Here is a 143,276-nt window from a genome sequence, read left to right on the forward strand (position 1 = left end):
GGACCAGATGGACCAGATGTCTCCATGAAGCAACAAATGGCAAAGCTCTGGAACTGACTTGGTCCAGGACCATTCTCAGAGCCAGGATGGACTGATGTCTCTCTCCAAAGCATCACTGCCTCCAACATAACTCCCCAAAGACCCTCTCCCCAAACACACACATGCACTAGAACTCACCCAGGCACAGGTGCAGGATGGCCATCCTTCCATCCCCTCCCCAAGCTGCCATATATTAGGACTCCCCAAGTCCCCAACAAGCTTCACTAGTCAAGCATGGAAAGAAATTTGTTCTAGGAGACTGTGGTCACAACTACAGCCAATGGATAAAACGAGAAGAAAGACTGTCAGTCAGAAACCACTAAGCTGTCTCTATTCATACAAAGCAATCATAATGAAGCTTGCACTAAGTGTCAGGCTTTAAGTAGATACTTTCAAATAAGTCATCTCATAATCTTCCTTCATCCTGGAGCAGGACAGCAAGGTGACTAAGACCTGGATGCTGGAGCTAGTCTGCATTTGAATTCTGTCTCCACCACTTGTGGGGTCTCTGTGGATAAATCATTATACCTCAGTGTCCTTACCTGTAAAAAGATTATATGAAGGTTGATAGAGGATTAAATGAATTAATGTTTGTAAAATGCATAGAACAGTTCCTGGAACCTTATAATCATGTCTATGTGCCTTACAAATAAGTTCCTTCCTTTACTCATTCCACTTACATCAAGTATCAGTTATGCACTCTGTAGCAACGGTTACTATATCTGTTTGAGAAAGGAGAGGGAAAAAATGCTTCCATTTTCTCCAACAGGATTGGAGAGTTCCCCTTTGCCTGGAGTTATGCTCTGATAGAGGAGTCTCTGGAAAGGAATTTACCAAGAGTTCTGATGAAGAGGAAGCCAGGGGTGCAGGTGGATAGAGAGGCGAGGCCCTTGTTGGAGGCTGTTTAGCAAGATGCAAAGCCAGCGTCAGCACCCTGGACAGCTCTTCACAGGCCAGGGATTCAAAGGTTATTCCCTTGCCAAGGCTCAGGCCTTAGCCTTTTGCTGAGGCAAGGCGTCCTGGTCTCCCTACCAACTCCTATGCCCTAGTCCTTGGGGCTGCTGATGTACAGTGGGGATGCCTTCTAAGCTGGAAGTTGAAAGATGAGGGAGTTTAGTGTCCCTGGGCTCTCCTTAAGGTGCTGGACCAGGATCCTCTTCCTCTCATGGATCTTTATCTGCTCCTCTCCCTGGCACTGCCAGGGATGGTGTGTTCATGTTGCAGAAAGAGTAGCGGAGGCACAGGAATAGAAAATAAACATGAGGACCATAAGATTGATCCCATGGCCTGGATTTAAAACCAGATCTCTACTGCTAGGAAGTCAGACAAGTGACCTAGCTTCTCCATGCCCAACTTCCTCATCAGTAAGACAGGAGAATATCACCTACCCTGAACCAGGATTGAGTGAGGACTAAAAAACAGCATGGACAACACCTCTGGCACAGATACATGCTTAATAAGTAGGCCCGTTTCCTATCATAGGGGAATGGAAAACTAGAGAGTTAGTCATGAGCCCAAAGATAACTTGCCTTCATACTCAGGAAGAGCCATGAATTCTGTGGGCCAGAGGGCTAGAAGGAATCTGCATCTTGAAGGCCCTGGGAAAGTCTTTCCTCTCTAAGATTCCACTGTTCTTCAGCCACAAGGCAGAAAACTTGTGCCTTAAATTTCAACTACCCTATCATTTAGGTAATATATATATAAAATGGCTCAGCAGGCTGGAAGACTGTCCCTTTAAAAGTCTCATAATGGGAGAGTCAGAAGAGGCCAGAGATCTCAAATCTGAATGACTGGAGAGCAAGGCAGGTGATATGTTTTTAAAACCAGCTGGAGAGGGTGTGTAGTGACTAAAGTCTTCAAATAAAATTTCAAACAGTTCTCTAACCCAACAGAGCCCTTCTACCACAGCCATTTCCCCCTGAGGGTTGCAGTGAGTTAGGAGTCTCCTAACTCCTTACTTAACAGACACCAAGGCTGAAGCCCAGAGAAAGCACGCTGCAGAGCAGCTACTGGCAGTGGAAAAGTTTCTTCTTCTTCCCTTCGGTACCTGGGTGGGTGGAGAGGCGGGGTAATAGGTGGCAAGGCTGCTGCCTCTCATTCTAGCACGCTGGTCTCCATCACCTCATCCCACAGCTATCTCAGGGACAGAAGCCAACTTTCCAATCCCCCCTGGGCCCTCCACCAGCCAGGGCAGAGCCTGGAAACACATTGCCTGCCTAACCAGAAAGTCTAGCCAAGAAGCCAGGGTATTCCTGAGACTTATAAGATTAAAAACCCCCATTTTACAGATGATAATAACCATGGCAAGCACTTACATGGTTCTTACTATGTGTCAGGCATCCTAAGAAATAGATATTATTATCCCATTTTACAGATAAAGAAACAGGGATAAAAGTGACACACGCACACACCCAGGCACCCTAACTAGTGTGTGGCAGAGCTGGGAGTCATCTCATTCCCCTGCCTCTTAAAGCTCAAGTTCTTTGCACAGCATCATGATGCCTCCTTGGGGGTGGGGAGCACCATAAAGGAAGAAGTCAGATTTAACGCTAGCTTACTTTTGAGGCCAGAAAGATGGGCAGAATCCTCTCTGACTCCGGAAGAGAGAACAATCTACAATCTCAACAGCACCAGTCTCCCAGCCTCCACTGCCTCAGAGCCTCTCTCTGGCCAGTCTGCAGACCAGAACATGGATTCTATGTGCCATCCAGGGTCAGCTCTGGAGATGCATCAGGCCCAGCACACAGCCAGGGCTGATCACCTTGTCTGCTGAGAATGGGGTGTCTCAGCGGGTGTGGCCCTCTTAAGGTGAGCCCCCCTTGAGCCTCTCACGAGGGCAAAGCTGCTGGATCCTTCGGGAAAGTGGTCGCGGCGCCCACACGTAATCTCCTATAGCTCCAAGGGAAGACCCCGCCGCAACACTCCCAGAGCCCACCAGGGACTTGGAGGCAGCTCTGGAGATTGGAGGGGGTGTGGGGTTGGGAAGGAGGCGGGACCTCGCGGGAGCGTAGGGAGGGCTTGGTGGAGCGCAAAGAGGGCCTGGGAGGAGTTACAATGGGGAGGGCACCAGGAGGAGGGAGAGGCGGAGCTGGGGAACCCGGACAGTTAAAACGGAAAGGGGGAGCACTGGTTAGGAGAGGGTGGTGAGGAATTCGGAAGAGTGGGCGGGGCATGGCTGATATTCCGGGGGCCCTGGGCGGGGACAGGCGACTTCTCCCCTAAATCCGCAGATGCTCATAGTCAGGAATTCTCTGCTGTGACATTCTCCCAAAGGGCTGGTAGGTCGGAACCTGTCCAACAGTCTCTTGCCTCCCCCTCCCTTCCCCAGCGTGGAAGGGGCCAGGGGGCGGGGCCAGAGAAAGGGTTGGGGGGAATCATCCCTCCTCGCCCCTCACTGCCTCACCTTCCAGCTGCGAGAACAGATGGACGCAACCACGGCTCACCTCGGGGACTCCTTGCCCGCTGTGCGCCGAGATCCAGGCTGAGGAGGAGATCTGGAGCCCCCTACGCTACCTTTCCCGAGGGTCCGGGGAGGAGCGGCTGCTGTGCGCCCCCTTCCGCGGGGAGAAGAACGGGCGCGGACCCCACGAGTCCTAGAACTGCAGGGGTAGAGAGCCCGCTTGTCGCGAGGCGCACCCTTCCTCAGGGGCTTGGCCAAGACTCTTTCTGCATTGAGACCCTTTACTGGGGCTTCCAGCCGCGGCGCATCTGGGGAGGGGACCCCCTCCCGACAGCGCCCCGCCCCCAGCCCCCGCCCAGCCGACGTCGCATTAGCATGAGCGACGCAAGTGGCCCGGGCACCACTCGGGGGCCGAGACTCACCGCGTCACAGCCCCGAGTGTAAAGGAAAAAAAGAGTAGGCGGCGGAGGAGGAGGCAAGAGCCGACGCGAGGGGAGGGGAGAGCGGCGGGGCGAGCGAGCCGGCGGGCGGGCGGCAGCAGCATGTCCCTCGGCCCGCGCGGGCGGCCTCTCAGCGCTGCGGGGGTGACTCCCGGCGCGCCCAAGGCGCAGCGTGCTCAGTCTCCGGCCCCGGCCCCTCGGCACGCCCTCCTTTCCTGACCGCCCCTGAGCCCAGCGGCGGCGGGTCCGGGGCTCGGTTGCGACAGCGGCCGCGCCTCGCGGGACAGGGCCCTTGCCTTTCCCGGAGCGCAGAGTCCCCCGAAGTACCGCGCCCTCCTCTCGGCACTGCAGGGCGCCCGCTCCCGGCCCAGACCAAAGCGTCTTCGGAAGAGCCACAGGGTGGGGGCAATGGAAGCCGTGGCGCCGGCGGGTCAGGCCCCGGCGGCAGCCAGCAAGCTGTCGGAGGTGGTGGGCGCGGCGCTGCAAGATCCCCGGCGGCAGCGGCGCCTGGTGCTGGTCATCGTGTGCGTGGCGCTGTTCCTGGACAACATGCTGTACATGGTCATTGTGCCCATCGTACCCTACTACATAAGTGCGGCCAACGAAAACCCCACCCCGACTTCCAAAGTGAACGCGCCCATCTTGCTACCGACTACTCCGGCCAATGCCAGTGCCAACATGGCCAACACCTCAGAGTCCTCGACGGCCGCGACGCCAGCGGGTTCTACAGTGAAGCCCCACTATCCCGAAGACAGCGAAGATGTGAAGATCGGGGCGCTGTTTGCCTCCAAGGCCATCCTGCAACTGCTAGTGAACCCTTTGAGCGGGACCTTCATCGACCGCATGAGCTATGACTTGCCGCTGCTTATGGGCTTGGGGGTACTGTTCGCTTCTACCGTGATGTTTGCTTTCGCGGAGGACTACGCGACGCTCTTTGCTGCGCGCAGTCTGCAAGGTCTGGGTTCCGCCTTTGCGGATACGTCTGGCATCGCTATGATCGCCGACAAGTATCCCGAGGAGCCCGAGCGCAGTCGCGCTCTGGGCTTGGCGCTGGCCTTCATCAGCTTCGGAAGCCTAGTGGCGCCGCCCTTCGGGGGGTTCCTCCACAAGTTCGCGGGCAAGCCCGCGCCTTTTCTGGTGCTCGCCACGGTTTCGCTGCTCGACGCCCTGTTGCTGCTGGCGGTAGCTAAGCCCTTCTCGGCTGCAGCACGGGCGCGGGCCAACCTGCCAGTGGGCACGCCTATCCACCGTCTCATGTTGGACCCCTACATAGCCGTGGTTGCAGGCGCGCTCACGACATGCAACATCCCCCTAGCTTTTCTCGAGCCCACCATCGCCACGTGGATGAAGCACACGATGGCGGCGTCTGAGTTGGAGACGGGCATGGCCTGGCTGCCGGCCTTCGTGCCACACTTGCTAGGCGTCTACCTCACAGTGCGACTGGCAGCGCGCTACCCGCACCTGCAATGGCTATACGGGGCGTTCGGGCTGGCAGTGATCGGCGCCAGCTCATGCTTGGTGCCTGCCTGCCGCTCCTTCGCACCATTAGTAGTCTCGCTCTGCGGCCTCTGCTTTGGCATTGCGCTGGTGGACACTGCGCTGCTGCCCACCCTCGCCTTTCTCGTGGACGTGCGCCACGTCTCGGTCTACGGCAGCGTTTACGCCATCGCCGACATCTCCTATTCCGTGGCCTATGCGCTGGGGCCCATAGTGGCGGGCCACATCGTGCATTCTCTTGGCTTTACGCAGCTTAGCCTTGGCATGGGCTTGGCCAACCTCCTCTACGCGCCTGTCCTACTGCTGCTGCGCAACGTGGGCCTCCTGAAGCGCTCTCGCTCCGAACGCGACGTGCTGCTGGATGAGCCGCCGCAGGGTCTGTACGATGCTGTGCGCCTGCGGGAGCGCCCTGTGTCCGACCGGGATGGAGCACCTGGCAGTCCGCCTGGCCCCTTTGATGAGTGTGAGGACGACTATGACTACTATGCCCGCAGTTAGCAGCCCCGCTCCTCCTCCAGGCCACCAACCCACTACCCACCCCCTCCCCAGACCCCACCCTTATCCTTGGGTCAAGGTGGCTGCTCTGTGAGCACCCTGGCCAGCTGAGGCTCAGGACCCGCCCCCTCCAGCGAGTACCCTAGCCCCTCCTCTGTCTTTATTTCCCCTGTCCAAGTCCCTTCTCTTTGAGCTTTTCTGTGTCCAATGGGGCGTGGAGCACCGAGGCACGTGAATTGATGTGCTCCTGGAAGAGATGAGGCGCCCGGGCCGCCACCTCGGGGCTCCCGGGTGTGGAGCTGTGCCTCTGTCTGTCCTTCCTTCCTTATCTCCCAATGCCAACTTGGCCCGCTGCACCTCCGGGCCGAATCAATAAACTATATCTGTATGAGACCGAGTCTCTTTACTGATGGGGGTGGGCGGCCGGGCAAGGGGCTAGGGCAGAGGGGAGGGTGAGCTGGGTCTAGACCCAATCCGGGTCTCAGTCCAGCGGCCACGTAGGAAGCCTGTGGCTCTTTCGCTACCTGGAAAAGGTGATAGGAAATAAGCAAACCCAACAAGGGCTCTCATTCAAGAACACCCTAGTGTACACGGAGCCCTCAGCGCGCAATAGCCCTTCCCCCACCCCAGGCCCGGCGCAGCGCCCCAGGGCGCCACCCGGGGGAGCCTGAGGACCCGCTCCCTCCGGGTGCGCTGGCCCCACCCCTTGAGGACACTCCCTGAATCAGCTACAGAGCTCCAGGGAGCCCAAGATGGGCTTCCCTTCGAGTCTGGCAGCCTGCCCCGTCCAGGCTTCGAAAGGAAATTGGAACCGAGCTGTTATGGGCAGCGAAAAGAAAAACTAGCCCCATTTTAAAGGGCTCGATTTCTGGAAACGCGCGTGTGTGAAGTGGGTGTGTTCGTTAGAGACCTAGGCTCTATCCTACAGAGCAGTAGGGAAGCAGTTGCCGGTGTTTCCGCTGTGTCCTGGATGTACAGGTTTGAGTGGGGGCTGGAGAGTGTGCGAGTGTGCGAGCTGGTACCAACCCCTACCCTACTCGGTCCTGAGTTGAAGCAGCCCCCTAGGGCTGTCAGAGAAGTCTCCCCACCTTGACAGCGCGTACCCAGAGTCCCAGACTGGCGTTTGTGCACCACTCCCAGACCTGCAACCTGGGTCCAGGCCGCAGAGTCCTCTGATTCCGGCATGGAGAGGCCACTGTGTTGGGGTACGCCTCTGTATTAGACAACGTCTGTAGGGGTCTGCACTGCTCGTGTGTGCACGTCTGTTCTTGGTTTAAGTGTCCGGTTGCGTGTCTGTTTGGGCAGGGTCTGTTTTGGTGGGTCTGTCTGTGTGTGTTCTGGTGTAAGGATCTAAAGGGGGGGAGGGATGCTTTGTCTGGGAGGAGTGTCTGCCTCTGCCTGCATGTCTCTAAGCATCCCCAGATCTTTCTCCCGCATATTCCTCATAATGCCAGACTGGATGAGTGGGAATATAAAAGAGGGACCCGCAGTGATCAACAAACAGGTTTATTACTGTTATTATTATCGTCAGTAATAGGGTTTGAGCCTGCCCTAGACGGTGGGGAGGGCACAGATTTACCCAGACTGAACCCTCCCCAGGGCTCTCCAGACGCAGCCAGGGCTGGGAAAAAGGGGTTGGGGGAGTGCGGGGGAATAGGGAAGGCTGGGCTGAGGGCGATGGGCACCAGCGAAGCAGTGTTCTGCACCCCCTTCTCCGGCCTGGATTCTGATGCCTTTGCGAGAGCTCGAGCTCCTCCGGGAAGCCGTCAGCGGGGGATGGGGGCCGGGAGGTGGGGTCCCGGAAGGCAGAGGGGTGCGGGGAACGGAGGATGGAGAGGGAGAGAGGTAGGGGTGGGGCTGGGGGAGGGAGGAAAAGGAAGAAAGGGGAGGGAGGAGGAACAGGAGGAAAGAGGGGAGGGAACTGGCGCGGCCGTCTCTCTCGCAGCCAGTCGCGAGGCCTCGGGGACCCGGCGACGTCGGAGGCTCTACCTCAAGCAGAGGGAGCAGCCCCTACCCCCGCACTGCTGATGCGCCCCCCGAATCCCTTCCGGCTCACATTCTAGCCCCTAGTTCTGCTTGGTGTGGTGCAGCGGCGGCCGAGGCAGCAGAGCCCAGGAGAGCAGGTGAGAAGGGCTGGCTGGCGGAGCACAGGGCGGGGAGCGGCGCTTAGGAGCAGAGAGCCGCGGAGGGAGGCTCCGTCCGGGGACAGCGCGGGGCCGAGAATCTCCAGAACCCGCGGAATCCTCCCAGTCCTGAACGGCAGAGGCCGTCGGGGGGCACCGCCAGGAGAGTGGGATTCCGTGGCTCCGTTTTTCTACCCAGGGTCTGGACACGGGGAGACGGGGAGCAAGCTGGACAATGAGAAGTTAAAGAGAAAGGGCTTGGACAGGCTTGACTGTCAGGGCTTCAGGGCTTTACGGCTCCACGTGGATGTCCACACTTCTCATGGACCCCCAACTGCTAAACGCCAGGGTCTGCACTTCCTGTGCGTAGTAAGAGGGTCTGCAGGTCTCATGCTGACAGGCTGAGGTAATTGGCTGGAATCCGCCTCTCTCAGACTCTGGTGGAGGCAGGGGGTGGGCTGTCAGCGTGGTCGCAGTGAGTCCCTGGAGCATGCCAACAGCCAATCGCCCCAGGGCTAAGCTGGGTTTGGGCCTCTGGGGCAGAGCAGAGACCCCCTCCAGGCATCCTTCAGAAACTAGGCTGGCAGAAGCATGGACTGGAGGGCACCAAACTGACACAGAAAGACACAAACACATATACACCCTTTAGGTGCCAGCCTGAGAGCCAAAGAGAAAGAACACCTGGCAGGCAGGGATCAGGCCCTTCCCTTTGGTACACACAAAACCATCCTACTCCAATCTTGTGTCTCTCTCTGAGACATGAGGTCTCTGAGGCTTGACTGGTATCTTCCCGCTGTGGCTGGGAGCCAGAGCAAGAGGACACATTAGCCACACTGTCTGTCGGGTCTTTACCAACTTGACCGTGGCCTCGTCACCCCCTCAAAACTCCATTGTGCTGGGATTGACTCTCACCGGGATGCTGCTGCTGCTGCTGCTTTTGCTTTGCAGTGAGTAGCCCCCCACCCCCACCCCTCTGCCGCACTCCAGGGCCAGTGAGGACTCCACATTCTTTGCCCAGTGCTGCCAGGCAACCCTGGGCTCCTCTACCCCTGGGCTAGGATTATCCATCTTTCTGGATGCTCTGTCTTTGGGTCAGCTGTGCTTTGCACCCAGCTCCCACTCTCTCACTTTGCCTGTCCGGGGTTGGGGGTAAGGTGGTGAGGTGGAATGGAGTAAGCTGTAGCTTTAGGCTCTTAGGAAAGAATGGGGATAAATGAGCAGAAACTATGGGTAGGTGTTTATGCCTATGCAGGTGATCTCTGGGAAGAGGTTGGGCCCCACTAGCTTTAAAACTGGCTTTTGGCCCTTTTGGCCTGGCTCACTTCTACCGCACCTTGAAAATTAATCCACCTCTCTCCAGGCCTATTCAAGGGGGCCTAAGGGCCTGAGCAGCTCAGCTTCCCTGTACCACCTCTTTCAGTATTCCCATGCCACCTATACTGGGAGCCTGCAGACCAAAGACTACCTAATTCACAGCCCATCCAACAGGGTCCTCCCTGTTTTGGCCACAGGCCAGTTTCCCATCAGCCTAGAGTGCCTCCTGGAGCCCAGCGCCTTGGAGGACATTGTATTCATTCATGCACACATGCATTCCTTATACTTAGCTACCCAACACTGATTTTACCCCATGCCAGGGAAGGGCTGGGGACCAGAGGTAAAGCACTGAACAGGGCAGGTATAGTCTTGCCCTGAAGAAGCGCACAATCTGGTGGGAAAAAGAGATTTTAATCTGCAAAGCACATATCTATCGGTGCCAGGCAGGAACAACGCAAGTGCTCAGCCAATGACCCCATGGATTTGGAGTGAGCAAGCCCAGCCCTGCTCCCTCCCACATTGCTCTGGTGGTGGTTGTTGGGGGGGAGGGATCAGCTGAGCCTGGATGACAGCAGTCTTGTGGAACAAGGGCCAGGTGAAGGCTCACTTCAGGCCCCACCGTCTCCTAATGGAAGCTCAAAGAGGACACTATGGTCAGGGGAACTGGTCTGGAAGTTAGAAGATTGGAGCCAAGCTCCTGAATACTCCTGCCCAGCTTTGGCCTCCTCATAGGGCAGGGGCAGGGTGCCAGGCGGTGGAAGGTGAAGGGTCCATGGCAGGTCTAGGTGGCTGTCATGTTGATGCTTCTCTGCTTCTTGGTCCTCAGGTCTGCATCTCTGCTTCCCCAATCAGGAGTCATCAAGATGCCCATCCTGGAAAAAACTCCCCCTAAGATGGCAGCAAAAAGTCCCAGCAGTGAGGAGGAGCCTGTGAGTGATGTTTGGAGCTCTCTCTCTCATCCCTGCTCTCCCTACTCAGAAGCCTTTGCTTCCAGAACATTCCTGAGTGAGATCGGCCCCCAACGCTTGCCTGACCCCCAGTCCTGCACTCTCCTGTGCACGAAGTCCACACTGCAGAGCTGCCCCAAGTTTGTTGAGGAGCCCAGGAGGGCCTGGAGGGTCTGGGAGTAGCTTCAGGGGATACTGAGAGAATGCTGACAGCTCACACTTCTAAGCCCCAAAGTCAGGGCAAGCCCTTGACCTGGGCCGGGTATTCTCTTTTCTCTCAGGGCCTCCACTCTCCTTCCAATGGCTTTGAGCCTAATAGAGTTGCCTTAGGATGAGGCTGGATTCTAGAATCTAAGCCTTGTCCCATCCTAGTCCCAGCCTTTAAAGCACCATCTTCTCTGCTGGTTTGGGACAATGCTGCCCCTCCTCCCACCCCAACTCACCTTCCAATGTAGATAGAGCAACATATCTGATCTTCAGGTTGTTGCACATGTTGGTCCCTCTTTTTGACACCTCTTTACTCCAACCCCTGATCAGAACTCTGATCAGGGAGATCAAGGGCATCTCTCCTTGAAGTTGCTCACCACATTGTCCAACAAACACTTCTGTTGTTGCCTCTGGTCTGTCCCTCCTTTTGGACTGTGGCCACCTTGAGAGCAGGCCCTGTCTCTCCATTGTCCCTGGGCTCAGCCCAGGGTGTGGCTCACATGAACTGCCCAGAAATGTTTATTTATCTGAGACCCCAGGGCCCAAAGACCCTGATTTGTAGAAGTCCCTGCCCCTGTACCCAGGCAAAGCCAGAAGTCCATAAGTCTAGGAAGAGCCCTAAGGGGTAAGACATTTGAGCAGAGATTTACTTCCTGCCTCTCTCTTTCTTACCCTTCACTGATTCTCTGGGACAGAGTCAGAGTCAGGCAGGCTGAGTCAGAGTCCCGAAGAAGGGTAGCCTGTTTCTAGCAGGGGCTCCAGCCAGACCTGCCGGCACTCTTAGCCAGACCACCAGCTGGACTGAGCTTTTTGTAGGTGTTTGCCTCCCACTCATCCATCACAAGGACCCCCAGACCTCAAGAGAAGGAAAAAGGAACCAGAGTGGTTAGGTGGGGAGGCTGGTCCTGGCTCTCTAAGAGTGGGCTGGGCAAACTGGACTGCTGCCCAGACCCGTCCTTGAGTGCTCCTCAGGGCAGAGACAGCCCATCCACCACACTGCCATCTGCCTTCCTCCGCCTAGGTCAGTGAACTGTAGATACAGGCTCAGACAGGCGGAGCCCATTCACTCATCAGCGCATGCGCTCCGGCACATGCGCGCTCTGCGTACTCGCACTCGGGGTCCCTTCCGCCCAGGGCGTCTGAGGGTGATGGGGTCTGTCCAGTTCCTGCAGCAGCAGCCGCAGCAGCAGCAGCAGGAGCAAAACACAGGTAAGCCTTCAAAGGACCCCTTCACTCCGCAGCCTGGCCGAGGTGGAAATTCACTGTCTCCACCAGCCCACAGAGGAGAAACCCCTGAAAGAAGGCAGCTCACTGTCCGCCAACTTTGTGAAGTTTAAGTAATAACATGAAAAGCAGCGATTTCTGATTGTGACCAGCTAAGTGAGGAAAAGGAAAAGGAGGGATGGAAATGGAAAAGAGAACAAGGGAGAGAACGGCCAGAGGAAAGAGTAGAAGGGCGGTGGGAGGACCAGACTTCAGGTCCGGCCTCTGCCTTCGAATGGCTGGATGACCTTGGACTACTAGTCTCTCCTCTCTCTGGCCCTCAGCTTCCTCATCTGAAAATAGGACAAAAATCCCTGCGCAGGCAAAGCCATAATTGTTGAACACACACAGGAGAAGCCAGAGTGACCAAGCTGATTAACGGAGAAACCCAAATCAGGAGGACATTGGTGGGGAGTTCTGCTCAGACTCTTGAGACACTCTGGGGGCCCTCAGGTATTATGGGTTTTCTATTAGGAATCCCCCCAGAGGGATAAAGATAGTAACATCACAACATTTTATGATGTGTCTACTTGGGGCTAATAGTTTCCCTTATTTAATTTTCTCTCTGTGCCCCTCTAAGGTGGGAATTGTTATTTATGTTTTATGGATGAGGAAGCTGAAGCTTGGAGGGATTAAGAAAGGAAGGACTTCCATTGCAATCCCCACCCCCACTCCCTCCCCATACCTATGTGGAACTAAATGCCCTTACCTGGGTTTCATAACTGAGAGGGATTTTAACAAGGAGTCTAGGGCATGAGTCACCTTTCTAGAAAATACCATGCAGAATTCTGGCCCTTAGGACAAGCAGCGAACTATACCTCTCACCCTCTTTCACCTGTCCAAACCTCACCCTTTGGATTCAGTCACACCCTTTGGGTTCAGAGATCAATTGGGTTGTGGAGCCCCAGTTGGGAAAAGTTCCTAAATTAAGAATGGCCAGCAGTCAATATGAGTGACAGGACTATTTCATCTTAGACTCATTCTTTATGCTTTATAAGCACATCTATGGTCTCTTTGATGCTGTGAGAGGTATAAATTACTACCCCCATTTTACAGGGGAGGAAACTGAGGCACAGAGATAGGGGTTATTTGTTCAGGATCCCACAGATGGTCCACAGGAGGGTCAGGCCATGAACCCAGGTCTGTCTGGTGTCAGTATCAAGGTCTTTTCCTCTGCACTGTGTCCTCTCCCAGAGGCAGACCTGGGGTGTAGGAGAAAGCAAGTAGGAGCTACCTAAGTCCATAATTCTGCTGAGCTGAGCCCTAGAAACAGATGAGTCCCAGGATAGGGAACAAGGATGGGGCAGATAGAGACAGACACAGGGGATCAATCTGGTGACAGGCACAGACCACACATAAGGGCAAGCATGAAACCCTGTGAACCTTCTCTTCCAGGGGCTGCCCAAACTCCCTGTGCCCCCATTGCAGCAGACCCTGGCCACCTACCTGCGGTGCATGCAGCACCTGGTACCTGAGGAGCAATTTAGGAGGAGCCAGGCCATTGTGCAGCAGTTTGGGGCCCCTGGTGGCCTTGGCGAGACCCTGCAGCAGAAGCTCCTGGAACGGCAGGAGCAGACAGCTAACTGGGTAAGAACTGCTGAGAGGGGCAGACAAGGACTCCATGGGGCGGGGTACAGCAGGCAAATATGGAGACAGAAGGATCTGGATGAGGGGCAGGTTGGTGACAAAGATGGGGCAAATGGACGATAAGGCATGGGGAAGAGCCAGAGGGATAGCAGAGAGCAAGAGTGAAGGACAGACAAGATTGGGGTGGGGGATAGGGTTGGGAACAGAGAGGGAACAGATGGGAATAGAGATGGGATGACAGAGAGACAGGGTGCAGGGATGGAGGACAGGTAGGGATAAGGATGGGGGACAGGGAGGGGCAGATAGGGGGCAGTAATAGGGGGCAGATGAGTAGCAGGAATGGGGGCAGCGGAGGATGGCGATGAGGTCAGGGAAGCAGAGAGGGGTGAAAAACAGGGGCAGGCAGGGGACGTGGGTGAAGCATCAAACAACCAGGAGGAACACTGGGGTGGGAAAAAGGAGATAGTATGGGCCAGAGCTGAAGCACAGGCATGGTGGACCAGGGAGGACAGAGGCCCAAGCACATAACTGAGGCTCGGTGAAATGAATGAATGGAAAAAGTGCATGATCCAGTGAAGAGTCCCTATTTTCCTTTGAGGTCATTAGGACGGGACTGGTGCACTCCACAGGCAAGGCGTGTGTGCGAGCATCACAGGTAATGGCGCCCTTCCCCACCTTCCCTGGCAGGTGTCTGAGTACTGGCTGAACGACATGTATCTCAATAACCGTCTGGCCCTGCCTGTCAACTCCAGCCCAGCTGTGATTTTTGCCCGGCAGCACTTCCAAGACACCAATGACCAGCTAAGGTGAGGCCACCAGGCTCCGGGCTCACAGCTCGGGAGTCTGCCTGAAGGAGGGGGCCTGGCTTCAGCACCAGGAAGGAAAGGCCAGAACTTGTGCCGTCCTGAACTTTCTGAGGCCAAATGACCCTGAGACAGTGGCCCGTCTAGGCCATGGGGTCAGAAAGGAGGTCAGAAAGGTGAGGGGCACATGCGTAACAAATGCAGGATCTGCCTTTGAATGTATATATTTGGGGTGGGCCCTACTGGAAGCCATGGTCCCCTAGGTGTCCCTGTGGCAGTCTGGACCCAGTTGAGGCCCTGGGAGGAAGCCTATACCTTCTGATTGCACCAGTACTTGAGGCTGGGGCTTGTTCCTGAGACACACTGCCCCAGGCTATCTCAGAGGGCTGGGCCTCTACTGTCCTGCAGCCCCCAGCTCTAACCAGAGACTCCGAGGGGGTGGAAATGGTTCTTTCCCACCAGCCGCCGCCACCAGAGTCTCTGCCATCTGCTGCAATTTCAGAGCTCACTGAGCTGCTGGAATGGTCTCAGGAACCACTGATGACTATGGAGGGGCCCTTTTTGCAGCAGGGGTTGTGGGGCAAGGGGTGGGGGTCTCCTTGCTGGAGTCTCTCAGAGACAAACTCAGGTCTCTGGCCTCAAGACCAAAGGTGGCACAGCGTGGGCAGAGTTCAGAAGGAGTTAAAAAACAGGAGGCACGGCCCACCTCAGCCTCGGGGCAGGGCTCAACCCTGCCTGCCTCCTTCCTCACCAAAACCAGCCCAACTAACCTGCAGGCCAGGGGCAGCCTTCCCCCTCTGCTGCAGCCTGGCCTTTCCTGGGCAGAAGGAAGTGGGCAGACAGATGAATGACTCCTGGAAACAGTTCTCAAAATTACATAGAAGGGGGGGTGCTTCTCTCCTGATGCAATTAAGCCAGCCAGGCTCATCATCCTTGGGCGATTAGGATGATGCAGTCCCGTGGCATAGTTCTCTGATGCCACCCCCTCCAGCCCTCAGCACCCGCTTTCCTTTTCATTAACAATAACAGGACCAAATTACTGACTTTTCCCAGGAGACTGGATTTCCCAAAACCATGGGGGTCTTGGTCCAGTCCAGCCCTAGCACGCACAGGCTTTCCCCTGGAAGAACTCCACCACCCCTCACTGTCCAGCCCTCTCCTGCCTATTCTGTGGCCTCTCCTGGCTTCCTCTCCGTCCTCCTCCTCATTCACCTTCCAGTTTCCTCTCCTGCTCACAGTTCTCTCCTTAGGACCTTTTTTTTTTTTTTAAATTTTTATTATAGGAGTTCCCATCATGGCACAGTGGAAACGAATCCAACTGGGAACCATGAGGTTGTGGGTTCGATCCCTGGCCTCACCCAGTGGGTTAAGGATCTGGCATTGCCGTGAGTTGTGGTGTAGGTAGCAGACATGGCTCAGATCTGGTGTTGCCATGGCTGTGGCATGGACTGGCAGCAACAGCTCCAATTAGACCCCTAGCCTGGGAAACTGCATATGCCATGGGTGCTGCCCTAAAAAGACAAAAAAGGCAAAAAAAAATTTTTATTATAGATGATTTACAGTGTTCTGTCCATTTCTGCTGTACAGCAAAGTAACCCAATCATACACACATATACATTCTTTTTCTGACATTATCTTCTATCATGTTCTGTTACAAGAGATTGGATATAGTTGCCTGTGCTGTAAGGTAGGCTCTCATTGCTTATTCATTCTCAATGTAATGGTTTGCATCTACCTACCCCAAGCTCCCCTCCCCCTTGGCAACCACGAGAGTCTGCTCTCCACATTCTGTGCCTAGGTTCATCTGTGATCAGGACCATTTTTAATCTAAGGTTTGTGAAGGATTGAGGGCATGGGGGTGGGGGTGGCGCAGCAGGAATCCGATCTGATTAGGGCACCACCAAGCCAGGCATCTGGTGGGTTGTCCATGAATTTGGGAGAGACAGAGGGAGGAGGGAGGAGGGAAGGGAACAGGGGGGTAGAGAGAACAGAAGAAAGAAGGGATGCAGGAAGAAGAAAGGGAAGGAGGGAGGGAGCTGAAGGATGGAGGAAGGGAGGGAGCCTAGGTCAGGAAGAGGAGAAACTAAGGCGTCTTGTCTCATGTCTCTCTGCAGGTTTGCAGCCAACCTTATCTCTGGTGTGCTCAGCTACAAGGCCCTGCTGGACAGGTAGGAGTGAGCCCACTGGGAAGAGCAGTGCTCTGTTCTGGCACAATCTGTTGATTCATCGGTCTCCCTGCCACATCAGACAAAGAGCTCCCAGAGGGCAGGGACCTTGTCTGTGTTCAGCTCTGCGTTCCTGGCTGCGCCCATCACAGAGCAAATAACCTCACGCTCGTGTGCCTGTGTGTGCGCGTGCGTGCGCACGCGTGCACGCACACACACACACACACACACACACACACACACACACACACACACTTCCCTAGCATCAGAATGACCTTTCCCCCATCTGGCCCACCATTAACAACTACGTTTCCCGGGGTAAACACATTCCCTCCTTGATCTCTTTAAAATGTTCCCCTCCCTCCATACCTCATATATATACACATGCTATAGATCACTGTGTCAGGAATCTAGAGAGCACATCAAAAGTAGGGAAGGAAAAGTCCTTGGAGCGAAGTGATGGTGAGTTCAGCCTTGCTACTTGTTGCTTGAAGGGAACAGTCTCCCCTTTCTGAGCCTGTTTCCTCAACCTCATCAAGCTTGAGAGCTAACTCAGTGGACACAGGGTGTCCTGATAGCTAGAGAGAGCTGCATAAGCAGAGTGGGTATCACTGATCTTAGGAGGAAAATCCCTCTTTTTTTTTTTTTGTCTTTTTAGGGCTGCACCCATGGCATATGGAGGTTCTCAGGCTAGGGGTCCAATCAGAGCTACAGCTGCCGGCCTACACCAGAGCCACAGCAACACAGGATCTGAGCCGTGTCTGTGACTTATACCACAGCTCACAGCAATGCCAGATCCTTAACCCACTGAGTGAGGCCAGGGAGCGAACCCTCAACCTCGTGGATCCTAGTCGGGTTCGTTAACTGCTGAGCCATGAAGGAAACTCCAGAAGGCCCCGCTTCTGGCCAAGCACCAGGTGCCTGGGAGCAGCAGGAGAGTAAGAAGGTGTGAGGGACCCAGGGACCCCAGAAGCAGGTAATATAAGAGCATCCAGTGCTAGACAGAGAGAAGGGCCCTAAGCAGTGTCCACTGCACAGACAGGAAGCTGAGGCTCAGAGAGGTTAAGGGGGTTGTGCTTGTGGTCATACAGCCCAGAGGTGGCAGAGCAAGGAAGGCACAGGAGCTAACATCACTCACTTTTTAAGTTGGTCCAGTTTAGTCTTACCTAGCCTTAGAGTGGAGGTTCAGACCTGCAGCTCCTTCAGGGTAGGGTGATTCCTCTGGAGAGGAGGGGGCAGAGTGACTCAGGGCTTGGACCCTGGGGTCAGAATTCTGACACCCACAACACAGGATTTTTTTTTTTTTTGTCTTTTTAGGGCCACACCCATGACATATGGAAGTTCCCAGACCAGAAGTCAAATTGGAGCTATAGCTGCTGGCCTACACCACGGTAATGCCAGATCAGATCCATGTCTTCGACCTATACCACAGCTCATGGCAACACTGATCCTTAACCCCCTGAGCAAGGCCAGGGATAGAACCTGCATCCTCATGCATACTAGTCAGGTTCATTACTGCTGAGCCCTGCCTGTCTCATCCCCCTGTCTCACCACCTGCTTGTTCTCTTTGACCCACCTACATACCCCAGACCTGCTCCCCACTAGAATAGGAAACTAAGGTCTTGTCTGCAGCTATATCACCAGATCCCAGTATGGTGCCTGGCCCAGGAGAATGCTCAGTAACATTTGGTGGCTGAAAGAGTGGCAGGAGGGAAGGAAGGAAGGGAGGAAAGGAGAGAGGGAGGGAGAGAGAAAGAGAAGGGGAGGGTAGGAAGGAAGGAGGAAAAAGAGACAGAGAAAGAGAATAAAAGGAAGAGGAGGAAGGGGGAAGGAAAGGCAAGAGAGGAGGAGGAAGTGGGGGAAGGAAGGAGGAAGGAGGGACGGACATGAGACATGCTGAGACCACAGGAGAAAGAAAACTTTTGGTCTTGAACTCAGAAGAGGCCTGTAGAAGAGTTGATGAAGGAGTAGACTCTTGAAAGAGTGGAGGGAGTTTTCTAAACACTTGAGTTGAGTGCAGGGGATGGAGGGGGGGAAGCCTTGCCGAGCACACAACACTATAAGCAAAGGCTCAGGGGGCTGAAGTGACCAGATCCATAGCGCATGTGACTGGGTGGAGAAGACTAAGGGAGGCTGGAGAGCACTGGAGGGTCTCCAGGGGCTGTGGAAATGGGGCACTCCACCCCTTTAGAAAGTAGGGGGTTGAGCTCTTTGGCAGCCAACCTAATGCAGTTCTGGCATCCATGCCCTGCTTTGCTTCATCAAATTATGGTAGAACCAACTCTAATTCCCTGCCTCCCCCTCCAGCCACTCCATCCCCATTGACTGTGCCAAGGGCCAGCTGTCAGGACAGCCTCTCTGTATGAAGCAATACTATGGGCTTTTCTCCTCTTACCGGCTCCCTGGCCACACCCAGGACACCCTGGTAGCTCAGAAGAGCAGTGTCATGCCCGAGCCAGAGCACGTCATCGTGGCCTGCTGCAACCAGGTAAGCGGCCCCTGCTGCTGCAACCGCTCAGGCCTGGGGAGGACACACGTGTGCTCATCCATTCCTGCTTCCCCAGGGATGCTCAGCCCCTTCCCAGGGTCACACGCAGAGCTGGGGCAGGGTGGCCCCAAGGTGGGGGGGGGGGTCTCTGGATTCCTTGTTAGTTTCATTTCTCTCCACTGGTTGGATTTTAAGAAGGAGGAGAGTCTTCAGTTGAGAATGTCTTCCATGGGCTCCCATTTCAGCCCTGACCAGCCAGGTCAGGCGCAAAGAACCGCCTGGATGGACTGAGGGTCGTTAATGAGACCCATCATGTTTTCAGCCCTTCCACTTGCAGACGCCCAGGCCATCGCCTTCCTGGAGACCACACACAGACAGACAGCTTAACACATGTCGTGACTGTCACGATTTCCATGTCCAGACCGTGAACTTGGCCCCTAATCACATTCATCCCATCTGATCCTATGACGACCCTGCAAAGGGGGCCTTGGACCCTCCACTAGACAGATGAGGAAACGAGACTTAGGTTAAGTGGCTTGTCCGAGTATGAGAAGGATTCCTAAGTCTGCCACTGTCTCTAGCCCATGCTCCATCCCCTGAAGCTCAGGTCCTAAGACCGGGTTCCAGGGAGCAAACGAGAGTCTTTGAGGGCCCAGGGCATAGGCTGAGCGTGAGGACTCTCGACCCTGTACTCGTGCTCACCAGACAGTATATTCTAAATATCGAGGCTCCACGAAAATATTCCATCTGACTAAAAGCTGGGTTCTCTTTTATTAAACCCAAGTTTGACACCTACCACAGGGACCACCCTGGTATTTGTTCTACAGTGCTTCCTTCTTGGGCTCCTCTGACATTTTCAGTCCAAGTCAGGAGCCCTAAGTCTGCCGTCTGAGAGCCCCTATTCCCAGGTTCGAAGCCCACCTTGTGCCTGACTGGCTACAAAAACGAGAACCTTTCTCCCTCTTAATTCAAAAGTCAAACTCAGCATTTCCCAGCCTCCCACATGCCATAGTATCTGTGCCTTCCAGGCATGCTCTCAGGACTCCTGTACCTGCTCAGGGCATGGGACCAGATACTCAGGGCAGCCAGCTGAAAAGGGATCCTGCCTGGGGCTAGGAATAAAACCCTTAACAAGGCCCAAGGCTCTAGCTTCAGAGCTGCTGAATGACAACTCACAGGCCTCACACACAAGGCACATGTTTTTGCCCACATCTGCATAGAGCATTTTGTGTGTTCTTTTTCCATTTTAATCTTCCTCTGCGTGTTACTTGCTGACTTGCTTTTTTTCTCCACTCACCAGCATGTTTGGGATCTGTCCCTGGTTCATTGCTTTTAACTGCTGGACAAATATACCACATTTTCCTTAGCCAGTCCCCTGCTGGAGAAGCTGGGCTCCCTCCACCATTTTGCTGTTGCCCACAAGGCTGGTTTGCACATTCCTTTATATGTTTTCCATGACACAAGAATGTAGGTTTTTCTAAGCCTTGGGCTAAAGTATGTATTAATAAGAGCAATTGCTGAATCACAGAGTATGCACATTTTTGATTTTGATTGACACTGCTCTCCAACAGCAGTTGTACCAATTTCTACTCAATTCCCCACAAACATAATGGTTTGATGTCAACCAGGAACTGCAGAAACGAGCTTTCCTTGGCTAAGTTTAATCTGGCCTTTGATTTGGGGCAGCTTGGAGTCCGGTACATTGGACTACATCGGGCCGGTCCCCACATTGTGACTCTCCCAAACCATCACCTATGCTGGGGACCATGGGCCTGAGCATCCCCCATCCTGCTCCCGTGTGAAGGCTCAGGGAAGGCCTGACGTCTTGGCCAGCTGCCCTGAGTGACGTATTTGACCTGTTTCCCCCACAGTTCTTTGTCTTGGATGTTGTCATTAATTTCCGCCGTCTCAGTGAGGGGGATCTGTTCACTCAGTTGAGAAAGATAGTCAGAATGGCTTCCAACGAGGATGAACGCTTGCCTCCAATCGGCCTGCTGACGTCAGACGGGAGGAGCGAGTGGGCTGAGGCCAGGACGGTCCTCGTGAAAGGTTAGCAGCAGTGCCCAGCGCGAATCCACGCTCATCTCATCCTCCTCATGCCCATCGGCCTCCCTTCCTCCAGGGGCGGGCACCATGCCTCATCCCCATTTGCCACAGCCCAGGGCACTCAGGCCTCCCTCCAGCCCCAGTTGGCCTCGGTGACTTGAAACTGAAGATGACTTTTATACCCTCGTGTTTCACCTGACGATATTCTAGCATTCTGGGTGAGGCTGGCTAGCACTGGAATCGGAGTTATGTCCTGGAATATTGAGAGAGGGAGAGTTTTGAACTGGAGGAAGACCAGCTACAGTGAAGCTGATGTATTTTACTGGTTGGCAGGGATGGTACTCGTTTAGGGGTCCGAGTCACTGGGAGAGCTGTCAGATGGAGACTTGGAATGAAACCCACCTCTGGGAGGGTGACTGGCTGCCTCCTTCATGTGATGTTTTTGGTCCTAGAACTCTTCATCTTCAAGCTGACCTTCTCCTTCTGCCTGCTGCTCTTATGGACGTTTCTGAGCATTCCCATAAGAAAGCCAGCAGAGGCCTTAAAAGTTTCAAATCATCCTTCTGGAAACACTTTTCAGATCCAAAGTAAGCCCTATTCTCAGGGACTGGATTGAGAGTCTTCCTTTCTTGCCTGCATTAGAGAGTCCTGCATGAGAGGTGAGACTTCTGTAAGCCTCCCTCTGCCGCTCAGGTTTTCGTGCAGCCATGAGTCCATTCAGACTCCCCAAGTGTCTGTAAGCCCGTGACTTGGGCTAGGCCTGGGGAGTGTAAGAGACAGAGAGAATGAAGCCGCTGGCCCTGAGCAGCCCCCTGGATAGGAATTGAAGAGGAGAGTGTATACAGGGGAGCAGATCCAAGTATCTAGGAACGCAGTGTCAACCATGTAAGGCAATAGAGCCAGCAGGTGCCAAATAACAGCCCCAGGACTTCGGATTCAGGGGGGAGCCCTTCCAACTGGGAAGCTTTCAGAAGGCTTTATAGGAAGAGGTGGGACGTGAGCAAAGCTCTCTGATGGGAGTAAGAGGGGCCAGAGGGAGGGACAGCATCCAGGCAGGAGGACCCACTATGGGCAAGGCCATGTCTGCCTGCCCAGCTCCATGAAGAGAGCAGTCTGGCTGGCAAAGATGGCCACGCCAGACGTGCTGGGAGGAAGAGGGGGTAGGGCCGTCAGGGAACAGACCCTTCTCTTTCCCTGGAAAGTTCTTCCCCAGGGCTGGTTAGCTCCTTGTATGATCCAGAGCTCTGCTCAAGTGTCCCACCCTAGACCTTCCTCGAACCCTCCGCACCTACTGCCACCTCTCCCACACACACTCTGTCCCCTTGTCCCGTTTTCTCACCTTGACTGCATTTCTCACTCCCTGAAGTCAGCTTTTCATTTGTTTGATTCATGCCGATTACTGGCCTCTTCACCAGGCTACAAGGTCCAGGAGGATAGGAGCCTTATCTGGTTTAATTTCTGAATATGCTGTGCCAAACACAGTCAGGGCCCCATTATATTTGTTACATAAAACAATGAAGAGCCACTAAGGATACTGGGCTCCAGACTTAGTTCCCACTTCCCAATTAATTTTGCTTTCATTTAGTTATTGAGTACCTTCAAATGCTTGGTTCTCACAGATTTAGGATGCATGGGCCATGGGAAGGTGAAAGAGCCGACTCCATTCTCCCCAACCTCACTGCCAAGTGGGGGAATTAATAACTTATCACTCCAAAGTAAGTTAATTCCCTCAGGAGACCATGGTGTAATCAGATCCCACTCTTCTCCCCCTCTAGGGACAGAGACAGTTCTCAAAAGAATTGCCTCTGTTTCCCACTTTATTAGCAGGCCAGGCCCAAGCCGTCTCCCTGCAGGATTGACCAGGATTGCCCTCGGGTCTAAGTGCTTGGGCTGTGCTAATCGGAATTAATTTGTTAATGACACTTGATCTGGCTTTCTGAATGGAAGTGCTGTTTCTGAGGGAAGCACGGCAGAAAGGAGGAGACACACACACACACACACACACACACACACACACACACACACGCCTTCCCTTTAGAAATCTAATTAATCCAGTTCGCACTGTCTGTCATCTGCACAGCAGGAAGCCCATCCTTCACAGAGTCCCCTCCTCCCAGGAGGGTCCCTTCCCACCAAAGGGAAACAGGGAAATCACTTAGGAAATGATTTCAGTATGAGAGTGAAAGATTAAGGCAGCTTGGGCTAGAGTTGGGAGTGAAGATGGAAAGACACGGGAGGGGTCTAGGTATATTTCAAAGTAGAAGTGACAGCAAAAGGAATGAGAAAGATTCCTAGGTTTTTGATTTGAGCCACTGAGTAGATGGTGGCACCATTCACCGAGATGAGAACCAGGTTGGAGAAGTGGCCACAGAACGGAGACGGATGTTACGGCTGAGATGCCTTGAGTCATCTAAGTGGAGACATCAAGTTAGATCTATGCGTCTGGGGCTCAAGGGAGAGGTCAGTACAGAGATATAAATTTGAATGCCATCAGCACAGAAGTGATGTTTAAAGTCATGGACCTGCATGAGATCATCTAGAAACAGAAGAAGGGGGCCTCAGAGGTCAGGTAGAGAAAGATGCAAAGGGGATTAAGAAAGAGTAGCCTGTGACGTCAAAAGAAGACCAGGAAATGAATCACAAAGATCCAAGAGGGAAGGAGAGAGCTGCCAACCCCGTGAGATGCTGCTGAGAGCTTGTAGAAGAACAGGACAAAGAGGAGATTCTGGGCTTGGCAACCCTAACTCATCCCCGACCTTCACCAAAGTCAGACTGGAGTGGTGGGAACAGTGAATGGTTATATGCAGATGGGAGCAATTCAACAGCAGGAAGGAAGTGTTGATGAGACGGTCACTGAATGGCAGTCAGTAAAGGTGGATGCTCTTTTTAGACATTTTGGTACTAGAAGTAGCAGGACAGTGGGAGTGGTTTGAAGAGGATGGGAGTCAAAGGAAATGTATTTAGTAGAAGAGGCAAAGGCATGGATGTAATCTAGTTAAGTGAAATTGTTAATGAGAAGTGAGGAGACAAATAGAGGGATGGGATTCTTGCAAAGGCAAAAGGAGATGGAACCCAGAGAGGCAGGTGCTTTTGGTTGGTACAGGGGAAACAGAACCTGGGTCTGAGGTCCCCTGGGTCGTAACTGTGGTGGCAGGAATATGAGGAGGTTCCCAACCGGTGGCTTCTGGCCTCAGATCAGCAGAGCCATGGCCATGTGCCAACAGATGCTGGGATGGGATGCTGGAGACAGAAGAGCATGTATGAAATAGCATCTTGGAAAGTGGGAAAGACAAGCTACTCAGGAAACTTGCTAAGATTCATGGACTATGTTGGGCCCATATTTGAAGGCTTGGGGGTCATGCATTTTAGAAGAAACTAAGTAGCCTTTTAAAAAATAATGATTTTTCTTTTTTTCCACTATAGCTGGTTACAGTGTTTTTCCACTATAGCTGGTTTACTGTCAATTTTCTACTGTACAGCATGGTGACCCAGTCACACATACATATATACATTCTTTTTCTCACATTATCATGCTCCATCATAAGTGACTAGATATAGTTTCCAGTGCTATATGGCAGGATAATTAGCCTTATTTTGCAGTTCCTCCCCCACCCCCCACCACAGTGTTCAGGTTCTGAGGCTCAGGCAAGGAGAAAGTGGGTTGCTGGGTTCAGACAAGATTGCAGAGCATGATGGAAGGAAAGAGGTGTGGCAAGGGAATGGTTATGATGTTGGAGTCTGATCTGAGTTAGGAGGTGTGTGATTCTGCTCAGGCTGCCATAACATGTACTACAGACTGGAGGTACTTAAACAACAGCCTCTCAAGTTCTGGAGGCTAGAAGTCCAAAACCAAGGTGTCCACAGAGTTGGTTTCTTCTGGCACCTCTCTCCTAGGCTCGTAGATGTTGGATTAGGGCCCACCCTAATGACCTCATTTTAATTAATTACCTCTGTAAAGACCCCATCTCTGCTGTACAGTGGGAAAATGAAATAAAATTAAATTAAATTAAAAGACCCCATCTCCAAATACAGCCCCATGCTGAGGTACAGGGGATTAGGGCTTCAATTTAGGAATTTTAGGGAGACACAGTTCAGCCCATAACAGGAGGGAAGTGAAAGACAGCGGTGGGTGATGGAGAGTTGAAATAGGTGGTGGGGCGGATGGGTCTTGGGGGTGTCGATGAGATGTGTTGCCATGGGGATGGGCAACAGAGTGTGTGAGTCAGAAATCAAGAGGGTGATGCTTAAACTGAGACTTCGGGTCGGGGGTTGGTCCCTGGTAGTGATAACTTCCCTGATGTGATTGCAGGAGTGTGGCTAAGTAAAACTGTCAAAGGTGAGGGGCAGGGGGGCTGAGAGTGGAGGATGCTAAGGAGGTTTAAGCTACTAGAAGGATGACCAGAGTGGTGATGGGAAGGAGGTGATCAGGGAGCTCAGGTCCTCGTGGCAGGGAGTTGTGAGGTCACTGGAGCACAGCAATAGGGAGGACAAATGTGATGGGGAGACGAGCGGCTGCCAGCAGCAGTTCCAAAGGGAAAGGGGCAGGGGAGGAGTCATTTAGGAGAAGGAACGGGGGAACGCCACCTACTGATCTGGCCCTAAAGGAAGAGAAGTCTCCTGGAAGGGGGTGCAGGGAAGTGGGCCTGGAGGGGGCCAGGCTCCAGTTAAGGCAGAAGGTGAACAGGTCACTTTCAGAAGAGGTTAGCCGTGTAAGGGGACAGCCAGTCAGGCACCACGAAGCGTCCAGGAAGGAGGAAAGGCGAGGAGGGTGGGTGGGCTGAGTCCGTATGGGGGATACCGGAGCAGCAGTGGGTGGGAGTGTCAGTGAGAGACCTAGGAAGTCATCACTGCAAATGAAGATCCCACATCCCTAACCTCTAGGAAGCCTCTCTCGCCTGGTTCCAGAAGCAGCTGCTGGCTGTGGTTGTGAGGCCGGGGGTCTTTTTGGTTCGCAGTAGAACCACAGTTAACACTACAATGAGTTGAGCTTTCCAGAGTATCTCAGCTGAAATCCCGAGAACTCCACCTCCTTTCCTGGGACCCAGGCAGAGACTAGCGCCCATGGGCACTGGGCCCAGGCTGACACTGTCCAGCAGGAGGCCTCAGCCAAGCTGAGCTCCACTTGTCCTGCTGGGAGTCTGGACCAAGAAGGCGGAGCTCACGGGATCATCTGAGACCCAGAGGAGTAGTTGATTCCATCAACCCTCTCTCGTTAGAGAGATGGTCCCTGACCCTCCCTACGCCCCCCGCCACCGCCATCGTGCTCCATCTCCCAACCAGGATGGCTCCCTCTGTGAGCTCCCAGGCCGCCCATTCCCACCCTCTGCCATGACATTGAGAAGATGTTGCTCTCAGAGGTCCAGTAACCGCCGGCACGGCACAGCCCAGGAGCAGTGAGCCGGCTGTCTGCTGCAAGGCTCATGCTCTTCCTCTGCCCCTTGGGTCCCTCTGCTCCCAGCACAGTGCTTCTCACCAGAGCTCACTGAGATCATGATGCAGGATGAGTGTGTGCATTGTAACCTCTGTCAGCAACCTGACAACCACAGCCAACGCCAAGTGCCCTCTGGGGGTGGGGGTGCCAAGAGCTGCAAGACCTGCTGGATCCCGTCCATCACTGCCCCTAAGGCCTGCCATCTTGCTGGGGAGACTGGGATAAGCAGAATCATTAGAACCAGAGTGGGCAGGAGAAAACCAAAGGAGGGTCTGCAACAAGAGTCTTGCGGGAATTTGGGGGCTGTGAGCCTCTACGGGTCGTAGCCTAGGCCCGCTTCCTGTGCTAAGCGGGACTGGAGGCTAAACCTCAGTGGGTTGAAGTTGATGTGACCCAGGCTGGCTGATGACATCAAGATCATCTAGATTGGAGTTCCCAAGTGGCTCAGCAGTTAACAAACCTGACTAGCATCCATGAGGTCGCGGGTTTGAACCCTGACCTTGATCAGTGGGTTAGGGATCTGGCGTTGCCATGAACTGTGGTGTAAGTTGCAGGTGTGGCTCTGTGGGTTAGGAATCCGGCATTGCTGTGGCTGTTGCATAGGCCGGTGGCTACAGCTCCGATTGGATCCCTAGCCTGGGAACCTCCATGTGCTGTGGGTGTGGCCCTAAAAAGACAAAAAAAAAAAAGAAAAAAAAAAGATCGTCTGGATCATCTAGAGAGCTTCTTAAAAACAAACAAACAAACAAACAAAAAACAGGGGCATTCCCATCATGGCTCAGCAGAAACAAATCTGACTAGCATCCATGAGGATGCAGGTTCAATCCCTGGCCTCACTCAGTGGGTTAGGGATCCTTCATTGCTGTGGCTGTGGTATAGGCCAGCAGCTGTAGCTCCAATTCAACCCCTGGCCTAGGAACCTCCTTATGCCATGGGAGCGAACATAACAAGACCAAGAAACAAAACAAAACAGAGTCCTGGTGATTTTCCAGTGGGACCAGAATGAGACCAAGGTTTGTGTTCTTTTGGGGGGGCATGAGGGGGCCACATCAATAGAATGCAGAAGTTTCCGAGCCAAAGATCCAACCCAGGCCACTGCAGTGACAACACCAGATCCTTAACCTGCTGTGCCACAGGAGAACTCCAAGAATTTGTATTCTTAAAGCACCCTCACATGTAGCCCAGGTTGGGACCCACATATCAGATATTATTGGCTCCTGAGCCTTGTCTTGGGTGCTTTCTGTCCCTTGTGGTTGCAAGTCTTTATCATGGCCTGTGAGGTGGGGATTTTATCCCCATGAAGCAGAGGAGGCTGTGTTTCCCACAGGTTGAAGTAACTCCTCCCTCAAAAGTGGTCATTGGTGGAGTCAGGACTGACTAGGAAGCATCTGTCTCCTAAGCCTGAGGTCTTCAGGGCTGGGCAGGCGGGGGCGGGAGCCCGGCTGTGCACATCCTCTCGGGACCTCCCTCCCTGCTAAACGCGAAGCTGTGGCCTTCCTGAACCCAGGAGGAGCCAACACCGTTATTCTGGGCTGGAAATTTAATTAGACATTCAGTCTTGAGTCTGGAAGACTACAGTGCTTGTCAATTTGTAGGAAAAGGATAGCCTGCTTGGAGAGCCACCCCCTGCCCCCACCCCCGCCCCGCCCCAGCACACTAGCTTTCCTGGGTGCTGCCGTGGAGACCCTGCGAACAGACTTTGGAGGCAGATGCTTCCGTTTATACAGTCCCGTAAATATTTATCCCTAGCAGCCAATTAGAGCTGAGCCACTGCTTTCAAGGAGGGAACTGACAGAAGGTAGCTGCATCTGCAGAAGGCCTCCTTGGTCATGGTTTACAAGAACCACTCGGGATGGGGCATTTTGCTCTTTAAATATTGTCATCCAGAGATAGGCAAGTCTGCTGATTTTAAAACCAATTACACATTAGCAATAACAACCTCTCTGATTTAATTGGCCCAGAAATACCTCCTGGGCTCTCGAGGCGGAATGCTGGTTTTTTTCCTCGGGGCCAGTCTCTCCCGCAGTGGAAGCATCCAGGCTTTTATGGATGAGAGCATCCAGACAGGGAGAGGCATGTGGTCCAAGGTAAGAGACCTGGGCTTGAGCTGCCCCTCTCTGTTGTCCCCTGGAGGCTGGCTTCCTAGGCTAGGGTATGGAGGTGGAAGCCCCACCGTGTGGATAGGACCAAGGCTATGGAGGGGCTGCAAAGCATGAGATCTGGTGCCAGGTGCACAGAGGGTGTTCTCCAAGCTATTGCTCATTTGATTTGGAGAAACACTCTGGGGAGGTTTTTCCCAAGCCCGTAGGCTCTCTGGAAAAAAAATCTGGTGAACTGAAAATGGACACCTGTTGATGGGCACTGCCAGTGCAGTCAGTGACAGTGGCCAGTGACCTCAGACTGAATGACTTGTCCTTGTCCTTGTCCAGCCCTGACGCTCCAGACACCTTTCTGCTTTCTTTTCTGTCTGAGTGCCATCTCTCTGGCTCTCGCTTTCCAACTCATGGGCAGCATGATGATATTTGGTTATAATGCCGCTGTGAGGCATTTTTTTGTTGTTGTTCGTATGTTTGTTTGGTTTTTGTTTGTTTCTCCTGCCTTTCTCCATTCATAGCCCTTCCCTTAATTCAGGAAAGTATGATAGCTCTTTAAATCTGCCTTTGTGGGAAGGGTGGCTAGAACTCAGAGGAAAGAACAATTCTTGGCTCCTGAGTTCTCCTTTAAAAAAATTAAACTTATTTGGAGATAATTGTAGGCGCACATGCAGTTGTCAGAAATAAACCCGCCTGTACCATCTCCCCCACCCCATGGTAACATCTTGCAAATCTTACAACATCACAACCAGGACATTGATGTTGATACAGTCACGATACAGAACATTTCCATCCTCCACAAGGATCCCTTGTGTTGCCTTTACAGCCACACCCACTTCTGCTCCAGCCCCATCCCTCCTTAGCATCTCACAACCACCAATCTCTTCTTCGTTTCTATCATGTTATTTTTTAAGAATGTCATGTAAATAGATTCATGATGCATGTAACCTTCTGAGATTGGCCTTTTCACTCAGTATAATTCTCTGGATTGCTTCTCAGCCTTTTTGGTTAAGACCAAGTATAGTTCTCTGGAGATTCATCCCAGTTGTTGCATGTGTGAAAAGTTCATACGGTATTGTATTCCACGGTATTGATGTATCATAGTGATGGATGAATTCACCACTGAATTCACCCACTGAAAGACATCTGCATTGCTTCTACTTTTTGGCTATTACAAATGAAGATGCTATGAGCTTGTATGTATAGGTTTTAGTGTGATCATAAGTTTTCATTGCAGAAAAAAAAATGCTCAGGAATGAAATTGCTAAGTCATGTGATATCTGCATGTTTTATTTTTTAAAGAAATGGCTAAAACATTTTACAGTGACTGTATGTACCATTTTACATTCCCAACAGCAACGTGTGAGTGATCCAATTCCTCAGCATTCTCACCAGCATTTGGGGTTGTCACTGATTTTTCATTTTTATTTTAACCTTCTGATAGGTAGGCAGTGATCTTATTGTAGTTGTAATTTACATTTTTCTAATGACTAATGGTGTTTAATATCTTTTCATGGGCTAATTCTCCATCTATATCTCATCTTTGGCAAAATACCATTTCATGTTTTCTGCTCATTTTCAAATTGGATTTGTTTGGGTTTTGGGGTTTTGTTTTTGTTCTTGTTTTTTACTATGAGTTCTAAGAATTGTTTATATACTCTTTGCTAACATTTTATTGAATATGTGGTTTTTCTGTTTTCTCCCACTTGTAGCTTTCTTTTCATCTTCTTGACAGGATGTTCCAAAATGTTTTTAGTTTTGATGAATTCCAATTTGTCAATTTTTCTTTTTATGGATCATGCATTTGGTGTCAAATCTGAGTTCTTTGCCCAGCCCTAGATCCCAAAGATGAATTTCTTCTATAGTTTTCCCAAAAGTTTTATAATATTATATTGTACATTTAAGTTGAACATCGCTTTTGAATTGATTTTTTATAATATGTGAGATTTTTATCCAAGATTTTTTTTGGGGGGATGGGGGGAAACTACGGGTATCCAGTTGCTCTGACAGCATTTGTTGAAATAGACCATCTTTTCTCCATTGAATTGCTTTTGTACTTTTGTCAAAATCAGTTGGGCCTATTTATATGGGTCTCTTTTGAGGTTTTCTTTCTTTCTTTCTTTTTTTTTTGGCCACACCCAAGGCATATGGAAATTCCCAGGCTAGGGGTTAAATTGGAGCTGCAGGTGCCAGCCTACACCAAAGCCACTGCAACCCAGATCTGAACCACATCTGTGACCTACACCACAGCTCCTGGCAACACTGGATCCTTAACCCACTGAACGAGGCCAGGGATCAAACCCACATCCTCAGTGATACTAGTCAGGTTCGTTTCTGCTGAGCCACAGTGGGAATTCCTCTTTTGGGGTTTTCCGTTCTTTTCCATCGATCTGCCAATACCACAGATCCTTGGCTATGTAGCTATCTAATAACTCTTGAGATTGAATGTAATGATTCCTCTAGCTTTATTCTTTTTCAAATTGTGTCAGTTATTCTAGTTCCTTTGCCTTTTCACATAGATTTTAGATCATCTTGTCATCTACAAAAAGTCTTTCTGGTATTTGATGCTGTGTTAGGCTTGTCTATCAATTTGGGGAGAATTGGCACCTTTACCACACTGAGTCTTCCAATGTGTGAACATAGTTTATCTCTTTATTTACTTAGATCTTTGATTTTTTGCATTAGCGTTTTATAGTTTCAGCATATAAATCCTGTATGTTTTTGTTAGATTTATGCTGGAGTATTTCATTCATTTTACATGATTGCAAATGGTATTGTAGTTTTAATTTGGGTGTTCTGTCTTTGCCATTGGTGTGCAGATTTTTATGTTTACTTCGTATCTTGTGAACTTATAACTCACTTATTAGTTGTAGGAGGAGGTGGTTTTTTTTGTAGATTCCTAATGATTTTTTACGTAAACAAATCATGTCATGAAAATAGGCAGGTTTTTTTCCTTTTTGATCTGTGTCCTTTTTATTCTCTTTTCTTGCCTTTTTGCACTGTTTTATGGCCTAGGATATGGTCTACCATGGCACATATGTTCCATGGGCATTGAAAAGAATGTGCATTCTGATGTTGTTAGATAAAATGTTCTATAAATGTCAATTAGAATCCTGTTGATTGATGGTGGTGTCAAGTTCTTTTATATCTTGCTGACTTTCTGTAGTTGTTCCAACAGTTATCAAGAGAGCGGTGTTGAAGTCTCCAAATACACTTGTGGATTTGTCTGTTTCTTCCTTCAGTTCTGTTACTTTTTGTTTCACATATTTTGAGAATGTTTGGTAGATACACATTTAGGATGGCTATGTCTTCTTGGTAGATTGACCCTTTTGTTTTATGTAACACCCCTCAACATCTCAATTTTCTTTGCCCAGAAATTTACCTAAACTGATATTAATATATCCACTCCTGCTTTCTTCTCATTAATATTTGCTTGATATGACTTTTTCCTTTCTTTTGCTTTCAACCAACATATATCATTATATTTGATATGAGTTTCTTGTAGATGGAATATAGCTCAGACATGTTTTTAATCTACTTCATCAATTTCTTGTCAGTGTAGTTATTGATATGCTGGGGTTTAACTCTACTACTTTATTATTTTTATCGTTGTTATCGTTCATTTCTCCATTTTTCAATCCTTGCTTTCTTTTTCCTGCTTTCCTATGAGTTACTTACACATATTTTAAAATTCTACTTAATATATCTGCAGTGTTTTTAGTGTATCTGTACAACTTTGTCTAGTAGTTTCCATAAGTATTACCTTATATATATAATTTATCACAGTCTTTTGGTGTTGAAATTTTGTCTGGTGAAGTGAAGTAGAAAGTTTACTACCCTTTACATCTCTTTATTCTCTCTTATTTATAAGTATCCTAAAGATTTCCTCTAATACAAATGTAGAACCAGATCACAGTGTTATCATTTTTATTTCAAAAGTGAAACATAATTTTTAAAAATTCAGGAGTTCCTGTTGTGGCTCAGTGGGTTAAGAACTCAACTGGTATCCATGAGGTTGTGGGTTCAATCCCTGGCCTCACTCAGTGGGTTAAGGAGCTGTGGAGTAGGTCACAAACATGGCTTGGATCTGGCATTGCTGTGGCTGTGAAGTAGGTCAGCAGCTGTAGCTCCAGTCCGACTCCTAGCTTGGGAACTTTCACATGCCACAAGTGTGACCCTAAAAAGAATAAAAAGAAAAAAGAGGATTAAATTTTACTTACTAAGATTTTCATTCTTTATTTTCTTTAGGTTTCTTTTTTCTTTTTTTTCTCACATGTGGGAGTTCCCAGGCCAGGGATAAAACCCAAGCCATAGCAGTGACAGTGCAGAATCCTTAACCACTAAGCCACCAGGGAACTCCTAGAATTCTGGGTTGACAACACTTTTCTTTTAGCACTTGAACAAAATCATTCACTTCTTACCACACTTCATGGTTTCTGATGAGAAATATGTTGTAATTTGAATTATTTTTCCCCTATTGTGAAATTTCATTTCTCTCTGCTTTCATTTTTTTTTCTGTGTCCTTAGTTTTGACTTTGATATGTTTTGGTGTGGATTTCTTTTAATTTATCCTCTGTGGAGTTAACTGAGCTTCTCAAATCTTTAGGTTTATGCATTTTGCCAAATTTGGGATGTTTTCAGTCATTATTTCTCTGAGTAAGTTCCTGTTGGCTCTTTTCCCTCTCCTTCTGGGACTTCAATGACATGATTATTAGATCTTTTGTCCATAGACCCTGAGGCTCTGTTTTTTGTTTTTTTAAATCTATTTCTTTCTGTTTGTGTTGCCTATTTTCTATAGTTTTATCTTCAAGTTCACTGATTCTTTTCTCTGACCCTTACATTCTGTTGTTGAGCCAGTTTACTAAGCTTTATATATTGGTTATTATATTTTTATGTCTTCAACTTTTCATTTGACTTTATATCTTTTATTTCTTTGCTGAGACTTCTTTATTTTGTTTCAAATGTGTTCATAAATGCTTGTCGAAGCATTTTTGTGAGGACTGATTTAAAAAAATTTGTCGTATAATTCTAACATGTCTGTCATCTAAGTGTTGGCATCTGTGGATTATCTCTTTTTCATTCAAATTTAGGTTTACCTGATTCTTGGAATGACAGGTAATTTTCTTTTGAAACCTGGACGTATTCCGTTACAAGACATTGGCTCTTATTTAAACCTTCTGTTTTAACTGGCTTCCTCTGACACTGCTCCAGCAGGTAAAGGGGGTGGATGCTGCTTTGTTAGAGCCAGGTGGGGACAGAAGTCCAGGTTCCTCATGTGGTCTGTATTGATGCCCCAGGGAGGGACTTTTTGTTACTGGTGGTGGGGAGGGAATTAAAGCTCCCCACATGGTCTCTACTGAAGCCCTGTGAGGGTTAACATGGGTGGTGGTTTCCACCCAATGGAAATGGAAGTCCCAGTTTCCATCTGAAATCATGCCTTCTCTGATACTAGCAGAATGAAATGCCTCACTACAGACTGATGATGGTAGATGATGGAACAGCTAGGCTCCCCACTTGGCCTTTGCTGGTGTGAGGGTGGGGTGGTTATTGCCTAAAAGTTTTCTGTCTTGCTAGTCTTCGCCTTCACTGGTCCTTTGGCTACAGAGAGAAGGCTTTTGTTGGGCTATTTTCTCTCTACACTTCTTTGTGTTTTTATGCTGCTAACTACTTCAGCTCCAAGTCTGGGGTATTTTAGGTGCAACAGAAAACCTAGTGTATTTGTTTGTTAGGGCTTCCCTAACAAAATATCACAGACTTATACAAAAGAAATTTATTTCTCACAGTTCTGGAGGCTAGAAGTCCAAGATCAAGGTGTCAGCAGGGTTGGTTTCTCCTGAGGCCACTCTTCTTGGTTTGCAGATGGCTACCATCTCACTGTATCCTCACATGGTCTTTTCTCTGAGCACAGGTTTTCCTGGTGTTTCTTCCTCTTCTTAAAAGAACAATGGTCATATTGGTTTGCAGCCTCACCCTAATGACCTCACTTAACCTAAATTACTTCTTTAGAGACTTTGTCTCTAAATGCAGTCACAATGGGGGTTAGGGCTTCAACATATGAATTTCAAGAATGGAGGGAACACAATTCAGACCACAATTTTAGCCAAAAAACCTACCATCTTGTCCCTGAGGTCCTGAGCACCCTAACTACTTATCCTTCCTCTCTCCATCTTTGAGTCTTCTTCTGTTTGTTTTAAATATAATGTCCAGGGTTTTCAGTGGGAGGAATTGGGAAAAGTCCACCTGATCTTCCTGGAAGCTGAAGCTTCTCCCTCTTGAGCTCCTTAAGAGGCTTTTGTAATTCAAATCAAAGCAGTTCTGATTTGCAGGAGGTAGGTTTCACTGAGCAAGAAACACTTTAGTGATATTCTCATAGCCTCTAGGGACTGAGAATACAAAGATTACCCCATAAGCCATAAAGTAGAGAAGAATAGGGAGGTGTGATGGCAGATAGAATTCCTTTTTCATGAGAGGAAGATGCTCAGATAGGAGCGACCAATGCTGAGAAGCTCTAAGCCTTTGAGAAGGAGCCCATTGCCTCCATCTCCCCAGAGCTTGTGAGCACGTGAAGCAGAACGGTAGAAGTCTGACATGGGTCATTTTCCCAGGGAATAGATCAGAGAAGGCAAGTGTCCCAGGGGGTGTGCAGGCAGGGGTGTTCATTTTTTGTCCCTAGTCCAGTCTGTAGTCTCCAAAGGCAGAGGTGCTGTGTTCATTTATCTTTTGTCCACCTTAGTCACAGTCTGTAAGCTTTCAACCTCTTCCAGAAGCTCTAGGGCCCTCCAAGTCCTCATGGCCTCTGGAATTTCTGCATCACCGAAGCTGTCAACTCCCCAGGCGTGGGTGACAGAGCAGCAACTCCTATTACTCAACTCTGACTTCTACCCATTAAGCAGGGGCTCCTTGAAGAAGATTGATTCACCACATTAAACGAGCCTCCATGTGCTCGATGAGGATGTCACAAGACAAACGGCTCCTGCCGTGTGCCTCCAGTCCACCGCCCTGTGTTTCCATTACATTTAGGCCAGAGTCATGGTGGATGAGTTTGGGTGTAGTTCGTTTTCTGCCTTACATGATTAACTTGTCAGCATTTGACCGATCAGGTACTTGTATGCAGGGAGTTCATTTGCAAGGCCACCTGGCATCCCAGCTCTGCTGCCCCATTGCACTCTGTCTAATGAGCCAGGACCCGGCTGCTGTTGGTTGGTGCTGAGCTCCAGGGCCCTCTCAACCTGCATGCAGTAGTGATGGCTCAGCCCCTCCTCAGGGGTTCCTCTCTCCTGCCTGGAGGTGGCTGGCCAAGCCTCCACTCTTCTGCACAGAGGCTGTATCAGGTCTGCTCCCCAGCCTCCCCAGGCCTGCCGTGGGCTTCCTGGGGAGCTGCAGCCTGCCCACTCCACACTGGTTTTGGGGCTGTTTCATAGGCAGATCCCAAGCCTGGACTCTCAGACCTCACTGAGACATGGCCAGCAGAGCCAAAATGTGTGACATCAGGGCTGCCCATGGCCCCTTGGTTGGCCTCCAGGCCCATGCCCTCTCCAGGTGGTTAGGCATCACTCAGAAATTCCACTCAAAAGCTCCACCCACAAGCCTGGGTGCCTACTGCCTAGCCATCAGAGCCTTTTCCTGCATGGTTATCTCCCTCCCTCTCCACCTATTTGAATCTGACCCAGGCGTGACCCAGACTCCCCATGCTCTGAAGTCACCAGCCAGCCTGAGCCCTAAGGAACCTCTAGAATAGCACATAGTGCAGGGCTGGGCACCACGGCCATTGGCAGGAACTCCTACAGGAGCAGAGAGGGATAGGGTGGGGAGCCTTGCGGAGGGTAAGGAATCCCTTCCCTGTCTCTGTCTCCTTTCCTCTAGCCCCCTCCATCCCACGAAGCTCCATGCCCCAAAGGTGGTAGTTTCCTAACTTTCAAGGTGCTGGCTGAGCTCCTCTGGGTTCCCTCTCTGAGCTGTGCACACAGATCTTAGCCTCACTTGTCCATGGACACTCAAGTCCATTGCCAGCCATGGACACTTTTCCTGTGCCCACTGGATGGGGACCCAGGCCCTGCTCTCTGTGAACTCAGATGCCTGGGAGGAGGGGACCAGATTGGAACTCCTGGGGCTGGACTGTCAGTGACTGGGGTCTGGGACGGTGGCAGGGTCACTCATTATAGGGTCACGCACTGTGTGGTAGGAGGCAGTGGGTGTAGAGATAGCTGTTCCAGCACAGGCTCAGGTTCCATGTGAGGCCATCCTGGTGGACAGAGCAGAGGGTCCTCATCTGCCCTGAGCAGGCAGCTGAGCTGACATGCTCCCTATGAGAGGCAGCCTGGAGGGCAGGAGCTCGCAGCTGCTCCCACCCTCTCCAGGTACAGGGCTGGTACCATGATCTGGTTAGGGGGCTGGAAGGATCTGACAAGTAGGGCTTTGATAGGCAGAGAGCGAGACAGCCCCCCATCCAGGGGGCAGCCTGCACAGCGGTGAGGGGACAAATTCACATTGGTGTCTGGAAGTGGCAAGAGGCTCATGTTGTCCAGAAGGGCAGCAGAGGCGAGCCATGGGGCCTGGGGACCGTTCTGAGAAATTTGGATTCCACTCAGTAGACAGTAGGAGCTGGTTCAGGTTGTAGAGGGTGACATGGTGACCATGGCACACTTAAGGAACAGAGGGAAGGGGAGTTTCCCCCAGGACAGAATGGGGTCTCATTTACCATTAGATCCTCAGGGCATGACCTAAAGCCTTGAAGTTGATCAGTTGAGGCAGGAAAGCCCAAGAGGTCATGGGGAAGGTGATGAGTCCTTCCAGCTCCATAGGGATCAAGAAGGGTCCTGAATGCACAGTGATCCCCAAACCTGTCTTCCAGACGGGAAGGGGGAGGAGATGACCCAAAGGTGGGCTGGCTTGCTCGTCAGTCTCCTTCCCAGAGTGGATGGCCTGCTGTGAGAGGCATCTCGCTCCCCCAGGATCTGCAAGAAGAGGGAGGAAGGGAAAGTGGGAACTGCAGACTCCTTTCACTTGGAGACATTTGCATCCACCTCTCATGAACCTGGAGAAATAACCTGAGCAGAGCAGGGAGCAGCATAAGTGGCCTCAGCATCCATGTGCCAAGCAGGTGTTAAGGAGACCCGGGGAGGTCTTAGGGATTGCTTCACTCGTGGCTGACTATGCCAGGAATGGGGAGCAGCCCAGAGAGGCTGGGGTGAGGCCAAGAGCCAGGAGAAGCAGATGGGACCCCATCGAGGATGACTCCAGGCTCCTAGCTGGACAGAGAAAGAACGGGTCCCAATGTGGTCCCCACCGGCAGTGTCACCGTGTATTTACTTGCCCTCCCCACCCACTGGGGAAGGTGCAGCTATGCCTAGCTTGACCCATGGGCAGGGCCTGGCTGGTGAACAGAGGCTGCGGGGATCCCCTGAGCCTCAGGGTACGGAAGCTGCACTCGCTCCCACACATTCCCTGGACTTCGGGAAGGCAGATTCCAGATGACTGTACACACGATGGGTATATTTTTTCACTTAAGGCTCTGGAAGGAAATAAACTCCAGAGCAGGGGGCGGTGGAGGGGGGGGTGGGCTCTGGGAAGAGGAGTTCCAACTCAGCAGTCTCTGGCGTTCCAGCGCGAGGGGCAGGAGCACATGGCTGCAGAAGCAGAGGGCTTAGTGCCTGGGCTCAGAATCCAGAGGCACAAGGCCGACTACAGGAAAGAGGAAGGCCAGCACTCAGGCAGGACCAGGGCTGGCTGTCCCGATGCTGGGATAGGAGGCAACAGGCGGGGGGGGGGTCCAACTACCTTTTGGGGGGGAATCTTCAGCCCCTAGAATATTTCTTTCTGACACAGAGAATAACCTTCTGGACAGGGACCTTGAACTTAAATACCTGGAGAGATAAGAGGGTTAAGTAAATGAAAAAGGACTGTGGCAAAGCAAGGGCATAGCTTCTTAGCTCAGCTAATTCCTATAGTGTGGGCATGTGAGTCCAACATAACCAGGCAATGTAAGTTGGTATTGGACTGGCCACATGTGACCCTCTCTGTCTCTCTCTCTCTGTCTGTCTGTCTCTCCGCCCCCCACCCCCCCACGTAAACCAGAACTGAGCCCTCCAGAGCTGATCAGTAGCTAGGATTTGTTCATCTCCCTGCAAGGGTGTGATCCAAAACCAGGCCCATCCTCCAGGTCCAAAAAGGAGGCTAGAGCTCTGGCCATCACACCTGTGTTCCAGGCAGTAGGAAGGGAGAAGGTGTGAAAAAAGGTGAAGCGTACAGGCAAGTTGTATTTAAGGAGGTTTCTTGGAAGCTGCCATACAGTATTTCTAGATCTTGTTGGCAGAGTCAAGACACATGGTTTCCACAGCTGCAAGAGAAGCTGGGGGATATAGCTTTAGTTCTGCTTTTCAGTGTGCCAAGCTAAAAACCACATGTTCTATGACTAAAGGGGCTATAGTTATCGGAACATGGCACATAATTGCTCTTTGCCTCTAAATACCACTTCGCATGCATAGAACACTCTGGGGCTGGGGTAGGGGTGTTGCCCTGAGCCTCGTCCTGTTACAGCATCCAGCCCACAGGTCAGGATGTCTGGGTGATGTGCAGCTCTCACCATTGGGTCCTGATGCCCGACACCCCGTATGAGATGTGGACAAAGAACCCAGTCACCCCAATAGACTCCTGATTGGGAGCAGGGGTACAGAGCAGCATCAGCTGTGGCCACAGTCAGGTCCCACTGGGCAGGGTTTGTGACTCTTCATGTGCTCATGGAGGAAGCTACCTGGGGCAGCCCATCTGGCCAGCCCAGCTCCATGCCGCTGTCCCCCGTGGAGGAGTCAAGCTCCCTTGGTGACATGTCTCTGGCACAGCTCTGTGGCTTTTAGTCTGTTTGTCCTGATGAGTTCTGCATGCTTGAAATGGCCCCAACAGCCTCATCTGGATACAGGTTCAGAGCACCCTGGCCTTTCTGCCTGTGCTTGGCATAGAAACAACAGCCTGGGGATAGGGAGGAGGGTGATGGGGCCAGGGAGAGAAGCCCCCTTACTCTCTCCCTTCTGAGTATCATCGTTCAGGACAAATAGACTTGCCTGTGTGCTAGATGTGGCTTGCAGGTGCCGGGGTGGGGGTAATGGAGCCCTTCCTCTGCTGAGGGCTGGCCCGAGAGTCTGGCACCCAGGGGAAAGGCCCCGCGTGACCCCCCTTCATCCTGCGGATAGGACCAGTGACCACACATCTGGGGGCAGTGCTGGCCACAATTGGAGGGTGGACTCTCGTAAGGACCTGAGGGTGAGCTGGCCCCTGGGCTTAACAAAGAAGCTCAGGAAAGTCAGGCTGACTTCACGGCCCACCCCTTGGGGTAGGGGAAGGGGTCAGGACAGGCTGAAGATCTGCATGTCCATGTGTGTCTGCCTGTGGTATGTGGGACTCTGCAGAGGGGACCCAAGGCCCGGGGCAGGGCAGGTGTTAAGTCAGCCCGTGCTTGCCTGTGCCACAGACTCCACCAATCGGGACTCTCTGGATATGATCGAGCGGTGCATCTGCCTGGTGTGCCTGGATGCCCCTGGAGGCATGGAGCTCAGCGACACCAACAGGGCGCTCCAGCTTCTTCACGGCGGAGGCTGCAGCAAGAATGGAGCCAACCGCTGGTACGACAAGTCCCTACAGGTAAGCCTCCTCGTGGCATGGCCAGTGGCCCAAGCTAGCACATGCTCTCTGGCCTCTGCTGCCCAGGATGCTGCATCTGGGGCCGAGGGAGCTGCAGCAGATGTACCATTGGTGTCAGCCCTGGATTGGCCAAACCTCTTCTCAGGAGCAGGTGGCCAAACCCAACTCAAACTCCCTAACCTTCCTACAGCCTGTGCCCAGCCTCTGGATCAGACTTGGGGCTCACTCCCCATCTCCTGTCATGCACTGTAAGGTGAGGCCGTGCCAGGGGCTCCCACCAAACAAATCTTCAACACATTCAGCAAAGACAATGTCTGATGCCCAGGATGTCAGCTTTCCTGAATTTCCATCACCCTGGCCTGGCCAGTTGCACACACCTCCCTCCATCCCTGGGGAGTAGGGCAGCCCAGCATCTCCACAGAGGAACATCGTAAAATAAAACACAGCAATTCATATGTTTTTCATTCACATGACATCAACCCAGAAATGAGACCTTCACTTTGGCCTGGAGAAAATTCGCAGGTGAGAATGTAGGTTGGGCCATTCATTTCCGTCCCCATCCTTTTTCCCCAGCACACAGAACCTGAGTCTAATCTCGTTTATTTTTAAAGCCACTACACTTTCACAATGACCATTGGTAACACCCAACCTTCTCTATGTTTTGGGTTCGCATTGCTCACGCTGATAAGCTTTTCTCTGCCACCTCCCGTTTTTCTACCTCTCTGTCCCCTGGGTTCGGTACGTTATCCTTTTTATTGGTTTGCATATTGATTCTGCTATTTCTGATGAGTTCTCTTGCTGCCACGCTGGCTGTTTTAGCTTCCACCAGTAGTGCTAATGGCTTGTAATCTTTCATGGAGCAGCTGTGGGAATGAAATGATATAATTGATGTACAGGACCTGAAACATAGCCTTGGTCGTGGTTTTTAAAAGGCACCGATTTCCTCCCTTTCTTTTAGTGACGGGGACAGAAAAGCACTAATGTGTGAGTGGGCACAGCCCTCCCCTTCCGCCTCATGTGGGTGACTGTGCCCCCCTCTGGGCTCTTTTTTGCAGGCAGGACAGATGATCAGGGGAGCTGGGAGAGCCAAATGAGCTCTGTAAACCAGAATTGGAAGGACTGAGAGGGAGTCTGAGGATAGAAAGGCAGAGGCCATGGAGCGGGAGTGGGGAGAGCAAGCACCTCCAGGGGATGGATCTTGAAAGAAACCCCATGGGAAGTGTGTGTGTGTGTGTGTGTGTGTGTGTGTGTGTGTTTGAAGAATGGGAATAAAAGTTCGGGTGCCTGGCACATTATGAGAGAGATTGGGGGATGGGGTGTCAGCTCAGAGGTGTGCTGTGCTGGAAAATGTCTCAGTAAAGACTTCAATAGCTCTTTATTTGTTGGCTTATTTGCTTATGGATGATGGGCTGGCATCTCTTGAGTGTGACTCTGTGCTGAGACAGGCTTCAGGGAAGCCCCACTCGAGTTGGGTTATGCTTGAAGAATCAAATCTCGGAGTTCCCAGGTGGCACAGCGGGTTAAGAAACCAACTAGTATCCATGAGGATTCGGGTTCGATCTCAGCCTCGCTCAGTGGGTTCAGGACCTGGTGTTGCCATGAGCTGCAGTATAGGATCCTGCGTTGCTATGGCTCGGATCCCACATTGCTCTGGCCATGCCCTGGGCTAGCAGCTGCAGCTCGATTCAGCCCCTAGCCTGGAAGCTTCTATATGCCGCACCTATGGCCTCCTCCCCCCCCAAAAAAGGGAAGAAAGGGAAAAAAAGAATCAAATCTCATTCTTCTCAATATTTTCTCTCAGCCCTTTTGTACATACTGAATATGTCCCTTTTCTAAGTCAGCTAAATCCAGCCCTTGTCTAGTCATAGGAAATCATAAGTAATCTTTACAGTTCCCAGGGGCCTTTCATAGACCTTCCCTCTAATCCTCATATCGATCCTGTGCACTGAGCCTTATTGGAGCCATTTTAAATGAGAGCAAACTGAAGCCAGAGAGTTGAAGTGTCTTGTCAAAGCTCCCCCAGCTGGCAGGTGGTAGTGGCAGAACTGGAATCCAGGGCCCTGACTCGAAGCCCAGGCAGCAGTCAGTGGGGCATCCTCGGTACACCTTTCCTTCACTCCCACAAGGGATATTTTCTTTCTCCCTTGGGATCTGCACGCCAACCATATTGGATCAGTATCTTTCATTACCTCCTCCCCAAAATTATCGAGCACTTACTATGGGGTGAACACTGTTCTAAATCCTGGGGATAATATCAGTGGTAGTTAAAAGGTCCATCAGACACATGATCACACAAAGCAGACAAGGATGCTGGCCCTGGTGTGCACTGTGAAGGGAAAACAGGGCCAACAGGAGCTGAGAAGCCTGCCCGCAACCTGGGGAGAGTGTGCCCAGCCTGAGTATGAGCTCTTATGAATCACCGGGCTACTTGAGCCAGGGACTCTGGGCCCCCACCTTCGCTGCCCAGAGCATTTCCAGGAAGGGGGAACACAGTCAGAGCTGTCTCGAGGCTCCCATGTTCTCATGCCATGGCAGTTACCTGCAGCATTCTTTTAGGAGCTGATGTGCTTTGGTGAACCTGGAGGAGAAGTCCTCCTGAGAAGTGGAGGTGGGTGGGTGGGGGCAGTCCTGGCCCAGGGCCAAGGGGTTGGTTTGCAATGTTGCCTGTTCCAGGAGTCCACTCACGTCTCTCTTCCTACTGCAGTTTGTGGTGGGCCGAGATGGCACCTGCGGCGTGGTGTGCGAACACTCCCCTTTTGATGGCATTGTCCTGGTGCAGTGCACGGAGCATCTGCTCAAACACATGTAAGTCTGGGGCTGGGGCCCCTCCTGAGCAGCCCTGGAAGGCAAAGCCAGACTGCTGATCGGCCACCAAGCTAGGCCAAGAAAAATGTGGGTGGCCACCGGGGGGTGCGCTGGTCTGGAAAGTGTCTTAGCAAGAGATGCATCTGAAAGCCAACTTCAGTGAGATATCACATGCTTTATCAGTCATGGACACAAGAGGCAGACTGGGCAACAGGTTTAGGGCAGTTAGGGTGAGGCTTGGCCAAGAATTCTTCAGCTTAAAAGGAACATCTGCTTTGATCCAGGGATTCCCAGGTTAGTATCTATTGCTTGGGAGTTCCCACTGTGTCACACTGGGTTAAGAATCAGACTTTGGCGGCTCGGATCACTGAGGAGGCTCAGGTTCAGTCCCCGGCCCAGTGCAGTGGGTTAAAAGTTGTAGCTGTAGCTCATATTCAATCCCTGGCCTAGGAACTTTCATATGCTATAAGTGCAGCAACAAAAATAAAAAATAAATAAATAAATAATAAAAATAAATAAATAAATTTTAAAAAGTCTATTGCCTGTCCGAAGTCAGGGCGAGGCCTGCTGTTGACCCAGCAGTCTCTTGAGTGGCTCATCTTTCCTCCCCTCAGGGTGGGTCTCTCTCCCTGGTTCCCAAGTTGGCCACACTGAGTACTTCTCTGTCCCTTAAACACACCAGGCTCTTTTTCCATTCACAAGTTTGCTCCTTCTCTCCTTCTAGAATCTTCTCCCTGAATCTAAGCACCAAATCTTTTCCATGATTTAGGAACGCTTTAGGATCATTGAGAACCCAAACTAACCCTCATAGTCAGAACAACACAATTTGCTTGTTCCATATATCCCCAAGTGTTTCTGAAGTGTTAGTGGTGTAATATGGTCAAACAGGAAAACGTGAAAAGAACGCTGAGCTTTGGAGTCAGGTGGAACTGGACGGAATCCTGGTCTTGCTGTTTGCTAATTTGGGTGGCCCCTCTGAGTGTCAGGCTTTTCATCTGTGTCATGGTTTCGGGGGTGGGCAGCGCACATGCACTGAAACTCTAACTGCTAAGATGACTGCAGAGCAAAGAAACAAGCTGCCAGCAGCCCCCCAGCTTGCAGGGCCGAAGGAGGTCACCTCTTTGTCCTGCAGGGTGAAGAGCAGCAAGAAGATGGTCCGAGCTGACTCGGTCAGCGAGCTCCCAGCACCCAGAAGGCTGAGGTGGAAGTGTTCCCCGGAAATCCAAGGCCTCTTAGCTTCCTCAGCAGAAAAACTCCAACGGTAAGAATCCCAAGGCTGTTGTGGCTCAGTGGATCCTGAGTTGCTGTGGCTGTGGCATAGGTCTGCAGCTACAGCTCCAATTTACCTCTAGCCTGGGAACCTCCATATTCAGCGGGTGCGGCCCTAAAAAGCAAAAAAAAAAAAAAAACCCCAAAACTCAGGGCTTTTGAGTGATGCTTGGGCGGGGGGGGGGGTCACCCTACAACTACCCTACCACCCGAGCTGCCAAGGCACCCTGGAAATTTCCAAAGACCCCAGCTCCTCTTCCTCCCCTCACGCACCTCCTCCCACTCCTCATGGAAATGTAGTCAAACTAAAGGGGAGTTATAACTCGGGGAAATAACCTTGCCAAAGTATCCGTCATTTCCATAAAATGCAAACGTGGAGCTATTTTTTCCCACAGGTTTCACCTGACTGAGCAGAGTCAAGGCGGGGGACATCAGCCCCTGCTTCCGGGGGAGTCATGAACAACTGGTTTGAATAGGTCATTTGAATCCAAGCTGTTTTAATTTGCTTGAATTTACACTGCAACTTGACAAGAGGGCCTTCTTTTCCCGAGGGCAGTGCAGTCCCTAACGGGACCCAGGCAGGAGGGACAGGGACTGGGGTGGGCCCCTCAGGGTGGGCCCACACTGGTTGTGGCAAGGTATGCTGGGAGCCACGGCCTGGCAACTAGCTCTGGACCTTGTTGTTAATGCCTTCACTCAGTAAGTGAGTGTGAGAGCATTCATTCTTTTACTCTTTCTTTCTCCCTTCCTTCCTTTTGTTCACCACACCCACGGCATATGGAGGTTCCCAGGCTAGGGGTCAAATTGGAGCTGTAGCTGCCGGCCTACACCACAGCCACAGCAACATGGGATCCAAACCGCATCTTTGTCCTACACCACAGCTCATGGCGATGCCAGATCCTTAACCCACTGAGCGAGGGCAGGGATTGAACCCACCTCCTCATGGATATCAGTCAGGTTTGTTAGTGCTGAGCCACAACAGGCACTCCCTCTTTATTTATTCCTTCCTCCCTTCTTTTCTTTCTTTCTTTCATTCATTCTCAAACATTTGCTGAGCTCTGTTATGTTCCAGGCCTGTGATAAGGCTCTGGAGAGACAGAAATGAATGTGCTACAAGGCCTGCCCTGCCTACTTTAGTGGAGGAAATGGACCTCCAAGCAAAATGTCAGATGTAATAAGTGCTAAAACCAGAGAGAAGCATTCAAACCTGAATCCACAGAGGAGTTCTGGCAGGATGTTCAGGGAGGGCTTTGCAAAGGTGGGCCTTGAAGGGTGGCTAGGAGTTCATGGTACTGGCAGCTGGAAAAGAGATAGGTTCATAAGAGATCAGGCTGGTATGCAGGTCAGCACGTGAAAAAAATGAGCAGAGTTGAGGCACTAAAGGGTCACGCTGTGAAGAGTTTCATGTCCTTACGTTATGGGGCATGGAAGCTGTCCTGAGGTGGTGAGGAGCCCCTAGAGGATTTTGTGCAGGGGGTTTTGGAGAGCCAGCACAGGGAATAGCACAAGTGAGCAGGACGGAGCATGGCCAGCTCGGAGGATGAGTCCTTGGAGGCACTGGGGAGGTTAACTGGTTTTCCAGGAGGGAGGGGGAGAGGCCTCTGCTGTTCATCTAAAGTTGTGCCTCCATATCTCAACCCTGCAGGGCTATGGTTGGCATATGCAGGCCTCCAGGGGAGTGAGTGGGTTGGCTGGTGAGCCCTGCGCTGAAGAAGGAGCCCTGCTTACCTTCAGGGATTCCAGCAGTGATCCTCAGGCCCCCAGCTCCTCTTCTGGAGGCCAGGAAGAGCCAAGAGTGGCCTGGAGGTGGGGGAGCAGGAGGAGCCTAGGGGTTCTGAGCTGCTGTGAACGGCGGGTGGGTTGGGTCCGAGTGGGCAGGGCTTGGCTAAGAGGTTTCCAGGCAGCTGTGGTGATCGTGAGCTCAGCCTGTTGAGGGGACAGTGGGTCAACAGGTCTGGCTGAGGAGTGCGTTTCCATGAGAACTGGGCCCCCTTCGAGTCCTGTTGGGTCCCCAGAACCTGGCATGGCCCTACCGAGAGCTGAGCCTAAGGAGGCGGGAGGAATAATTCCAGGCTGGGCAGGTGGGGAACATGGAGTCCTGGGGAGTGTGGGAGTGAGGTTCAGGGCAGCCCACCTAAGGCTCCGCCCACACGCACGGCTGAGGGATGGATGGTGGGTACCTTGCCAGATGTTGCTCCAGCCTACCGTCAGCCCTGACTCTAAACTCATTATGAAGGAGGAGACTGATCAACACAGCGGGGACGAGGGGGACGGGAAGGGAGACCCATGCTGAGGTCTCAGTGTAGGCTCAGGGAACCCTTCTGCTACTCGGACAGTGATCCGTGGGCCACACAGACCTGGGCATGTCACGGAAGGGTTTTCAGTCACCAGCAAAGTCCGGATGAGCAGCTCTTGTGACCATGACCCACAGCCAGGCCCCAGGCCTTTCTTCCCGTTGCATCACAGGGATAGGTCTCAGTGAGGAGATGCTGCTTGCAGCTATCAGAGGAACGGGCTTTTCCCTGGACATAGGGGGTTAGCAGCTCTGGCAGGATGGCCAGGGTGCCAGAAGAATCCACGGGAGTGCTGGACCCACCTTCCCAAACGGGTCAAATGAATGGCCCCTTTCAAGCCTACTTCTGTGGGCCGTGGATTTAGGACTTTGTTTGTGGGCAGGGTTCTCCCTGCCCATGCAAATGTCCCTGGTGCCCCGTGTCCCTCCCTGAGCCAGGCCCTCCTCCTCCCACCCCCAGAGCAGGGCCACCGCCCTACCCAGCCAAGCCTCACCTTCAGCTCAGAGTCACCCTGGCCTCGCCTGCCCTTGGTCACTTCCATATCTCAAGCCTGTCTCTGACATGTTCCTGGACGTCAGGGACTGTGTCCTGGACATCCAGAGTGCTAGGACATAGACCAGTCTTGAGAAACTTCCACTCTGCGGTGAGTGGATTCTATTTTACATGCGAGGAAGGCATCTTTTCCTTTTCTTCCACAGAATAGTCAAGAATCTTGACTTCACTGTTTATAAATTTGACGACTATGGGAAGACTTTCATTAAGCAGCAGAAATGCAGCCCCGATGCCTTTATTCAGGTGGCCCTCCAGCTAGCCTTCTACAGGTAAGCACAGCTTGCCCAGCTGGGCAGACCAACAAGCTCCTCTAGATTCTAGAAGCATGTTGGAGGGAGGGATGACTTTTTGTGGGCCCACTGGGTGGAGGTATGACCAGGGTAGGCCGCATGGAAGGAGATGTCCCCTAATTCAGTTTTGAAGTACAAATCCAACCTCAGAGATGAAAAGGAAGGATGTGGCAGTCAGGAGGCTCGGGGGAGACTGCAGGGGCACAGAGCTCATGGTGGAGTGGGGGTGAGGGGAGGACCAGGGACACAGAACTCACAGGGCCAGGCAGGTGATGAGGGTGGCGGGTCGAAGGGCTGCATCTCTTCCTGATCTCACCCACCCATCCTGGGTCCCTATAGTTGTGACCTGTTCCTCCTCAGTCCTCCTGGCCTCCATAAGGAAATGGAACCAGCATCCACCCAGTGGGTCAACTCAAAAATTTGAGCTTAATTGGTCTTTCTCTCTCTTTCCCCTGATTCCCATGTCCATTCTCCTCCAAATGTCTGCCCTCCACCTCCACAGTCATCGGCCCCTCCTGAGCCCATCCTCTCGTGCTTGGTCAAGAGCAGCATGCCCAGGGGTCTCCACTTCCACTCTTGTCCCTTATAGTCCTGTAATTTTTTTCCTTTTTTTTTCTTTTTCTTTTTTAGGGCCACAACTACAACATATTGAAGTTCCCAGGCTAAGGGTCAAATCAGAACTTTTAACTGCCAGCCTGCACCACAGCCACAGCAATGCCAGATCTGAGCCGCATCTGCAACCTGCACCACAGCTCATGGCAATGCCAGATCTTGAACCCACTGGCTGAGGCCAGGGATTGAACCTGCATCCTCATGAATACTAATCATGTTTTTAACCCACTGAGCTACAACAGGAACTCCTATAGTCCTGTCTGCACAAAGCATAAACCCTGAAATATGCAAAGCAGAGTCTATCACTTACCCCCTTGAAGCCTCCCAATGGCTTCCCATCATACTTGGAACAAAGTTCAGGCTCACAGAGGCTCCCTGTGAACCGGCCTTCCCTGGGCCCTCCCTGCAAAGCTTTCTTCCGTCTCCAGAGCTTTGCTCTGACTGTGCCTCTGCCCACCCACCTGTCATGGCCGCTCTTCACATGCCAGCTCCTTCCCACCAGGTGGGTCTCAGCCCTGGTGTCAGCCCTCAGAGGCCACCTCAGGGCCCCCTTGCCACCTAGTTCTCTGTCACAGCACTCTGTGTTCTTTTTCCTTCGTGGCCATCATTATTCATGTGCATCACCTTGTTTGTTGATTTGCCAACTTTGTCCAGACTGGCTCTCCCAGGCATGATATTCTGGGTATGACACACTTGGGACAGAGTAGGCATCAGGGACTGTCACAGACATGAGAAAATCCACAGGCGTTGTAGCCCAGGGTGGCATGGTCCGGTGTGTGGTTTAGAAAAATCTCTCTAGTGTAGCTCTGCATACGGTATCAAATGCAGAATAGGGAGGTATGGGTTGAAGGCAGGGTAAGGGAGCTGAACTGGCCTTTTATAGGAGGTTAAAAGGAAAATGCAAAACAGAGCTTCCTCAAGACAGGTCTGGCTCCTGTTGGTCCCAGCATTCCAGCAGCAACAGCCCATAAACTGTCACAGGCAGTAAATAGAACTACGCCCCAGAACTTCCTTTCGGTTTGCAACCTGGTGAAGTCCCATGGGTACCCTGGTGAGCACTTCAGAGCTTCAGATCCAAAGCCCAGAGGGGCTGGTGGACACTACACAGAGCACCCCCTCCTCTACCCTCCAGGGATCTTTGCTGTCACTAGACGTGGCCAGAGGCTGCAGGGCTTATTGAATATGTAAACTGCTACCAGCTTCCATTGGAATGAATTCTTCAGAGTTCCAACTCTAACCAAAAAAAAAAAAATTTTTTTTTCTTTTGTCCTTTTAGGGCCACATCCACGGCATATGGAAGTTCCCAGGCTAGGAGTCAGATTGGAGCTGTATCTGCTGGCCTACACCACAGCTCATGGCAACGCCGGATCCTTAACCCACTGAGCGAGGCCAGGGATTGAGCCCATGTCTTCATGCATACTAGTTAGGTTCATTACTGCTGAGCCACAGTGGGAACTCTAAAAAAAATTTTTTTTTAATTTGCTATGGGGTTCAGCAGAGACCTGAAAGCTGCCTAAATTTGGGTTGATCTTGACTAGCTAATGATGGCATCTGCTTTTGCTCTTGGTGTGGCATTTGCCCTCAGGAGCTATAGAGATATAGGAAATGAGCTTCTTGCCACAGTCTTGGGAAGGTGAGACGTAAGTGTACAGTAAATTTATTCACCTTCTTGGCAGGCCATACTGTGCCAGGCATTGTGCCAGATCTGACTCAGCCTTCCCTCTCCTGGAGCTCATCCAGTGCCTAAGGAGGCCAAGACACAGGGCCATGACTTGCTGTGTGACTTCAGGTTACTGCCTCTCTCTGAGTTCTGTGTCTTTCCCTTCCCCAACCCCAAGCCCCAGTGTCTTTATTGAATGGTGAGAAAGGTGTGTGCCAGCCCAGGGGTGCTGGCTCGGTTTACGTGCCTGAGGAAGACACATGCCCTGGCCAGTGGGGGGCAGTGGCCACTGCACCTCCCATCACAGACCTGTGATGAGGAGTGGTACAGCCCTGGTGCCCATGGGTCAGTTTGGCAGCCCTGCTGCCCTGGATGGTGGGCCTGTGCAGTGGCTGATGCCCATGACCACTAAGGCCCCCTCCCTGCCTAGAGCCATAGGTCATGCCTGAACTGTCTTTAAATAAAAGGGATTCCCTCAAGAGTGTGAATGATGAATTATTCCATGCTGTGCTATTAATCAAACACTCATTGGGTCTTGCAGAAAATTCTAGGTTTCCCACCAGATTGGGACTTAAAAAAAAAAAAACCTACCAGCCACTTCTTCTTTATTTCATATCCATACAGCATCACCCACGCAGGAAAGTGTGCTCAGCTCTTCGTATCATTCATCTTTGGGGAGTCTCCTCCAGAATTCTATTAGCATTAAAATGAAATACTGTGCGGAGGGAAGGCGGGACTGTAAAAATAAAGGCAGTGAGGCTATTTTTCTTTGAGCATTTATGACTCCCTGAGAGGCAGCACCGTCTGCCATTCCTCCTTCATCCTGTGCAGGCTCCATGGGAGACTCGTGCCTACCTATGAGAGCGCGTCCATCCGCCGATTCCACGAGGGACGGGTGGACAACATTCGATCGGCCACTCCGGAGGCACTGCATTTTGTGAAAGCCATTACTGACCATGCATCTGCCATGCCGGTAAGTCCTGCTGGTCTGATGAGTCTCAGGGAGGCCAGCGAGGCAGCTGGGGGCTGCCCATCCACCTGGCCCAAACAAGCTCTTTTGGCTTGTCTGCCACTGAGCAGCCTCTTAAAGCCCTGTGTGCTGCCTCTCTGGTCCATTTTCAGGATTCGGAGAAGCTGCTGCTCCTGAAGGATGCCATCCGAGCCCAGACCCAGTACACAGTCATGGTGAGTGACCTCATTTGAACTCAGGACTGCAGGCTGTGCCCAGAGTGGGGCCAGCCAGAGCAGGGCTGTAGCCCAGGCCATGGATAACAGCTGGGACACCACCATGCCTCTTAGACCCTCTTCTTTCTTATTTTTAGAACCTGGGTAACACACCATTATTGCTTTTTTACGCAAATTTTACAAGAATACAATGAATGATCTTTGAAACAATAATAATAATAACACCAGCATGTATAGCACTTTACAATTTATACAAGAAAAGTCAGATATGTGGTGGTTTGCACACCTGGCATAATCGCAGATGAGGCAGTATTATTCCTCCCCAGGGCTGGTTTTGCCTTCTTATTCTCCGTGTATTTATGTATGCTGCCTGTGAATTTTAAAAATATATTTGCTGAAAGTTAATGGTGAAATAGAAATTGTAATGGAAATGTTTTCCTAGTTTAGGGAAATAATATATTTTCTAGCACTGCAACGTCATCATTTGCATACAAACAACAGAGAATAAGCTACTACTTGGGCTGGTGATCAATATATTAATTGCAAATCATTCTGATACAGTCTTTGAAGGATCATATAATCTATGAAAAGGAGTTGACTGATTTCACTCTATATACTTGAAAGCAAGCACAGCATATGTCTGGGGTGTATAACTAACCAATGTAGGCTTTTGTCTAATTCAATTGCTAGGTCTCTGATTCATCTGAAGAGTTAGGTGTTTGTCTGTTTGGGGAAAATCAAGCTTGCTCTCATGTATTCAGTCGGTGTTCTTTGTTTTCCTGCCCTATGCCGTGCAAGGCATTGGGTGCTAGGAAATATAAAACGAAGCCCTATACTTGGGGAATTTACTGTGTAGTTGGGAGAAGTGGTCCTTAAATGACAAGTCTAATTCTATGTGAAAAGAGCCTTCAGGGAGTAGCAGAGAGCAGGAGGAGCAAGCTCTTTCCTCTTCCTGGGAAAGCCAGGAAGACTTCTCAAAGGAAGTGGTGCTTAATATGAGACTTGAAGGATGAAGAGGTGCTTGTCAGGTGGCCATAGAAGGGAATCATAGCCCCAGGGGGGAACAGCATGTGCAAAGGCAAAGAGTCTTGAGACAATAAGGCAGAGAGAAAGCAAGTAGTTCTGTATGTCAAGCTTGCACAGGACAGAAAAACAGGAAAGGTCATGATGTTGAATTTCTTTGTCACAAAACTTACCCTGGTGACCAGGTAGAAGAAGCACTGGTTGGAGCATGGGGTGGTCTGCCAAGAGGCAGCAGCACTAATTAGGAACCTATATAATGTTTCAGGAGAGCTCGTAAAAGGACTGAAGTAGAGCAGGGGCAGGAAGGCTGAAGAGGAAGACACAAAATTCTGATCAATTATGAGGCATTGAACACAAGAGGTTTTGGGGTTTTTTTTGTTTTGTTTTGTTTTTTTCTTTTTAGGGCTGCACCCATGGCATATGGAGGTTCCCAGGCTAGGGGTCTAATCAGGGCTGTAGCTGCCAGCCTACACCACAGTCACAGCAACACCAGATCTGAGCCACGTCTTCGATCTACACCACAGCTCACAGCAACGCCAGATCCTTAATCCACTGAGCAAGGCCAGGGATCGAACCCACAACCTCATGGTTCCTAGTCAAATTCATTTCCGCTGCACCACACAGGAACTCCTCCTGAACACAAGAGTTTACTCTCACTCCCTCTGAACCCTCAAAAAATATCAACAAAGGGAATTTTTAAGCCATGAATATGCTAGAGTAGAGAGAATGGGAAAGGAGATGATAGCAAAATTTCGGAGCTGCAAAGTAGAACAGATGGCAACTGACTTAGCAGAGCAGAGGAAGCTGGCATCCAAGCAAATAGTGAGGGAGCCCAGGAGCCAATGAATTGCACCACACAACCTCAGAATGGCTCATGTGTTGGAGGCTCCACCAAAGATAGGGGTGTATGTGGGGCTGAAAAGATGAGGATTCATTGACCATCTATATGAAAAGCAGCCCCTCAGTTCCTCCTTTGACCCTAGTATTATATATATATATAAATCTCTCAAAGAGAAAAAAAAGCAAGTACAAAGATCAGTAATAAAAATGCAATTGGACTTAACATCACTGGAAAGTGGATGATTTTAATGCGTATTCCATACCCAGCTAAACTATCAAATTTAAAGCTAAAGACATTTTATATAGACAAGGTCTTAAAATTTTACCTATTAAGCTGTCTTTCTTGTAAAACTATTGGAGGATGTCGACCACTAATGTAAAAGAATAAAAGACACACAAAAAATCATAGGTTCTCCAAATCAGAAAATTCAACATAAGAAAGATGTAGAGAAAGAGGGTGAGAGTAAGGGAAGTTTTACACTGCTGACTGAGGGTTTAGGAATCAATTGGTTCTAGATACATAGAAAGGTAAGCAAGTGGGAAAATCATAATTTAATCATTTACAAATTGTCAATTCTAGAGAAAATAAAAAATAACTGAATAAGAAAGGAAATCTAATCCTGATACATTATAGGACTTAGCTGGGAATACTTGCATAATTATAATCATGTAAACACTGAATGTTGATCAAGCAACAAGGAGTTAAAATATAACTCTGCTAGGAGCATAGGAGAGTGGAAGTGTATTTGAGGAGGGGGGCTTATAAGAGCCAAAGTTTCATCTTCTATAATAAAACTGAAAAATGCAGTAACAGCAGTCTAGGCATCTTATTTAGAAGTAAGAAAATCAATCACTAAAAGAATTCCAAGTGATTGCTTCTGTGGAGTGGGAATCAGTGCTGGCAAAGTGACATAAGCTTTGGCTTCTTTGGGTTTTTTTAATTATAGAAATATACAACCTTGGTAATAATTTAGACTCTTTTAGAGTTCCTTCTGGCTCAATGGAAATGAACCCAACTAGTATCCATGAAGACACGGGTTTGATCCCTGGCCTTGCTTGGTGGGGCAGGGATCTGGCGTTGCTGTGAGCTGTGGTATACGGTCACAGACGCGGCTTGGATTCCAAGTTGCTGTGGTTGTGTATAGACTGGCAGCTGCAGCTCTGATTTGACCCCTAGCCTAAGAACTTCCATATGCTACACCTGCATCCCTAAATAGTAAAACAAAGATAAAAAATTATATTCTTTTGAAAAACTAAGAAAAATACCCTCCAAATCATTGCTATAGGGTTCTGTTATGTTAGCTCTTTTCCGTTGGTGAAAATGACTAAATAAAAGCGATAAAGGGTGGGGAGAGGAGAGCTATACAGATGCTTTAGGTAAATCTGGTGCCTGGCTGGCCGTGAGGGGTAAGGGTCAGGGGAAAGAAGCCAGGAAACCTCCAGATAGCTGGCAAGTATGTTTGGTAGTGGTAGTGGAGAAAGGAAATTCCAGGGAAGGAGCAGATGTGGTCCAGACTCCCTATCATATACTCGAAACAACACCTCATGCTTTTCCTTCCTGGCACTTACCTATGATCGTAAGCTTATTTGTAAGGTTGGTTAACATCTATCTCCTCCACACATAGGCTCCATGAGGTTGAGTCTGTGACTGCTTTGTGCTTTAGCAGCTTCTAAGGCACATAGTAGGTGCTTAATTAAGATTCTCTGAATGAACAAAGACTGAATGCTGAGTCCTTTTACTCGTTACTACTCATGGCTCTGATCCAATCCATTAAATCAGCCCCCTTTGCTACAGTGAATTCAGAGATGGTGAAAACAGGAGCAGATTGGCTGCTGCACAGAGTAGGTGCATCTGTAGATCTCCCCAAATCAGCCGATAAACAGAGGCAACAAGAGAAATTAAAAATGCAGCTACTTCATAGATGGTCTGTCTCACGGTTCTTCCCCTCCATCCTAACCAGGCATGTCTAAAGTGAACGGTAGTTGTATAACATGTCTTTTCAGCCTATAATTAGGGGCATTTGGAGAGACTGGGGCCTCTGAGTCATCTTTATGCATTCATTCTCAACTAAAAGAGCATAGCTGTCAAAATCCAAAATGTGCCTTGTAAACCTGAACAGAGTTTATTGTGGTGAGAGGGTGCCTCCTATGTAGGATGTTAACAGCTAAGTGGCCATCTCACATCACCATGAAACCCCCAAGAGTTACTCACAGTTATCTTGATGTTGACCCAGAGGTTATTACTAGAGGCCAGAGGTGGCCCCCATGTTTCCATCAGCCCCCCTGCAATTGCCCCAAATAAACACACAATCCAAACACGTGCATGCTGCACATGCAGCCTCCAGTGGGGAACAAGTAGAATGAGCCCCACTGCCTGACTTCCAGCCGTCACCACCCCTGGGCGCTGGTGTCCCTACGTAGAACTTCAGGTGTCCCCACTGCTATTCTCTTATCCTTCAATAAGAGCTGAAATGCCCATGAGAAAATGAAGCTTCTCACTCTATAGCACAGGGAACTATATTCAATATCCTATGATAAAACATAGTGGAAAAGAATATTTTAAAAAAGAGTATATATATATATATATATATATATATATATATGGCTGAGTCACTTTGCTATATAGCAAAAATTAGCCCAACATTATAAATCAATAATACTTCAATTTAAAAAAAAGAAGCTTCTTCATTCAGTAGAAGTTTCATTTCTCCTTGAAAATATGTACTGAGCCTCTGCTAAGATGTCTAGTTCCTGTCTCAACATTTTTCTTAGGTTCTGAATCCAGTTGAGTTGAGTTGATTCTGAATCCATGAAACAGCAGCCAAGATTCAGGAACAGACCTTGGCGTCCTCTACCCCTCATTCCTTGGGCTTCTGCTGGAGGGTGAAGTGTTGGTGGTGGTCAGGGTCTGCCAAGTGACAGCCCAGGGCACCCCTCCACATGCTTGGATGGGGCCCAGCACCCGTGCTCCTGCCCAGACTCCTGCTCTACCTGAGCAGGCACTGGGGATGGCCCCAGTCTTTCCACTTAGAGCACCGAGTGGGTATACACAGTGCATGTCAGCAGAGACCATGCCGCGGGGGACTCAGACTCACCAACTAGAACCCAACCTGCTCTGGACTCGTCCTATATACATAGAAATGCACAAGGGCCAAGGAGCAGAGGCCACATGGTATAGTAGTCCATTCTGGGTGGCCTCCCACACACACTGTCCAGAGCAAGCACTGGGTGGGCAAGAGTCCCCAGTAGCATTGCAGGCTAGAGAGGAGGGGTGGAGGGGCCTCCACATCTCATTTCCTGTTCTTTGTCCCTGACCACCCAGGCCATCACGGGGATGGCCATCGACAACCACCTGCTGGGGCTGCGGGAACTGGCCCGAGAAGTGTGCAAGGAACTGCCTGAGATGTTCACGGATGAAACATACCTGATGAGCAACCGCTTTGTCCTCTCCACCAGCCAGGTACAGCCCACGTGCAGCTGTCACCTAAGAGGCCGCTTAGTGGAAGCAGTGGGGAGCAAGTAGAATGCGTGCCTGGTGACTAGCCCATTGCCCAGAGTCAGCCAAGTCCTGGCTCTGCTTCCAATGAGTTGTGTAGCCTTCAGCAGAAGGACCTAAATGCCCAGGGTGCCAATCTCCCCATCTTCTAAAGGGGTGTAATCACGAATGCCACCTTAGCAGAGGTGGGTGGATGGGAAAACACCTATTCATTCCAGTGCTCTAACCATTAGGTTTACTCTCTCCAGGGTTGCCTGAGAGGTGGTGTTCCACCATGGTGACCACGGGCTCTGAAGCCTGACAGGCCCAGAGCAAAGTCTTGGCTCAACCCAATGCGACAGTAGGTGGGAAGCCCAGCCTAGCCCAGCACCTGGCACAGACAGGGTCCTCTAGACAGGTTACAGCCATGATTGTAAAGGACCACTGCCAGTCCGTGTCTCCTGACCAGGGCAACATGCACTCTCTGTTGGAGGACCCCTACCGCAAAAACAGAATGCAGTCCATTAGAGAAAGGCAGCAATTCAGGAGAGAAAAGACTTCCCCCCACCCCCCTCCCCACAAATGTCAGTTTACTAAAACTCCACCTTATCTGCGAAGGGCTGGACGTGGGCAATAAAAAGGGCTGATAAAGTTATGTTTGAGGATAAAAGCCCACTCAGTAATTTCATTTTGTCATTACGGCAGTGAGCTTGCAGACGTGAATAAACGAGGGCAGAACACAACAACATAAATTCTTCAGGAAACCATCCATGGGCAAAAAGTGCTTTGGAACAGCTTTATGGCCTTCGGCTGTTGCACGGCAAATTTATCTGACAATGAGGTGACTCTATTAGCAAGACTAATGGTTTGTTCCGCCCCATTAAAATGGCCAGTGTCATTTCTGAAGGCATGAGCACACAGAACGTGTGGGTTTAAAACAAACCCCACCCTGCACCTGCTCAAGAATGTGCTCTATTTTCCCTCTAACACCAGCGAATACAATTAATTTGGGGTGTGGTGATTTTTTTTCCCCCATTGAAATGAACATTTATGGCTTGACTGCCTTGAATGTGTCAGAAACACATTTTCTTGGTGTGTGATCTGGATTACAAAATCTCAGCCCTCTGAATTCAAAACATATCAGCTCCATAACTCAAACTCCAGTTGATGGTAATCTTTGAAACACCCAATGCTGGGTAATTGTGCGTGGCCAGGCTCTGAAGAAAAAAATCAGACCAGCCAGGCAATACTGACAGTAATTAAGGATGGTGGGAAAAATCGACAGAGAAGACGAGCCAGATTTCCTCCAGTTCATAAATTACTCCCTCTGGGAAACCATCTAACTGTTGGGTGCCACCAGGGTGCCATTTAGTAAATTGCTCTGATTGCCTCAGTGATTCAAACGGCCCCCAGGTGAAGGAGAGTCTCGACCTGAGACCCAGCACCGGGTCACCGTGGGAGCTTCTGACTCCAAATGTAGAGCAGATTTCACACCAGGGAGGGGCTTACGGCCCCTCTTCTTCTGACTTCCTGCAGTTAGATGAGTTTGTTTTGATGACTCTGTCTGTGGCTTCCATGATGAAGCAATCAGTTGATTTGGTTAATTCAGTCAAACACCCAGGTAGAAAATAATCAAAGAGAAGCCACTGTCCTGTTGAGACCCCCAGGGTTGTTGGCACATCTGCTTTCTAGCAGATTTTCAGATCAAGCGGCTTCTGACCTGTCCTCTCTGCCAGGTGCCCACCACCATGGAGATGTTTTGCTGCTATGGTCCTGTGGTACCCAATGGGTACGGTGCCTGCTACAACCCCCAGCCAGAGAGCATCCTTTTCTGCATCTCCAGCTTTCACGGCTGCAAAGAAACCTCTTCAACCAAGTTTGCAAAAGCTGTGGAAGAAAGCTTTATTGAAATGAAAGGTCTCTGCAGTCTGTCCCAGTCTGGCATGGGCAAGCCCCTGGCAACAAAGGAAAAAGTAACAAGGCCTAGCCAGGTACACCAACCTTGACTGCTGCCGCTCAGTTTCGCCTCCCCAAACCCAGCACTCTGCAGCTGCCAGACCCTGCTGAACCCCTGCTCTCAACCCTCACCCCAGCTTTCTGTAGCCCCCCCCCCCCCCCCGTAACTCCAGGCTCAACACTCAGACCACAGGAGGCAGCACACAAAGTGAGAGTGTTAGGAGGAATGTGTCCCTGTGGTGCATGGGAATTGTCATTTATCAAGGTACCTCGGGTCTGTGCAATGGGAAATAAGGCCAGCCTGTCTCAGAGGTGGCCTGGTTGAGATGGGGAAGCCACCTCTGACTTGACCCTGGAAGCTTAATGTTGGTATTTGCTTCCCAGCAGCACCTAGTGTGTCCAGGTGATGATTTTGCCCAGAGAAAGAATGAGTCACCTTATTATGTGCAGGGTACCCAAATGAACCATGAAGGAAGAGGCTAACTCTAGGTCATTACCTCCCATCTCTGGGGAAGGAGTAGGGGGCTTTGTTTTCAGATGGTATTCAGGGTGACCTGCCCTGAGCCACACAGTCCTGTAAGCACTACTCTCAATCTACACACACACACACACACTGCAGGTTAATTTAAAATGGAGTGATCTGGGCCCACAAATACATTTCTCCTTTTGCCTCCCAGGGGCAGCCTTCCATTCAGTTCAGAAAATCTGGTCCAGCTATTCTGAAAGGGAAGAAAAAAAAAAATGGTCTGCCATTGCCCTGGAGTAGCTGCTGCTCCCTGCTTTCCCCCAGGGGTGTGGTGGGGACCAGTCCACTTCCCCGGGGGTCCTGCCACTTGCATTTTTTCTGGTTGCATTCCCACTCGCCTTCATAAGAAACATGCCCTAGTAGGTGATCTGCCTTTTAGAGGAGAGGAGAGAGGGGTGCTTCAGGGGTTTTCTGCCCATTTGTTTTGTTTTGTTCATTCTTAAGAGAAGCTTTTAAGAAAACCACTATGGGAGTTCCTTTAGTGGCTCAGCAGTAACGAACCTGATTAGTATCCATGAGGATGCAGGTTCAATCCCTGGGCGCACTCAGTGAGTTAAGGATCCAGCATTGCCAAGAGCTAAGGTGTAGGTCACAGACACGTCTTGGATCCTGCATTGCTGTGGCAGCAGCTCTGATTCAACCCCTAGCCTGGGAACTTCCATATGTCTCAGGTGCGGCCCTAAAAAAGCAAAAAAGCAAAAAAAAAAAAAAAGGAAAACTTCAGAGTTCCTGTTGTGGCATGGTAGAAACGAATCCAACTAGTAATCATGACATTGCAAGTTTGATCCCTGGCTCCGCTTAGTGATAAGGATCCAGATTACCGGGAGCTGTGGTGTAGTCACAGACATAGCTCAGATTCTGGGTTGCTGTCGCTGTGGCATAGGCCGGCAGCTGTAGCTCCGATTGGACCTCTAGCCTGGGAACCTCCATATGCCGTTGGTACGGCCCCAAAAGGCAAAAAAAAAAAAAAAAAAAAAAAGAGAGAGAGAGAAAACCTCCATGACATTCATTTCAAAAAGTGATCTCAGGACTCCCTTAAATAGCTGGGCTCCTCTATGTGGAGGATGCTATGCAGAGATTCTGACTAAAACCTGAAGAGCCAAGAGCAAGGCTCTCCACTGGCCTGGGGGCCGAGGGCAGAGCTGGCAGTGAGCATGGCTGGGAGGAGGGAATGGCCCCATGCAGAGCCAGCCATGATGGTTGGGCAGGGAGTCCACAGAGCCGAGGTGGGGTTGTCAGGAGAGGCTGTGATTGTGGACGAGATGTGAGAGGCCCTTTTGCTGAGGCATATTTTTATGGGAAAGCAACCAGAAAAATCAAAACTGCAAGCAGCTGAGGCAGCCTGCCTCTCTCCAGAGGAGGTGCAGAACTGGGCTCCCATCACATTGAGTTCTGCCATGCTCCATGCAGGGTTTTCTGGAAAAGCACCCCCCACCCCTTTCCCCATCCCTGTGCTCTGTGTCATTCCAGCCATCCACTCTGACCCAGGGACCCTGCACGTGTCCTTTCTTTGGGCCACCGTGCAAGCTCTCCGCACCCTGACCTGTATTAAAGCAGGCAGGACTGAGATGGAGCAGGCATTTTGACCTTTGCTGGGCTCTTTGAAAACACAAACAGCCCTAAACAGTAAATTCCTTGAGCCCCTGGTTTTAGGTTGAGGGCATCTATTGGCTGATCTGGGAGATTCTGGCACCGCCCCTTCAAAGGCATTGGTCAGTGTGTCCATGCTCCTTCCTCAGGCGTCCACCTTCCTGCTCCCTGCTCCCCTGGAAAGAGCCCAAGAGTCCCAGGTTTGTTTGGGAGATTGCTGTCCACTTCCTTGGCTTTAGGAAATGGAAATTGCTGTCCACTCCCCAAAGCCCCTTATCTGTTCTCACCAAGTGACCACAGGGAAGATCTGAGTTCTCACTCGGTTTCTCTCTGTGGGTTTCTGGGCAGGCAGAGGGTTCTAGTTTGGGGTTCAGGCAACCTTACTGACCATGACCAAGGGACTTAAATGCCCAGAGATTCAATTCCTTCCACCATCAAATGGGGACAGAGTGACCTGGCCTTTGGGCTGTCAGGATTGTAGACCAGTGTATAAGGGCCTTGCACAAGCATGTGGGCGCTGGTGCCCACCATCAGAATGATGCCAGTGGGCATTGTTCAGGTGATGTTTGTCTCCAACTTTTTACAGTGATTTGACAGATCCACAGTCACATGCACCATTCTCTGAGCGTAGAGAAAGGAAACTGTTTTCAGACATTGACCATGTGTGGATAGTGGCGGTTTGGCAGGAGGGGCCACCTCTTATCTCTGAGGAAGGGGCTGGAAGCTGGTCTTCCCCCTCCAAGAACAGGTGGGTACACTGAGCCTCTATGCAAAGGCAATGCTGAGCCATGGCCATGGGTGTCTCTGTGGGGAACCCTGGTAAAGAAGACTGTTCCAAGTGTCCCCAAAGGGATGGAAAATGAAACATGGAAACATTTGGGGGACAGCGATGCATAATAAAAATGTTTGTGGCCACCTTACAATACTCCTGAGTTACCAAAATATATAAAGTTAATATTTGAGTTCTATTTTTATAAAATAGTTCTAGATTTATGGCAATGTGTACATGTGTATTTATAGCCTTTTGATTTTAAGTTATAGTTTTGTGCTTTAAAGAAATATATGTAGGACTAAAGAACTGTATATTGAAAGTACTATATTCAAATTATTTAAAGACTGTACGTCTATATTCAATAAAAAGCAATGCCAAGAAAGATGGTGCTGGCTATTATTTCTGCCCAGAAATGCTATAAAAATTTTGTTGTAAATTTGGTGAGCTGGGTCAACAATTCCTTCGCCTTTGTCTGAGGTCTGTCAGCAGTGATGGTGGATGTCTAAGGGGCTGAGAGAGACAAGGGAGGAGGGAACTTGGTCTCTCCTAGTGGGTGGCATGCCATCATGGGTGGGGGTGAGAGGCAGAGAGACCTCACAGCGTGTTTGGGATCAGATTGGCAGAAACCTGGGTGCAGAGATGGGTGTCTCCACTTAGACCTTCCACAAACATGCACAAGCAGAATGGAGTGGAGGGGAAAACGCCAGGCCTGGAGGTGAGATGCCTAAACTGCAAACTGGCTCTATCTCTAACTTGCTGTGGACTTTGGGGATGTCACATTCACCTCTCTAGCCCTCAGTTTCCTCGTCTGTAAAATGAGGGTGCTGATATCAGCACTTACCCCCTCCAGGGTTCTGGCAAGGTGACCTAAGATGATCATTATTTGAAAACTAAGAAGCGATGTGAAAACCTAACATTCTTATAGTAGGCTTACAGGTACGTGTGCACACAGGTTCTTGCACCTGGCACAGCCCTGCACCCTGCACAGATATATTCCAAGCTGCCAGACTCTCTCCACAGCAGCAATCAGCCACAGAACCAGAACAGAATTCCTCCGAATGGAAGCCCAAATGCTTTCCGATCAGAGCCTAAAAGGACCCCTCAAGTGGATGAATTTGTGTGATTGGGATGCGGAAAAGGAAATCTCCAAAAAGATAATGGCTAAGAATATTCCAGGAGCAATGGAAGGGAGAGGAAGGAACAGAATGAAAGTAATGTGAGTTTGCTCCTATTGATCACATATATCATATGTGGCCCCAAAATAACCAGATGTAGATGACAGAGAGGAAAGAGTACCAACAGCAAGCCAACCCCCAGCATGCAAAAGAATGGCCCCCTCCTTGTTGTCTCTGTCCTGCAAGGTGGATGTTGGTACAATCAGGTTAAAATGTAAGGGGTCCCTCCCAGGTTCACATGAGCAACCACAAGTTTCCAAATTACTCCCAAGAAGTTCTCCTTGTGGATAGAGGGAGAACCAGGAATTGGGGTTCCTTTTATAAATTCAGGCACGCTCTCTGCTTTTACATTTCTCAGAGTTTTCTTTCTAGGATGACTGCTATGCTATCCAGGGGAAAAGCTGGCTTCACATCACTAAGAGAACCTTTCTAAAAGCTCTGTTCTCCCTTGTTTCCTAAGGACCAGCTCTCTCCTTGTTCTTTTCCTTCTGCTTCTTCCATCTCCTTATGGGATTTCATTTCTTATTTCTATTCCTTTTACGTCTTTGGACCTGAGCGTTCTGCCTTGGTCTCTATTTCTTATGTTTAAGGAGCTGCAAAGGGTCAGGCTGAGCTGATGCAGAAGGGCCCCCTCTACCTATAAAAACATACAAGGAGGAAAAAATTTAAAACATATAGTCAAAAGAAAGAAAATAGGAGTTCCTGTTGTGGCTCAGCAAGTTAAGAATCCGACATGGTGTCTGTGAGGATGCGGGTTCAATACCTGGCCTCGCTTAGTGGGTTAAGGATCCAGCGTTGCCACAAGCTGTGGAGTAGGTCACAAATGCAGCTCAGATCTGGTGTGGCTGTGACTATGGCTGTGGCATAGGCCGGCAGCTGCAGCTCCAATTTGACCCCTAACCCAGGAACTTCCATATGCTGCAGGTGCAGCAGATAAAGAAAAAAATAAAAATAAAAATAAATGAGAGAAAGAAACCCTTAACTTACAGGAATAAAGGATGTCCAAAACAGAGCAGTGGGCAGGAGCTAAAAGTGCATCTGACCAGACACAGACCCTAATGGTTAACAGTGGGCTTTTCCACCCCTGCAAATTGAGAGGACATATTCTCAGCCAGCCAAGGTGGGAAATGGAGCTAAATGCCCCACACAAAAGCAGAACCCCAGAGAGATGTCCCAGCTCTGTAAAAAAGACTAGAGGAGTTCCAGTTGTGGGTCGGTGGTTAAAGAATCCGACTAGGAACCATGAGGTTGCTGGTTCGATCCCTGGCCTCTCTCAGTGGGTTAAGGATCCGGCATTGCCATGAGCTGTGGTGTAGGTCACAGACGTGGCTCGGATCTGGTGTTGCTGTGGCTCTGGTGTAGGCCCACGGCTACAGCTCTGATTAGACCCCTAGCTTGGGAACGTCCATGTGCCGCAGGTGTGGCCCTGGAAAAGACAAAAAAAGGGGGGGGGCTAGAAACACTCTTCCCATCAGCTCAGGGGAGCACTGAGAAACCATTCCATTCACTCAGGGCTGCAGAGGGTGGAAAAAGACGTCCATGAGAAATTTAATTATAAGCTTATGCCATATGTGCATATCGAGTCTGAAAGTATTCCATCTATCTATAAAGCAGGAATTCCAAGCCAATCATTTATTTCAATCACCTGGGTCAGTTAGGTCTGAAAGGCCTCAGCAGAATCAAATATAAAACCACTTTCCACAACCTTGAAAACACCAAATACCCACATGGGGGGAAACACTCCACTAAAGGAGAGCTCACAGGCAAAAAATACACACAGCACAAGCAATGGCTCACAGGACAGAAAGCAGCAGATAAAACAAACAGGTGAATAACAGACTGGAGGAAAGAGATGACTCAGAGAGAAGCTATGATATAGATTCATTTAACATTATAAGGAAATAAAAATACAGAAAAGATACATGCAGAAATTCAGAAAGGAGAGATTGGAGAGAATGGAGGAAAGCACTATTCAAAGAGAAAATGGCTAAGAATATTCCAGAACCCAAACACACACCATTCTAAAACTCATGGTCAAAAAAGAAATAATCATAGAAATTCAAAATTACTTAGAGCAGAGCAATAATAAAGATACCTCATATCAAAATTTCTGGGATACAGCAAAAGTGATGCTTTGAGGGAAATATATACATATATCAGAAAAGAGGAAAGACTCAAGATTGATGAGTGAAATGGAACTTCAAAAGTAAGAAAAAGGACCAAACAGTAGATTCAAAGAAAGTGATAAGATAAAGCAGCTGTCAATGAAAAAAAAGGAGAAAACAGCAGAGAAGCTAAATAAAGGAATAGTCAGTTCTTTGAAAAGACAAATGAAATAAGCATATCTCTGGTAACACCAATAAAATAAAAATCAGAAATACATAATATTATGAATACAAAGTTTGCATAACTACAATAAAGTAAACAATAAAGAGATAGCAAAAATACACCATCCACTTTATGCCAGTAAATTTGAAAACTCGGATTAAAAATAGAAAAATTCTTAGAAAAATATAATTTACTCAAACCTATGCAAAAAGAAATAAAATTTCTAGATAGTCTTATAAACCTTATTTAAACTGAAGTCGTCATTTAAAATCTTCCACTCAGGGAAAAAAAGGGGTGGTGAAGAACATAGTATTTTATATTGTTTATGTCCTACCAAACATTCAAAGTGATCATTTCAATTGCATGCAAAATAAGGGGATATTCCCTCTGCTTCTTTACTTGCTTATTTATTCTCTGAAGCTAGTATAACTTCAATATCCAAACCAGATAGAACATACAGTAAAGAAAAACTATTGGCCCCTTTCTCCTTTTAACTCATGTGCACATATCCAAAAATCCCAAATGAAATACTAGCAAATTCTAACAGAATATAAAAGAGATAGTACATCCATGATCAATTCAGGTTTATCCAGGAACAGAGGTAGTTTAATAGTAGAAGCTAACTAAATGTCATTTACTCATCAACAGCTTAAAGAATAAAACTAATAGAATTATTCTAATAATTAAAATAATTAAGATGCATTCAAAAAATTCAACATTCATTCATAATTTTTTTAAAAACTCATAATAGGAGTTCCCTGTGGTGCAGCAGGTTAAGGATCCAGTGTTGCCACTGCAGCAGCTTGGGTCACTGCTCTGGCATAGTTTTGATCCCTAGCCTGGGAACTTCTGCATGCTGTGGGCAGGTCAAAGAAAGAAAGAAGAGAAGAGAAGAGAAAAAAACTTGTAGTAAAATGACATGAGACAAGAACTTAGCTTGACAAAGAACATCTACAAAAAACATACAATATACATCATCCTAAAGAAGGAAATACTGGAAATGATTTTTATCCTTTAAAATCAGGGTAAAGAGAGGATATATACAATTATTACTTCTACTCATCATTGCATAGAGGTTCGAGCCTGTGTAATAAGAAGAGAAAAAGAAAGACAATGAAATAAATAAAACTATCATTGTTTGCAAACAATGTGATTGTCTACACAGAAAATCTGAAAAAATCTACAAATAAATTAATAGAAATCATAAGAAAGGCCAAGGTACTTTATAGAATATCAGTATATAAAAGCCTACTTAATTATACACAACAATAATATCACAATGCAAAATATATGAGTTATGATAGAACCTTGCAATAAATCTAACAATAGACATGAAGACCATACATCGACAATAATAAACTATACGGAAAGACACTGAGCAAGATCTAAATAAAAGAGGTATCTCAATATAACAAATAGGAAAGCCTCTGAAAGATTCAGTTTCCCCCAAATTGACCTCTAGATTCAGTGCAACTCCAGCAAAATTCTGAATGGGGAAACTTCTGTTGCTGATAATGGTAGAGTAGTCTAATTCAAACTATGCTTCCTACACAAAACAGCTTTAAAAATATGGTGACATGTTTTTTAAATCTTCTTGAAAAACATAAAAGAGCGAACTGGATCAATATCAGGGAGAGGATGAGAGTGAGCATAGCATGGAGATGTTTTTTCTCTGGAACTATCTAGTGATCTTCAATAGGCAACCTAGAAGATGAGATGGAATTTTGAGTGTGAAGTCAGGCTTCAAAAATTGGGGGATCCCTGGTAAGCCACCACCCTCACTGGGCTAGGGTCCAAAAACACTGCACTACAGACATGAGAGAGAAAGCATAAATAAACCAACCTCCACATGGACTGCAGCCCAGTTTCAGGCCATCTGGATGGCTCAGAAAATCTCAAGCCCTGAAATTGTGTTAAGATGATCCTGGGTTGCTGGTGTTACCAGGGCCTGGCAAGAAATGGGAAAAAAAAGTCTTCTATAGAGGAAGATAGCATCTTTCTTGGCCTCAAATTGTTCCTACAAATAATTTTTCTAATACAATATCCAGTACACAATTAAAATAAACCAAGCATTCTAGGAGACAAGACAAAATGAGAGCAACTAGCAGAAATAGCCACAGAAACAGACACACGGGTCTCCAGATAGTGGAATTCTCAAACACAAACTATAAGTATTTTTACTATGATCAAGAAGATAAAACCAAGCCTAAAAATTTGGCAAGAAACTGAATTCTATAAAAAGTGGCGCAGCAGATTTGAAAAGGGACCAAACTAAAATTCCAGAATTGAAAAATAAATAAACTAAATAACCAGATTGATGGCTTTAAAACACAACTGCAGAGAAAATTAGTAAACTGGATTACACTTAAAAAAGAGTTCCTGTCTTGGAGCAGCAGAAATGAATCCGACAAGGAACCATGAGGTTTTGGGTTCAATCTTTGGCCTTTCTCAGTGGGCTAAGAATCCAGCGTTTCTGTGAGCTGTGGTGTAGGTCGCAGATGCAGCTTGTGGCTGTGGTGTAAGCCGTCAGCTATAGCTCTGATGCGAACCCTGGCCTGGGCACCTCCATATGCCACAGGTACAGCCCTAAAAAAGCAAAAAAAAAAAAAAAAAAAAAAGAACTGGGGAGTTCCCTGGTGGTTTAGTGGGTAAAGGACCCAGCCTTGTCACTGCTGTGGCTCAGGTCTCTGCTGTGGGACAGGTTCAATCCCTGGCCTGGGAACTTCTGCATGCCACAGGCATGGCCAAAAAAAAAAAAAAAGAATGAATGAATACGTGCATACATATTATCCCAAAAGAAGCCTGGAAGAAAGAAAAAGAAAATGGAAAGAAAAGAGTGTGACAGTGAGAAGATACAGAGGGAATACAGTGAGACTACAGGGAGAGGTCTAACATTTAACTCAAGTCCCTGAAAAAAGAGAAAATTGGACAGAAGCATATGTGTGAAGAGATAATGGCTTGAAAATTTTGCAAAAATAGGTAAAGGATTTAAATTCAGTTTTAAGAATCCCAACAAATCCCCAGCAAGATAGAAAAAAAAGACATCCTTACACGCCTCACAAAGGTTTCAATCCCTGCTGCAGGCCTGACTTGCCTGGGAAGGTTACTTGGCCTCTCTAAAACTCAACCTACTTCCTAAGAATGGTGAAATTATTAAATGAGATAACATGGAAAGTGCTTAGCTTTCTGCAACATCCTTTCTGCAACTAGCTGTAAAAATTGGCTATTGTCGTCATTTATTATTAACATTTGCAGTACCAGGTTGAGCATCTGTATTTGCGGGGCTGTGAGGGTCACCGCAGCAAGTAAACTCCAACCACCACTGCACCTTTTTTACACCCTAGTGGTGGGCAAACAGGAGTTGGTTCAGACATCCAAGGAGATTCCTCATCCCCAGTCTTCGTGCCAGGCAGAGGACTTGGGGTGCAGAGGATCCTCGAGTTCCACCCCACACTCTGTGGCCCCGCCCACCCACGTGCCACCCCCCCCCCACCCAAGGGCCTACAAAGCAGTTGCCTAGCAATGTTTATTGTGCTGAAGCCCGGGCAGGCATCCTGGCCATGCCTAAGAATGCCTTGGTGGTCCTGCGCTATGGGCCATATAGCTCAGTCGGCCTGCCGGTGGAGCACCGCACTTACCGCCTGGAGGGCCTGCTAGGTAAGCAGCTGAGCATAGAAGGGCCACCCAGTGTGTGGGTCCAGGAGCACCCCAGTTTCTGGGCATCTGTGCAGGCTGTGCCCTCTGCCTAGATTTCCATCCTTCCGCAGACCCAGACCAAGTGCTACATCCTCTGGAAAGTCTTCCCTGAGCCCCTACCGCCCCAGGATGATTCAGCTCTTCCTCCGGTTTCTGCCGCCTCAGTATTAGAGTAGGAACAAACATGCAGTATGAGCCCACCGGGTGCTGGGTAGTGTGTGTGAATTACTCAGCTATAAAGGATTGTATACCCTGCTTTACACGTCGAGAGAATGAGGATCAGAAATATTAAGTGACTTTTCCAAAGTCATATGGCTGGAAAATGGTGGAGAGTCTGTCACTTGATCACTCATTCATGCAACAAACCCTTGTTGAGCCCCTAATATGTATTAAACCTTCTTCCAGGTACTGGGGGACACACTGGAAGAAGATATATGTCCTTGAAGTGACCTTCTCATTGTTGACTACTCATTGACAATGTGCCAACACTCTGACAGAGGAACATAATCATAGTGGGACCTATCACTGGCTGTAACTGGAGGGGAGAGGAGAGATATTTGGAAAGGTTTACTGGCCTGAATTACATTTGAGTTGAGCTTTAAAGAAAAAAAAAAAAAAAAGAATAAGGACAAACTAACTAGGTAAAGGGAAGAAAGAGTTTTCCAGGCAGTGAGACTAATATCTGCAAAGGCTGGAAGCGTGAACAGATGACCTTGTTGAATTGATGGGAGGATGAGGCTGGAGAGGTGGACAGGGGCCAGATTCTAGAGGCCATATAGTTTTAGGCAGGGGAATGAATCTTTGGCTGCTGTGAGTAGAGCAGTCTAGAGAGGAACAAGAATGGAAGCAGGGAGATAAATCAAGGGGCTGCTGGGGTGGCCCAGGGGAGAGGTGAGAGTTGTTTGGACCAGGAGAGCCATAAAGGGGTGGTCGATTAAAGTAAAAGTAATGGTACTCCTTGAGAGGATGGAGATGGGAGGTGAGGGTCAGGAGGGTGTCCTCCAGATCTAGGCAATGTCCGGCTAGAAAACCCTAGAGTCCACAAAACCATTGAGCTAATACACAAAATCAGCACAGGTTAAGGATACAAAATCAATACACAAAAATGAGTTGTAATTCTACACACTAGCAATGAACAACATGAAAGGAAATTAACAATTACAATAGCATCTAAAAGAACAAAACATATGTGAACAGATTTAACCAAAGAGGTATAAATCTTCCACACTGAAAATTGTAATAATTGCTAAAAGAAATTTAAAAAGACCTAAGTAAATGGGAAATTATACCATGTGCATGGATTAAAGTCTTAATATTGTTAAGATGACAATACTTCCCAAAGCAATATACAGGTTCAATGCAATTCCTATCAAAATCTCAATGGGGTTTTGCTTTGTTTTTTGCAAAAACGGAAAAACTCATCCTAAAATTCATAGGTAATTTCAAGGGACCGAGCCTAACCCAATGATCTTGAGAAAGAACAAATTGAAGGTATCACATTTGCTGCTTTCATAACTTACTCAAAGTTACAGTTATCAAAGCAGTATGGTTTGTAATGAGGATAAATATATAGACCAATGGACTAGCTTTGAGACTTCAGAAGTAAACATTCATATTAATAGTCAATTGATTTCTGTAATGAAAGCCACAACTATTCAATGGGCAACTATTTGATGTCTCTTTAACAAACTGTCCTGGGAAAACTGGATATCCATATGAATATCTTTTGAATGATATAAAAATTTAACTCAAAATGGATCAAAGGTCTAAACTTAGAGACTATAAAACTCTTAGAAGAAAACATAGGGGTAAATCTGAATGACCTTAGATTTGGCAAGTATTTCTTAAATACCAAAAGCATAGGTAACAAAAGAAAAAGCAGAAAAGTTCATCAAAATTAAAAACTTTTGTGCATCAAAGCTCACTACTAAGAAAATGAAACGACAATCTACAGAATGCGAGAAAAGATTCTCAAATCATCCATCTGTAATCAGGACCTCTCACTGTCACTGGGAGGCTTAGTAGGCATCTCAGAACTTTATGTCCAAAGTTTCTAAACCAGCCTCCAAATACTCATCAGTCCCTCCTGCACTCTTTTCATCTCAGTTCATAGCAGCACCATTATTTCACTTACTCAAGCTAAAAGCCTTGCAGGCATCTTTTCCTACTCTCTTTCGCTCACACCCCCATATAGTCCTAGCAGGACATTCTGTAGGCTCTATCTTCACAGCTTCTCAGAGGAATTCAACCACGTCTTATCCTTCCTACCACCACCCTCCGCCTCTTTGTCCAAGTCAGTCATCCCCTGTCTCGATCGACTCCCCTGGCGTTCTCAATGAGCTCCCTGCAGCCACCTTGTCCCCTTCAGTCTGTCCTCAGCATCAAAGCAGGTGATACCATTAAACCTGAGTTAGAGCCTGGCCCTTGCCTCTGAGAACATTCCTAGCTGACTCAAGTTAGAAGCCAAAGGCTTACAGTGGCCTGCCAGGCTCCTAATGACCTCCTGGACCTCATTTCCTCCCATTGATGCTTCCCCTCTCCCCTCACTCGCTCTGCTCCAGCCACACTGGCCTCCTGTCTGAGCTTGAATACTCCTGGCCCACTTTCATCTTGGAAGAGCTTGGAAGTTGCTCTGCTTGGGATGCTCCTTCCCCAGACTCCTGCAGAGTCTTTACTCTTCACTCTCCAGCCTGCAGGTCTTTCTCAAAAGTCACCTACATAGATAGGTCTTCCTTGAGCATCCCCACTGACAATGTCAGCACTTCCCTGTGCCTCATTCTTCCTTATCATCTCTCTTCCTCCTCTTTTATTTCTTCCCAGTGCTCATTGGTACCCAACATAATATATATTTCAACTCTTTATCTTGTTATCCTTCTCTCCTACCATCCTAATGCTTCAGAGGAGCAGGGATTCTTGTCTGTTCTCTGCTGTGTTCTGGAGTCTGGGATAGTGCCTGCATATCTTAAAGATCAATAAATATTAATTAAAATGAACCTGCATGGCACTGAATGCTGGAACCACAGTCGGTGAGACTGTGGAGGAAGAAAGAAAATCAGAACTGGAAAGACCACAGGACAGAGGCAGTGGTCCCTGTGAGAGACACAGGAGGCAACAGAGATGGGAATTTCAAGAAGAAAATGACTGATGGGCACCAAACTGTTAGCAGGCATTATCTAGAAAAAGATGATGTGTGGTTGAAGAAGGACATAGAAAAGGAATATTCTCAAGGATGTGATGGGAGGGAAAGTTGGCACAGTAACTTTGGAGGGCAATTTGACTGTGTCTTAAATTTAACCATATACTGTAGGATCCTGCTAGTCTATTTCTCAGTTTCTTATATATATAAAAATGTGCACATGTACATGGAAGCATGCCCATGAAGGTTTTCAGCATTCCTTGATCATTGTGAAAAACTAGAAACAACCAGAAAAATGTGTTGCATCTGTCACATGAAATGCAACATGGCAAATATGTGTATACTGACAGGGCTGGATCACCACAATATAGTGTTAAAGGCATTTTCCTGAATTTGTACACTTTGAGCCCACTTCCATTGAAAAAGACAAAGGATGGGGCAGGGGAAGAATTATAGGGATTTTAAAATTTTTGTCTTTTACTTTTCTATAATTTAAGTTTTTTTTTAAACCATTGGTCTATATTACATTTTTAATCTGATAAAAATTTTAGAGTTTAAAATATTTTCTCTTACCAGCACAAGTATTGTAAGAAGCAAAAGAGATATGTCAGCCTGCCATCTGCTGAGATTGGAGGAGAACTGAGTGAGCCATTGGATGTGCTGATGGGCCTTTGCCTTGAGGGGCACAGGTTCAGAAGAGGTTGGGCTCAAGCTCCAACTGCAGGGGGAAGGGAATGGGTAAAGATGAGGAAACAAAGAGCCCAGGCAGCTCTTTCCACAGTAGGGGCTGGGGAGGAGTATTTTTGAGATCAAGGAGAGCATTTTTATGGTTGAAGGAGACTTGAGTATGGCAAGGTACCAGCAGGTGGTTGATTTTGAAAGTTAGCTTTAATGATAATTTGTGATGATAATTCATATAATACTGGCAGCCAACATTACTGAGGGCCAGTGACAAACACCAGGGTGTTAACAGAAGCAAAGCAGGGAGCATCTGCCCCTCTTTCTCTGTCCAACACTCTACCCATCCCTTTAGACCTAACACTCACATCCCACTGAGCACAGGGGTGCATTTGCAGACCCTCATCTATAAAATCTGCCTCTGAGTTCTGTGTGTTTCTTTAAAAATAATAGCCCTTTATCATTTCCCGAAGTCCTGCTGGTTTTGGAAATGTGCCTGATCTCTCCTGAACTTACCATGCCTTAAGCAATCTTTCTTTATTACTCATGAATTATAATAGCTCAGCAAAAATGTCTATGGCCTCAATACTGATGAAACTAAACGAACTATGCTTAACAAAAAATGCTAATTAATTTCCCTCGCCATGGCTGCTCCTTGCCTGCTGTACTTAAGTCTGCCAATTGACCTGCTAAAAAGGAAAAGACTCGTAAGAATAGAACCCATCCTTATTTAGCTAAGGTGCTATGTGTGCCATCCTCCTATCCCTGGCCATGCACTAGTTGCCCACCATTAGATCATCAGGGAGAGGCCTGTCTATTTGCCTTGACTTCCTAACCAGCAGCTTGTAAATCATTTGCAGATGGTGCACAGTTCCGCCAGTACTGAGAAGAGGGAAGCTTTTCCATGTCCCTCCAATTCACCCAGATCCCCCTTGAAGAATGAGGTGCCACTTCAAAGAGGCAGGCTTTCTGCGGGTGGCTTTACAGCTTCTGGTTGATTTATGCTGGAGTTTAGCCACTGCCTTTGCAAAGACTTTGTTGCATGGAGTATATTTATCTGACCTTTCTTTGAATAGACAACCCATAGCAGCTCATAGGAAAAAAATGGGTCCTCCATGTAGAGAGGTGGCATTTGGATGAGCTGCAGGAATTCTGCAAACTTCTCTGAGTTTGATCCCTTAAGCCTACACAGACCGCCCTACAGCTGGGCTTAACACATCTTGAACTAGTGAGAAGGGGACAGGCATCCCGAGGGTGAATAAATGATGTAAACCTGGAAGTAGCTATTTGCTTTAATAAGAATCAGATTTAGGTCACTCCAGATGCAAAAGAGTCACTGGAGATGCCCGTTATTAGTTGGTTTATTCAACCAACTGGATTAACACCAGGCATGGGGGTGGAGGAGGGAGGCATGGATTGTGGTCAAGTGAGGAATGACATGCTCAGTTCAGAGGATTTCTTCCTGTGGGGCTTCATTTGCTTAGATAATGAGGCAGATTCCCACCATCCTGCACCCCCCAACCTCCATAGGGTGGGTCATTCAGTAGATCGAACCCTATTTCTTAGGTACACCTTGCTATAAAAGAGTGCTGCTGTTCTCATAAAACAAACCCAAAGGCAAATGCTATGTGAAGCTCAATCAAATGGGCCCTGCAGGGAAAGGGCCATGGCAAGCTATAGAGTGCACAACCTCTTGGGGTTTCCTCCTGCAGAGCCCCTCCCCACTTACACTTAGTCACAGGGACCAGGCCCAGAACCTGGACCCCCTTGGCTCCAGAATCCCCAAGACTTAGAGAGTTGGTGTTGAATATTACTAGGATAGAGGTAGCACCTTACCCACAGAGGTGGGGTGTAAGGTAGGGGTGGAGATGTTTTGCTCCTTATTTCTCTCCATCAGATTGGAGTACATGTCCCAGGAGCATCTTCAGAAAATGCAAAGCCAAGGTCATAGAGGCCAAATTGCCTCCTACCTACCAACTGGCAGCTTTTCCTTCTGCTGCTTTACCTCCTCTCTCCTATGGGTACGCTGCTGGGGAACTAACTATATGACTCTGCCCATGGACTGCCTTTATGGCTCCTAAAGGATCCACTGGCCATTCCAAACTGGGTGGACTGCTTCATTTAAACAAGTCCTTGGTCTAAACTGAGTGTCTTCCTCCAAAGATGCTGAAGAACAATACACTTAAATAGGATACAGTAACATAAATATGCCAAAGAAAAAGATGCGGGTGTTCTGTAGAGAGAGGTGTTAGCTGCTGCAAGGACAATTAGGGCCACCACTGGGTGCCCAAGGAGCGCTATCTTGTTAATGGAGATCCTCGCTGAGTTGCTTTCTGAAGTTCCTTTCCAGAAGTGAAATCAAAATCACGCAATTAAAATGTTCACAGTTGGGGCTGGATGTTCTTGAACTGATTGAAGGATGAAGAAGTGGACAAGCCAACATTTCGAAATAGCAATTGTCTCTGTAATTAATTGCAATTAACTGACATAGGTGTTTGCTTTTCTCCACATAGGACTGATTGAAATGCTAAAACTTTAAAAAAACATACTCCCACCTGTTTTCTCTTTCCATCCTAACCCAAGTTCTCACCGACATATGAAGATTGCCACAGGTGGTGATTTAGTGCACTACCTCTAACACTGATGCTGTAGGGTGAACATATCCAGAAACTTGGGGAGAAATAGAGCTACAGGCTATTCCATGAACATCATTTCTCCTAAACCCACAAACTCTTGCATTTCCACAATAGAGAATAAATCTAACAATTTTTCCATAGCTGATCTCTAGAGAAGGAGCCGTAGAATGTAAGTCATAACCAAAATGTGGATTCCCAAGGTAAAGAATAAAAATTTAGTTCATTAGCTTTTTAAAAAAATTTTTTCTGATTATTATAAAAAATATGAAATGTGCTAAAAGAATTTTTAAAACTTTTATATAATTATAACATTTATATAATTACATAATTTTTAAAAGTTACCCTCCACGTACAGTTCTTATAAAATATTGGCCGTATTCTTCCTCATGTACAACATATCCTTGAGCCTATCTTACACCCAATACTTTGTACCTCCCACTGCCTCACCCTTATATTGCCCCGCCTCCCTCCCCACTGGTAACCACTAGTTTGTTCTCTATATCTCTCAGCCTGCTTCCTTTTTGTTATATTCATGCTTTCACTGTATTTTTAGATTTCACATATAAGTGATATCATACAGTATTTGTCTTTCTCTGTCTGGCTTGTTTCACTTAGCAGAATGCCTCCAAGTCCATCCATATTGCTGCACGTATTCTTTTTTATGGCTCAATAGTATTCCAGTGTGTGTGTGTGTGTACCACATCTTCTAAAAGAATTTTTTTTAACTTCTCATAATCTCACCACAGAGAGATAACTACCAGATGTTTTCTTTTTCCTATTACATAGACATACTTTAACTAGTATTGAATGCATGTATTAATACATTATATATACCCTGATTTTTGCTTACAGATATTTTTCTTGCTATTAAAAATTCATAAACATTTTTTGAAATTTCCAGAAAAATCTCATCATATCTATTTGCCACCATCTACTTGATCATCCTCTCATTATTAGGCATCTAAGTTATTCACAGTATTTTACTATTATAATGCCATAGGGAGGAATATCTTGTTGCAAAAGGCTACCTGTATTTCCGATTTTTCCTTAGGGAGCTTTCTCATAAGTGCAATTTCCTGGGCCAGAGATTAGAATCATTTTTAACTCTAATTTTCATAAGGCATTCGAGGTCTTGGCATGTACCACCAAATTGCCCACCAGAAAGTTGACTGATGTATATTTCCATCAGCAGGGTAAGATCTCCTCCACACTGAGTATCATCTCTGCAAGAAAGGTTCAAAAATTCTTCCTAGGGAAAACTCATATTTTTACATCTCATATGGTTCTGGGGAAAATTGCAACCAAACTTGGAATTTCTCAGACCTCTGGCTGTGCTTCCCAGCAAAGGGGAGGCCACTGGGGCCAGTACCATGTGGGTGCCCACTGGGTTGTTGAGTTATAGCCATGAGCGACTGGGGAGCAGACCAGCTGCTGCCATCCATGAAGACCTCTACAGATTGGGCTCATCTGTCCCCATGGCACCCACCTCCTTTGCCATCTTTTCCAGCTGTGTTGGCTGAAGATGGACACCAGGTCATCGTAGAGAAGATAGAAGACTGGAATGTGGTGGAGCTCATGGTGAATGGAGAAATTATCTTTCACTGCAACATCAAAGACTTGGAGTTTGGTAAGTCCCTCCACCAGCACTCTTTTGTCTTCTCTGGGGCATTTCCTTTTCTATTTGGAGTGGTCCATGTGTCCTGCCCAGATTCAAACTGGGTTTCTTTCTAAGTTTTAACTTCTTACTCAAAGCCCCGCTTTCTGTGACACATGGATGTGGTCATTGTAAACCACACACAGTAAAGTGTTCGATGCCCTGGGCTTCTTCCCAGAGCACTTGAAAACAGAGGAGGGATGGAAAGAAAATGACGTTTTAGCTTTAGACTTCAAATGGGATTATGCAAATTTATGGGTAATAGGTTTTGTTTTTCATTTTAATGACATGTGTTTTATTATTATGTGACCTCAAAATGGTTTTTTCCATTTGATTAATCTATCTAGGCTGGCTAAGAAAATTAAGAGTCTATATGCCAGCAGTCCGTGGCACCATCAGCTACATTCTAAGGATTCCTTGCCCCAGAGAGCTTCTGGCCTGGCAGGCTGGCATAATGCATGTATTTACTCTGCTCAAAGTAAAGCATTCCCAATCCAGAGTTCCCACAGTGGCTCAGCGGTAACAAATCCAACTGGTATCCATGAGGATGTGGGTTCGATTCCAGGCCTCACTCAATGGGTTAAGGATCCGGTGTTTCGGTGAGCTGTGGTGTAGGTCGAAGATGTGGCTCAGATCCCGCATTGCTTTAGCCGGTGGCTACAGCTCTGATTCAACCCTTAGCCTGGGAACTTCCATATGCCACAGGTGTGGCCCTAAAAAGACAAAAGAAAAAAAAAAAAAAGAAAAACACAATAAAAAAGAAAGAAAAGAAAAGCATTCCCAATCCACTAATACTCTATGAAAGGCTAGTTAGATTCACACACCTGGGACCTTTGGAAATACTCTCCCAGTGGAAGCTGTATATATGTCTTATACGACATGACATTGTATATCAAGCTAACCAAAATATAATTATTATTTATTTCCCTAGGAGGTGATGGTAAACTAGACCCACTGTGCAAAGAGGCCAGAATAGCTGTATTAAACGCCTACTGATCTCATCAGAACAGGCATCTCAAGTCAACAGAACAGCAGCTGCCTCTGGCCATTCTGCAGTGCAAGCAACAGCTGTCATTCCGGGCCATGAGCGCTGGGCTCAGACAAGCAACACCAACCTGTCCTTCGGCCTGCACAACATAAGTTTCTCACCTGGCAGCAAGGAAATGGGACCCACAAAGATAATAAAAACATACCATTTGCAGCATCTCTCAGTCTTAACCCACAGGGAGAGCCCTCCAATATCAGGTACACAGTGAGCTGAAGGAAATAATAAAATGCAATCTAAAGACAAAGCGCTATCCCTTCCTAATAACACAAAGTTGCCAGAAGCGTCAGAGATTCCACTCTAGAGTAAGCGGAAGAAGGGCTAGGAAGAGGTAAAATTAAAGATAGGAGGGGGATGGTGGGAGGGAGAAGAGTGGGCTTTGAAAATCTGAACCAAAAGTTAATGTCAATATTTGGAAACCTGCCTATTCCTACAGTTTTTTTCTCTTTTTCTTGCTCCCTGTAGAATACTATTTAATGTGTTCATGTACAATTTCCTAAAGGCAAATATTCAATTATTCTCCTTTAAAACAAGAAAATGATCTGCCTTCTTTTGCCTTAGCCAGTCCAACAGGCTGGTCTGAAGAGGACCCAAAAGAGGCCAGGGCAGAAGAGGAAAGTGGCCCCCTGTCCCTCTGGAGGAAAACACAGCTGGCAAAGCTAAAGAAGGGTCTTAGTCATGGTCAGCGCCAAACTCAGCCATGTCAAAATATTCCTTATACTTTCAGGCCTTACGCACCAAGCTGTAGTCTGTATTCTTAGCTGTAAAGGAAAGGAGAAGAAAGCAGATATTGATCTAATGACGTTTAACGTGAGGTCATGGTAAGAAGGCATCGCAGAAGAAAGATGGACACCTTCACAGAAGACTCTGGGCGCGGCCCCTGCTCCCTGGAGCCCTGCCACACCTGGGGCGCATCCCCTGAGCTCCAGAACTTAAAGGCATCTGGGACTCTTGATGAAATCCCTTGTACAGGTTCCTTCTCGCACATGATGAAATAGGGGATATAATTTTCATTTTCAGTCCAAGCTTCATTCAGAGGTTATTAATCACTTAGGACCTTGGAAATATTTGATCATCTTTACTGAGAACCTAAGGCTAAAAACAAGTCTTCCTCCTGGCGTCTAGTGCCTATTTTCACACGTCTTTAGTAACCCTGGATTTATTCCTTCTTCTCAAAGACCATTTTAAATTATTATTTATTTTCGAATAAACATCTCATGATCAAAAGAAATAAACTTTCATTACAGTAAAATGAAAAAAAAATACAAGTAAGGCTAAGTATAGATTTAATAATATTTTGATTTATTCCAATTAGGGCTTCTTTGATTTATGTTTGAATGTTCATAAAGAACTAGACATACAGAAATGGATTTCACCAATGTGGGATCATCCCATATATACCCACTTAAATATCTTTTTAAAAAACTTAACATTTTATGTTGAGCCTCTTGCCATGTAACTAAAACATTTGCTGACTTGTCTAAGCATTCTATCTCTAATCAGGATATTTCTTCCTGCTTGAATGGTGATTTCTACTTTCACTACCAAAACTTTTTCTGCAGGGAAATAAAATTGCAGGCATTCCATCTGCATTCACTATGGTAACTTCAGCTCCTCAGGCTCCACAACTCTGATGTTAACTGGTGCAAGGGGTCCAGCCTGCAGCTACCTCGCCTTCTCCCACGCACCCTCCACCCTGGCTTGTATTGTGCCCTTGGAGCAGCACCCCTGCACGCAACCTGCTCTCCTTACTCCCAAGACTAGAGCAAAATGGTTTGGTAAGGTGAGACTGCACACAAGTCTAAGGAAAAACCAAGCACAGAATGCTTCTGGGAGGTGCCTGTGTCCAGGGATCCAGTGTAGATCAGAGTTACGTGATGTGTGAATCAGCATTACTGGAAAAAGTCACAGCATTATATCTGGGTGGTAGGCTTGGCAAGGTAGGTGGGGTGGGTGGAGGGAGGGGGTCTGCAGGACTATCATTTCTTCCTTTTTATAAATGTTTTCAGTGATAATATTGATTTTCACTTTGCGTGTGTGTGTGTGTGTGTGTGTGGTGTGTGTGTGTGTGTGTCCAGAGTAGGAGGGTTACTTTTCAAATAAATATTTAAGATAAAATCAAGAATTTAGCATGGAGGTCATCTGTCTATATATCCTAGCCCTTCTATGTCATTGATTAAGAAGGGCTCTCTCTTTGGAAACAAAGTAATCACTTTTTGGAATAAAGAAATGTGCTCTCATTCTTCTCCTCCGCCTCCCTCTGTCTTACATCTTCTTAATCATACATCTCCCTGCAGAGAAACAGGAAAAGTGGCTTGCTCCCAGTTGAAGGCAAAAAGTACTCCATGCTTCAACAAGCTAGACATTTGGATGCCTTTTAATGCTTTTAAAATGCCACTTAATGAAATCACATTTAAGTTTTGTAAGATGTCAAATCCATTTCTTTCTTATTGAAACGTGTAAAGAAAGTGTCTTTTCAGAATAAAATTAGAAGGAGTTCCCCTCATGGCGCAGAGGAAAGGAATCTGACTAGGAACCATGAGGTTGCAGGTTCGATCCCTGGCCTTGCTTAGTGGGTTAAGCATCCAGCGTTGCCGTGAACTGTGGTATATGTCATAGACTCGGCTCAGATCCTGCATTGCTGTGGCTGTGGTGTAGGACAGCAGCTGCAGCTCCCATTCCACCCCTAGCCTGGGAACCTCCATATGCCGCGGGGGTGGCCCTAAAAAAAAAAAGCCAAAAAAAAAAAAGAATAAAATTAGAAGCATAGCACTATCTCAGTTTTTTAAAGTAATTTGGGCTTTAGCTTTTTTCATCTAGGTTTTTTTTTTTTTTTTTTTTTTATCACGCCCATGGTGCCCCTCCCCCACCACTCCTGTCCAGATGAGAAGGATCTGGACTTGTCCTCATCCACGCTGGAAGACACTTCTGAACAAACTTGGACTTCTATTGCTCATCTTTCTCTTTGTACTCGTGAGCCAAGAAGACCCAGGTAGCATTTGGGCTACACATATAAAAATTATGTGCCTTTCTATATGTATCTTTTTCATAAAGCCCCACCTTTACATGATAAGGTCTTTTACTTTGGATAAAAACCAGTGCAGGTATTCCCACTTGGCAGAGTGAGTAGGTTCCGGCCATGAGTGGCAGGGCGGGCACACCTCCTCGAGGATCAAATTTTGGCTCTGTTCGTCCTGCATACACCTTCTGTAGATTGAGATGCTATATTGCCCCTCCCTAGGGGAGCAAGCCTACGGCTAAGTAAACCATTGTTACTGATCTAAGTATGTTTTGAACCGGGAAACCTAGGCTGAGAACCATGGCTATGATTTTTTATTAAGTGCTTCTTTTTTGACATTGATTTTAAGCTTAGGTGTGTATTTCTGAGCAACGGTAACTATTATGGTACAAGTTGGTCCCCAGATTTGTTACGGTTTTTCATGCCTTTTAAGTCCTACCACTGACCTAGACCTTATCCTACACCCAAGGCAATCTGCTCACCTCAAACTTCTCACAGTTCCTCCACGCAAACCATGCCTCCCTTTTTGCTGCTTTTCTTGTGCTGTTTTTACTCCCTGGAATGCTCGTGTTGGGTTCCCTGGCAGACGAGCTCCTCCTCAGCTTTCAGGGTCCCACTCACCTATAAGCCCTCCTGGAAGACTTCCCTGCCGCCACCTCACTCCTGCCTATAGCACCAGCCACAGCCTCCAGGGGCTTCTGACATGTGGCTTTCCACGCAGAAGATGATGGCTTGCTGTTCTCTTCGCTCCTCTGCATGCTGAGCTCATCAGTGAAGACTCTGCTCTTTGTCCATGTGCTCTGGGTGAGTGGGATCAAGTCTGGCAGCATATTAAAGAAAAGCACACACACACAAAAAAAACATGCATAGTGTTTGAAACCAGTTAAACAGGGGAAGTTTTGATGAAATTTCATGTGTCACCTTAACACGGGATGCCCAGATATTTGCTTCAACATGACTCTGGGTGTGTTTATGAGGGTGTTTGTGCATGAAATTAATACTTGAATCATTCGATTGAGTGACCCAGATTGCCCTCCCTGATTCGGGTGGGCCTCGGTCTAGGGCCTCAATGGAACAAAAGTCAGGGTAAGGGAGAATTCACTCTCTCTGCATGACCTGAGCCAAGACATCTGTCTTCTCTACTCAGACGGCAACTCTACCACTGGCTCTCCTGGGTCTCCAGCCTGCAGTCACGGGACTTAGCCTCCATAATCACATAAGCCAATTTCTTAGAATAAATCAATCTCTCTGTATATAAATACACAAACAGATATAGATGCAGATATAGATGTAAATATAGATACAGATATAGATATAGATATAGATATAGATCTCCTTTTGGTTCTGTGTCTCTGGACTTCAGACTGTATCCAGACTGTGGCCTCTCTCAGTCACCAGAGCTCCAACTCCACCATCTTAGCATGAGCCTCCTGGTCCATGATGGCTATGGAGTCGTAGCCGTCACGTTTGTGTTGCAGGCAGCCAGAACGAGGACGGGGCAAGACAGTTCATTCATACAATGGAAGCCTGTGCATTGCCCCTTCCCTTTAAGAAAAATTCTCAGAACCCCTCATGATCCTCCATTTACATGACCAAACCTCACTACCAAAGGGACAAGGAGATGGAGATGTTTGGCCAAGCAGCAACATGCACTAAAACACCCTATTACCAAAGAAGATGGGAAGAACAGCTCATGGGGGCTATTAGAGGCCTCAGCCATATGCTGGCACAATCAGATGCTCACAGGACCTCTCCTATATGTATTAAAGGGGGTCAGTCATCACCGAAGGCTTATGGTGCCGGGTCTTGTGACAAGCGGAGTGTTGTAGGTCTGAGAACGTTTCTAGGTAGTTTAAAAGCCTTTCTCTCAGTATTTCCTTCCTCCTCCTAGATACTCAGGCAGGCTCATTTCAAAATATCAACTCTCCTAAGTTAATCTAAAAATGTAATGTTAGCCCAATTAAAATGTTAACAGAGTCTTTTAGGGAAATTGATTATAAAGTTTATATTGAAATAGAAACAAGCTATTGTAGTAAAAAAATTGAATAGAAATCTGAATTGAAAGCAGGGGAATGTAGGGTTTGATAAAAGGGTTTTCAAATCAAGAAGAGTGCTCCTTCTAAAAATGTCGTTAGGAGTTCCCTGGTGGCTCAGCTGGTTAAGGATCTGATGTTGCCACTGCATTGGCTCTGGTTATTGCTGTGGTGTGGGTTCAGTCCCTGGCCAGAGAACTTCTGCATACTGTGGGTGCAAACAGAAAAAGAGAAAAAAAGTCATTAGACCACTGGATAGCTACCTGGAGAAAAAGTTGGATTCCCCTCTAAGCTTATCTTAGAATAAAGTCCCAATGGACCAAATATTTACATGTAGTAAATAAAATCTCAAACTTGAAATTTTTTACAAACTTGGAGTGAAGAAGACCTAAGTATGACTCAAAACCCAAAGCCATAGATGAGCAAATGAATAAATTTAACTCTAATGCAATAAGAACAAAAACAATTTTGCGGGGTTTTTAAAAAATGCAAATAACATCAAAAGTAAAAATGCAGATATAGAAAAGCATTTTCAACTCATATCTTTAATCTAGACAGCGTTCCAGAAATCAATAAGAAAGAGATTAACAACCCAACAGAAAAAAAGGCAAAGAACATGGAGAGACAATTCACAGAAGAGGAAATATAAATGGTCCTTAAACAGAGGAAAAGATGTTTAACCTCACTCATAATAAGATCAGTGCAAATTGAAACTGAGATACTAAATCAAAAAATGAGAGAGCATTCTATGTTGGCAAGGATGTGGGAAATAGACACCCATGCATTGCTGAACAGCAGTATAAGTTGATAAAATGTCTGCAAAGGAATCTGGCAATATTTGTCAAAAATTTAAAGCATATATCTTTCGATTCACATATTCCTCTTATCCTAAAGATACACATCTTTGCATGTAAACTTCTACATGTATGAAAATTCATTACGGTCTGGCTTGTAATAAGAAAAGATTAGAAGCTGCCCCGTATCCATTAACAAGAGATTGGTTAAATGAACCATAGTTCATTCATACAATGGAAGCCTGTGCATTCTGTAAAAAGATGTAGAAGGATTTTTGGAGCACTGTTACAGAACAATTACTGGGATATATTTAGTAGTGTGTACATATGTACTCCATATATAAAATAGACTGGTAATAGAGACCTACCATACAGCACAGATAAATTTACTCAATACTGTGTAATAACCTATGTGGGAAGAGAATCCAAAAAGGAACAGATCTATGTATATGTATAACTGATTTACTTTGCCATATGACTGAAATTAGCACAACTTTGCAAGTCAACTATATTCCAATAAAATAAAGATAAAATATTAAGAAATAAAGATCAAAAAAGATGTTTAAGTCAAAAAAAAAGCATGAAAATCATGGTTCCAAAGAATGTACATACTGTTACAATCGGTGGAGGAAAAAAAAGAACATATGTATTTACACTGACTCTGCATAAAATACCAAGAAACAGGAACTAGGTACCTGGACAGGGAGGCTTAGGGTAGCAGAGGGACAACAGTGAGAGGAAGACTGCTTCACTCGACACACTTTTATCTTTTAAATTTGTATTTAAATTTATATGTTACCTATTCAAAAATAACATTTAAAGAAATGAAGCAGCTGGGTTTAGATTGAGAGAAACTAAATCCTAACAGAGCAGAGAACTGTTGAAGGCATGAGAAACACGTATCAACTGAAAGACACCACCCTGGACTAAAAAGAGAATTTAGTATGTGGAGAAAGCCCCCAAAGTCAGTTACTTCAAGAAATAGTGGGACGGCACATGCAAAAGAGTGAGGTTTGATCCTGACTTCAGCTGTATCCAAAAATAATTCAAAAGGGATGAAAGACCTGTAGGTAAGAGCCAAAACTTTCTTCTCTTAGAAGAAAACACAAAGTAAATCCTCATGACCCTGGATAAGGCAATGGTTTCTTAGATATGACACCAAAAGCACGAGCTACTGAAGAAAAAAAATAATTATTAGACATCATTTGATGATGATTAGACTTCATCAAATTGAAAAACTTTTGTCCTTCAAAGCATAGCATCAAGAAAGTTAAAAGACAACCTATAGGGAGTTCCCATCGTGGCGCAGTGGTTAACGAATCCAACTAGGAACCATGAGGTTGCGGGTTCGATCCCTGCCCTTGCTCAGTGGGTTGACGATCCGACATTGCTGTGAGCTGTGGTGTAGGTTGCAGACGCAGCTCGGATCCTGCGTTGCTGTGGCTCTGGTGTTGGCCAGTGGCTACAGCTCCGATTCGACCCCTAGCCTGGGAACCTCCATATGCCGCGGGAGCGGCCCAAAGAAATAGCAAAAAGACTAAAAAATAAAAAATAAAAAAATAAAAGACAACCTATAGAAATGGGAGGGGAAAAAACTTTTAATCATATAACTGTGAAAGAACTTGTATCTAGACTACATATAGAATTCTTAATAAAATATTTCCTTCAATAATAAACAAATAACATATAGAATTCTTAATAAAATATTTCCTTCAATAATAAAAAAACAAATAACCAAATTTTAAAATAGACAGAGGATCTGAGCAGACATTTCTCTAAAAAAGATGTGCAAATGGCCGACACAAGCACATCATAGGTGTGGAGCATCATAGGCCATCAGGGAAAAGGCAGTCAGAAGCAGGCTGAGAAATCATTCACGCGCATTAGGATGGCTATTATCACAAAGTCAACGATTGTTCATGAGGATATAGAGAAATCAGAACCCTTATCCTCTGTTGGTAGGAATGTAAAGTGGTGCAGCTGCTTTGGAAAATAGTCTGACAGTTCCTTAAAAAGTAAAACATAGAATCACGTGAAATTCCGCTCCTGAAAGATATGAAGACATATGTTGACACAAAAAGCTGCATGCAAATATTCGTAGCATTTATTTATAAAGGCCAAAAGTTGAAAACAAACCTAAATGCCCATTAGCTGATGATTGGATAAACAAAATGTGGTATATCCATAAATGAAATATCGTTCGGCCATAAAAAGGCATGAAATACTGATACATGCTACAACATGGAAGAACCTTGAAAACATGCTATGTGAAGTAAGCCAATTTTAAAATACACTTTATAAAATGCCCATGTGTAGGAAATGTCCAAACAAGCAAATAGAGAGAGATAGAAAGTAGGCTGGTGGTTGCATCAGGCCGGGAGTGTGGGTGAAAGGTTGAGGGGGTGACAGAGAATGAGGTATTTCTGGATATGATGAAAATATCCTGTAGCTGATTGTGGTAATGTCTATACAAGCCAGTGACTATACTGAAAAACCGCTGAGTTGTATAATTTATTTGAGAGAATTGTATGACATGTAAATTATATATCTATAAAACCGTCACCCCCAAAAAAGTTCCTCCTCCCTCCAAACTATTTGAACATCTTTAAAAAAGAATGAGATACTATATACATACATATCTCCATAGGTGCTAGTTTTTTAAAGATGTCACATCATATACATATGAACAATTGCATGGTGTGTGTATACACACTGGCATAGGTAAAAATATGTCAGGAATCTTGCCCAGGGTTACCTGAGAATAAGGCCAAAATAAGAGAGAAACCACCCCTTCTAATTATTTATTTATTTATTTATTTATTTATTTATTTATTTTTGTCTTTTTAGGGCTGCACTCGTGGCATATGGAGGTTTCCGGGCCAGGGGCTGAATCGGAGCTGTAGCTGCCAGCCTACACCACAGTCATAGCAACAGCAGATCTGAGCCGCGTCTGTGACCTACACCACAGCAACACCAGATCCTTAACCCACAGAGCAAGGTCAGGGATCAAACCTGTATTCTCATGGATGCTAGTCAGATTTATTTCCACTGAGCCATGATGGGAACTCCCTCCTCTTCTAATTTATATGCTTCTATGTTGTTTGATTTTTTAAATGAGCAATTGCTATTTTATTAATATACAAAAAATAAGAAAAGGCAAAAATTGAACTCCAGAGTTCCCATTGTGCGTCAGCAGGTTAAGGGCCCGACACAGTGTTCATGAGGATGCGAGTTCAATCCCTGACTTTACTCAGGTTAAGGATCCAGAGTTGCAGCAAGCTGTGGCATAGGTCACAGATGCTGCTCAGGTCTGGCATTGCCATGGCTGTGGTGTAGGCCAGCAGCTGTAGCTCCAATTTGACCCCAGCCTGGGAACCTTCATATGCAGCAGGTGCGGCTATAAATAGAAAAAAAAAAATAACTGAGTTCCTTTACTGACATCTGTCAATTATCGAGCCCTTGCTAAGTGCCATACACTGTTCTGACCTTATGACATACCTAATTCCATCTCATCTTCAGATGATCCTTATACAGCCCTGAACAGTATTTTCTCTTACTGGTTGGGAAGACCGAGTCTCAGAGGAGGCAAGGGACTCAACCAGGCTCTTTCACACAGATGAGAGGTGGCTGAGCCTGGGTGCTGAGCCCTCACCCATGGGACCCCAAGCCCAAGCATTCCAGCGCCACCCCCTCCCTTGGCTGGAATGAGACTCAAGCTATTTTTGTGATTTTCCCCAAACTGACCTTCTGGGAGTCTACTTCAACAGCAACGGATGACAACAATAATGCGGTTAAAGTGTTCATATAAAATAAACCAGGCTTGTGCAAAAAATTTCAGAGTTCACCAAAATTAAGTAAGAGCCTAAATAACACCAAAGAAGGCTCAGAGCAGCTGGTGATCAGGTTCCAAGGATTGACTGATTCTTGTCTTTAAAATGTTCCAGTCATTTAAATATTCATTAGGAGTTCAGCATCGCTGGGGAAAGGGGTTAAATGAGTTAAATGAACTAAAGACCAAATTCACAATGGAAAAATATCCCAAACTACTCATTGATTACTGTACTTTTCTGAAGCAAGCAGGGAGTGGCACTAATTCCAGGTGGCCCAATGGCATTTGAGTAGTGTGTACTTCCTGGGAACTTAGAGAAACATCTCTTTTTCCTTATTTTGAAAAATGTTTCTGAAATATCTAATAGTATCTCAGTGGTTTTCTATAGAAATAAACAGCAGAAACAAAACTAGCCCTGTGTATTTTAACTGTCTTAAAACTTTCTCAACTTGCTGCAAACATTAGGACTTTATTCAAAGAGTCCCAGTTCGCTCATTTGGTTATTTCTTTATTTACATGTAACTGTGAAAGTATTTAGAAGTTTTTTTTTTGTTTTTTTTTTTTTTAGGGCCTCACCCACGGCATATGGAGGTTCCCAAGCTATAGGTCTAATCAGAACTACAGCTGCTGGCTGTGCCACAGCCACAGCAGCACCAGATCCGAGCCACATCTGCGACCTACACCACAGCTCACCACAATGCCAGATCCTTAATCCACCAAGCGAGGGATGAACACGCAACCTCATGTTTCCTAGTCGGATTCGTTTCCACTAAGCCACAATGGGAACTCCTAGCAGTATTTCCAAATGTATTTCTGTACCAGCACCCACATATTGGCTCATCCCATGCTTCTGTCAAGGGTCCTCTTCTCCCCGTGCATTTTGTGGCCACAGCTTTAACTTTCCCACATCTTTCTTCAGTCTTGATTTCTTTGCTAAATGCTGGTTGCCAGATCCCAATGGTCTAGTCTGGAAATTTTCATCTTCAAATGGTTTAAGCCAACTACACTGCCTTGAGAAAATAGGAAGCTTGTTGGTTGGTCTAACCAAAAACTGCATGTACAGCTTCAGGCCTGGCTGGATACAAGCGCTCAATCAATGACAGCAGATTCTGTCTCCATCTCTTGGAACTGGTTTCTTGTGTTGACTTCATTCTCATGCAAGATGACCCCAAGTAGTGACAAGATGACCAGCTGCTCAAGGTTGACCTATCACTGGCTTAGCAACCCTAGTAGGAAGAAAACTTTACCTTCCCAACTGTTCTAGCATAAGTTCCAGGGCCTGACTTTCATTGGCTTGGGTTGGGTCATGGATCCATTTCTGAATTTATCACTGTTGGTCAGTCCTGGAAGATATTCTCATTTCTGAAATGGAAAGGAGGGAGAAAATCCCATAGGAACCAAAAAGACCATGTGTGGAAAAGAGACTAGTTTCCCAAAAGGAAAATAAATGATCTGTTTCCAGAACAAATAGAAGCTGAGTAGCCAAAAAAAAAAAGAGAAAGCAATAGTTGTCCCACATCTTCTGAACATCTCCAACTGGAGGTCTTATGGACAACCTGCAGTAAACCAAACACATCTCCTCCCTGACTCTGTTTCTCTGGCTGTATTCCCCATGTTAATCCAAGTTATGATCGATAACCTACTTACTCAATTTGAGAACATGGGGACAGCTACTTACTCTTTACCATCTTCTCTTGTTTCTACTTCTGAAATACTGCTAATCTGCCCTTTCCTCAACAACGCCAGTGACTCTACCCTTGTTGGAATTTCAACATCTCTTGCCTAGACTATTTCACTGGATTCTTGTTATTCTGTCTCTATTATCTCCTGAAAATCACTCTCTGCATTGCTGCTAAAATAATCTTTCTAAAATTAAATTGGACCCTGTATCGTCCCTGTGTATTTGCTTTTATTTTTTTGGCTGTCCATCATCCTGTGAGTTTGTTGTCATGTTTGGCTGTCCATCATCATGCTATGCTCGGGGACCTCCCCACATTATGGGCTATGGCAGAAGCCGAGTGTTGACATGGGCAAGGAATCCACACGTGGTCCATTGCATGCACCTTTCCTAGACTTTGACTCTAGAGCTCTTGGCCCAAGATGAAGAGAATGGAAAATGTGTTCTATGGCTCCAGCTATGGCAGCTACATCCAGTTTCTGGTGGCAGCCAAGGCAATCATGCCAACCACAGTATCCAGCATCTGCTAAGGCTAGTGGCACAGGCTACCATTTCAGTAGCTACAACCACAGGATCCTCCCAGGCCTGTTGGTTGTGTGACTTGGGCTGTTCCTCTGGCTTCAGAGCCCTTGTCCCTGTTTTTTAACCCAGCCAGCTTTCCCAACCTTCCTGGCAATTGTTTGAGCTGCCTGGTTTCTCTTCCCACATCTCCTTTTGAACCTCCCTCAGCCTGAGTCAGTTCTGTGGTTCACAGCTGTGAACCCTGACTGAGACACACTTACATGGCTTCAGGATAAAGCCTAAAGTCTTCAGCTGGGGATCAGAGACCCTTTATGATGTGGGCCCCATTCAACCCTCCACTTGCCTGCTGTCCACTCCACGGCCCTCAGTGACCAGACCAGGCCCTTCAGGTCTAAAGGCCTTTGCCCTCCTGTTATATTTCACCTGGTAAATGCTGCTCAACTCAAATGGCTCTTCTTGGCATCATCTTTACTCATCCTGTGGGTGGCCTCCTCTAGTCTCCTGCGCCTTCATTCTCCATAGGTCCTGAATAATGCCAGGCACCTTGTACCTACATGTATCTGTTTCCTGAGAGGGTCAGGGAGCTCCTCAAAGTAGCATCCATTTCATCTTTACATCTTTGTGCCTCCTGCTGCAGAGCCTGGCACATCAAGCGTCACCCAAGCGACACGTTGATCAACAACGGAAAGCTCAGATCCAGACATCACCCCTTGCTGAAGGGGCAGTGTGGCATTCTCGCTTAATAAGCATGATGGAAAATATTTAAATGCCTTGGAGACACATGCTTAGTACAAAGTGTTGCTGACAATTTCTTGGCATCTCCCTTGGGGGATCAGTTGACCTGCTGGAGAAAACTGTCTCCCCAGTTTCTTTCCTTTTTTAATTTTTTTTTAAAATTAAGAACAGTAATTTACAATGTTGTGTCCATTTCTGCTGTACAGCAAAGTGACCCAGTTCCCAGGTTCTTGAGACCCGGGTGCATGGAACAGATAAAACCTGTCTCTCTCTTTTGGCCATGGAGGCAGGCAGTGGCTGTTCACCTCTGCACCTCCTTTCCACCTTCCTCCAAAAACAGCCCCATCATTTTAGGGCTCCTCTCCCTACTCTTGGTTTAACTGAGATGCCACACTCTGCTCCATTGCAGCTGAAACTCATGTCCAGCTAATCAGAGCATGACACCCCTCCCCATCCCCCTGCCTCCCTGCTTCCAGGCGACAGCAATTGGCTTTTCTTAGGCTGGTGTGATTTAGGTTTCCTATCACCTGGAACCAAAATATTTTTTCACTAGATCAGCCACCAGACATAACAGGGGTGCTCAGCAAGGTTAAACCAGCCACTGATGAGAGCAGCCAGAGGGCCTGTGGGAGCTGAGGCATCCCCAGGAACCCCTGCAACGATCTGGGACCTGAGTTACACACCACTCACCCCTGCAGGAGCTGACTGTTGGCCCTCACCTCATCTTCCCATTAGGGCACCTCCAAATAAATTCACCAGCCTAGAGACAGAGGTGCACAATGTGGAATTTATGGAAGCTTCTAGTGAGGGAGGAAGGGCTTCTATCACATAGTCCACAGCAAGGGATTTCAGTCTTCCTCGTGTTGGTCTGCCGGCCTCCCCCTGACCCCCCCCCAACCTCCCTGTTTCCCTGGGGCTCTGCCTCCACCCTCCTGGCAGAAGCAAACACTTTCCAGTTTTCTCCCCAGGCAGCAAATGCTCTCCCCTTTGTCTCAATTCCAGGCCAAAAAAAAAAAAAAAAAAAAAAAAAAAAGGGTTGCTGGCTGCAGGCTTCACTGGGTTAGCTGTTCTGAGCTAGGAAACTATGCCTTGCTCTATGTTAATGAATCTGCCAACTACCAAGCCTGCTATCTGGATCTTTCAAAACTGTTTCTGAGAGTGAAGCAACTTGCCCCTGGCCACAAGTCAGGACTCAAGCCCATTCTGCCTTCGTGACCCAGATGAAGTTAAGAAAATAGCATGGCCAAGCCGCGTGCTGATGGAGAAGCTAGAGAGCAGTGGAGGTGGCCTAGAACACTGCAGAACTCACTTCCTCAGACATGCAGGAGGTGTCTGAACACGTTGCAGCTTTTGGCAAGAAAGAGGAATATATGTTGTGGAGATTTTCCTGAGAAAAATGATTGCAATGTTTGGGAAAATCACTCCATCTCCCAACACGTTGAGATTGTCGCTGGGATTGTTGCTATTTCCCAGGCAGGTTGATTTGCTCAGAACATGAGTGATGCCTGCCCTGGCGTGTAGAGATGCAGTCTGGATGGCACCTGTGTTGGTCAAAGCACACAATTCTACAAGCTATAAGATCCCCCCAAACGTGACCACCCCCAATCCATTTCCTGCACACAACCATCTTGGGCACATGCATGTCTGAGAAAATGCTTCGAAGGTTGGTCAAATGGAAGTATATGTGTCACTTTATTGAATGGGGACATAGGGGAGTGGGGGAAGATGGATGTTTTCTTAGTCAGCAACATAACATGCACAGTTCAGGGTGGAAATTCAGAGTCGGGGGGGTGAATGCTAGCTTCCCTCTCAGCATTTGTGTGACGGAGCAATTACTCCACATCATGATTCTCAGTTTTCCCATCTATAAAATGGGGGTGGTAAACACTTTCCTTCATAGGATTATTATGAGGATAAAAACAAAAGTTTAGAAGGAGCGGAACCCAGATCCTGGCACACCGTGAAGCTGTCAATAAATGCAGGATTATTATGCCTTATCATTATCCTGAGTGTCTCATTGTTACTCAAAGCATATGTATTACTTTTCCCATCAGGAAAAAGATGAGGTTTGCTTTTTAAGATCTCCTGCAGTAAAGCAGCAGCATCTTTTTCTTTGGCCTTTCTTTTGGGTCCAGCAGCTCTGAGAAGGAAATGACTGCAGAGTATTTTCACTTTGCACTTCAGCTGGAAAGAGAGGTGACAAACAGCATGGGAGGCAGCTCCTTTCTAATACGGTTCAACCCTGGCCTCCAATTTTTGAGAATTCCTCTTATTATGAAAGTTTCCTTGGGTATGCAAAGAAAAAGCAACTCACATCACCTCTTCTCCCACAAAAACCCAACAGGCCCCAACTGGACCCACACTGATCAACCTGGTTAGACACTGGACAACCACCATGGACTGACTGCTGCATCAGGTGCTCTGATGCTTCACTTGGTTCCCAACCAACCTCATAAAGAAGCACCTAAGTCCAGAGGTAAGAGTGGCTCAGGGGCTCGGAATAAGGTCACTAGACCCCAACCACATGGAGGTGAATCCCAACTACGTGACCTTAGGAAAGTTACTCTCTGAGCCTTAACATCTTAATTGGTAGCATGAAAGTAATACACGCCTCGTGGTGTACAGTGAGAAGTTAGAGGTGTTATTAGGTGGAAGAGACCAAGATCAGTGACTGGCACATAGTAAGGACTTGATAAATTTCAGCTGTTATTATTCTCACGACTACTTTGGAGTTCCTGTTGTGGTGCAGCAGAAACTAATCTGACTAGGAACCAAGAGGTTGCAGGTTCGATCCCGGCCTCGATCAGTGGGTTAAGGATCCGGCGTTGCCATGAGCTGTGTGTAGGTCGCAAACGTGGCTCAAATCTGGCATTGCTGTGGCTCCAGAATAGGCTGGCAGCTACAGATCCAATTAGACCCCTTGCCTGGGAACCTCCATATGCCACAGGTATGGCCATAAAAAGACAAAAGGCAAAAAAAAAAAAAAAAAAAAAAACTCACAACTACTTAGTGGCAGAGTAAGTAGAGTGGGCATCTATAGTTAGTTCTACCCAAGATCCATATTCCCATCTTCTGGAACCCACATACCAGTTTTATTTTCGGGTTCCTCCTCCATTCATGGCACAGAGTCTTGAGTAGGCTGTCAGTCAAATTTCCAAGAAAGATATGGATGGCCCCCAAAATGTCAATCAGATAGTCTTTCCTAGAATTTAACTCTTAAGGATCATGACAAAATGACTTCACATGTTTAGAAATCTAAGAATTCATCTTTGGAACCATATAGTACTACTGCCTGGATCCCCAGACCCATTCCGGTCTCATCCCTCCACCCCATGAGTTCTCTCCCAGTCTTCCTGCGTACAAATTCCAGAGGTCACTTCTGTGGCTGCAATGAAAGAACTCTTAAGACATTCTTTAAGAAATCTTCCTACCTCAGCACAGCCCATTTCTCCAAATACTTAACAGTGACAGATTAAATGTTTAAAAAGAAGCACCCTAAGACATAGTTAGCTGAAAAAAAAAAAAGATATATGGGGAATTCCCTTGTGGTGCAGCAAGTTAAGGATCTGGCACTGTCATGGCAGTGGCCCAGGTCACTGCTGTGGTGCAGGTGTGATCTCTGTTGCAGGAACAACTTCCATATACTACAGGCACAGCCAAAAAGAAAAAAAAAAAAAAAAGAAGAGACAGAATAGTTGAGGAGAACAATAACAAAGTAAAATATGGTACTGAGGAACTCACTCATGACATAAGATATAGATGAAGAAATTAAGAGAAGTTTGAAAAAGCAGTTTTGAGGAGTTCCCACCGTGACACAACAGAAACAAACACGACTAGTATCCATGAGGACGCAGGTTCGATCCCTGGCCTTGCTCAGTGGGTTAAGTATCTGGCTTGGCTGTGGCTGTGTTGTAGGCCCGCAGCTACAGCTTCGATTCAGACCCTAGCCTGGGAACTTCCATATGTCATGGGCGCAGTCCTAAAAGACAAACAAACAAACAAACAAAACATAGTAATAAAAACATTGATATGCTTATATTAAAATAATGTACTTTTAACAATATTGTTTTAAGATAAGAAAACCAAAATGATAGCTATTCAATGTGTAATTTTCACAAGCTCCTTTGTTTAGGAGGTTAGAAATACCAAATAACTCGTCTTTTTTCCTTTTTTTTTTTAACAAAAAACGCATACCAAAATGAATAAAAATATCTATGGTTTCCAAACCAGCACAAGATAAATGAATTAAAAGAAAATTTTAAAATGTTTATTCAACAAAAGATAGAGGCAATAAACTGGAAAATAAGCTACAATTTGGAAAAGGATATTTGTAACGCATAGAACTGGCCGGATTAGATTCCATAATTTATAAACCACTCCTAAAACTCACAATGACAAAGAAAAATAAGATGTTTCAACTGTATTTGTCAGGTTTGTTTTAAAAATACATAAAGCACACATAAGATGTTAGGATTTGATATAACTCTAAGTAGTTGATGGGTATGCTGATGGCTATTCTCCTAACTTTTCTATTAATTTTAAATATTTCATGATTTTTAAAAGAATTATAAAGAACCCTAAACGTTACAGCAGGATGAAATATATACCCATTTGATTCCCAAGTCTTTACCTGAAACACCACGCTGGAGGGCTCACCGTGCCCCCCCAAAAGTGGTCTCAGCTGAGACACGGGGCGAGGCGGGGTGGGGTGGAGCCAGGGAACTCTGGACGTGGCTCTACTAATAGAAGGAGGACTTGACTTTCTTACTGGAGGAAGTCCCTTTCTTTCTGCTGTTTCAGAGGAGCGAAAGATTCCACATAGGTGGTAGATGTGATCTCCAGCTGGCGTTGGTGTGGGGAACCAGGTCCCCTTTAGTGTGTTTTTCTCACTGAGTCTCCATATGGTGTCTTGTGGAATCTAACAACGGGGAACTTCGGGCTGCTGCAAGCACTCAGAGGGTGGAGGGACCCTGCTGTTGTTTCTGCCCCTGGAGCCCCATTTCCACCGATTCCCTCTAACTCCCCAGCTTTCAGGACCTTTGGGCCATAGGGAGTTGAATACAAGAAAGCCCTGTTCCGCAGGTGGAGATTTGGAGGGAGATTTGTAAGTTGGAGTGAATTTTGAGCCATGGAATGTCTCAAATGTCATAGCCTACACTTTTTCAGAGACTTTAAGCTTCAAACATACAACTTTTAGGAGTTCCCGCTGGCCCAATGGGATGGACAGTCTCTTCAGTGCCAGGATGCAGGTTCAATCCCTGGCTGCACAGTTGGTTAAAGGATCTGGCGTTGCCACAGCTGCACAGTTGGTCCCAACTGCGGCTCTGATCTGAATCTAGGCCCAGGAACTCCATATGCTTGGGGTGGCCAAAATTAATAAATAAATAAAGCAAAGAAAGTTTAAAAACAAATACAACATTTATAGAAGTTGTTCCTTAAGAGAAAATTTGGAAGTCCCAGGTAAGCTGGAAACTCCACTTTAAAGCCAAAAAGCCTATACAATTAGTGGTCAAGGCAGGGTTGCCCAGCTTTTGCTGATTACAAAGTCCTTCCTCTAAGGGCGATCTGCTGAATAAAAAAGCCAACCTCAGAAGGTGCCACACTGTGTGAGTCCACTTATATAATAATCTCAAAATGACAAAACTGTGGAGTTGGGAAGGATATTCATGGTTGCCGGGGGTTGCCAGGAGATTAATGGTGGTAGGGCAGGGAGTTATGACTATAAATGTGTAGCATGAGGGAGGTATTTATGGTGGTGAAATAGTCCTCTATCTTGAATGCAGTGGTAGTGACATAAGTCTCCACCTCTGATGAAACAGCAATAAGACTATAAAGAACCATTACATATATGTTAACAAACTTATAGGGAAAGATGGATATAATGGCTGATGTGAAAACTCAGGAGAAATACGAAAACTCTTAAGAAAAAAACGGTAGTTCTACAACTGAAAAATACATGCTCTGTCATTGGATGGGATTATCGGCATGTTTGGAGATGGAATAAAGGGAATACAATATGGTGACTATAATTAACAACACTGTGTTACGTATCAACAAAACTTTCTCCAAATTTATTATCTTGGGTCTCAATTGCATCCAAATTTATTACCTTGGGTCTCAGTTGCATACTATTCGGCCCATCTATTGAGGTTTTTGTTTTGATGATATTTGGTATTTTCTATCTGATTGTTTTTTTAATTGTCTATTATTGTTCATAGGAACAAGATCTTTCTTGCCCTCCGAAGTTAGTACAGTTCATTTAAAGCCTTTGTTCCACAAGCTCCATTTTACTACCCAAATATCAGTTCTCTGTAGAGTTTGGAGCCCTCTTTTCACATGGGTGGTTTTCTTCAGTTTGGCGACCTCAGCAGTTGGTCCCCACCAGCGTGTCTGCAGCCTCCCTATACTGAGAGTGAGGAAGGGGTAGGGCTGGGGGGTGGGGCAGGGTCTGCCCACCATCCAACTCCAAGCAGGAGGGCTCCTTGCCAGCCCAGGTGCCTCATAGGATGCATCCCTGCCCCCTGCCACAGCCCAACCACAGGAAGACCCCAAACTGCTAAATCTCCACTGGGTCAGGAATACAACATGGTAAGAGCGTATTTCCCAAGGAAAGCAGTGTAGTCTTACAGGAAGAGGCCAGGTCCACTTGGCAAGTGCCCCTCAACTTCTAGGTTCACATGAAATTATTTGCAACTTCATGTGAACTCTGATTTCTTCATCTATAAAATAAGCATACTCCCAGCAGGCAAAGCCATGGTGAAAGTTAAAGAACATTTAGTAACGTGTACAAAACGCCTAGCAGAGGGCCCAGGACAAAACAGACAACCATAATTGGCAGCTGCAATTATTTTTACTTATGTCACTTAGAAGGCTCCTGCAGTGCAATTCAGCAGGTACCCCCAATAAGCTGTATTTCAGGGAATGGAACTTAACACTGTTCTCCAACTTCAGGCTGATTTTTTTTTTTTCAGGTTGTCTCACCCCAATCCCATGACCAGTATCTCTGCGCCTGCTCCATAAAAGCTCATCTCTCCTGTAAGATTCTTCTTCCTTCAAACACCATCTCCTCCAGGAAGCCTTCCCTGACTCCCACACCCTTTGCACTTACCTTCAACCCAACCGATAAGTCCAGTGCATTACAGGTGTCCCTCAGTATCCATGGGAGATTGGTTCCAGGACCTCCCCAGAGATACCAAACTCCACAGTTGCTCAGGCCCCTCGTATAAAATGTCATAGTGTTTGCACATAACCCTACACACATCCTCCCGCACACTTTAACTCATCTTCAGTTTATAATCCCTAATACAGCATAAATGCCAGGAAATAGTTGTAAAGACAGTGTAAATGCCATGTAAAGAGTTGTGACACATTCAAGTTTTGCTTTATTGAACTTTCTAGAATTTTTTCCCACATATTTTTAATTTTTATTTTCATTTAATTTACTTATTTGCTTTTTAGAGCCACCCCTGTGGCATAATGGAGGATTCCAGGCTAGGGTTTGAATCAGAGCTAAAGCTGCCGGCCTACGCCACAGCCACAGCAATGTGGGATCCAAGCCGCGTCTTCGACCTGCAATGCCGGGTCCTGAACCCACTGAGCGAGGCCAGGGATTGAACCCACATCCTCATGGATTCTAGTCAGATTCATTTCTGCTGTGCCACTAAGGGAACTCCCTTCCCAAGTATTTTTGATCCAAGTTGGTTGACTCCGTGGATGTGGAACCCACGGCTGTGGAGGGCCAAGTGGAAATTGTTCCCACATCTCCCCTGCTGGGCTTCAGGACACAAGCTTCCTTCACCCTCGGTCCCAGAGGCTAGCACAGAGGAAGTGCTCTGAGAAGAGGATTCATGAATAAATGATTTGTAGAAAGCAAAACATCCCTCCCATGCTGCTGCTTCCCCAGATCATTTCAGGGAAGCAAAAGCAACAAAAGGCTAAAGAGTGGAGATGCCAACAGATCTGCAAACATCGCCTGGTGCTCAAAGGAAAACCTGCTCACCCGAGGCAGGTATTTTATCCCCTACGTTCAGACTTTCTTTCTCCCCATTCTCTAAACCATCTGCCTCTTCCCCCAACTTTACAACAGGAACTGACTGCAGCAAGTCTCTCTTAAGCATTTTTTTTATTATTATTTCTCTGTTATTTGGTTTTCTACTTTGGTACACGTGAGCTGTAGCTGCATTTCACACAGAAGCTGGCATATCTCGTTATGACACGCCGCATAACCCAGAGCACGTATAAATCACCGGGCATGGTTTTGCTTCACCTGGTTGTTATTGCTAAAAATCTCTATTTCTAAGAACACAAAAGAGAACATTTCTTGAATCCACAGATGAACAAGGACAGGATGAGCGGCAGCCCAATCTTCCAGGCTGGGAGAGAGAGACCAGAGACCTGGGCTCCCGGGAGGCTGGCTGTCTACAGTCATGAGCACAGACACAGACGAAGAAGCCACTCGAAAACTCCAGAGAGACTGGGGCAGCTGGGGAAACACTCCGAACTAGAGCCCATCTATCAGGCCTCTCTGGCTTTCTCAGCCCTAAAAGATTCTGAAATAAACACAAAGGCTCAAGGTGACATAATAACAAAGCCAGTGGCACCTGCCCTTTGGCCTCAATCATTGCATGGGTATGTTTTTCCTTGGGGCCTCTGACAGCCCCTCTCCTGGGTGGAAGAGCCAGCCAGCCAGCCCCCAATGTCCCCAGTGTCCTCAACCAACCCTACAGTAAGACCCGGGCGGCCTCTAAAATGTCTTGCCGTCAAAGGCCTGGAGATTGAAGGCAGTATCCAGAAACTTCTTCAGAGACACCAGGTGAGTGTTCCTGTTTCCCGTGGCCGGTGCAGCTGCTGGGTCTCGGCCAACATACCTGGAGGAAGAGAGACCAGTTAAGGGGGTTGGGGGGGGGGGTGGGCCTGGCCAGGACTGTATTGGGTCTTATCCTTATCATCATCCAGCTGCAGAAATGAAGAGCCTGAGGTTCCAAGAGGCTAAGTCACTGGCCTAAGATCAAAGGTAGGAGATCTGAGACCTGCAGGATACTTTTCTAGTTCAGCTCTGGCTGCAGAACAAACACAAAGGTTTACTCTCTGTAAGGTGGCACTTAAGAGGCTCCTGATGGGAAGCTGACCTGTCACCAACAGTAACAGGGCCAGCAGGGACTATGGGGCCCAACTCCTGGGTTTCCAGGGCAGCCCAGAGAAGGGCTGTGGCCAGTTTCAGATCACACAGAAAATGGGGCCTCAAGCCCCCAGAGCCTCAGCCCTTGCAGACGTGAGAAGGTGCCCCCCTCAACCCCTGCCGACACCCAGCCTTGTACCATATGGGCCTTGCCCGGCCCAGGATGGTCATGAAGCGTGGGCTGATGTAGTCGTAGTAGCCCATGTTCTTATGCTCCTCCTGGCACCACACCAGCTCAGCGCCTGGGTACTTCTCTGCCTCTTGCTTGATCAGGTCAAAGGGGAATGGAGAGATCTGGGGCAGCAGGAAGAAAGGAGAGGGTAGCCAGGAAAGGCAGGGCATGGTCACGGCCAGGCCCCCAGGACAGCAGCCACAGCTCTCCTCATTGGCCCCTGGCCTGGCCAGAGCTGGGGACTGGCAATTGGACCTTGCACGTCACCCCGACCAGGTGAGGGGCCTGGGCGCACCTGCTCAAGGCGTGTGATGGCCACCTGCTCATCCAGGCCCTGGTTGCTCCGCTCCTTCACCAGGTCGTAGTACACCTTTCCCGTGCAGAAGATGAGCCGTTGCACCTGCTCAGGAGCCCGTACCGCAGCCCCATCCTCAGGAATCACCCGCTGAAAGCTGGTCCCTGGGGCACCAACAGGGCATGGCAGGGGCATCAGCTCCCAGAGGAGCCAAAGCAGCTTGGGAATTAGGTCCATATCCCTGACACCTCCAGGCTCTCCTGGCCACTGAGACAAGCCCCAGATTTAGATCTGTGGCTGCAGCAGGAACCTCTTAAGCCAGACAGAGAAGCAGGGGACAGAGGACACTTGAGATGTCACAGGAAGAGGGGTGGAGATAGCAGCTGGAGCCAAGGGCAGAGCCCTGTGAACATCAACATTTAAGGTGATGGGTGGGGGCGGGGGATGATGGGGAGAGCCCTTAGAGGGATGCATCCACATCTGACAGCATCACTGTCTGTCCCAAACCTGCTCCCCACCCAACCATGCCGCCTCCCAAGCACACTCAACCTACCCAATCCCAAGCTGGAAGGTGCACCCTGCACATTCCTCCCTCCCTCAGCCCAGAGCCAAGCTGCCATCTCCACATCGTATCCATTTTTCCTTCCTGTGCTCATGCCATGTGCCAGACTAAAAACTACAGAAACCTCTGAGGAAGCTACTGTAGGGTCCTTGCATCCCGGGTAAGGATATCGAGGCAGAGAGGGTCACTGGCTGCCAGACCAGGCGCTCAGCCCCAGCTGTCCAGCCCCAAGGGCAGAGCTCTGAAATGCTGGCTCAGTCCCCTGCCACCTCTGAGAGGATGGCCACACACACCTGTGAAAACACTACCTGTCTGCACCACTGAGCTTCTCCGGCCAACCCCTGCCCCCCCACCTACAGCCCAGGACCATTTTCCCAGAGAGCTCTGCTCTGTTAAGTCTCAAGGCCCTACACTTGCTCCTCCTTGATTCTCTATGGGTCACATCTCAATTCCAAGACCTGATCTTTGGATGCTTTATCTGACCTCCAACACCTAGGGAAATGAGACTGAGTGCTCTTGCAGGGGGTGCCAGGACCTCAGGGCCAAAAATGCCTATTTGGCTTACAAGTGAAAACTATGAATGACTGGTACTTGGTGTCCCTGCAAACTAGGCAGACTTCCACCAGGCCTCCTGCCTCTAGGCTCTTCCGATGCAGCCAAGCTAGCCCTGCTGGGAGGCTGGGGAACCCTACCACACTCCTCTGGCCCTGGTTCTCAGCCCAAGTGACACAAGGAGGCCTAGCCAGCTGGCCACGGTGCCAACCTCCCAACCCAGTTGCTGGCAGGGACTGTGCCAGGACCTGCTGCAGGGCTGACAGAGCTTATACAGGTGAGGATGGAAGAGTCCCAGGAGCAGAGGCCACACCATGGGCCACCAGCACCTGCCCATCCGCCACCTCCCCAACACGCCCAGGGAACACACCTGATACCATTGGTCAAAGCTGGACTTGGCCTCTGGGTGCCTCAGCAGAGATTTAGGTGTGAAGATGATCAGCTGGAAGGGAAACAGGTGCCCAGCTGGCGGCTACCCCCACCCCACCGCCAAGGCTCCCTGCACTTGGTCCCTGCACTTTCAGGGTGATGAGCAGGTGGGCGACTCACCGGCTTGCGGAAGGGCAGCAGGATCTGCCGGCGCAGCACGTGGAAGTAGTTGGCCGGGTGGAGCAGTTGACCACAATCCAGTTGCAGTCATAGAGCTGCCTCACCTCGAAGTCCTGGGTGAATGCCTGGAGGGACAGGGTGCGGCTGGGAGGGGGCCCACCTGTGGCACCCACACCCTGGCCTTGCCAGGCACAGCAGCGTGAGGCCCTGTCCTGGGGAAACACTCACGGGGTAGGCATCCGAGTCATCATTGCTCATCTGCAGGAACCTCTCAGGCCTCGCCGACGAGTGCTCCGGGCCCTGGAAACAAATGCCAGATGGGCCAGGCTGGCCAGAGTTCAGGGGGGTTGGGGATCTGTCACACAGGACAGGATGCCCAGGGCTCAGGGGTGAGTCTAGGAGGAGATGCCCTTACTCTGGAGTCTGAACCACAGGAAAGAACCAGGAATGTGGGACAAGAGTGGAGAGGATATTCTGTGGGGGGTGAGGCAGGGATGGGGCATCTGGCCAGAGTCAGTACATGAACATGGGGTTGGGGGAGCAGGTAGAAGGCAAAAACCTAAGGTCAGATGCTCTTTCTCTAGAACATGTGACCTACAGCAGTGACCATTTACTAAGTGCCTGCCATGTGCCTAGACCACAGTTCTAAGGACCCCATCACATTGTCCTCTCATCTTGAAAGCATGTGTGATATGGATGAAGACGGTGAGGGGCAGAGATTAAGAAACAACTTCAAGGTCACTCAGCCAAAAAGCAGCAGATTTGAACCCAGGTCTGACTCATACTCCTACCCTTGCCCACGCAGCTGCTTTGTTCCACCAGAGCAGCAGGACAACCCACACTGTCCTCCAGGCTGGCTCCCATGGGGCGGGATACCCACCCCTTCCTAGGCCCCAAGGATCCAGCGCCACAGGTACCAGCCAGGACCTGGTGCCCAACCATCCCCACCCAGCCTGGCTCAAGCTCCACCTGGTTCGAAGCCAGCCACCTTTACAACTGGGAGACCCTGGGCCATCCCATGACTTCTCTCCTCACAGGTAAAATGGGAACAGATCTGACCGCTGGTCCAGCTAAAGGACACCACAGGATTACACACGGTGTGTAAAGGGCTAAGCACAATGAAACCTGGCTCTGGGCAGTACCGATCAATCCCCGATCCAATGATCAGTCCAAGCTGAGCGGGACACTCAGGGACACCCAGTGCATCCAGGCAGTGGCCAAGCCCACCAGGCTCCATGCAGCCCTTGCAGCTGGCACAGCCCCGCCCACCCCGCCTGGTCAGACTGCACACACCCACTGGGGTGGCATCTCTCTTGTGATGCTCTGCTCCTCCCTCCCCATCCCCCGCTGACCTGCACATCCTCCCCACACATGGCTGCACAGGCAGGTCTCTCAGGAGGGGACCAGAGGACAGGCAATTGTACCACATAGGTTAAAATTCCAGTTACTAGCTGCGTGACCTTGGGCAAGCTACTCCGCCTGTGCCTCAGTTTCCTCATCTGCAGAGTGGGAATAGGACCTACCTCCTTAAGCTGTTAGCAGAATTGGAGGAGTTAATACACAGAGAGGGTCTTTCTTTCTTTCTTTCTCTTTCTCTCCTTCTTTCTTTCTTTTTAGGGCCTCACTCGCGGTAAATGGAGGTTCCCAGGCTAGGGTTCAAATTGGAGCTAAAGCTGCCAGCCTACACCACAGCCACAGCAACACCAGATCCAAGCCATGTCTGCGATCTACACCACTGCTCATGGCAACGTCAGATCCTTAACCCACTGAGTGAGGCCAGGGATCAAACCTGTGTCCTCATGGATGCTAGTCAGATTCGTTTCCGCTGAGCCATGACAGAATACATTCAGAGAGAGTTTTAAACAGAGTCTGGCACAAAGCAAGTACTCAGACACATCCGTTACATCTATTGCTAGAACAGCAGTGTTATCACCCTCAGTGGTGGTAACACAGACCCATGCAGGCCCCACCCTAAAGACCCATGTGGTTCAGCAGAGTAGAAGATGCACAGTTCCCCTTAACCTTGCAAGTGGCCAAGGGTCCCCCTCTCCCAGGCTGGCCAGAGCCCCCTGCTCGCCCCGGGGGCTCTCACCATGCCCTCCATGCCGTGGGGCAGCAGCAGCACGATGCCGTTGTGCCGCACCCACTTGGCCTGGCCTGTGCTGATGAACTGGTCGATGATGCACTGGGCTGTGTTGTGGAAGTCACCAAACTGCGCCTCCCAGAGGACCAGGGCGTTGGGGCTGGCCATGGCATAGCCCAGCTCGAAGCCTAAACAGAAGACCCTGAGGTAGAGCCTGGCACATATTGTCACTGAGGGGTGGCAGCTCCAATCAGACCAGCCCTTCAAGAACCCTCCCTCCCCCGCCCATCCTCACAGCAGCCAGGAGAGCCCGGGGAGCCCTTGGAGCCCAGAGGTCAGGATATCCCTAGCTGACAGCATGCCCAAAGATGCCACCCTTAGCCCTGACCTCACACAGGGCCAGCTCCAGCCTTATCCAGACCAGGAGCCAAGTCCAAAGATACCCTGAGGAAGCAGGAGGGCCATCTGCCAAGGAACCCCCCAAAATATGTGCAGGGCTGCCGAGAAGTGGTAGGAACAGGCCCACAGGCAACTCCCCTGAAGAGGTGGCCAGTCTCTGGGGGTTCCTGCTTCTGGGAGGAGGCAGAGAGGGAGGAGGCAGGCCAGCTAAAGGTCCAGCTGACAGAGAGTACAGTGGGTAGTCTGGGGAGCCCAGAGCCTAGGAAGGGGACCTTGAGACAGCATTGCTGGGTATGGTGGCACAGAGAGGGCAAGACAGGGGTCAGGGACATGGAGATGGCCAGGTCAGGCTCAGGGTCAGTCAGTGAAAGCATCCCACAGTGGACTCTACAGGGTTTTCTGTCTGGGCCACTAGTACCTAGGGACGGGCTCTGGTGTCCAGAGTCCCCACCCAGGGAAGAGTGCCCCCTAACTAAGGGCTCTCTGCAGAACCACATGGGATAGGACCTCACCTCCCACATGGCCTCAGGGCTTTGCTAGGATCCTTCCCAGGCCCTGGCCCAGCCCAGGGACAAAACAATAGACGAGACACCCTGAAGTGCAAGCCCCTGTCTGGTCCCTGGGGTCTCAGGGCCTGACCTGCAGGCAGAGTTCTGACCCACCCAGGACTCCGTACTCCGAGAGGGAGCTGTTGCACACGGTGTAGGGGGCCTGGTCAGGCCAGAGGTGGTTCATCGGGACACACGTCCTCCGGTCAACTTCCTGGTCATGGAGAACGTGGTGCCGGTGACTAGAGAGAGACAGACAGGGCAGGGGTTAAAGTCACGTGGTGCCGGTGACTGGAGAGAGACAGACAGGGCAGGGGTTAAAGGCAGGACTGAGCAGGTGGGCTGTGCAGCAGGAGGCAGACAAGCCCCCATCTCTGCAGAGTCCCACAGGATGGGGACACCAGAAGGCGTCAAAGCCAAAACGAACTGGTCCCTCCTCCAGGAAGCCTCAAACACACCTTGGGCGGCCTGAGCAAAGACACGAGAGTCTCAGCTTCTCACCTAAAGAAACCTGCTTTGCTGACACCCAGATGCTAGGTGGAGACCCAGAAGGCCACCCTCAGGGGGCATCATCCCCCTGCCCATCCTGCTAGTCCCTTTACCACCTCACCTGCCCTGCCCAGGTTCACAGAAGGCAGGAACTGCAGCAAGGGGGGGGGGTCCCCTGGCTGAACCCCAAGCCTTGTGAGGACTGACATGCAGCTCGGGGTGCAGTGGAGTGACCCCCCTGTGCCCTGGCTGGAGCAGGGCCAGCAGTGATGGGGGACTCCAGTGAATCCTGGAGGCCACACCTCCATGAATCACTAACATGGCAAAAACTGAGTAAGGATCCCAAACATCCAGGGCCCCAAACAGAGGAAACGTGATGAAGACAGCGGACAAGTGTGAAGTCCTTCATCTAAACTCAGAACTCAATGGCAAGATGATAGCAGGGACCTGGCTTGACAACAGCTCACAAAAGGGGAAAAAAGGATCTTGAGGACTGTAGATACCTCAAGGCTTGACCTCAACCCACAGCTTGGGCCAAGCAGCCAGCTCTGCATGCTCGTGCCCTGGGGGCAGACGGGAGGCCCAGCAGCCTGCATAGGGCTTGGCTCAAGGGTGGGGGTTGGGGTGCTGATGCAGTTATCTGCCAATACCTCAGCCAGACAAGAGCTTTCCTTGGCTCCCCAGACAAGGTCTGGGAAGAGAAGAAAGGGCCACTCCACTCCAGAGCCCCTGGGCTGAGTCTGCGAGATGCCAAGCACAGCTGAGCTCTCTGCTCCCCCAAGGGCTCAACGGGACAAAGCTAAGGCCCACAGGGCCTGGGGCCCAGAGCCCCCACCCTCACCTGAACGTGCCCCTCTCCACGTCCTGCCCACTGAGCCGCACGTGGATGCCCTCCTTGAGCAGGGAGCCGAAGGCCATGTATTCCGCGAGCGCCCAGTCCACTGTCCTCTTCCTGGTCATGTCCTCACGGCCCCGCAGGATCCGAGAGAGGCCTGAGGGGGGAAGGGCCAGGCTGAGGGGTGCAGGGGCTTAGCCACCCCTTCTGGGCTGGCTGAAGCCCCAGGGCCCTAGGCCAGGTGAGTATATATGCACTCCTCCCACAGAACAGGGCCCTGGCAAGATGCGGGGAACCAGTGCTGGGAGCCCCTCCTCCTGCACCACTACCCCTCTGATATGCCAGGCTGGCCTGAGCCCGCATTCCCACCAGCCTCCCTCCTGGCAGGAAGGAACAGGGACCCCTGGGCCAGTATCGGCCACATGCACAAGCCACATGTACTGACACAGCCCACCGGGGAGGTATCAACGTTCCCTGACCTACAGATGAGAAGACTGAGGCTCAGATGGGGAAGCTATTCACTCATGGTCATACCCCTACAAAGGTGCTTGGATCCGAGCCAGGCACCCACGTTTGATGGGCTCCCGTCGGCCCTACACCCGCACAGACCCCCATGACTGTACAGAGCCACTGCTCTGGGACATCTGGGCCTCTGTGCACACGTGCAGGAAATCTTCTAGGAACACCTACAGGCTTCTCAGAGGGTACACGGGGCCCCCACTGCCACCACAGGGGCCCTTCAGGCTGCCTGAGTGGAAGCCACAATAGCCACAGCCAAGAAACACAGCCAGGACCATCTGCTGGCCCAGGGCTGCCTCTGTCATTCATCCAGCCCAGCACTCCTGTCCCCCAATATTCTAGGCCCAGCTGTTCCCTCCATGATAAGTGCTTCCTTCCCTGCTCCGCTTCTGCCTGATTCAGGGATGCCCCCAGCAAAGGCACCGGGGACATCCAAGGTGTCCCACAGAAGCCTGGTCACCGACACCCAGCTGAGAGCATGGCATCCACATCCATTAGCCTTGAGAAGAGCTGTTGTCACAGGCCCCTCATGGGGCACAAAGGAGGCTCTGAGACTCAGTTGACCCACCTGCGACCTAGGAGGGACATGGTCCAGGCCTCCCTGTCCCCTGATGCCTTCTCCCCCAAAACACAATGTCTGGACAGCGGCCCATGCTGGGGCCTGCACAGTGACCTCACCTGTGTGGATCTTAAAGTCTTCCAGGGGCACAGAGCTGGCCACTTCACCAATGTGGGTCAGCACATCCTCAGGAATGCCCGTGGCTGGGCATGTCATGCTCTTGGGCTCACCGTCCACATTGAAGAAGCCTGAAGGGGCAGAGACGGTGACTCTTAGGCGGTGGTAGAGCCTCGGCGCCCCTGGTCAGCCTGTCTCCCCAGGACTCAGGGGCCCACTTCTTCTTTAACCCCAATGGCACACAAACCCTGAGCCCATCCTCAGGATGTGTGACAGCTGACAGCCACAGCTCCTGATCCTACACCTACCCAACATCCTCTTGTGGTTGCCTGCAATGTCCCTCCCTGGGCCCAGGGTCACGGCCATCTAGTTCCACCCCAGGGAGCAGATACCTCCTGCAGGGACCTCTCCACTCTGCTGTCTACCGCCCAGCCCTCCCTTTCCAGGGTGCAGCTGATCACATATGCTTTGAGGGTGACATTCTCTCCCTCTCCTCCACCCCCCACCACCTGCAGGCATCAGCCCCACATGCAAGACTCGGGGCCTCGGGGACAGAGCCCATAATCTCTGGGCTGTGCAGTGACCGCCCTCGGCCAGGGCCACTCCAGTCCTGGTCCCAGTGCCAGAGCCCAAGGCCCAGGCGTATCACTCTTAGCCACACGCTGCTCGCTCACCAGGCCAGGGGGAATCCAGCCAGTGTTTGATATGCAGGATCTTTTTATCCTTGGACCGGCCATATGCCTCCTCACAGATCCGGTCATATTTGGCGATTTCTTCCTGAAACCAGGGTGAAGGTATGGATTGAGGTAGCAGTGCTCTAGGCTGCCAAAGGCTGGGTCAACCCAGACTCATAAGCCCTGGTTCCTCTCACCACGTTCTAGAGGAACTCTCTGCCCACTGGTCTATGGGGGCCTTAAGGCCAGAGGTCAAAAATCTGAGTTCAAGGAGGTCTTGGAAAGAGTTCAGGGGATCCCACTCAGCAAGGGGACTCAAAGGGACCTGGGAAAGACTCACAGTCCTTGTTCTCAGAGCTTCCTGAAGCAGGAGGACTAACTCATCCATAGATAACTATGGGGACAAACCTGACTCAGGGCCACCTCCTACAGGAAGCCTTCTTGGACTCCTGCCTAAGGATGGGCTTCCACTGCATCCCAGCAGTCACTGTATCCCACCAGACTGCAAATGCCTTAGGTCCTCTTCCCCCTTGATAACTGTGGGCTTCTGGGGACAAGGACCATATTGGCTACTTCTTTAAATCACCGGTGCCCAGCACTGGGCTGGTAACATCAGCAACCACCTCAGGGTCTCTGCTCCAGCAAGGCTGCTCCCAGGAGCTGGCAAGGCCCACCTCGAATTCCTGCAGGGTGACTGTGCCCTCAGCGATGAGCTTGTCTGCATACTTCTTCAGCACAGGCACCTGTCTGTGGATCTGCTTGTACATGAGTGGCTGTGTGAACATGGGCTCATCCATCTCGTTGTGGCCACGCCTGCGATAACAGACCTGCAGGGACAGGAGGCGGGTCCACGCACCCAGGTGGTGTGGTTGGCACAGACGCTGTACAACTGGGGCACATCTGACAGGACATACTCCTGAGATCTCGAAAGCCCCTTCTACCCATCACTGTACACCCTGTGCCCAGGCCTTGGCAGAGACTGTGCTCGGCGATACTAAACCTGCCATCCAGCCCCGAATGCTGGAGATGCTGAGGACCTGCGAGTTCAGCACAGCAGGGACAGGCCAAGCGCCCCCACCTCGCCCCCATACCCACCAGATCCACCACGACGTCTTTATTGAAAGTGTTCCTCCACTCAGCTGCCACGCTGCACACGTATATCACGGCCTCTGGGTCGTCTGCGTTCACGTGGAAGATGGGTGCGTTGACCACGCGGGCCACATCGGTGGGGTATGGGGAAGAGCGGGCCATCCGGGGGTCTGTGGTGAAGCCAATCTGCAGAAGCAGGAGCCACTGAGAGCTAGATGGGCAGCATCACCTGGAAGACCTGAGGGCCAGAGGCTGGGGGAGGGGTATTTTGCCTCCAGGTCCATCAGGTGTGCCTAGAAGGTGAGGGGGGTAGGAGGGGACATGATGGGGTAACAAGCTGGGGTAAAGCTCAGCCCCACTAGTGGCTAGCTACAATCTGAGGCCAGGTACCCAAACTCCCAAAGCTCCCGTTTCATCTATTAAAAGGGCTCTTTAAATTTCTACCTCACAAGGTCATCCTGTAAAGATTAAATGATTTAATATGCGAATAAGGCAGTTAACCCAGGGCTTTACAGGCTCAGAAGAAGAGCTGCCATTAACCAGAGCTGCCTTAAAAGCAAAGGCCATCAGAGTTGTATTCTAAGACTAACTGGGTCACATGGAACTGAAGACAGCATCTAGTTACATGTCCAGCCTCTGTGCTAGGTACTGGTTATAGCCATCTTTCTCTGTCCTTCCAGCTTTCTCATATACATATACATTGGGAGGGGGGAGCAGGGGCAGAGGGAGGGACAGAGAGAGAAACACAGAGACACACAGATAGATTGCATACACCTCTCAATTTCACAGACCAGGACGCCAAGGCTGAGAAATCAGGCATATTCCTCAAGTCACACTCAGGTTAGTGGCAGAGCAGTGGGGTAGAAGCAGAACCCTCTCATTCTTGCCCTCAAAGTGCTGCCTGCATCACAGGGATGGACAACACTGACAGGGCCCAGCAAGAAGCCCAGGCCCTCACCTGGTTGTTGACAACGACGTGCACAGTGCCGTTGGTGGTGTAAGAGGGCAGGTCGCTCAGATGGAAGGTCTCGTAGACTACGCCCTGGCCGGCGAAGGCGGCATCCCCATGGACCAGGATGGACATGACCTGCAGGGCAGGATGTCAACCAGAAGGAGCTCCCCGTGCCCCAGCCTGTGCAGCCCAGCCCTGGCCCCTGAAGCCCTGTACTGCAGAGATTCAGAACCCAGGTCCTCAGGGCCCGGGCAAGCTCACTTTCTTGCCCTGGGCGTCCCCGCGGTAGAACTGCTCTGCCTTTGTCTTTCCCTGCACCACCGGGTCCACAGCTTCCAGATGGGATGGGTTGGCCACGAGTGACAGAGTGATGTTCCTGTTTGTGACCCGGTTGATCCTCTCGTGGTACATGCCGAGGTGGTATTTGACATCTCCAGAGCCCTGAGGGGTGAGGTAGGCTGTGATGAACCGGTCCCCCAATCCTTCCCAGACATGCAAGCCACAGTGGGGGCTGGGACATCCCTTGGATTCTTCTCTAGGGAAGGCTGTGCCGTCCCTGATTCGATCTCCCCCCATCCTGGCACAATGCCCTCCTTGCCCTCCAGGCCAGCCTAAGAAAGGCAAGTGGGTTCCTCTGGCTAGAAGGCTGGACCAGCCACTCCCTCATCAGAGCCCCTCCATGTCACCAACAAACATCCTCTCTGCACTGATGATGGCAGAGCAGGGGAGGGGTAGGGAGGAGCCAGCCCGCAGCACTGAAAGCAGAGAAATGGACAGCTCTTAACTGGCATTGAGACCACCGGCCAGGGCTCTGGACAAACACTAGAGCGGGACCCCTACCTAACTCCTTATCCTAAAGTAACCAAAAACGTACACACAACAAACAAAGCCATGGTATCCAGAGAAAACATGATACATTTTATGATCTTGGCATCGGGAAGGGCCTTTCCAAAGAATGTACAAACCTCAGAAGCTGTAAAGTATAAGAGAGCAAAAATCTAATATTTGCCAAGAGGGAAGAAGAGCCATGTGCAGTGTCAGGGGGAAAAAATCAAACTGAGAAAAATACTTATCAGACAAATGCAGGCAAAGGGCTAACTCCTTCAATATATAAAGTGATTTTACAAATCAATAAGATAAAGCCCAAAAACCCCATGGAAAACTGAGCAAAAGCTAGGAAGAGGAATTTATAGAAAAAGATACACAGGATTAAAAACATGTGAAAAGAGTACTCAAATTCATCACAGGAAATATGTTCAAATGCAGTCACTTTTGGACCTGTCACACTGACAAGATGGAAAGTTTCAATAGATTAAGGGAAGCTGGGGCCCTGGGATGCTTGAACCCCCAGTGGGTGGGTCTGCAAGCTCTCTGGAGGGTAATTAAGTCCTATCCACTCAGCCATTGCATTTCTCAACCACCATCTAAAAATGCACTCATGAAAAACAAAAACTAAACCAAAAAAAAAAACAATAAATAAATCAATAAATAAAATGCATTTACACATACATGCAAAGACACTCATCCACCACCCAATGCCCATCAACAGGACAGCAGAAACCAGACAGGCGGGTGTGAAACAGTGACAGCTCATTAAGTGAAAACAGCAAGGTGCCCAGCAGCTCCCCGGCCTTTTACAAATAAGGCTGCACGGACACATACATGTGTTTGCACTGTGTGGAGCATTTCTGAAGGTACACACCTTAGCACAAAACCTGACCACAACAGAGCCTGTGGAGGAGCAGGAAAGCAGTCTCATAAGGGAAACTTACTCTCACTGTACAGTCTTTTCTTCAAACAATGCTCATGTTTTTCAAGTAAAAAATTTTACCCTGTCCTTTGGCCAGGTTTTACAGTTTTCACATATGACATCTCTGATTCCTCACAATCACTCTTGGGCAGGAGCTTTTATCCCCACTTTATAGAAGAGCAAACTGAGGCTCAGAAAGGTGAAGGTGCTTAAGCAAAATGAACATGATGGTGTGAAGATTCTGGGCTCAGAGCTGGCAGATGTGGTTTCTTGTCCTGCCCTGCATCTAACAGGCTGGATGACTTGGGAGCAGTCAATTAATACGATTCATTTTAACAAATTGTGCACCTGTGCCGGGTACTAGGGACGGGTGGGCGGGGGGGGGGGGGCCTTTGGGGATGAGGCCCTTGCCCTCACTCCTCTACCAGCCTGGAAGGGAAACATGCATGCGCACACACACCACACACACTCTCACAGGATGGAGAGGGCCTGAGCAGAGGTGATGCTGCAGGCAAAGAAGGCACAGAGGAGACAGTGATAGGCTCGCTGCCTGGAGGACCAGGAAAGCCACCAAAACAGTGCTGCGAAAGAGGCAGAGAGGAGAGAGAGAGGAAGGCCATTGGGGCTGAAGGCCCAGCACAGGCAGAGTGCGGGGTGTGAGGCATGCATGACCTGTAGATGTGCTAAGAAGGGGGGTTAGGCAGAAAAATGTTTCTTCTGCTCATCAGTGGGCCCAGGAAGCCATCCTGACCTCCCAAGGCAAACACATAAATGAGGCAGCCCTTCCAGGCTGGTGGAGAGGACTCTGGGCACAGAGGCACAGGCACATGAGCTGAAGTAAGTAACTTCAGGCACTTCCCTGTGCCTCTCTGGGCCTCAGCTTCCCTGGCTGGAAACAGGGAGCTTAGCCCAGGTTACCCGAGGGCTCTCCCAGCTGTCAGAGATCATAGTACTTGCTCCAAAATACCTTAGGGGCTTCACATCAACTGCCCCAGCCTCTCTCCCACTCTTCTGCATGTCTGCCCACCTCAAGGTCTATCTGAGCCTGGTCCAGGCCTTCTCCAGCCCACCGCCCAAATACCCAGCTCTCCAGGGGCTCTGGGGCCTGGAGTTGGCACCCACCTCGTCGCCGCCTCCAGCTTAGGGTCAAACTGGCAGAAGATCTGCTCCAGGTCCTTGCGGATGACGTTGGCCAGCACATTCAGCCTGCCCCTGGAGCCGGAGGGGTAGGGCTCTCACCTGGCACAGAGCCCACCTCCCTCAACAGGCCCCAGCAGAACCATGCTCCCTGCCCAACAGGGACCTATCAGAATCAGCATGGGGGCCCCCCCCCTCACCCTGTCTCAGTCTACAAGGCATGTGAGTGGTTCTGGCCAGCCAGCTCCCCCTGGGCAGGCAGACACCCCAGCACATCTCAGACTCAGGAGGCCATGGTGAGAAGGACCCACCCAGCCTCACGGCAGGGTGTCCACTCCCCCCAACAACCCCCTGACCCCAAGCTGAGCCCACGCTAGCACCTTGAGCCCAATCTGCTGATGCAGCACAGGTCCCCACCCCAGCCCAGCAGCAGGAGAAGGAAGCAGGGTCTGCACTGCCCCTAAGATCAGAAGTCCAGAAATCTGTCCAGAGGAGGTGAGGTCTGAGGAGTGGGGGGGAAGAAGCCAAGGACCAGGGACTCTCCAGTCCAGCCTGAACTTCCCATCAAGGGACACTTTATTCAGGGGTGGACACCAGCTTGATGGAAGCACAGGGCGTTGACTCAGAATCTGCTCCACAGCCCACCAGCAGATGCCAGCCCCAGGCCTGCGCACACCCTGACCCAACCTTCAGCCCTGCCTGAGCCTGTGACAGAAGGGCAGCCCTCTTCCAGCAGGCCTCTCTCCTGTTCTGTGGGCCACGGGAGTGTATGAACAACCCTCAGCCCCTGGGCAAAGCCTTCCCACCTCAGAGGCCCCTCCCCCAGCATGGAGGTCTGAGAGTACCCCTCAGCTCCAGAGCCTCCTTGGGCCAAGACCCTACCCAGCAGCACCACGGCCCAGCAGCGTCCTCTCCAGCAGTCCTACTGAAGCCACGTGTGCCCATGCTGCCTCAGCACAGGGCCAGCCCTACCTGACTCTCTGACCAGACACGGGGCATTTCTGAGCCCCTCAGAGCCCAGAGCCTGTGAGGCAAGCCCCCGGTCCTGAGAGGCCAGCTTACAGGATGGGACCCTCCTAAAACCACCCCTGGACACCCCTGGTGCTGACGCAGTCTGGGGCTGGCTAACCTGTGTGCAGCTAGAAACAGAACAGGAAATATTGGGGCTCTGTGCCCCAGACTGCTCAGCATATCCTATTACAGCCCGTTCAGCAGGGCCCCTGGCCCCTCTGGCTGTCTTCCTCATTAGCTCCAGATGGGAGGTAACTGCCCAGTTGCCAAGCTAGCCTTTCAAATCTTTACCAAGGTCACCAGGAAACCTGTGCGCAGCCTGCAGCCAGGGAAAGAGACCCTCAGCTTACCTCCAGACCCCTCCTACCAGGGGATGCCAGCCTGGGGCCCCTGCCCAGGCTCTGCCCTCCCTTCCCTGGGCCATGCCCCTCCACACCTCCTTGCCTACAGGAACCTCAAGAAGAACGACATACCCTCTTCTGAAATCTCGACACTCCTAGGATGGTGGCAACAAGATGACAGAGAAACTGAATCTGAGAGCCTGGCTCCACATGGCTCTGGCAGCATGCTTGGCTCTTTCTGTGATGGGCAGGCCAGGCCCAGGGACTCTGAGAACTTTCTAGACCACTGTGCCTCACCCCAGGCCCACCAATACCCCTGCTCTGATTTTCAAGGCCTCCCATCCATCCACCTCAGCTTGCTGTGCCTGGAGGCGTACGTGCAAGGCTGAGAGGGGGAGGGGCCCACCTGTGGGGCATCCCCAGGATGACATTCTCGATCCCCATCTCACTGGATTTGTCGATGATGGTCTTGAGGGCAGGAATCATGACCTCACAGCCCTCCAGGCCAAACCGCTTCTCTGAGGACCATTTCCGGGCCAGAAAGTCTTCAAATCTGCTTGGGGAGAGAAGGGCAAGGATGGAGGGGCTGGGCTTCAGGGGCGGCTCATGAGAGCTCAGAGCAGGATGCCAGCACAGAGGAAGCTGCAAAGTCACCTCCCTCTGCATGGTCCAGGATCTGGCACGGATGCCACGATGCCCCTACCAGCAAGGAGCTTAGGTCGGAGAGAGGCTGAGACCTCTGCTTGCACCCATTCTCAGTGACCGCTCTCCCACCCTCTCCGTTCTGTCAAACTGCTCCACTAGCCACTCCCTGTTCCTGGCTCATAGGCCCTGGGGCTCTCCAACCATGCCCCAAAGACCTCCTCACACCTCAACTCAAATTTGAGCCCACTCAGGATCCACTCTGCATCCAGCAACTGCACCAGGTAGGACCAGCTTCAGAGAAGGTCAGAGGCAGAGCCAGGCAGCATCCCACAGGCAGGGAGGCACTGCCACACGCACTCCACGCAGGGACAGCTTTCTGCCCAAACATCCCCACAGCCACTTCTGTCACTTCCGCCCTTGCTTCCTGTGCTGTTCTCCTGAGCCCCATCTCCATTCACCTGCCTGGCTCTGCCAGAGCCCTGGGACCCATGCTCCTCCTAAGGACCTCCCTGAGTCAGGGATGGGGCCTATCCAGCTTTGCCTTCCCCTGCCAGGCACCCTCCTAGTTTCTTAGACAGGACCTGGGACCTCTCGTACAGCCTTGGACCAGGCCCCCCCAGCCACTCAGGCTGCCCGGGGCAGTGCTGGGGGCCTGACCTCATGGAGCGCACCAGCCGGGCCAGCAGGGTCCGCTTTCCTCGCTGGAGAACTGCATCACACCAGGGGTCTCAAACTTCTGCCGAATCCACTGGCACTGTTCCACGTCATTGATGAACATGAACTCCAGACCAATGTGCTGGCAGTATGTGCTCTGGGGGGACATGGGACACTCTACGAGGAGCTACAAAGAGGACCAAATGCCCTGACATCTGGACCAGAAAAGGCAGCACCCTCCCTCCCCTCTGAGGTACCCAGAGGACTCCATCAGCTGTGTCCGACCCCCTGCCCATGCTCACCTCCAGGCGCCGAATGATCTCTCGCAGAGAAAGGGTGTGCTCAGAGCCTCCAATAAAAGTAGTTGTGGGCAGCTGGAACTCCTTATCCAGGTCAGCCTCCTGCAGGTCATAGAAGGCTGAGGAGGCAAACACGGCAGAGCCCAGGCAGCAGAGGTGAGAAGAGGGAGGTCAGGCCCAGGTGGGGCCCAGCAGTACCCCCCGACCTCCCAACAGGTCCAGCCTAAAGCTCAAGGGCCCTCTCTCTGCAGGGCACACCACAAGGGTGGGCCTGGACAGGAGCCTCAAGCTTACTGAGCAGGATGCACCAGCTAGGGAAGATGGGGAGACAGCCCTGGTAGGGACACCGAGAAGATGGGCCAGGATCAGAAGAAAGCCTCCAGGCTACTTGCTGAAACCCATGACTCAGCGGCACCTCCGTCTCAGAGTCCTGCACTGGCCACAGGTACCAGCTGAGTCTAGCATTCATTGCCAGGGCAATAGAAAAGGGTACCAGATTCTCACCCAATTTATCAATGGTTGTGATTAAGTCTGAGGGCACAAAGGAATCCAGGTCTGCATCCAGAATGCCCAGGGGGTCCAGTTGGGCCACATGGTGGCCTCGGATCTGGAGAAGAGGGAAAGATCAGGGCAGGGCTAGAACACAGCTGGACAGACCCTCACCAAGACCAAAATTCTGGGCCCTGGCCCCTCACTTCCCACTTCAGAATTTCTCCAGCACCCAGCCCCTGAATAGTTAGTCACCTGTGAGGCCCCACCATAGTCATTGAAATGGCAAAAGCTCAACTCTGTTTAAAAGTACAACATGCAGCTGTCAAAAACAGGAAAGAATGAATATACAAAAGTAGTTACTACCGTACTATTAGTAATCATAAAATTCTAGAAACTTCCCAGATATCCATCAACAGGATCCTGGCATGTGCACACAGGAAATCCACATAGTGGATACTATAGAGCTGCTAAGAGGAAGAAAGAAAATTCTTGTTGGCTGCTAAGGTTTCGTCTCCACAAAGTATTGTTAAGCAAGAAAGCAAATTATAGAAAATGGTGTGTGTGTGTGGTCAAATACCCGTTATCTAAGGAAGGGGCGATAGAAGTAAATGTATGCATTTGCATGTATTGGTAGACATACATATCTATAAACAAATATATGCATTAGAAGAAAATATAATAAAATAGAGGAGTTCCCATCGTGGCACAGTGGTTAACGAATCCAACTAGGAACCATAAGGTTGCAGGTTCAATCCCTAGCCTCGCTCAGTGGGTTAAGGCTCCAGCGTTGCTGTGAGCTGTGGTGTAGGTTGCAGACGCAGCTCGGATCCTGCATTGCTATGGCTCTGGCGTAGGCTGGTGGCTACAGCTCCGAATAGACCCCTAGCCTGGGAACCTCCATATGCTGCAGGAAGCGGCCCTAGAAAAGGCAAAAAGACAAAAATAAAATAAAATAGGAAAACAGTAAAATAAGAAAAAATATTACCTATAAGGAAAGACTGAAATAAGGCAGAGTGGCAGGCTAGAAGCTAGACTTTTAAGAATACATCTTGCCTTGAAGATTGACTTTGGAATCTTACAAATATTTTATATCCATATAAAACAAAATTAAGTTTTAAAAATTGAAATTAAGATAAAACAATGAATTAATGCATCCATTTGGGAGCATAACTACATAGGGAGGAACTATTCCCACTGACTTAACAGAATATTCCCCAAAGACAAAGAGAACTACAGGAATAAAAAGACCATAAATTCATTTCTATTATCAATCAGCAGTGGTAGTATTAGAATTGTATTCTAAAATTGTCATGTGCAGATCATGGGAAAATCAAATATGTCATTATATTGCTATCTTTGAGAACCTCTATTTTTGGCATCTTTAAAAGGAGACAGTGACATAAGATTGATGGGGTTGATGGACAAGCCCTAAGTCCTGCTGACATATACAGAAGATTCAGTATAAACCCATAAAGCTTAAAAAATCTTTTAAAAAAATACGTATCTCTAGTTCTAACCATCAAAAGAGCCCAGAGGTCATGACCAAACCAACAGCAGTGAGCACTCCCTCACTCCCTGGAGAACTGGCTTGTCAGAAATGTATAGCATGAGCTCAAAGCATCTTGTCCTACCAGATAGCAAAGGGGTGCTCGGACACCACAGGCGCTGGGAATAAGGACACATTTTGAGCAACAATAAGGATAATATATGCAGCAGACTGAAACATCCAATATGTTTAAACTCATGCATTCATATCATACTAAGAAAAGAAGAAAAACCAAAAAGTATCTTTGGAAGATGCTACGGAACCATGTCGTAATTTTAAAAATCCATCAAGAAAAGGAGAAATCAAGCATTGATCCTGCCTTCCCTATAAGAGTCTGTACTTCAGGATAAATGGAGTTGACAAAGGGAAGTTTCTCCTGATGGAAGTACTTCAAGTAATAAACAAAGACAGAATTAGAATAGCACCATTTTTACCACTCTTAATGACTTAATGTGTCCAGGAAACAATTATCCATAGCAGCTAACTGTTGAAGTGCCCATCACCACAGGAAGCTGATTGGGCAACAAAAAAATCAAATCTATATTGGATCAGTATCTATATCTAACCACCAATTTGTAGAAATTACATGGGATGAAGGGACAGAGGAAGTGACATCATGAGGGATGCAATCAGCAAAATCCAGACTCAAGAAAACTATAGGGCAAACAAACTGGTTTCTTACACACACACACACACACACACATACACGCGGCAAGGAACACAGTAAGAAATCAAGAGGAAACCACAGAATAGAGTACAAGAGACTTAAGATCCATGTCAACTTATCACAACATGTGGCTTTATTTGAATGTTGATTCAAACAAGCAGTAAAAAGAAATCCTAAGATAGACACACAAACGTGAATACCAACCGGGTAATGATGACCTTAAGGATTGTTATTATTTTTAGGTGTGCTAACTATCACGGTATATTTGCATATTTTTTAAAAGAGGCATTATCTCTGGAAATACATGCTGAAATGTTCAATGAATTTAAAGATATGATGTCTAGGATTTGCTTCAAAATGATCAGTGGCCTCTGGAAGGAGCTGGAGGTAGGTAAACAGGTGAATCAGAACTGGTCCTGTACTGACGGCACAGGGATTCACGACACAATTTTTCTACCTTTTACATGTTTGCAAACATCCATAAGAAGCAGCTTGGGGTTTTCCTTCATGACTGTGTGCAGATGAGTCGAACCGGAGCTCAGCCCCCACATGGCCTGTGAAGGGCTGCAGCCTACCTGGTGAGTGTTCAACATCAGGCATACCGCCGGGTAGATACTTTTTTAAATTAAAAAAAAAAATTTTTTTTTTCTTTTTATTTTAGAGGAGCACCAGCAGCATATGGAGGTTCCTAGGCTAGGGGTCCAATTGGAGCTGCAGCTGCCGGCCTACACCACAGCTCACAGCAACGCCAGATCCTTAACCAACTGAGCAAGGCCAGGGATCAAACCTGCACCTTCATCGATGCCAGTCATGTTCGTTTCAGCTGAGCCACAACAGGAACTCCCCGCTGGGTAGATTCTTACCACGCAATACCAGAGGAACAGGCCTAAATCTGGAGCTCATTCTGCTAGAAGGACCCTAATGCTTGGCCACTGCTGAGCCGGGATCTGTGCTTAGAAGATCAGCCCCTCCGGCTGCACTCTTGAGTGTTACCTTGTATTTCATACCGAGTTTTACATTCCCTGTTCTTCATTTTCAAAGTCAATGGTTAGATCACTTTCTGCCTCTTTCAGCCAGACAAGAAAAACATGACAACCACTGCTATTTGCTCGCAGGTGGGCCATGATCCATGGGTCTCGAGGCCAGCAAGGGAGCCAGTCCTGGGCTCCTTCCCTCTTCCCCTTGGCACAGCTGGTGCACCAGGAGGGCGCTGCCATCCACACAGAGCGCCTCACTCAGAGGCAAGGTGCTGTTTCCATTCGCTAAGTCCTCCCTCTCCCCTGAGCATCTGCAGCAGCTTGCTGCACCTTCCCACGGAGTCTCCGCCAAGGGCCCAAATGCCCTCACCCTTCTTTCTGCACGTCTTCAAGACAAGTTTCTCTTAGGAAATACCTTCTGTCACTGATTCCCAGGGAGATCCAAATGATTACATTTTTATGGCCTGCACACCCAGAGCAGCCCTCCAATTAGTCCTGTCTGGTCAAGATGAGGAATTTGGGAATGTCATCAGGGGCTCTGACAGAGCAGAGGCCCAGCTTGGGGACCCAGCAGGGAGTGCCTAAGTCTCCAGGACAGAGCGGCTAGTAGAAGGGGGAGCCGCTTACTGAACTATTTGTTCCTGCCACAAACACTAATTAAGCACCTGCTGGATATCAGCCCCTGTCCGCTTGGGATGTTCAGTCAAGAAGAGAAAACAGACATTAACAAGGGTCAATCTACTCACCTTTCATTCAACACTCACTGACATGGATCATACACTAAAGACTCCTCTAGGTACTGGGGCATAGCAGCGTGGGAGACAGACAACACTCCATAAGGAAGACCACAAACAAACCAGTCCATACAAAATAAGACAGGGAGACAGCAAGTGATATGAACAGTAATGTGACAAAGAGCAGCAGGAGGGGCAAGAGTCACCAACACAGAACTCAGAGAAGGGCCTTCTCGCCATTAGCACCTGGTTGTGTCCTGGGAGCCTGCACCCTCCCAGCCGCTCACCTGGTAGGCCCGGATCAGGGACTGCACGCCAGGTGATCCTCCACCAGCTTGCTGGTCTTGGTCCGGCCAGATGCTGCTGGCCTGCTCTCAGGGACGACAGAAGGGGGCCGGGGCTGAGCCAGGCCATAAGAGGCTTCCTCACTGGCTTTCCGGAAGAAGCTGTCCCAGGACTGGGCAGGGCAGAAGCAAGAAAACAGCCAGGTCAGGGCCTGGGGTAGAGGAGGGGGGAACCAAGGGGGCTTGGGTCCTCCATCATCATAGCTATCAGGGTCTTTCCAGGACCCAGCTGAGAAAACCCTTAACCAGTCCAGGTGGCCACCCAGACCCCAGATCTCTTTAGGACCCAGCTTAGCAGAGGGCGCAGGGGGCTAGGTTATAAGTTGTGACCAAGGGGCTTCAGGTATGAAAGAGGCTTCTGCTCCTGGGGGGAACATGTCCTCATGTACCGTGGGTTGGAGGCAGCCTTTGCGGAGGGCAATTTGGCAGGCAGGTCCTCAACATTTGCAATGCACGTATCTTTTGTTTTGTTTTTTGTTTGCTTTTGGTTTTTATTTATTTATGTGCATATCTTTTGAACCAGAAATTCCACTGCTAGTAATTTATTCTACAGATATAACTGGACAGGTGTGCCTACATGTACACCGAGGATGTTCCCTGCAGGAAAGTAAAAATGACAATGTAAAAATAATCTAAATAGTGATCAACAGGAAACTGGTTAAGTAAACAACAATAAATTTAGATTCTGGAAGATTACAGTCTTTAAAAACAAAAACTACAGTGCATTTACTATTGCGGATGTGGAATATCATCAAGATATGTTTTAACATGAACAAAGCAGAAAAGGATGTATGGTTTGCTACTTTTTGTGCAGAAGCAAAAAGCAGATGTGCACATGTACCACATCTCCATGTTCTAGCAAAATACACACAAAAGTGCTTTCCTCTGTGCCCCCTCATACAGTACTGGTGGCGGAATAAGGTGGTACAAGCCCTGTGGAAAGCAATTTGGCAATACCCATCAAAATCATATACAGAGATGCCCTCTGACTCAATTATTCCCCTTTGGGGAATTTATCCTACAGTCAGCTGCACAAGTGCAAGGTGATGAAAGTTCAAAAGATGACGCACTACAGCACTGGTCAGGATAGCCCAAGACTGGAAATGAGCCAGATGCCTGTCCGGGGGTGTATGTGGCACGTCCATCCAGACAGTGTCATACTATGCAGCTGGGAAAAATAACAATGAGGCTCTTGACAGACTGACATGGAAAATCTTGGCGATAGACACTGAGTGAAAAAAGCCTGGGGCAAAACAGTGGATGTTACATGTTGTTTTTGTGTAAAGGGTGGGAATGCGGAGTTATGTTTGCAATAAGTTTACCTAAAGAAACTCTCTGGATGGATACAGAAGAAACTAAGAATGGACTGGGGACAGACAAGGGGAAGCTGAGCAGATAGGGAATGGATTGGGAGGGATCCTTTTCACTGCAGAAATTCATACTTTTTGGTTTTGGACCATGTGACAGTATTACTTTCCTCTGAAGAGAGTGAGTGAAAGGTGGGGAGGATAGTTTCACTTTTCACCTGTCATTCTGGCATCTGGTGTTTTTTGTTTGTTTTTTGTTTTGTTTTGTTTTTTACCATCAGTGGGTATTTATTTTGTCAGCTCAGTACATAAATAAACACTTATGCTCCTAACTACACAACAAGGGGCCATCTGGAGACAGCACAGCATGACAACGGACATTATCAGGGCTTCTCAAGCCAGACTACCACCCACTGGCTGGTCCAACAACAGGAAAGCAATGGACTTTCTTCACCCAATATGAGAACCAGGCTCTTTCACAAACAAAGATGACAGAGGGCTTGAGAGGGAAGGTAACCTGCCAGGATCACACAGCAGGCAAGCTGCTTCTCCCCACTCCCACCTCTGCAGCCCAGTCCCAGGAGCTTCCCTCCCACACAGAGGGCAGGATAGGGGTGCCGACCTTGTGGACACTCTGGGGGTTTTCCAACCAGGCGAAGTACATCTCCTCCATGTAACTGGAGCCACCTCCAACTCTGCTGCTTGGGAAGGTGGCCGGTGGCCCAGATGACCTGCTGCACCAGCTGAACCTCTGGACACCATGTGGGGCCAGAAGCCTCGAGGCCTGTGCCCCAAGCCGGGAAGGCAGCAGCCGCACCTGATTCATTCTGGACACAGGCAATGAGGGAAAGGCATAAAAGACAGGTCTGGGATGGAAGGAGGCTCTGGCAGCCATGCATCCACTCAAATGACACTCATTGGGCCTACTGGGCACATGGCGCTGGGTTAGGGAGTGACGGGACAGAGGTGAGTAGGACAGCTGGCCATCATGCCTGGCCACCCTGGAACTCAGGAGTCCCCCAGGGGCTGCGTGTGCCATGCCCCATCAGGAAAAGGCCACAAAGGCGTCTGGCTGAGATGCACTATCACGAGGCCCGTGGCACTGCTGGGTTTTCAGTCACTTTGACCAAAAATGACCAGGGATTTCTCCTGGCTGATACATCATCCCAGAGGGCCCTCCCAGGCCAGAAGGCTGGAGATTCAATGACCCCACATCACATCAGGGAAGACTGAGGCTCAAAGAAGGGAAGGGCACTGGGGAACAATGGAGGGCAGACCAGGGCCAGGTCCCATGACTAGCCGAGCTCCCGGATGCACATGCCCTCTCTGGCTCCTATAACCTGCCCAGAGCTTATGCTCAGAACAAGCATCACTCAGGACAGCTAATGGCTCAGGGGCTACATACAGGTGGGAAGCCTGGAGCTCATCTTATCCCCACTATGCCACCTGCTCTTTCCAGGGAAAATGCCTGAATAACAGGCTTTCAGGAGTGTGTGTGCGTGGGGGGGGGGCTTCTTTCTTCCTCCCCAAGGACAGAGTTCTAAGAAAAAAGCCTCCTGTTAGAAACTCTGTTCCTCCACGCCACCCCCAACAAGGTGAGCAGAGCCCCCTCTTCCACTCCAGCACTGCCTGGACACAAAACCTCCCCCTGAATACTCGCTAATGCCCTTCTGCCCAGAGAATCCCAGCTTGTGAGTGGGATGCAGCTCTGGAGCCAACCCACCAAGGGCCATGCAGGCAGAAGACCCTACTTCTCTTTGCACAACTCAGTCCCAAAAAATGTGCCTTCCTGCCTGAACCTGGCCCTGAGTCAATGCCCTTGGGGTCAGGTGTGCCCAGCCAACAGGACACCCCACCACCACTACCACCAGCCCAACCAAGTCACCAGAACCAGCTGGCTGGACCTTCTATTCTATAAAGGGCCAGACCCCAAGGTAGGGCAGGGGTCCTAGTCTGCCTCCTCCCTTTCCCTCCAAACTCACACGAGGCAAAGGGAAGGGGAATGTCTCAAGTGAGGGACAGTGGGCACCTTAGGGCAACCAGCAGCAAGTCTAAACAGAGGAAAATTAAAAATCAAAATATAGGCGTTCCTGTCGTGGCGCAGTGGTTAACGAATCCGACTAGGAACCATGAGGTTGTGGGTTCAGTCCCTGCCCTTGCTCAGTGGGTTAACAATCTGGCATTGCCGTGAGCTGTGGTGTAGGTCACAGACGCGGCTCGGATCCTGGTTGCTGTGGCTCTGGTGTAGGCCAGTGGCTACAGCTCCAATTAGACCCCTAGCCTGGGAACCTCCATATGCCGCGGGAGCGGCCCAAGAAATGGCAAAAAGACAAAATTAATTAATTAATTAATTAATTAAATAAAAATAAAAATATATTCCACTGCAGGGAGGAAGGAAGTGGGTTCAGCTGGAACCTGAGCCCCAAGTGTCCCATACTTCCTTTCCACATGCTTAGCCCCCAAAACTTTGGGCTGTATGTCCAACCCTTCCAGCCAGTGATGCCAGGCCCTACAGTGAGGGCTGCTGGTGGGTGGCTCTCCCTGCAGTAGCACCTCTCCAGGAGCTGGATGGGGGCTCAAGTCTGGCTCCTGGGATCAGAGGGCTAGGCTCCTCACCCTGTTTTGACTTCTGACCATCCCTGAGGCCCGCACAAATAGGGGGCTGCTGCCCTGGCCCAGATGGCCATAGGCTCAGGAGCTACTGGCCTGGAACATCGGAAGCATTTAACCCAACAGGGAGGCTCTATCCTCCCCATTCTAAGGCAAAAGAAACCAGACACCAAGACCATCCACTGTGGGAATAGAAATCAGAGCACAGTTCATGAGCACTGATTCTGGGGCAGGCACTGTGCTCATTTAACCCTTTCAACAATCTCAAGGGATGGGCACTCAGATGAGCCTCATTTTACAAACAGGGAAACTGAGGCACAGAAAGATGAAGCTGGTGAGTGATGGGGTTCTGTGCAGTTCTGAAGCCTGTGCCCTCTTCACTGCAGAGTCATGATATAAACCCAGGTTTCTCTTAATTGGCAATGCTCCTTCCAAGGGCTGCTGCCAGAGCTGCTCTCAAAGCTGGTACCCACCCCCTACCCTCACAGGGTAATAGGACGGCTCAGGGGGCAGTGACAAGCCTGGTTGTGTCCTTCCTGACCCGGTGCTGGAACACTGTGTTTTACAAACACTGAAAGATCTGGGCAGCCACTGGACACTGGTGTGGCCTTCACTTGGCCTGACAGGAGAGCAGCTAGCCAGCCACTCCTGCCCCAATCCTAGCAGGGCTCAAGGACTGCGTCAACCTCAGGACCTGGAGCCAAGGCCCCAGCCAGCGCTGCCAGGTCCTGCCCACAAAGGTGAAAAAGGAACAGACCGGGTCAGGCACCCTACATACACCCTGTCCAGTCCAGCCCCCTGTGGACTAACAGGCAGGTTTCGTCTCAAGGGACAAGGTCAGTACCATCCCAACCCCCACCCTCAGAAGCATAACAACTGCAGACATCCCTGGCCACTAAGCCTCCCACACACAAGGCCCTATCTGAGCTGCCCTGGTGAAGACTGCTCTGCAACACATTGTAGAGATCAGTTAACAGATGCTCCCCAAGACCCTGAGGCTGGGCAGCAGCAGAACCTGGACTCATACTCCTGTAAGCCTACTCTGGCCCCATACTCTGGGAATTAGGTGGGCTTTTCTCAGGAATAAACCCCAACTCTAGTTTACTGGACCCAAGAGAAGGCCTCAAGAGATGGAGATAGGAAGTAAGTAGTGAGGTGATGTGCTGATTTCTCTGGCAGGGATGGAGGGCCTAAGCTAAAGCCCAGGGGTGGAAAAAGTACAAAAGTAAAAGGGAGCCTGTTCCAAGACGCTACAGGATATGTGGGGAGGGGCGGCAGGGGCTGCAGGGGCAGGCTTGGGCCCTTAGTGGAGGGGCACCATTGCACCCTGCTGGGACCTCAGTGTCACCCCCCCCCCATTTTCTTGGCGGAGGGAGAAACATCACAATGGCTGCTACCACAGGACAGTCTTGCCTCTCTCAGGGCCTCAGTTTCCCCATCTGTGCGCAGAAACCGTGGTTAAAACCTTCTTTAAGGGGCCTGCCCCACCCACGGCCCAGGAGGTCCAGAGACTTCGACGCTGCCTGCGTGTCCCAACAGGCACAAATCTCTAACGCCTCCCCATCCCCAGCGCGACTCTTCGCAGCCCGGCTCTTTAAGAGGGTGAAAGGGCAGCAGGCCCTTCCCCAAGCCACGAAAGGCAGTGTGGACAGTCTGTAGTCTTTGGGCTGAAACCCCACCGTTAGAGCGTCGCTCTTTTCTGCAAAACACTGCACTCGCAGGTGCGGGCGAAGGGCTGGGGGTCTTTGGGGAAGCCATGGCTAGCCGAAGGCGGAGCCAAGGTCACGCTCACTACCCCGCCCGCCTCCCGCGGCCCGGCTCCAAGGTGCGGGCTGCAGCACCCCAGGACCCGAGAGACTGGAACAGGGGGAGCACGCGAGACAGCGGGAGAAGAGGAGGCGCAGGGACCCAGAGGGGAGGGGCCGCCGCGCTCACCGGGCCGGCGGGGGTCGGCGCGGCAGCGCGGTCCGGAGGCTGCGGGTCAAGGGGCGGAGAACAAGCGGTGCGCGGTTCGCAGTGCCAATTACCTATGTCACGTGACTCGGCGGCGCGGGCAGCTAACGAGCGCGTGCCCGAGGTGCGCGCGCCCGGGAGACTCCGCGCGTGGTGACGTCTCTGTGGACGCCCCGCCCCGCCCTCCCCGGTGGCGCTGTCCGCGGTGCTGACGGCTCAGGCATGAGGTTGCCTGAGTCCGAAAGAGCGAAGATCCCTCAGACCGCAGGGCAAGACGACCCCAAGGGTCTAGGAAGACTTGGCACGCCTGAGCCCTGAACCCCAATGTCCTCGTCCAAACACTAAGAAGAGTAAACCAGAAAATAAGCAGCCGTTTGTGTGTATGTGTGTATGTTTCCGTTATCATCTGTAAATGGAATACTATCAAAGTCCCACCGTCAGGGCTGTTTTGAAGTAAAGAAGAGAAAATGCATTTTAAGTGCTTATCACAAAACTTGATACATATTTTACACATCCATTGTCCAAATTATGGAGACCTAGGCTGCCTTCACATCCTTGTTGCTACAAACAATGCCATAATGACTATCTTCCCACACATTCCTTTAAGAACCTATGTGGAATATATAACAGAGCCGAATTGCTCTGGAATACATAGCAGAGCTGAATTGCTGGGTCATGGGTACATATATACTTGACTCAGCAGTGTATCTTGCTTTTTTTTTTTGCCTTTTTTTTTTTTTTTTTTGCTTTTTTGGGCCGCTCCCGCGGCATATGGAGGTTCCCAGGCTAGGGGTCGAATCGGAGCTGTAGCCGCCTGCCTACGCCAGAGCCACAGCAACGCAGGATCCAAGCCGCGTCTGCAACCTACACCACAGCTCACGGCAACGCCGGATCGTTAACCCACTGAGCGAGGGCAGGGACCGAACCCGCAACCTCATGGTTCCTCGTCGGATTCACTAACCACTGCGCCACGACGGAATTCCTGTATCTTGCATCTTGATCCTACATTTCCATAAACAGTGCAAGAGAATTTTGAAATCTTCTTGGCACTTGGCAGTGCCTGGCAGTATAATTTGTGCCAAGATAACGGATGCAGTGTCATACACTTGTTTTAATCTATGTTTCTTGATTATCAATGATTTGTATCTCACAATGTTTGTTAGATTAGGGGGTTTCCTGCTGCATTTCTTTTGAGTTTTTTCATGTCTATATACAAGAGTTCCATGGGAACATATATATTTGTGGTTCACACCACCATCAACTCTCCCCCTATCTGGCCTCCTGGCTTCCTCACTTGCACCCCTGAATCTCAACAAGTAGAGTTTTCCTTGCAGAACACCAATTCAAATCCTTTGCCCTTCTGCTCAAAACCCACAAATGACTTCCCATTTCACTCAAAGTAAAAGCCAAAATCTGAACATTTTCTTCTAAGTCCTATTATTGCATCTCAAATATTCCTGTATGCTACCATGCTTAATGAAGAAAGTTAGAAACCAAAATAAATATGTAATGTAACACTCTTGGTGTTAATTAGAAGCATGTGCCCACAAGACTGCTACATATATTTCACAAGAATGCACATTCTCAAACACATTAATATAGTTGCCCAGGAAAGGGAGATTGAGGGATGTAGATGCGAAATAATTGATTGCCCATACCAATACAGATAGGTTGCCAGAAGGGAGAAATTCTGCTACTAATTCACCCTGCTCCTAAAGTTCTCCAACCAAAAAAGTTGTTTATTTGGAGATATATTAAGGTCCATATGACCAAGGACCATACCTGTTTATGATCGTATATACATCACTTAGCATAGTGTCCAGTTTGTAGCATGTTTTCAGTAATATTTGTTGACGGAATAAATGAATAAGTAAACAGACATTTAACTTGGATCCTGAAGGAGAAGTAAGAGTTCATCTGGTTTAGAAAGGCTAGGTTCATTGGGAATTCTTTGATTAAAGGCACCAGAAACTTACCTGACTGGCTTAAGCCAAAAAGGAGTTGATAGAAAGGTTGAAATTAATTGAAAAATTAATCTCAGGAAGCAGGGCTGAGCCAGAAACAGACTGACTCCTCAAAGCTCTTATGATATTCAAATTCAAATTCCAAGAAAAGAGAAGCTAAATGATCTGGCTTGGCTTGAATGGAGGAAAGGGGGACCTGGAGTAACCACCTGAAACACACATGGATTGAGAAGCAAGGAAGATGGTTCATGGGAGGATGGTACCACAGGAAATAGGGATGGATCCTGGAGAAGAAAAAAATCAACACATGTACATGGAAGACTCCAGCAGAAAGCACGGTATATAAAGGCAGAGTTGCATGAAGGGCTAGGGGAATGGGAACTGCCTGGAGGCATGAAGGAGGCTAGTGGCTTAGGCCAGGTGGGACTAGGCTTTGTGTACCATGTTAAGGGGTTTGAATTCTATTCAGTTAGATATTGGATATCAGCAACATTTTAAGCTGTGAAGGACATGGTCAGATTTGCTTTTTAGATATATTTCTCTGGAAACTAGAGGGAAGATGGACTAGCATAAGATGAGAGCCAAAATATATCCAGGTGAGAGGCAATAACGCACTGGCAGTAGAGTTAGAGAAAGAGGGACAGAGAAATTTAGGAGTCAACTCCATAGTATTTAATGGTTGATCAGGCATGAATGGTGGGGGCAATGGAAACACAGATTTCACAGATTTCTGGTTTTAGGGACTGGGGGACAGTGAAACCCCTCAATGAGCTGGAAAACAGGAGATGCAGGCTGAGGAGAATGACAGAAAAGTTTACATGTTGGAGTCCACTTAAGAAAAATGAAGATTATGACATAGAATAACAGGCAGAACAAAACCATAGCAAGTCAACAGGCTTCAGACTTCCATTTGCCCACGGTGGTCTTCAGAGTGGTGAAAGGAAACACAGGGCCATGGAGAAAGACTCACACCAAGGAGGGAAGCTGAGTCACTGAAGGGGTGGGGCAGGGGAGCCAAGAACACCAGCAGCTGCAGTATGAGCCTTCCTACCTAATTGATGCTCTGCTAGTTACATTGATTAAAGCAAACATTTGGAGCAGTCAAGGCTCCATCAGGATGGCTGTGATTCTCAGAAGACTGAGAAGACCTGAGGCACTGCTATGGCCCTGCAAAGGTTTCAGAAGCAGAAACCTTCCTTTTCTCCTCTCTCTCCCTCTCCCCGCCCCCCTCCCTCCTGACAGAACAGGCATGCAAGTTTGTTTTTATTCTGGTTGTTTACTTAGAATTTAAATAATAATGTGGATACAGAGCAAAATGTGAAACTCTCCCTTCCGCCTGCCCCAGCTTCACTTTTGACTCCCTCCAGGTATAAATACTGGCCGCAGCTAGGTGAACATCTTTACAAAACTGTCTATGTATTCATCTAAGTCTATTTGTGCAAATACAGATTCATAAAAACATAAGGTGCATCCACTAGATATATAGTTCTGCAATTTGCTTCCTTTATTCTCTTGTCATGAAGATCTTTTAATCTCATTACAGGGAGGATCACTTCATTCTTCTTAATGGGTATACTCTATAATGTATAATGATTATATTTAACTTCTCCCACATTTTACAGACATTTACAGGACAAAAAAAAAGTTCTTCTACATATATCCCTTAGCACATACACAACTATTTTGGTAACACTGATTCCTAGAAGTTTAATGCTGGGTTAATGGAAATGGATATTTTAAAATTTAATAGTTTTTTCCTTCAGTAAGACCATTCCAATATATGTGTCCCCATTAACATTTGAGTTCTCAATTTCTTATATCATCACCAAGACTTGTTATTATCAATCTTTTTAATTTATGCCAATCTGATAGATGAAAAAACTCATTATTTTACTTTGTATAAAACTGATAAATGCAGTTGAGAATCTTTTTATATGTTTATTTTGCATTCCTTTTCTGTGAATTTCTATTCATATTCTTTGCTGTTTTTTTGTATTGGGTTGTTTTCATTTTTCTTATTGATTTGCCAAATGCTGTATATATTCTGCATAAGAATACTTTGGTATGTCATAAATGCTGAAAATATTTATTTCTCCCAGTCACTTGTCTTTTAACTTTGTTTATAGATCCTTTAGCCATGTGGTAATTAATGCTTGTCATGGGCTGAATTGTGTCTCCCACCACCAATTCCTATGCTGAAATTCTAAAACTGCAGTACTCAGGATGTAGTCATATTTTGAGATAAGGCCTTTGGAGTGGTAATTAAGTTAAAATGAACTTGTTAGGGTAGGACTTATCAAAGAGACATTTAGACACAACATTTTTGCATACAGAGGTAGGACCATGTGAAGACAGAGGAAGAATTAAAAAATAGAGCCATATTATTATTTAAATTCTAAGTAACAACCTGTCTACAGAGAAGAGAAATTGGAGGCTCCATTTTTTAAATTCAAACCACTCGGGACTCCAGGATTTCCCTTAGGTCAGCTTCACCTGGGTCAGGGCTCCTTCTAACCCAGGTGAGGGAGGGATGGCCTCATTTTACCCTCTCAGACAGCTCCCTGCTAAAGTCTGTTTACTGTTGATGAATAGATTTCTTTTGTTCTTTTCTTCTCCTATCTCATTGTATTATTATTTTGAGGAAAGGTCTCAAAAGGACATATCATCACCCAGAGGCAAATACTATTAGCTTTGGGGCAGACTTTATTCTCACTTTAAAAATAAATATCTTTGGAGTTCCTGTTATGGCACAATGGAAACGAATACGACTAGGAACCATGAGGTTGCAGGTTCGATCCCTGGCCTGCTCAGTGGGTTAAGGATCTGGCATTGCCTGAGCTGTGGTGCAGGTCACGGTCGCAGCTCGGATCCCACGTTGCTGTGGCTCTGGGGTGGGCCGGTGGCTACAGCGCCAATTAGGCCCCTAGCTTGGGAACCTCCATATGCTGTGGGTATAGCCCTAAGAAGAAAAAAAAAAACCCCGCCATCTCTTGGTTCCTAGTCAGATTCATTAACCACTGAGCCAGGGTGGGAATTCCTCCAGAAGTACTCTTGACAAGCTCCCTACAATCACAGCTGCCCTCATAGACCTCACTTGCCCCCGGCACTGGGCCTTGGCCACCAACCTCCAGAGGACAGGTCAGAGTTTTCATCCTGGGAAGATGGACCCACTGCCAAGCCTCTACATTAACACCAGCTCCTCCTCCAGCCACTCCCCCCAGGCCCAGTGGAGCCAGCATGGAGACTGGGGTGATTTGGGCTTCTGATTGGAGCAGCAAGATGTAGATGAAAGTTCAGGCCCAACCCCCTGCATCATCAGAGGCCTTCCATCTCCTAGAGCAAGCTCCCAGGGAGATCACAGCCTGGTTATTGGAATCAAAGAGACGTTTCAGGCGTTGCTGTCCCTTCAGGCTCTGGCACCTGTGGCTGTGCATGGCTCAGGCATTCTTGTTAGTCACCTCACAGACAGCTGCCCCTCAGGCCCCTCTGCCCCACCGTCCCCCCAGCTCTCCAGCTCCTCCTCTGTGTCCTTTTCAGCAAGGGCCTGTGACAGACCCCGCCTGGAGGGTCCGGGGCGTGCAGAGCCTGTGCTGGCAGCTGGGCTCCCAGCCACTCACTCATCACCACCACCACTGCACTGGGGGCGTTCTCCTTTCTAGCCACTCGGGGTGTAGCCTTCCATGGCAGGCATCCAGCGGGTGAACCACGGATGAGCTCATGGGCATCGCTTGCGTGCTGGTCTCTAGTGGGCCTCTGGTGGAACCAGGAGTTCTGGGAGTCCCTCGTGGGGTGGGGGTGGGGTGGGAAGGTAAGAGGCCTTTGGGTTGGGGCCCTGAACCAATAGTAAGAGTTTCACATTGGGTGGACTCAGTGAGCAGGCAGAAGCAGCAGGAGGGAGAGCGCCGGGGCGGCCAACTTGTCTGGTTGTTTAAAGGATGCGGGGTCGTTTCCTGAAGCGCAAATTTTGGAGAAGGTAGAGAAGGGAGGGGAGGCTGCAAAGGTAGGTTGGGGCCAGACATCCCTTCCCCACGTGTGTGTGGAGGGACCGATCCAGGAACACAGCCACACCAGAGATGAGCGGGAGGGACCTGAGACTGAGCCCCACCGGCCAGGGGGGCGTGGCTGGGGGCCGTCCTCGGGCCCCCGCCCCCCGGCGGTGACGCTCCTCAGTGCGCCCAGGGGAAGACCCAACAACTGGTTGGAAAAAGACCCCTCCTCTCATTTCTGTGTCCGCCTCTTTCCCCTCCCCACTCCGCCTCCACCGAGCGTGCCCCGCGGGAGAAAGACGCTCTACGGAGGCTCTGAGTCCGGGCACCGCCTGGCCCCTAGCTCTCAGCTAATCAACTTCGCTTCTCTGGGCAGGGCCCAGGGTACAGGGCACTCCCCCACCCCCCGCCCACCTCTCGCCGCACGCCTCACGCCCCCCACGCTCCTAGCTGGAGGGCGCCGCATGTTTGGAAGTTGGGGCAGGAGGAAGGCGCTTCTCCTCTGTCGAAATGGGTGCCTGGACCGCAGGCCTGCGACCACCCCTGATGAACTTTATCAGGGAGTGTCCTGGGAAATCCAGTCCAGGCCCCTAAAATGGGGGGTGGGACACGCCAGCGCTGTAAGAAAGCCGGGACTCTGTTTCCTGTAAAATGGAGACAGGGCCGCTTGAAATCCCACACACAGGTGAGCGCTTGGGAAAGGGGGTGGGTCCCTCCCAGGCAGGCCCAGACAGTCAAGTTTGCCACCTTGGGGACTCGGTTGACAGAACTATCAGGGAGTGCCTCCTGGACAAGGAAAGAGTGTTGGCTTAAAGGGGAGTGTTGTGGGCAAAGGTTTGGAGGACAAACAAGGGTTGGGCAGGTCTGGGGAGATGGTTGGGGGTAGTTCTCCGTGGCCCAGCATCTAGTGCTGCAGAGCAGGAGTCAGAGTGGAGACATCAGACCGGCGCAGGGGAACCACCTGTAAGGTTTTACTGACATTTGAGGACTCAAAGTTCTGAGGAGCCTCTTCACATTTTGTTTTAGAGGAAAATGATTCTGGAAGATGGTGGAGGACTGGTAAGAAACAAGGCAGAAGCAAGGAGAAATCCCTCTAATCAAGGAGAGAATCGGTAAGAACCGTGTGAACTGCAGTTGCACCAGAGGGGCCTGGGGAAGAGCAACAGCTGGCAGGGAATTATGGGAGTGGGATCACCTGGGCTGGGGGCAGTGGGCTGTGATGGAGGGAGGAAGAGTCAAGCGTGCATTCCAAGCTCCTGGAGGTGTGCCCTCTCAGGGACTGGTTAACACCTCTTAGGAGGTCTTGCCTCATGCAGGGTTGGGCCATAATATTCCCTAAGGCTTAAGAGGATTGTGTTTTCCTCGTTACTCTTGGGGAACTAATATAAGCTCAATGGAGGGAGAGACCCAAGCAGCAGCTCCCCCTTTCATGGTGGTTTCAGAATGTATAGGTCCCTCTCAGCACGGTCTTAGAGCCCTCAACTCTGAATGTGCAGGAAAGGAGAAACAGAGAAACCTAAAGAATAAAAAAAGAACTAATACCGAAATGGTTAGCAAAACAGACAAAAGACAGGCAGTCTTCACTGAGTGGCTTTTTAGAGTCAGATTTCTTTCTTTTTTTTTTTTCTTTTTTTTAATGGCAATGTCAATAAATCCTCATTATAGAAAAGTTTGAAAGTGCAAAAAATTATGAGAAAAATATTCATATCTTTTCACTTAAACTCAACCACTTAGTTGAATTTATTTAGAGTTTTCCTTCCTATCATAAATAGTTTTCAGACTTCTAACACACTTGTGTTTGCAGCTTGCAAAGTCACTTCTCAGTTAAGAATATCTCTCAGCCATTTCCTACTATGTAACAAACTCTCCCAGGTCACCTTAAACATCACAGTGTTAATTAAGTCACCCCAATCCTGTCCTGCCAGGTTTAGCTTAATTCCTGACCCCTAAACTCCACTGAACCTACAAATTATGAGCTCAAATGCCAATTGGTTTACTTGCCTTTTGCATTATAACAGAAGAAACCTGGCTTCCAAACCCTCATTAATGTTTTGGTTTTTTTTTTTTTTTCTTTTTTCCTGGAAAAGATTTGGACAATTATAAGAACAGTAACTTAGAAACTACAGCAGTATAATTAACTTCCAGTAGAAGCAAGGAGGAAGTGTGGGCTGAGCTTGGTTAATAAGATTGGTATAGTCTCCTGTATTATACGAAACAAGTGGGCCTTCCTTAGGGAATAATCAGTGCCATTTTTGGTTGCAGTCATGTTGATTTCAGAAGGAAGAACTAACTGAGCTATTGACACATGGTTAGATAGAGACATTGTCTTATTATTTAAAATCCATCAAGGAGAAGAAGAGGGAGAAGAAGAATTTGCAGTGTATTCATAGTGGTTTACCCAGGAGGGGGAAGGAGATATTTGTCATTATTCACACTGAATCACAGTAAGAAGGGCTCTCTTGACCTTTAAAAAAATCTTAGGAACAGGCCTTATGTTTTGAGCTTAGAGACCCAGGAGCACAAGTGTTCAACATCTAGGAACTGGGCTCCATTCTTGTGTCCTTGCTCTTCAGGTTGAGGTTTACAAACCAGGAGTATGGGCATCACCTGGAAGCTTGTTAGCAGGCCTACCCCAGACCTACTGAATCAGAATCTGTATTTAACAAGAATTCCCAGGTGATAGGAACATTCAACTTGAGAAGCACTGCTCCCTGTAACATCCCGAATCCTTCAGCTTTTTTCCTTAAGAACAATTAGGCTGTAAACAGAAAGGATGCTTAAAGGGGACCAACTTGGTGTCTTAACTTTTTTTTAATTGAAAAATAATTGATTTATAATGTTGTGCTTGTTTCAGGTGTACAGTAAAGATATTTTTTCAGATTCTTTTATAGGTTATTATAAAATATTGAGTATTATTCCATGTGCTATATAGTAGGTCCTTGTTGGTTATCTTTTGTATATAGTAGTGTGTATATGTTAATTCCAAAATCCTAATTTATCACTTTTCCCCACCTTTCTCCTTTGGTAACCATAAGTTTGTTCTCTATGTCTGTGGACCTATTTCTGCTTTGTAAATAAGTTCATTTGTATCTTTTTTTTTGATTTCACATATAAGTGATATCATAATATTTGTCTTCGACTTAACTTCACTTATTGCCTTAATCTCTGCATCCATCCATGTTGCCGCAAATGGCATTATTTCATTCTTTGCATGGCTGAGTAATATTCTATTGTGCATGTATATTCACACACACACACATATGTATCCATTCATCACTCAGTGGACATTTATGTTGCTTGACTACTGTGAATAGTGATACTATGAACATCGAGTTGCATGTATCTTTTCGAATTATGGTTTTCTCCAGATATATGCCCAGGAGTGAGATTGCAGGATCATATGATGACTTCATTTTTGTTTTTTTGAGGAACCTCCATACTGTTCTCCATGTGTTCCGCCTATTTTCCTCTAGGAGTTTTATAATATCCAGGCTTACATTTAGGTCTTTAATTCATTTTGAGATTTTGTGGATGGTATAAGAGAATGTTCTAGTTTCATTCTTTTAACTATCTTGTTTTTCCAGCATCAGTTATTGAAGAGAGTGTCTTTTCTCTATTGTATACTCTTGCCTCCTTTGTCATAGATTAATTGACAATAGGTTCATGGCTTTATTTCTTGGCTTTCTATCCTGTTCTATTTTTTTTTTTTTTTGTCTTTTTAGGGCCACACCTGTGGCCTATGGAGGTTCCCAGGCTAGGGGTTGAATTGGAGCTGTAGCTGCCAGCCTACACCACAGCAATGTGGGATCCAAGCCTTGTCTGCAGCCTACACCACAGCTCGAGGCAATGCTGGAGCTTAACCCACTGAGCAAGGCCAGGGATTGAACCTGCCTCCTCATGGATGCTAGTCAGATTCATTTCCACTGATCCATAGTGGGAACTCCTCTATCCTGTTCTATTGATTTATATATCTATTATTGTGCCAGTTCCATACTGTTTTGATGACTGTAGTCTTGTAGCATAGTCTGAAGTCAGGGAGCCTGACTCCTCCTTGCTCAAGATTGCTTTGGCAATTCAGATCTTTTGTGTTTCCGTACAAATTAAACATTTTTTTTCGGTTCTAGTTCTGTGAAAAATGCCACTGGTTTTATATATATATATATATATATATTTTTTTTTTTTTTTTGGTGTTTTTAGGGCCACACCCACAGCATACGGAGGTTCCCAGGCTAGGGGTTGAATTGGAGCTGTAGCCACCAGCCTATGCCAGAGCCACAGCAATGCGGGATCCAAACCATGTCTGTGACCTGCACCACAGCTCACAGGGACACCTGGTCCTTAACCCACTGAGCAAGGCCAGGGATCAAACCCATGTCCTCATGGGTTAACTCCTGGGCCATGACAGGAACTCTAACCATTGATAATTTGATAGGGATCACATTGAATCTGTAAATTTGCTTTTGTAGCATAGTCATTTTAACAATATTTATTCTTCCAATCCAAGAACATGGTATATCTTCCCATCTCTGTCAGCTTTGATTACTTTCATCAGTGTCTTCTAGTTTTTGGAGTACAAGTCTTGTGTCTCCTTATGTAGATAAATTCTTAGGTATTTTTGTTCTCTTTTTTTGGCCATCCTGCAGCACATGGAGTTCCTAGGCCTGGGATCAGATCTGAGCATTAACTCCAGATCCTTTAATGCATTGTGCCAGGCTGGGGATCTAACCTGTGTCCTGGCACTATGGAGATGCGACTGATCCCATTGCACTGATTCCATTGTGCTGCAGCAGGAACTCCACCTCTATTTCTAGGTATTTTATTCTTTGTGATGGGATGGTAAATGGGATTGTTTCTTTACTTTCTCTTTCTGATCTTGAAATATTAGTGTGTAGAAATGCACAAAACTCTCTGTATTTTGTATCCTGCAGCTTTTCCAAATTCATTGATAAGCTCTAGTAGTTTTCTGGTAGTGTCCTTAGGATTTTCTGTATATAGTATAATGTCATCTGCAAATATTGACAGTTTTACTACTTCTTTTCCAATTTGGATTCCTTTTCTTTTCCTTCTCTGATTGCTGAGGCTGAGACTTCCAAAACTAAGTTAAATAAAAGTGACAAGAATGGGCATTTTTGTTTTATTCCTAATCTTAAATACTTTCAGCTTTTCACATTGAGTATGATGTTAGCTGTGGACTTGTCATACATGGCCCTTATTTTGTTGAGGTAAGTTCCCTCCATGCCCATCCTCTGGAGTTTTTTTTTTTTTTTTTTTTTTGTCTTTTTTTGTTGTTGTTGTTGTTGTTGTTATTGTTGTTGCTATTTCTTGGGCCGCTCCCGCAGCATATGGAGGTTCCCAGGCTAGGGGTTGAATCGGAGCTGTAGCCACCGGCCTACGCCAGAGCCACAGCAACGCAGGATCCGAGCCGCGTCTGCAACCTACACCACAGCTCACGGCAACGCCAGATCGTTAACCCACTGAGCAAGGGCAGGGACCGAACCCGCAACCTCATGGTTCCTAGTCGGATTCGTTAACCACTGCGCCACGACGGGAACTCCTGGAGTTTTTTTATAAATGGATGTTGAACTTTATCAAATGATTTTTCTGCATCTACTGAGATGATCATATGGCTTTTATTCTTCAATTTGTTAATGTGGTATGTGACATTGATTTGTGGACATTGAAAAGTCCTTGTAGCCCTGGGATAAATTCCACTTGATCCTGGTGTATGATCCTTTTAATGTATTGTTGAAGTCAGTTTGCTAATATTTTGTTTAGGATTTTTGTGTTTATGTTCATCACTGATATTGTCCCATTGTCCTATAGTTTTCTTTTTTTAAATAATATCTTTGTCTGGTTTTGGTATCAGGGTAATAGCAGACTGATAGAATGAGTTTGGGAGTTTTCCTTCTGCAGTTTTTTTTGGGAATAGTTTCAGAAGAATAGGTGTTAACTCTTCTCTAAATGGTTGGTACAATTACCTGTGAAGCCATCTGGTCCTGGATTTATGTTTGTTGGGAGATTTTAAATTACTGATTCAATTTTCAGTACTTGGGCTGTTCCTATATTCTATTTCTTCCTGGTTCAATCTTGGGAGAGTATACCTAAGAAATTGTTCATTTTCCTGGTGTATAGTTGTCTGTAGTAGTCTCTTAAGGTCCTTTGTATTTCTATGGTGTCAGTTGTAACTTCTTTATTTCTGATTTTATTGATTTGCGCCCCCTCTCTTTTTATCTTGAGTCTGGCTAAACTTTAATCTTTTTTTTTTTTTTTTTACTTTTTCAAAGAACCAGCTTTTAGTTTCACTGATCATTTATACTTTTTTTTTTTTTTGGTCTCTATTTTATTTATTTCTGCTCTGGTCTTTATGATTTCTTTTACTAACTTTGGGTTTTGTTTGTTCTTTGTCTACTTGCTTTAGGCTTAAGGTTAGGTTGTTTATTTGAGTTTTTTCTTGTTTCCTGAGATAAGATTGTATTGCTATAAACTTCTTTCTTAGAACTGCTTTTGCTGTGTCCCATAGGTTTTGGATCATTGTGTTTTCATTTTCATATGTCTCTAGACATTTTTTAGTTTCTTCAGTGACCCATTGGTTGTTTAGTAGCATATTGTTCTGCCACATATTTGTGGTTTTCACAGATTTTTTTTCCTGTAATTGATTTCTACTCTCATAGTGTTGTGGGCAAGAAAGATGCTTGAAAAAAAAAAAAAAAGAATAAAGGGAGTTCCCATCTTGGCGCAGTGGTTAACGAATCTGACTAGGAACCATGAGGTTGCAGGTTCGATCCCTGCCCTTGCTCAGTTGGTTAAGGATCCAGGGCAGCCGTGAGCTGTGGTGTAGTTTGCAGACTCGGCTCGGATCCCATGTTGCTGTGGCTCTGGCATAGGCCAGCAGCTACAGCTCCAATTGGACCCCCAGCCTGGGAACCTCCATATGCCGTGGGAGTGGCCCTAGAAAAGGCAATTAAAAAAAAAGAAAGAAAGAAAGATGCTTGTTATAATTTCAGTTTTCTTAAATTAATCAAGGCTTGCTTTGTGGCTCAGCATGTGTTCTTTCTTGGAGAATGTTCCATCTGCACTTGAAAAGAATGTGTACTCTGCTGCTTGTGCATGGAATGCTCTATAAATATCAATTAGGAGTTCCCGGTCGTGGCGCAGTGGTTAACGAATCCGACTAGGAACCATGAGGTTGTGGGTTCGGTCCCTGCCCTTGCTCAGTGGGTTAATGATCCAGCGTTGCCGTGAGCTGTGGTGTAGGTTACAGATGCAGCTCGGATCCTGCGTTGCTGTGGCTCTGGCGTAGGCCGGTGGCTACAGCTCCGATTCAACCCCTAGCCTGGGAACCTCCATATGCTGCGGGAGCGGCCCAAGAAATAGCAACAACAACAACAACAAAAGACAAAAAGACAAAAGACGAAAAAAAATAAAATAAAAAAATAAATATCAATTAAATCCATTTGGTCTGATGTGTCACTTAAGGCCTGTGTTTCTATATTGATTTTGTTTAGATGGTCCATCCATTGATGTGGGGGTGTTAAAGTTCCCCACTATTATTGTGTTACTGCCAATTTCTCCTTTTATGTCTGTTAACATTTGCTTTATCTATTGAGGTGCTCCTATGTTGGATGCATATATATTTACAATTGTTAGATCTTCTGAAATTTATCCCTTGATTATTATGTTGTGTCCTTTTTGTCTCTTGTAACATCCTTTTTTTAGGTTTTTATTTTTTTATTATAGTTGATTTACATTTATCTATCAATTTCTGCTGTACAGCAAAGTGACCCAGTCATACAAACATTATATATATATATATATACACACATATATATATACACATACACACACACATTCTTTTTCTCACATTATCCATCATGTTGGATCACAAGTGACTAGATATAGTTCCCTGTGGTATACAGCAGAATCTCATTGCTTATCCATTTCTAATGCAATAGTTTGCATCTGCTAACCCCAAACTCCCAGTCCATCCCACTCCCTCCCTGTCCCCCTTGAAACCACAAGTCTGTTCTCTGAGTCCATGAGTTTGTTTTTCTGTAGAAAGGTTCAGATGTGTTATATATTACTCTCCAGATATGTGATATCGTATGGTATTTGTCTTTTTCTTTCTGACCTACTTCACTTAGTATGAGAGTCTCTAGTTCCATCCATGTTGCTGCAAATGGCATTATTTCCTTCTTTTTTATGGCTGAGTAGTACTCCATTGTGTATATGTACCATATCTTAATCCATTCATCTGTCAATGGACATTTGGGTTGTTTCCATGACTTGGCTGTATTTAGTTTTCTGAGGTACTTCCATACTGTTTTCCATAGTAGTTGTACCAGTTTACATCCCCACCAACAGTATAGGAGGGTTCCCTTTTCTTCACACCCTCTCCAGCATTTGTTATTTGTAGACTTGTTAATGATGGCCATTCTGACGGATGCCATCATAGTAGTTTTGATTTGCATTTCTCTAATAATTAGTGATGTTGAGCATTTTTTCATGTGCCTGTTGGCCATATGCATATTGTTTTTGGAGAAATGTCTATTCAGGACTTCTGTCCATTTTTGAATTGAGTTGTTGGTTTTTTTTGTTGTTGTTGTAGAGTTGTATAAGTTGTGTGTATATTTTATAAAGTAAGCCTTTGTCAGTTGCATCGTTTGAAACTATTTTCTCCCATAGGTTGTGTTTTTGTTTATTTTGTTTTGGTTTTTTTTTGGTTTCCTTTGCTGTGCAAAAGCTTGTAAGTTTTATTAGGTCCCATTGGTTTATTTGTGTTTTTTATTTCTATTGCCTTGGGAGACTGACCTAAGAAAACATTTGTAAGGTTGATGTCAGACAATGCTTTGCCTGTGTTGTCTTTGAGGAGTTTTATCGTGCCATGTCTTATATTTGTCTTTAAGCCATTTTCAGTTTATTTTTGTGCATGGTGTGAGGGTGTCTTTTAGTTTCATTGATTTACATGCATTCATCCAGTTTTCCCAGCACTGGGAAATGCTTAAAAGTCTGTCTTTTCCCAATTTTATATTCTTGCCTCCCTTTTTTTGTTTGTTTTTTTGGTTTTTTTTTTGTTTGTTTGTTTGTTTGCCTTTTCTAGGGCCCCTCCTGTGGCACATGGAGGTTCCCAGGCTAGGGGTCCAATTGGAGCTGTAGCCGCTGGCCTATGCCAGAGCCACAGCAATGCAGGATCCGAGCCGAGTCTGCAAACTACACCACAGCTCACGGCAACGCCGGATCCTTAACCCACTGAGCAAGGGCAGGGATTGAACCTGCAACCTCATGGTTCCTAGTCAGATTTGTTAACCACTGCGTCACGATGGGAACTCCTCTTGCCTCCTTTATTGAAGAGTAATTGACCGGAGGTGTCTGGGTTTGTTTCTGGTTTCTCTGTTCTGTTCCATTGGTCTGTATGTCTGTTTTGGTACCAGTACCACACTGTCTTGATTACTCTAGCTTTGTAATATTGTCTGAAGTCTTGGAGAGTTATGCCTCCTGCTTTTTTTTTTTTTTTTTCTTCAGGACTGCTTGGGCAATTCTGGGTCTTTTATGTTTCCATATAAATTTTTGGATTGTTTGTTCTAGTTCTCTGAAAAATGTCATGGGTGATTTGATAGGGATCACACTGAATCTGTACATTGCTTTGGGTAGTATGGCCATTTTAATAGTATTGATTCTTCCAATCCAGGAGCATGGAACTTCTTACCATTTCTCTGAATCCTCTGTAATTTCCTTGATCAATGTTTTATAGTTCTCAGCATGTCAGTCTTTCACCTCCTTGGTCATGTTTATTCCTAGGTATTTAATTTTTGGCGGGTGTGATTTTAAAAGGTATTGTATTTTTTTATTTTCTAATACCTCATTGCTAGTATACAGAAATGCAACCGATTTCTGAATGTTAATCTTGTAGCCTCTACTTTTCTGAATTCATTGATCAGTTCAAGTAGTTTTTGTGTGGAGTCCTTAGGGTTTTCAGTATAGAGTATCATGTCATCTGCATAGAGTGATAATTTTACCCTTTCTTTTCCAATTTGAACACCTTTTATTTCTTTCATTTGTGGATTGCTGTGGCTAGGACTTCCAATACATATTGAATAAAAATGGTGAGAGTGGGCATCCTTGTCTTATTCCAGAGTTTAGCACAAAGGCTTTCAGCTTTTCTCCATTTGAGTATTATCTTGGCTGTGGATTGTCATAAATGGCTTTTATTATGTTAAGGTATGTTCCCTCTATACCCACTTTGGTAAGAGTTTTTATCATAAATGGATGTTGGATTTTGTCAAACACTTTTTCTGCATCTGTTGAGATGATTATGTGGTTTTTGACTTTTTTTTGTTAATGTGGTTTATGATGTTGATTGATTTGTATATATTGAACCATCCTTGTGAACTTGGGATGAATCCCACTTGGTCATAGTGTATGATCTTTTTTATATGTTGTTGGATTTGGTTGGCTAAAATTTCATTGAGAATTTTTGCATCTATATTCATCAATTTTCCTTTTGGTAGTATCTTTGTCTGGTTTTGGTATTATGGTGGCTTCGTAGAATGGGGATTATTTCTTCATAGAATGGGGATTATTTGGGATTATTTCTTCTTAACCTTATGGAAAAGTTTAAGAAGGGTGAGTATAGATGGTTATTTGTATGTTTGGTAGAATTCGCTCGTGAAGCCATTTGGTCCTGGACTTTTGTTTGTGGGCAGTGTTTTTATTACATATTCAATATCATTTCTAGTGATTGGTCTGTTCAATTGATATGTTTCTTCTTGATTCAATTTTGGTGGGCTATAAGTCTCTAGAAAGTTATCTGTTTCTTCTATGTTGTCAAATTTGTTGGCATGTAATTGTAGTATTCTTTTATGGTTTTTGTGTGTGTGTGTGTTTCTGTTGTATCCATTGAGATTTTCCTTTTTTATTTCTTATTTAGTTTATTTAAGTTTTTTCTCTCCTCTTCTTGGGAGTCTGGACAGATGTTTGTCAATGTTCTTTGTTTATCCTTTCAAAGAACCAGTTCTTGGTTTTACTGATTTTTTTCTACTCTTTTTCAAATCTCTATTTTATTGATTTTTCTCTCTGATCTTTATGATTTCCTTCCTCCTGCTGACTTTAGGTTTTGTTTGTTCTTTTTTAAGTTATTTTAGGTGGTGGGTTAAGTTGTCAATTTAAGATTTTTTTTTTCTTTTTTGAGGAAGGCCTGTATCACTATGAACTTCCCTCTAAGCACTGTTTTTGTGGCATCCCATAGTTTGAATAGTTGTGTTTTCATCATCATTTGTCTCGAGGTATTTTTTAATTTCTGTTTTGATTTCCTCAGTGACCCATTGGTTTTTTTTAGTAGCATTTTGTTTAGTCTCCATATAGTCAGTTTTTTCTCATTTCTTTTCCTGAGATTGATTTCTAATTTCATACCATTGTGGTCAGAGAAGATACTTAAAATAATTTTTATACTCTTAAATTTGTTGGGGTTAGTTTTCTGCCCTAGTATGTAGTCAGTCCTTGAGAATGTTCTGT

General features: G+C 48.1%; 4 protein-coding genes across 4 annotated transcripts; 3 read left to right on the top strand and 1 right to left on the bottom strand.

The window, feature by feature from the left end:
- SLC18A3 (solute carrier family 18 member A3) lies at positions 3,978-6,257 on the top strand. The gene has a single exon (XM_013983446.2). It carries the CDS (start codon positions 4,288-4,290, stop codon positions 5,872-5,874), a length of 1,587 nt encoding a protein of 528 aa, XP_013838900.2. The 5' UTR covers positions 3,978-4,287; the 3' UTR covers positions 5,875-6,257.
- CHAT (choline O-acetyltransferase) lies at positions 7,908-58,055 on the top strand. The gene is given in 15 exon segments (NM_001001541.1): positions 7,908-7,994; positions 10,135-10,237; positions 13,121-13,312; positions 14,000-14,118; positions 16,230-16,283; positions 18,588-18,768; positions 20,640-20,817; positions 39,803-39,972; positions 42,677-42,777; positions 43,910-44,038; positions 47,039-47,161; positions 50,286-50,427; positions 50,577-50,639; positions 55,825-55,962; positions 57,714-58,055. Coding segments are annotated over 14 exon segments (1,926 nt in total). The 5' UTR covers positions 7,908-7,994; positions 10,135-10,171; the 3' UTR covers positions 57,984-58,055.
- On the top strand, positions 67,885-77,120 carry C14H10orf53 (chromosome 14 C10orf53 homolog). Its single transcript, XM_001926271.3, has 3 exons — positions 67,885-67,981; positions 75,978-76,097; positions 77,056-77,120. Exons 1-3 carry the CDS (start codon positions 67,885-67,887, stop codon positions 77,118-77,120), a joined length of 282 nt encoding a protein of 93 aa, XP_001926306.1.
- OGDHL (oxoglutarate dehydrogenase-like) lies at positions 97,883-125,944 on the bottom strand. The gene is given in 27 exon segments (XM_021072996.1): positions 97,883-98,646; positions 99,097-99,251; positions 99,425-99,588; position 100,674; positions 100,909-100,980; positions 101,088-101,146; positions 101,149-101,212; positions 101,316-101,387; positions 103,180-103,358; positions 104,232-104,359; positions 105,448-105,598; positions 106,639-106,767; positions 107,311-107,413; positions 107,985-108,137; positions 108,406-108,585; positions 109,358-109,486; positions 109,613-109,792; positions 112,220-112,313; positions 113,997-114,143; positions 114,893-114,932; positions 114,935-115,046; positions 115,192-115,307; positions 115,693-115,795; positions 119,892-119,920; positions 119,923-120,061; positions 121,878-122,082; positions 125,801-125,944. Coding segments are annotated over 26 exon segments (3,027 nt in total). The 5' UTR covers position 122,082; positions 125,801-125,944; the 3' UTR covers positions 97,883-98,522.

This window comes from Sus scrofa, chromosome 14 (genome assembly GCF_000003025.6).
Source record: "Sus scrofa isolate TJ Tabasco breed Duroc chromosome 14, Sscrofa11.1, whole genome shotgun sequence".
Taxonomy (NCBI): Eukaryota; Metazoa; Chordata; class Mammalia; order Artiodactyla; family Suidae; genus Sus; species Sus scrofa.

Excerpts from the sequence above, each read along its gene's own strand:
- SLC18A3 (XM_013983446.2), top strand. The coding sequence starts at position 4,288 with ATGGAAGCCGTGGCGCCGGCGGGTCAGGCCCCGGCGGCAGCCAGCAAG.
- C14H10orf53 (XM_001926271.3), top strand. The coding sequence starts at position 67,885 with ATGCCTAAGAATGCCTTGGTGGTCCTGCGCTATGGGCCATATAGCTCA. Across the intron at positions 67,982-75,977 it reads CCGCCTGGAGGGCCTGCTAG|CTGTGTTGGCTGAAGATGGA; the intron begins GTAAGCAGCTGA and ends CATCTTTTCCAG. Across the intron at positions 76,098-77,055 it reads CATCAAAGACTTGGAGTTTG|GAGGTGATGGTAAACTAGAC; the intron begins GTAAGTCCCTCC and ends TTATTTCCCTAG.